This window comes from Panthera pardus, unplaced genomic scaffold (assembly GCF_024362965.1).
Source record: "Panthera pardus isolate Hobbes unplaced genomic scaffold, ASM2436296v1 HiC_scaffold_24, whole genome shotgun sequence".
In the NCBI taxonomy this organism is placed as follows: Eukaryota; Metazoa; Chordata; class Mammalia; order Carnivora; family Felidae; genus Panthera; species Panthera pardus.
In genome coordinates, this window is record NW_026526810.1 from 128721018 (window position 1) to 128850126 (window position 129109).

General features: G+C 50.8%; 4 protein-coding genes across 5 annotated transcripts; 2 read left to right on the forward strand and 2 right to left on the reverse strand.

The window, feature by feature from the left end:
- The first annotated feature begins 2896 nt into the window (after positions 1–2896).
- CCDC197 (coiled-coil domain containing 197) lies at positions 2897–13743 on the forward strand. Its single transcript, XM_053888740.1, is given in 11 exon segments — positions 2897–3058; positions 3161–3235; positions 3531–3611; positions 4716–4883; positions 4885–4927; positions 6674–6852; positions 8510–8605; positions 9430–9501; positions 9904–10020; positions 12955–13248; positions 13543–13743. Coding segments are annotated over 11 exon segments (1488 nt in total).
- Positions 13744–27804: 14061 nt separating this feature from the next.
- OTUB2 (OTU deubiquitinase, ubiquitin aldehyde binding 2) lies at positions 27805–51556 on the forward strand. Its single transcript, XM_019462152.2, has 6 exons — positions 27805–28012; positions 38803–38898; positions 40258–40376; positions 44296–44380; positions 44973–45167; positions 46135–51556. The coding sequence occupies exons 1-6, from the start codon at positions 28010–28012 to the stop codon at positions 46375–46377; spliced, it is 741 nt and encodes a 246-aa protein (XP_019317697.1). The 5' UTR covers positions 27805–28009; the 3' UTR covers positions 46378–51556.
- DDX24 (DEAD-box helicase 24) lies at positions 48500–82963 on the reverse strand. 2 transcript variants are annotated; one of them, XM_019462155.2, is made up of 9 exons: positions 82841–82963; positions 69749–70465; positions 61871–62383; positions 60679–60832; positions 59880–60395; positions 57687–57762; positions 54702–54890; positions 53217–53346; positions 48500–51520 (listed from the first exon to the last, which is right to left on the reverse strand). In XM_019462155.2, the coding sequence occupies exons 2-9, from the start codon at positions 70458–70460 to the stop codon at positions 51246–51248; spliced, it is 2565 nt and encodes an 854-aa protein (XP_019317700.2). In that variant the 5' UTR covers positions 70461–70465; positions 82841–82963; the 3' UTR covers positions 48500–51245. The 2 variants fall into 2 exon arrangements, with proteins under 2 accessions (XP_019317700.2, XP_019317698.2); XM_019462153.2 differs by lacking the exon at positions 82841–82963 and adding an exon at positions 71617–71731.
- A 14061-nt stretch (positions 82964–97024) lies between these two features.
- Positions 97025–98834, reverse strand: IFI27L2 (interferon alpha inducible protein 27 like 2). The gene is made up of 4 exons (XM_019462156.2): positions 98686–98834; positions 98490–98519; positions 97826–97987; positions 97025–97245 (listed from the first exon to the last, which is right to left on the reverse strand). The coding sequence occupies exons 1-4, from the start codon at positions 98729–98731 to the stop codon at positions 97043–97045; spliced, it is 441 nt and encodes a 146-aa protein (XP_019317701.2). The 5' UTR covers positions 98732–98834; the 3' UTR covers positions 97025–97042.
- Between the last annotated feature and the right edge of the window lie 30275 nt (positions 98835–129109).

Here is a 129109-nt window from a genome sequence, read left to right on the forward strand (position 1 = left end):
CGAAGCGGGCTCCGCGCTGGCAGCCGAGAGCCCAATGTGGGGCTCGAACTCGTGACCCTCGAGATCATTGACCTGAGCCGAACATAGATGCCGAACCCACGGAGCCACCAGGGCGCCCCCAAATTCTTAATTTGTTAAATAAGGGGCCCGGCATTTTCAGTGCTTCCACTACCTCGGAGGGTCTTTTCGAGAAGTAGATGAGATTCCAGGCAAAGCGCCAGGCGGAGGTCAATTCATAATAGTTGCCAATCCCTGGTAATTTCGGCAGCATCGCTCTTTAGGGCCTGACAGGGAGACATATTTCCAGAGCAGCCCGTCTGTCCCCCAGCCTTGTGTGGGTGCAGGACACTTGAGACCCAAACTAGCATCCTCTCTGGGAAGCAAACTGTTCCCCCGTCCTCACACCCCCCTGCCTGCGGCCATACTGGGTCAAGTGGTTCAGGGCCCCAGATGACCAGGAGATGGGATCCTAGGGATTGGGAGCCTGGAGGAAGATGAGGTCTAGGGAGGCCTGCTCCCGGATCTGCTGAAGCCCAGGAGAGGGGCAGTCGTCTGCCCTGCACGTGTGAAGGCCCCACGCCCACAGGCGCTAACAGGGTCTCCCCCGGGAGCAGCCCTCCCTCACCCTATGACCCAGCTTGTGGCATCCCCACTGGATCGGTTCTCAAGTCCCAGCAACTCAACCTCCCAGACTTTCTGAAGTCCCAGCTTCCTAGATTAACAGCTCAGCTCCTCAATTTCCCAACAGCGAGGCCTTGGGCATGTGTCTCTCTGTGCCCCAGTTTCCCAACAGCGAAAGGACAGCTCTGACCCCGTGGCGCGCCACGTGATGTTACGCCCTGCTTGGAAAGCACTTAGAAGTGTCCTGACAAATGTTAGACGTTAGAACTGCCCGCCTCCCTGCCTCACCTCCGCTCTGAGCCCGAGCGCATGCTCCAAAATGCCAGTCTGACCATGCCACTCCTTCTGCTGGGTCCCTCCAGCTGCCTGTTGTCTTCGGGATAAAGCCCAGACTCGCCGGACTCCCCTGAGCCTCCGTGTCCTGAGCACCTGCTAAGCATCCATTTCCGGGCCTCCCGCCAAAGGCCTGGGATTTGCTCTGGGAAACTTCTAGCCCCCAGTGCAGTTCCTACGATGTGACTGTCAGTCAAGCCAAGGGGCGGGCACATGACCAGGCTTGGCCAATTGGGTGCCCTCTCTAAGGACCTTGATTCTTGGGGATCGAGGGGGGCTGACGGCAAGGGGTAGGGGAGGGTCCATTTGGGGGGATGTCCCCCCTGAGCTCCTGCTGCCTGGATCTCCAGGGTTGCCGTGGGCCCCCACACTCTCCGAGCCTGGGTTTTAGCTCTTCTGCTGATGTTGCGGCCTCCCTCGCACCTTCCACTGATGCCCCCTTTGCCCGAGCAGACTACTGGTTTATGTCGCAGGCAACAGAGAGCCTGGCACGGACACTCTGGCTCCTGCTGACGGCTCGTCCGGCCACAGCCACACTGCTCCCACTCTGACCTTCGCCTTCTGCTTTTAAGGATCTGCCTCTAGTTCTCACAGACCTGGATGCTATTTCCTGCCTCTGAACCTTCGTCCCGGCTGTTCCTTCTGCCAGGAATATGTTCCCACCTTACTTTTCCTGGCTCGTCCTTATCCTCAAGAACCACCTCAGACATTGTCGACTCTGGGACACTCCTCCAGCCCTGCTCCCCACCCCCACCCTCAGGCCGGCTCTGACTCTCTGGGCAACCCCAGACCCCAGACCCCAGACCCCAGACATCTGACCGTCTGCACCACATGAACCCAAGGCCAGCACCAGGCCCCGCTCTCCATCCTTCCTCAGCCTGTGCTCCTCAGGTGTTTGAGGGGCTCTAGAACCATGGAGGTCAGACAGAGACAGCTCTCTTGAGTCCTGCTCAGGGACTCCTGGGCCGGCAGGGACTCAATCCACTGCCCTCTGATGTGTGGGCCTTTGCATAGGCCCCACTTCCTGCCCCTGCCCCCTCACCAGAGGCCCCAGCCCCTGCCCCGGGCTCCCCCAGCCACCTTTCCCCTCACTGTGGTCCCTCCCTCCCCCCAGCATTCTCGCCAGGGCTACCCAGGCTGCCCTCCGTGAGACCCTGGCTCTGAGCAAATGGGGCTTTGCTGGGGAGGCCTGGACAGTTAGTAGGGCACCAGGCCCGGCTCCCCCAAATGCCACAGGCCCAGCAGCTTCAACAGCAGGTAGCAGGGCCAAGCCATAAGGCAGGGGCTGGTCCCAGGTTGAGGACCTGAGGCGCCCTCCAGCATGCCCCCTCCCCTCCCCTGGGCCGGGTGTGGTTCTGAGCCAGGGGCAGGGCTGAGTCGTTATGGGTTGCTCAGTGCCCCAGCTGGGGAACTGCACAGCCTGCAGCCATGCAAAGTCAGGTAGAAGGAGGTAACAGGGAGAGTCCTGGGGCACGCCAGTGGGATCTGGGGAGCCCGCGGAGTGGGGACGTTAAAAATGACCTCTACCTTGCCTATAGTCGACCAGCCTGAAAGGACAAAAACAGCCCAAGTCTCCCTGGGGTCACTGATGCCTCTCCCCCTTCTCCTTGGGACCTGAACCAGGGAGGCAGGGGTAAGGCCACGCCACCCACGGGTGGATCCTGCAGTGGACATGTCATAAGGACAGAAGCCAACGTTATGATGTCACGGCCCCGCTGTGGCTCTGTGCCCTTGGAGCTGTGAGTGAGTCGACCGGACCCCCTCCTCCTTCCCCAGGCTCACGTCTGATGCTCAGGGCTGGAAAGGCTGACCATGTAGCCCCTCACCTTCTCTCCCTGCTCCACGCACATGCTGTGGCTGGTCCAGCAGATGGCCAATGAATGGCAGGCTTAGGGAGACTTCCTTCTCCTTTGGGTCATAACTGGGAACCGGGCTTAGGCAAATGGTCCGGGAGCTCTTTGCAAGGCTGTGTGGAAACTACCTGTTACCTAGGCCACCTCCCCAGCCTGACTACGGGCTCACTGATCTGTCCCAGCCCCCACTGTCCTTTGATAAGCTCCTATCCGCTCACAGTGATGTCACTGAATGCATAAAGGGGTGGAGGGTGGGTGGGCAGGGTAGGTGACAAAGGTGTCCCCTCCCCATGTGGGTTGCTTTCTGAACCGGCCCCCAGCCCTGACCCTGGGACTCTCTTGTTGGGAACCAGCACCTGTTGGAAGGCCCGGGTATCTTGGTGAATTTGGGACTTGACGATGATGGGACCGATCCCAGTTATGGGCTGGTAAGGCCAATAATGCCACTATAGAAAGGCAAATCTGGCCCTTCCAGAGCTGGGGGTGCAGCTCAAAGACCCCAAACATTGGCTTTAATGAGCTCAAGTCCATATCCAGTCCTGCTGTGTGTTCCTGGGCTGGTCACAGGCCCCCTCAGAGCCTCTGTCTCCTTTTCTAGGAAGCGGGAACGTACCCTGGCTTTTGAGGACCGTCGGGAAGGTCGGGAGAGAAAGCTGCTGTCCTGCTTGTTGCCATTGCTGTCCATCCTCTTCCCACCTGGCCCACATGGCCCTCGTCCTCTAGCACAGCCGGGGCAACGAGGGGCAATGTTGGTGGCCAGGGACACAGGCCAGTGTGACTGTCGACAAGGACAGGGCCCTGCAGGTGCTGTTACGGAACTCTGCCAGCCCCCGGCCAAGTACGAGTTGACCCAGGCCACGCTGGACCCCTGCCCCAGACCCAGCGCCACCCGTGGTGGGCTAAGTGGCCAGGACTGAGCGAACGTTGGGAGGGCCATCAGGGAAGGGACAAGGACACCTGGAAGAAAATGGGGAGGGGCGGCCCCGGTGAGGGCGGTGGGGGACCTTGGGCCATCCCACGCCCTCTGCAGGCTTGTCTCCTGTCAGAGGCAGGGCTGTGGGTGGCCGTCCCCTGCACCTATCAGCTCAACCCAAGTCAACTTGCAAGGCGACCCTGGGTCCTCTCCCCTCAGGCAGCCCTCCGGTTTCAGCCCGCCCTTAAAAGCCTGAATTAGATGCAAAAGGCTGTGTCTGTGAGCAATTTTATGGAGAAAAGGTCCAACCCTTCCATCAGATTCTAGAATGGCTTCCTGACCCCACTACGGTTTAGCCCCAAGATGCGCAGGGCCCACAGGGTGTTTGTGGGGAAAGACAGTTTTCCCTGCATTTTCCAGGACTGTATGGATGACAAGATGGGGCACGAGAGGCAGAGAGGCCTGCCTTGGGTCACTCAGCAATCACTCAGAGATCCTACCACAGCCCCTGGAGGCTCAGCCAGCTGACCGGAGGGGGGAGGGGGCCCGCTCTGCCTCTGCCCTTGACCCCTGACCTTGACGGGGCGCAGAGCAGGAGCCCTACTGGAGACCCATCTTGCTCAGGGGCTCGCCTAAGAGACAAGCGTGGCTGGGCAGCAGTAAGCGGTCATCTCCCCTCTCGGGGTGCTGGGGCCCCCGACCTCGGACTAAGCGCTCACCATGTGCTGGGCACCCCATGCGTAATCCCAGGGAGGGGCTCTCACTACTGTCGTTACAGATGGGCTGTCCAAGCACAGAAGTGAAGCTCCTGGCCAGGTCACCAGCTGGTGGGGGGGGGGGGGGGCTCAGGCTACCTCTAGGAGAGGCTCTGTAGACCCCCCCACCCCCCACCAGACAGACTGGACTCCACTCTCCCCCGTGCCTGACGACGGCAGCTCTTTGAACCGTTGTGGCTCAGTTAGCTCATCAGGAAATGGGGTGGAGATGAGGGGTAGAGGGGGGGACTGGCCAGGGCAAGTCTGAGCAGGAGATCCAGGGAAAGCCTTGCAAGAGTTCATGACCTGGGTGCCTCCAAACAAGGCACTGGTGCCTGGCTCTTCCTGTCACTGAAATGTCCCTGCAGGCAGAGGAAGCTGAAGAGCCAGGTGGAGAAGCACAGACTTTTTTGAAGACTCTCTGATTGAGGTCCTTGAGAAGATCCCCAAGGGTATGTATGGAGCTTCCCCTCCGAGGCCGCTTCCCAGCCTTGGGGCCAGGACACTGAGTAAGCCTTGAACTACACCTGCAGCATGAGGACCCGCAAAGGTCAAGGCCACAGGGGTTCAAAAGGGCACAGGTGCCCAGCGAGCCTGCCTCGTGAACCCCAGTGAGGCCACTGTGGCCTGTGGCAAGTTCTCGAGGTCCTGGTTTCCTTATTTTTTTTTTAAATTTTTTTTTAACGTTTATTTATTTTTGAGACAGAGAGAGACAGAGCATGAATAGGGGAGGAGCAGAGAGAGAGGGAGACACAGAATCTGAAACAGGCTCCAGGCTCTGAGCTGTCAGCCCAGAGCCCGACGCGGGGCTCGAACTCACGGACCATGAGATCATGACCTGAGCCGAAGTCAGACGCTTAACCGACCAAGCCACCCAGGCGCCCCGAGGTCCTGGTTTCTTTATCTGTACAAGGGGAGCCGCACCGGTCACGCGAATGGAGGAACTCACCCTTCAGAAGCCCCGGAATTCAGCTGACACCTGGTAAATGTTAGCTATTATCGCTACTATTTCGTGGGTCTTTGGTTTTGTTTCCTGTGTCGCTGTGACCGACGACAATGATACAGACACCGGAAACGGGCTTTGCGTTTTGTTTTATCCTGATTCAACCCAGAGCCCACTGCCATCCGGGCCAGAAGCTTGTTAGGAAAGGTAAGGGGACACAAGCAGGTATTTTTCTCATCGTCATTATCTCAAATTACACTAATAAAAATAACTGTTACCGTTTATTAACTACTTACTCTGTGCCAAGCTCTTTAGTGAATCTTTTTTTTACCCTTCTGCGTGAGCTTCTGTTACCCAGGCTCAGAGACGTTAAGGAACTTGCCCCAAATGCCCAGCCAGGAAATACTGGGGCCGGGTCTCAGATTCTGGTCTGACTTCAGAGCCGCCGCACTAAGCGCTGTGGAGCTGTGAGAGCCCCCCCCAGAACTCTGCCCTGGAGGTCAGGGCAGGCTTCGCGGAGGAGGTGGCCTCTCATTGGGCTCAAATGAGCTCAGCGAGGGGGAAGAGCATGGCAGGCAGGGGGAACAGCACGAACGTAGGCTGGAGCCACAGCCCTGCATGACGGGTTTGGGGCACCAGGACCTGGTTCGGGGAGTTGCTGGGAGATGGCACCAGAAAGTTGAGCAGCACCGAGGAGCTCCGAGCACCAAGCCAAGGAGGGGTGAGGGCTCCAGGTCAGCATGGGGCTTGACCAGACCCGGCACCCAGAGCTGCTTCTCAAGCAGCCTCCTGGTTTGGAGTCTTCCTAACTCAGCAATTCAACCCTGCTCACCCCATCCGGGATGGGTTACCACCAAAGCCGGGGACCCTATCACTCAGGACAGCAACAATTCCTATCCCCTCCTTGTGGGCTCCCCCAGTCAGCACTTTTTCCTGGGGGGACAGTCTCCTGTCTCACCGGGCAGTCTGGATCCGGAATCCGGGTTCTTGGCCGCTAGGCGGTCCTTCTAATGTTGCCGCTTCTCTTGAAGGGGCAGGAGGTGGGCGATGAGGCCGGACAGTTGCTGGACCAGTCCTGCCATCTGGGAGTAAGCCCTGCGTGGATTGTCTGGCACCTGTCAACTTTGGGACTCCAGCTGGGATTTCGGGACCTCGGCAGAAGTCCCATCTGCCTCATTAGCATCACCACTGCAGGGGGCAGGTGGGGGCTGGGCTCTCTGTGCCCACCCATCCCTCCGAGGCACTGTCTCCACAGGCCACAGTGAAGGGGAGGGGCCGGAGGAGGCCCTCGTGGAGACCGTGGTGGGGCACTATGGGAAGCTCTTCACCATCAACCAGGACATCCAGAAGCCTCTGGAGGCCTTCTCCAAGAGGAACCAGGTCGTCCACCAGAGCCTGGGGTCTCTAGAGGAGAGTCATAGGGCTCGTACCCCGGTAACAGCTATCTGAAGCCTGGCCCTTTGCCTTTAGCCCATAAAACCGGGGGCATAGGAGTCTCCTCTGCACCTGCGAGGAAGTCTCGGAGCATTGGTGGGCTGCTGAGAGGGTCTGGGTGAGGCTGTCACTCCAGAGCCTTGTTCTGTCTCCCTTTCCGTCCCCTTTCTCCAGGCTGACCCCTGACAGTGCTTATGCTTAAACGTGTTCTTGGGGGTAGAAAAGCCATGAATTCTAGATTCAAACAGACTGGGTGCGGATCCCAGTTCAGTCTTTGACTAGCTGAGTAAGTGTGTACCCTGTCTGAGCCTCAGTTTCTTTATCTGTCAGATGGCAATGCAAACTAGCTAGGAGGTTGTCCTGAGGCACAGGACACAGAAGGTGCCCAAGTTCGTGCCCCGAGAAGTCACCTATCTCTCCTTTCTGGTTCATCTTATAATAAATAGAACTTTTGCCAGGAGGGCCGGCCATTCCAGAAGAAACTGCGCCAGGCAAAGGCGTGGCATGATGAATTTGCATGCTGAAGCTGGGGCCTGGGGACTCGGAGGGGAAGGGGACTCGGAGAGGAGGGCTGAGGGTGGGTTGATTCTGGCACAGGACCGTTGTGCGCAGTTTGCAGCGAGCCTCTGCCCCCTAGTGGCAGCACTGAAAACCTACACCATTTGGCACCTTTTCGCCTCCGGGGAACCGGACCCTTTATGAGGAGCCTGGCAGGGTGAGGGCGCTTTACCTGCTGTATCTCATTTAAATCTCACCCCAGCGCCTGGAGGTAAGTGCTTTCATTCCTAGCGCTGAGACAAGGGGAGGTGAGTAACCTTGAGCGTTCAAGTGCCGGGTTGGATCTCATCTTTCTTTAAAATGTTAATATTTTGTTCATCATGGATTAAAAAAATGTTTTTTAATGTTTATTTATTGTTGGGGGGGAGGGGCAGAGACAGAGAGGGTGAAACACAGAATCCGAAGCAGGCTCCAGGCTCCGAGCTGGCCGCACAGAGCCCAATGCGGGGCTCGAACTGGTGGACTGTGAGGTCATGACCTGAGCCGAAGTCGGACGCTTAACCGACTGGGCCACCCGGGCGCCCCTTAATTTTGATTTTTAAACAACAAGTGAATTAAAATGTTCTTCACTGTAATTTATCTTAATTAAGCATAAGCTGAGTTTTTCGATGCCACCTTGAATTTTGCAACTTAGACCGAGGTGTGCTTTTCTTCCCACTTTCCAGAGGAGGAAAGGAAGACTCAGAGAAGTGAGGACACCTGTGTAGGTCCAGGGCTGAGCCCGCATCCCATGGGGCCTTGCGGTGGGGGGGTGGGGGGGGTGTGGCCGGCACTACATCGACCAGAGCAGGCTGGGCTTCAGGAAGCTTTCCCCGGCCTTGCTCCACGGTGCCCTCCTAGCAGCCTCGGAGCCCAGAAGGGCACAGACTCTTGGGTCTGGTTATGGGAGGAAGCGAGCATTAAGCCCCAGTCAGCCTGGACATGCTCTTTTGGGCATTTCCTGGTACCTTGAACAGCCAGACCACCCAGGACTTCCCCTTCCTCCCTCCCCCCATCAGGCTCAGATCTCCCCGGGCAGTGAGCTCCTCCGGACCAGGCCCAGGGCAGATGCCCCAGGAGGGTTTGCGGCACCCAGGTGACCCAGCCCCTCCCACCGCAGAGCCTCAAGATTCCGCTGTGTCAGCTGCGAAAGAGGTGTCGCGGCAAGCAGGAACAGTGGTGACAGTTGGAACAGAGAGACGTGGACAGCTGTGATGTGAGCCCGCTCTGTGGGATGGGGGCGGGGGCAGGGCTGGGGGCTGCTGTCTCCTCAATAAGCATCACCCCCTCCCCAACACCACCACACACATCCCTGCTTACCTCACCCTGGTGACTATCAGCTTTCAAAGGGCTTCTCGAAGATGGGGCAGAGGTTACTTTACAGATGGGAAAACTGAGATCACAGATAGGTAAGGGCCAAGCTCTACCAAGAACCAGTACCCGGGCTTGGCATGTGCTGGGTGCTTACCCGGTCCTCCGGTAATGCTTGTAGGTAATAACAGAACGATGGCTTTTAAGTGAGTGGTTGTCACTCACAATCGTCAGTAATTCCTAGGACTGTCTGATGGTAGGCAGGTAGTACTTGGCACAAGGCCTTGCCCGGGACAGGCCCTCCTAAATGCTGCTTGGTTCTTACCTCTATCTGTTTCACAGATGAGAAGAGTGATTACTCGGAAAGAGTAAGCCATGCCCGAAATCCGTGACCAGAGGCCAGGATTTCTGGACTTAAGCTCTCGAGCTCCTGCTTACTGGCCTTTGGAATGGGGACTGGTTACCCTCCGGCCCCTGGGTCCTCACTAAAATCAGAGCCTGTACCCTTCCAGCCTCAGGGGCTGCTGGGAAGACACCAGGACCATAGGCCTGGGCACACTGCACCTGGACTGAGTGTGGTCAGCGAATCCAGGGCCTTCTCGGGCCCCATGGGATCCTGGAAGACGCGATGGTTGGGATCTACAGGTGGCTGACCTCCAGCCAAGGGGCTTAGAGGGGGAGTGGACTGGCCACTGTTCACAGAGCCCCTTCTGGGTCTTTCTCTTCAAGGTGGGAAGCAAGGCTGTCACCGCTGACCACAGCTCCACAGACCTGAAGCCCAGGACTCCGGGGCTGCCCAGAGTGAGGAGCTCTGGGTTCCTCCAGCCCCCTTCCCGGCCCCTGCTCTCCAGGTGTGGACCGTGGGGGTCTCCGGCCAGGAGGACCCTCTGGGAAGTTAGTTCAATGTCTCTCATGGCAGGGGAGGACACTCAGGTCCTGCGGTGGGAGGGACTCATCCAAGGCCCTTTGGGAGTGGAGCACAGACCAGGATGAGAAGGTGGCTTCTCTGGTCTGAGTGAGCTGGGGAGGGGGAATGGTGGGAGAGGATTGGGACCTCTTCCTCCTCCTCCCCCTCCTTCTCCTTCTCCCTCTCCTCACCCCCTCCTTCTCCTCCTCCCCCTCCTTCTCCTCCTCCCCCTCCTTCTCCTCCTCCCCCTCCTTCTCCTTCTCCTCCTCCTTCTCCTTCTCCTTCTCCTCCTGCAGGAAGAGCTGCTCAACTACATGCATGTGGCCATCAACAACATGGTCCAGCAGTGTTCGCCCTCCGCCCACAGCGTGCCCAAGAGCAGGGACCTCTTCTCCAAGCTCGACCTGATTCAGGTGAGGACTCCCTGCCACCCCAGGCTGGCAATCTCAGCCTGTTCAGGGCCTCCGCTCATGGTGCATTCACGTTTAGCCCCCGTGAGTCCGTCCCTCCGTGGCTACACGCGCTCCTGGGGCAGTAGGTCCTGGTGTCTCTATTGTCACTCAAGAAACTTGTGATGAGTTCCCGTTAGGTATAGGATCAGAGGCAGGTGCAAAGGAACTCCTGTCCTGCCCGGTCTTTCTCTGTGCATCTCACACACACACACACACACACACACACTCACACATTCACACGTGCTCTCTACACACCTAACAATACACGTGAAATATACACAGACACACCTGCAAACAAACACACCCAAGATGCACACAGGTGTGGCCACACATTTACACTCACGTGTGCACTCTGGGAGGGCGCATTTCAGTGACTGAGGGAGCCTCTGTGCAGGGTCTTCAGTTTCCACTTTGGACTCTCGGTCAAGTCCACTGAGCCTCCCCTTGTCACCCCCCCCCCCCCCCATCTGTCATACGCTGAAGTTGCAGTAGCCGGGAACATGTCAGACCGGCTTCTACTGACCACAGAGCGTGTCTTTTCCTTCTTTTTAATAATAGCTTCGTTGGGATATGATTCACATACCATAACATTTACCCTTTTAAAGCGTACCCTTCAGTGTTTCTAATTCAGCCAGAATTATGCAGCCATCACTACTCTCCAGAACATTTCATCACCCCCCACAAGATACATTTTGCATCTGGTTTCTCGCACTTAACGTTTTCAAGGTTGATCTACGTCATACAGTGTGAATCAAGACTTTGTTCCTTTTTAGGACTGGATAATATCCCATTGTGTGTGGACACACCACATTTTCTTTATCCATCAGTGATGGCCGTTTGGGTTGTTTCCGCTTTTTGGCCGTTGTGGCCAATGCCGCTGTGGGCATTCACGTACACGTGTTTGGGTGGACATATGTTTTCGGTTATCTTGGCGACATACCTAGGTGTGGAGTGGCTGAATCATATGACAACTCTGTATTTAAATCTTGTGCAAATATTATTATCAGCTGCAAACTGTTTGCCCAAAGTGGGTGATTTTACAATCCTGTGATCGATATATGTGTGAGGGTCCGATTTCTCCACATCCTGTCCACACTTGGAATCGTCTGTCTTTCGTAATGCAGCCATCCCGGTGGGTGTGAAGTCCTAGCTCGTTGTGGTTTTGCTCTGCATTTCCCTGGTGACAGTAGCATTGAACGTCTCTTTGGTGCTCGTTGCCTATTCGTATCTCTTCTTTGAAGAAATGTCTATTCAGATCCTTGGCCGATTTTTAAATCAGATTATTTGGGTGTTGTTTTTTTTTTTTTATTGCATTCTAAGATATATTCTAGATACAAGCCCCTTATCAAATATACAATTTTCAAATATTTCCTCTCATTCTATGGGTTGTGTTTTTCATTGCATGGTGTGCTGTGAAGCACAAAGGCTTTTAATTTGATGAAAATCCAAGTGAGCTACTTTTTCCCTCTTGGGTTACTTGCCTTTAGGCATCACATCTAAGAAACTATCACAAAAACTGTAATCCAAAGTCATGAAGATTTATACCTAAATTTCCTTATAAGAAATTTATAGTTTTTGCCCTAATATGTAGGTGTATGATCCACTTTCAGTTAAAACGTTTGTATATGGTATGAGATAAGAGTCCGATTTCATTCTTTTGCATAAACATATTCAGTTGTCCTGATAACATTTGGTGGAGAAAAAAAAACAACTATCCTCCCCTGTTGCATTGGCCTCTCCTCTCTCTTGTCAAAACTCTACTGACCCTGAACGTGAAGGTTAATTTCTGGAGTCTCAATTCTATTCCGTTGGTCTAGATGTCTACCCAATGCCAATACCGCACTATCTTGATTACTATAGCTTTGTCGTCAGTCTTGAAATCGGGAGCTCCGGGTCCTCCAAGTTTGTCCTTTTCTGAGGTGGTTTGATTCTTCCAGCGGGGCATGGTGGCGTCACGAGTGGAAGTTCAGCGGCCGGGTGGGTTTCAGGAATGGTGTGATCCGAGGCTCCCTGGCTCATCAAAGATTCGTCCTTTCCACACACTGCTGGCTGCCCTCTTCAATACTGGCTTCATTCTAGGTCACAACTCGCTCTCCGTACTTGAGGCAGGCTCAGTGGAGACGTTCAAAACACAGGATGCTTGGTTCCTCTGGAACCCGGAACGCCCCGCCCCGCCCCAGGGTTGCCATAGCAACAGCCAACAGTCAGCAAGCCTGCGCCTCCGTTGAGAAGGACTTCTCACAAGCACTTCACACAGCGTCAGGGCTGCTCAGCGGCCCAGCTCCAGGGACACCATTCACCACGTTGGCTTCCCCTGGGGCAAAACTCATGTTATTCATATTCACATTGTGATATGAGCGATGTCGGTTTCAATAAGGGCACGTTTGTCTACATACTCACAGTACATTAATTTCATCTTCTTCCGAAGAAAAAGGAAGAAATTACACGGTGATGTCAAGGGGTCCCGTGGGTCTCCTGCAACAATCACTCAACCGAGACGTATTGAGTCGCCCACATGTGCTCAGCGTTGTGCTAAGAGTTGGAGGTAGAAGGTCCTTCAGAAACGAATGCCTCTAAGAGAGGGAGGCTGGGGGCAGTCAGGGTGGGCTTCTTGGAGGAAGCGGTGAAAAGAGGCAAGCGACCGCATCAGGAAGCCACACAAGTACTTGGACTCAGTCATCTAGCTTTGCTACCACTGGGCTGTGCAGCTTCAGGCAAGTCACTTAACCTCTCTGAGCCTCAGTTTGCTCATTTGCCAACCGTCACCTATAGCACATGCTTGGCAGGGCGCTTGTAAGAGTTAAAGGAAGTGTAGATAACCTTTGATGGTGCTTTGGTCCCTGGGAAGTGGTGTCAAAGCACCTTCAGGCGACGGAGATTTCTTTTTCCTCCCAGGAATTTATGTTGGACAAAATGGAGACAGTGAGATTTATATCACTGCGTGTAGAACCCAGAGTGTGATGGTCAGCGGACAGTGACAAGAGTGAGGGCCTCAGAAGATGCCCCAGGTCCTTCAGGAAATGCCCAAGGGATCGAGATTCGATCCCCCAAATGCCCTTTCCCAGCACCCAGACTTCAGCCCGCTCCGGCCCGTACGGACCAGGCTGGCGACCAAGCCAGCCCTGCCAGCCTCAGGACCATCTCCTTAGCCCCTCGGCCTCCTTTTGTCACCACAGTGCCCCCAAGTGGGTGGGAGCCAGCCTGTTCCCCGCACTGGGGGATTGGCAGGCAACAAGGCTGCGGACCGGACCGGGGAAGAGAGAGAGGGAGTTCGCCGGGTGGGAGGCAGCGGGAGGTCAGGTGGGACTTGCCAGGCTGGACTTGCACCTGGGAGCCAGGGCCACACTGTCAAGGTCTCAGGTGGGTTTGTTTTAAGAAGAGCTCTGGATAGGTGCCTAGCTTTTAGGAATATGCGCGTCACAGAAACTCCCTTAAAGAGCCCCTCAGGGCCTAGGAGGTGAGAGCTCGCCTTGCCCACTGCAGACCGGGGAGCCCGGCAGGCTGGGGGTCCTGAATTTGTTCATCGGGGGCGTCTCATCAGAAGCAGACGCAGGGTCACTGCCCTCTGCCTTTCCCGAGGGTCCCAGAGCTGCCCGGAGTGGATGCTGCTCTCGGGGAGAGCTTGGCAAGGCAGAACCCCTCCCTCTCCAGCCTGCCTGGAAAGTTGGGCGAGAGGGCATCTAAGGGAGTCCCCTCCCCCTCCCCAGCCGGATGTCCTTAGGCTGGCGGTGGAAGAGCTTGGTCTGGATGAAAGCACTGGTTTGGCTTTCTTGTGTCACTGGTGTCAAACCCTCCTGGTGACCGCCGCAGCCCTGGAAAGACTTCACGTCTGGAGGCCGGCCTGCCTTGGCTTTTTGGTGTGGATAAAAGTCGCAAGTTAAGAGCAACTGACCAGCTGCGAACCAGCGAGTTAACTTTCAAAGAAGAGTTTCAGAAAAGATGCTGCTGTTCGGTCCACAAGCGCCGAGGGTCGTCATTTTCCAGGTGCTGTTGGGAGAGGGGACAGGCGGCTCAGAGGGAGGGACGGTAGGAGCAGGGGTAGGACTTAGCTGCGGAATTAGTGAGAGGAGCTACATACAGTGAGGCTGAGTGTGGTCTGGTCTTCTGAGCAGCTTGAAGGGGAACCAAGGGGGGGGACCATTGTTTCAAGTTCTGGTCTCACAGGCCTTTGGAGCAAAGAGGACATCTCAGGTAGGCTGGAGTCAGATTCCAGAAGGCGGAGGTCATGGTGGGGGGCGGGGCTCAGAAAGTGAAGGGATCACGAGGGGAGGGGTTTCCAGTCTGGCTGGAGCCGGAAGAACCTGATGGGGGGTCTGAGAAGGTGGACTGCGGAACCATCGTGGGGTCCACAGGCCCAGCTACGAGGTTTGGACGTTGGTCCAGAGGCCACACATGGGGGTGGCTTGGTCTTGGGCTGCTACGCCAGAAGACCACAGACTGGGGGCTTAAACACCAAACATTTATCTCTCGTACTTATGGAGACCGGAGGTCCCAGATCAAAGCACTGGTAGAGTTGCAGTCTGGCGGGGGTCTGCGTCCTGCTTCATAGACGGCCGTCTTCTCGTTGTGTCCTCACAGGGTGAAAGGGGCAAAGCGGTTCTATGGGGGTCTCTCTCATAAGGGCACAAATCCCATTCCTGGGGGCGCCACCCTCGTGATCTAACACCTCCTAACACACTGGAGACTGGAAGGTGACCATGTGAATTTGGGGTGAGGGGACACAAGCATTCAGTCCCTTGAAGGGAGGCTCCCACATTCCTGCCTTCCTCTGCTCTCCCTCTCCCCGCAACATCTGCTTTCCAAAGACACCTAGAGTCTCCCGTCCATCTCCCTGTAACGTGGGCACATGCTGGGCCAACGATTCTTGGACTCGAACGTTTGTCCGGAAGACGTGTGACCCACACAGAGTGTGTCCCCGCTCCCGGAGCTTCTGATTCAACAATCTGGGGTCTTAGAGGCCTTAGAATTTGCATTTTTTTTTTTACGTTTATTTATTTTGAGAGAGAGAGGGAGAGAGAGAATCCCAAGCAGTCTCTGCACTGTCAGCGCAGAGCCCGACGTGGGGCTTGAACCCACGACTGTGAGATCATGACCTGAGCCGAAATCAAGAGTCAGATGCTTAACCGACTGAGCCACCCAGGCGCCCCTAGAATTTGCAGTTCTAGCATGTTCTCACGAGGTGCTGATGCTGGAGGTCCCAGGACCACACTTTGAGAACCGCTGCTTTAGAATTACGGCAAATCCTAACTGCCTAAGCTGGTTCTGCTCCTCCTTGAGCACAACCACCACCCCCCCCCCCATGCCTGGGTCTCAGCATCCCGCCTGCGTGATGGGCCTGGACCTGGCAGCCTGGGAGGGCCGTCCCCACCCTGTCTAACCTCCCAGAAGGTACCGGACATACACTCGCTTCTAGGCCCGGGGCACGGTCCTGTGGCTTCCTGGCTTTGCCTGTGAGGGCTCTGAGGAGTGCTTCCTTCTTCCTGTCCCCTGCCATCCGCATGCTGTGCACCGGTTGTGACTGTGTAGGTCTGGTTCAGATGTTTTGTCGCACGCCTCGGGGAGGAGGACGATCAGAGCAGATGCCTGGGGTGACAGTGGCCCGGCCATCAATCTACATTTGCAACGGGCAGCTGAGTCTTTTAGGAGTTCCCAGCCTCCACGGCGAGGGGCTTGGCTCATGAAAGAGACAGATGGGGCCCTGGGCTTAGCCGTGCTGCTGCGGGCATGTACCCGAATGCTGGGGTTCAGTCCTTTCTGGGCTTTTATGTCCGACAGAAGCTCTCTCCGCCCAGACCCTGTCCCTTTAAGGTACGTTTTCTTGGGTTCCCTGTCAGCTGGAGAAAGGCCTTCAAGTGCATTTGGAGAAAAAACAAAAAAAAAGCAGTAGTTCAGGTACCTTAGGAGATGTCACTTCATCTGACCTCCCATTCAGACCCTGAGACCCCAAGACACCAGTTGGTCCGGGGCTTGGACATTTTGTGAGACTGAGAGCTCATTACCTGTCAATGAATTATTCCAGCTTTAAGTAACTTCAAGTGTGAGAAGACTCTTCCCGCTGACCATCCTGGGAGAGCTGGATTGTTAGCAAGTGGCTGGTGCTGGAAAAAAATGGTGGGAAAATCAAATTATGTCCTCTTTTTAGACCACACACACTAAGGTATACCAGTTCCCTTGAGGGGTTGTTTTCCAACTCTCGTGTTCGTTAAAACCACCGTGACATTCGCTAACCACGGAGACATCTAGAGATTGTTCTTGAAGATGCTGGTTCTGACGTGGGGCCCGGAAATCTGGATTTTTAACACGCTCCTGGGTGGTTCAGATGAGATGGTTATCCCATCGTAGGGAGAGAAATACTGGGTATCTAAATGCCAAAAGGAAGGAAATCTGGTCTGTGTTGACCTGCTCTTCAGTTGGGAAGCATGAAAGCCACAGAAGTTATACCTGAAAATAATTTGATCACATAAAAATTAAAAACGCGGGGTGCCCGGGTGGCTCAGTCGGTTGAGCGGCCGACTTCGGCTCAGGTTATGATCTCACACTCTGTGAGTTCGAGCCCCGCGTCGGGCTCTGTGCTGACCGTTCAGAGCCTGGAGCCTGCTTTCGATGCTGTGTCTCCCTCTCTCTCTGCCCCTCCCCTGCTCATGCTCTGTGTCTCTGTCTCTCAATAATAAATGAACGTTAAAAAAAAAATGAAAACGCATCTACCTCAGAACGCATCCACATATCTAAAGACAATAAACTAGAGGGAAATGATGACAAATTTGGAAAAGGATCAGTGTTTTAAAGAGCTCTCACAAAGTAGAACAGACAATTGTTCATATTCAGAAAAAAACAAAATAAATAAAAATAGCTATAAACATGAAAAATATTTCACCTTACAAAAAATAAAATTAAACAATGTAATTTCTGTCCATAAGAAGATTCAAATAATACACTAATGCTTGTAGGACAGGCTGTCTAACAGTGTGATACTGTTTGCATATATTTTCTAGAGAGCAATTTGATTAGAGGTCTCAAGAGGCTTAAGAAAATGTTTACGTCCTTTGGCTCAATAATTCCAAGCCGAGAAATTTAAGCAAAAAAAACCAGAGCTATTTGGTTCCGAAATGACAGCCCAACTCAACCTGACTTCAGCCAAAAAGAGAATGCATTGGCTTATAAAAACTAGAAGGTCAGGGACAGCTTCAGGCAGAGCTTGATCAGGAGCTCAGCGTCAACCCAGTCTCTATCTCTGGGCTTTGCTCTTCTACATCTTGGCTTCATTCTCCAGTTCCATGTAAACAACCTCAGCCCTGCATCCTCCAAAGCTGAAGTGAGAGCAAGAAAGAGAGAATGTCCCTTTGTGGTAAATCACAGGGCAAGTCTCAGGGTTCACTCTGATTGACGCACCTTGGGTCAGATGCCTCTCTTTAATCCCTGACTGGCCAAGCCTGGGTCAAATTTTTGAGTTTAGGAGAGGTGGAATATCTTTTATGGCTAGAGTCATTCCCCTGGAGCCAGTGGTGGATGCCACATGAACTACGTGGGCTGACAGAAGGGGACATGTGGTTCCCCCAGAGGGGAACCAGGCTACCGTTATCACAGGGAGACGGGACCTGATGCTGCTCCGGCAAAACCCAGAAGTGCCCGTTACAGATGCCAGCAGAGTGTTTAAGATGCCACCACATCGTTATTTAGAGTAGCCAAACTTCAAACAACCTAAGTATCTCGGAGGAAGAGTTTAATAAATAATGCCCCAACTTTAGGATCTGATAATTCTGCAGCCATTAAATTACATGTTTTCAAAAATAGTGTTAGGAAAAATATAGGACGTAAAGTTAAGTGGAAAAAGGGATTCAAAAAATAGAATATAAGCCCCATTTGATAAAATTTATATATGCAAAAGAATGGAAGGATATACACTACATTAGTGCTTCTAAGTGGGAGGCCCATGACCCTCAGGGTGTTAATTTCCACCTGGTGCAGCAGATTGAATTGGGTCGCGAAATAGATAGGGGTCCCAAAGTGTCCTCTCCCCCGGGGTTGTGTCTACTTCCTTGGGCTTGCCAGAGGCTCATGGTGGGCAGAACACTCCTCTCCACCTCTTGGCCGGGTTGGCCACGTGACTTGCTTTGGCCAATAGGATATTAGTGAACTGTGACACAATCAGAGGCTTAAAACATGATCGTGCCGTGGGGCTTGGGGGTTAGCACTGGTAAGCTCTGCCATGGAGGGAGGTGTGCCTCTGGGAGCCCCTTGATTCCAGAGGGACAAGAGCCACGTGGAGCAGACATGGACCCAACATGCAGTTTGGATCCACGAAAATTGTCCAATCCTCAGCCAACCCTGACTGAGAAACAAATGTTTATAATTGCAAGCCAGTGAAGCTGAGGTCGTTGGTTACACAGTATTATAGTGGTGGCTGCTGGATACACCCACACACTCCCTCAGATTCCCTACTCCCTCCAACCCAAGGATCCCCAGTGTGGGGGCGGCCGGTCCACCCGCTGGCCGTGAATTGGGCGCCTGAGGGACGCTGGGATGTACAGAGGTGGCTTAGAGCTCTGTTCTGCCACATTAACCATGGTTAGCTTTGGATCGTAGGACTCTAATCTTCCATTTTCTTCTTTATACTTTTGTAGATTTTCCGGAGTTGCTGCAAAGAGCGTGGTTCCCTTTTATAACCAGAAAAAGAAAGCTTTGCTGAAGAATTGGAGATTAATTGGAAACTAACTCCTCTTGGCATCTCACAAATCCTCCCTTCGGTGTCCCTGAAGAAAAGGCTCGCTGTCCATTCATTCACCTGCAGGACCATCTTCAAGACGGAGGACAGGGTTCTTGGCTTCTGAATATTGTTTTCCTTCAAGTTCGGTGACTCTGGCTCCACTCTGAATTGGTCCCCATTGGCCTCTAGCCTCAAAACGTGGTGTCTTAAGCTGAGTTCCATTGTCCAGCTAAGGAAGTTGGCCAGACGGGGATGACAGGAGACATCTGGAAGAGGCCGCCTTGCCGCGGCCCCAGCTGCAAAGGCACAGGGCACTCCGGCCGTCACTCCCAGCCCCTCGCCCGAGGAGCGATGCCCTACCCAGCCCCGCTCTTGGCCTGGAAACAGCCGGTCTACTTCGAGGCTTGTGCTCCAAGGCTGTAAGTGCCGGCCAAGCCACCTGGCCCCAGCATGTGCCCCAGTGTCGTTACTAGGTGTCTCCAGAAGACGCTGCGTTGTTTCCATGTCCTTTGGTGCTGAGGCTCGTTTGTCCCTGGCTGCCGGCTGCTTGGGTTCTCTGCACGGTTCAGTGCTGTGGGAGACGCTGCATTCAGAGTCCAGACAGTGTGAGCCCTGGGTCCCCAGCTGCTCTCCAGCACTGTGCAGGGGGGGATATGAGGGCCCGAGCTGCGTCTCCCTGGCTCCCCCACCTCCGTGTGCAGCCGGGCCTGGTGCAAACCAGGTGTTCAGTGTTGCACAGGAGGGGGTGGGTGTGAATCCAGAGAGGCTCCTGATGGTCTCTGCACAGTGAGAACTTCCTGATGCGGCCCCAGAACTTACAGGCCACTGTACCTCACCCGAGTCACCCCTACAGCCCGTGAGCTGGAAAGCATTGGTTTTCTGGGTCCGTCTTACAGAAAGTTCGGGAGCTGTAGCTCTGTGGTTATGTGGCTCGCCCAAGGTCCACACAGTGCTTAGCGGTTGGAGCTGGGACGTTAGCTCTGGCCCTTCGGCTCCAGATGGAACAACTGTCATTTTGGAAACACAAAGAACACGAAGAACGAAAGCTAACATGCACTGGATGCTTGCTGTGCGCCAGGCACCTTGCTAAGCTCGTCATAGCTCGCGGAGTCTTCCTACCAACCCTGAGAGCGACAGTCCCCGTTGTCCAGGTGAGGAAACAGGCTCAGAGAGGCGAAAGGCTTGTCTGAAGTTGCACAGCCCAGGGGCAAGGCCCACGTCCGTCTCCTTTCAGAGCTAGTGCTCCGAGCTGAAGGGAGCATGGCGGGGGGGGGGGGGGGGGTGGGAATCACGAAGCAGAACGGGAGGCGGCCAAGTTCAAATCTGGAACAGCCCCCAGGGGGAATCAAGAGACAGGGTGCTACCGTAGACCCCTGCCACTCAGTGGGGTCCGGGCCCCGCGTCATCGTGGCATCACCTGGGATTTGCGAGAAAGGCAGAATCTGCATTTTAACAAGAACCCAGGGGATCCCGAGGCACGGTAAAGTGCTGGTCCAATTTGCTCGGAGAGGAGCCTGGCACCACCCCCATGTGGGGATGTGACTCCGAGGCGGCACCAGCTCTCAGCACCTGGGGGTTCCGTGCAGGGGCCGTGAACTGAGAGGAGCAGCGCCTCCGGCCTGAGCCGCCACCGGACAGCCGCAGGTTCAAGCTGCGGGACCCCTTGGGGTAAGCTGCCTGCCATCCAGTGAATGCTCTGAGGGGCTTCCTTCTGCCCCCACTGTCCTTACCCCGCCCCTCTCTGCCCCTGCCACCTCCAGCCTCACCTCCTCCACGAAGCCTCCCCAGCTGTGCCTGCCCTAGGCAGAGTGAGCAGAGCCCAACTCTGGGCTTCCAGCCTCTCCTACAAGGATCTCGAGAGCACCTGCCCGCCCCCCTCCCCTGCCCCCGGAGGTGGCACTTAGTCGTTTACACTTACGTCTCCCCCACTGGAAGGAGAAGTTCTCCAGACAAAAGGCTCATCTTTTTCATTGAGGCCTATGTGACATACAACGTTATGTTAGTTTCAGGTGTCCCGGGAAGGGCTTCATCTTAATCGACTTAAGCCTGACACGGAAGAGGCCCTCAGCTAATATGTGCTGGGTGAATGCCTCCTCATATGCTCCGGGTAAATGATGAATGAATGAATGGATGTCTTAAGCAAAGGAGTAAATCTCTAAGTGAAACTTTTAAGGAACGTGTAGGAGGCAAAAGAGAGGGGTGTGGGGGGGGCAGAGGGATCTTGGCTTCCACTTGGCCCTCAGGGTTATCCGTGTCGTATTCCCAGGGCCATGCCACCTCCCAGGGCGAGCCCTAATAAACCAGGCCAGAGTTTCGGGGTTCTCCCGGGGAATTACTTGGGGGGAAGACCTCCCTCTCCCCACTCTCCACAGCATCATAAATTATGGGAATGCTGCCGCCAGGCACCCTGGGATGGTGCCATGAAACGAGGGGGAAGGGGACCTTGAGACAGCCAGCACCCCACCCCCATCCCAGGCCAGGGATGGCGCCCACCTCTTGGGAGCCAGCAGAGCCTTGCTGTTGCTTGAGCCGCTCAGGCCTCCTTCACACGTGGAGTTGGGATGGATGAGGTAGAAGGCAACAGAAAAATGGGATCAGCCCCGTGTCAGGTCTACGCTGGACATGAAGCCTGCTTAAAATTCCCCCTTCCTGGGGCGCCCGGGTGGCTCAGTCCGTTAAGCACCTGACTTCGGCTCAGGTCGTGATCTCTGAGTTCGAGCCCCGCGTCGGGCTCTGTGCTGACAGCTCAGAGCCTGGAGCCTGCTTTGAGTTCTGTGTCTCCCTGTCTCTCTGCCCCTCCCGTGCTCGAGCTCTGTCTCTCTCTCAAAAATAAACATTTAAAAAAAAAAAAAAAAAAAGATGGAGAGATGTCTTTGACTTAAAAAAAAAAGATTCTCTCTCCCTCTGCTCCTCTCTCTCTCTCTCTCTCTCTCTTGGTCTCCCTCTCTAAAAAGAAAAAAGATTTCAAAAAGGTGATCTAAGACCTTTATACGATTTGAATTTTACTGTTGAGTCCTGCATAGGATATGGTGGGGGCGGGGGCCAGGCCACTCTTATTCCTATAAAGCCTGCTTTTCATTTTTCTCTTTCCTGTGATCTCAGCTAAGAAATAATTTGGGACAAAAGGCTGCCACCTAGAAGATGAACAAATTTTAATTCTCCTTCAGCAAGGGTGAGAAGGTGAGAATTGTGAGTCACACAGCCAGCCTGAGAGGACCATCTGCTCAAAGTCCTTCCCGGAGGGGCAGGGTTTCTCTAAGGCAGCCGAAACTGATACTTCAACTCAGAGAGGTACAGCAAGTCCCTCCGGGAGGCACAGCAAACAGGTGGCAGAGCCCAAGTCTGACTGACCGCAAAGCGAGGGCACTTTTCCTAATTAAAGTTTCCAGAACTTTCCCCCAAATGCCTCTCGCGGCAGAGGAGAGTGAACCCATTTTCGGGGGCCTGGTGCTCAGACCCGAGGGGAACTGAGTATCTTTGTGCTTTTGCATTTCATCTGAAAATTTTATAAAAGCCAATTTGCATTATGTTTCAGAATACATTGTTCTTATACAAAAAAAAAAAAAAGATGTTTTCTCCCTGCCAAATATCTCCGAGGACAGCAGATGATCTGGGATGCTGCAGTGTTTACGCTGCACTTCAGGTTCTGCCTGGCCGAGCTCGGTGGCCACCCGGGACCTGGGTGGACGAGCCCACACTTACCCCATAAACCTCCATTATCTGTAAACACAGGCTCTCCAGGGCCAGGCTTTCCTGAGCTTTGCTCTCTGGGGCCCTAGAGAGTTTCCAGGGATCACAGAGCCCCGAACTCTTCTGTTTATCATGTCCTGGGAGATGGTATTCACGCGATTCACCCAGGCACCGAGCCCCGCTCAGTCTCATTGAGGCTATGGGGTCTCCCCTCCCTTCCACACAAGGCTGAAGGCCTGGGTTACCGCCTTGCACCGCACCCTGTCCTCTCCCTTCCCAGAAGCACTTGCCATAGTTGGTGATGAGACGCTGGCTTGTGTGACGAGAGCAGTAGAGAGGACGGTGGGGTGGAACACCCACGATGCTAGGTGGGGGCATGAGGAGGTGACGGGGGGGGTCACCCACACAGTTACCCAGAGTTACAAGTTTCATTAACCCCGATTCATAGAGGAGCAGACTGTGGCTGAGAGCAAGAGAGGCTGTATCAGTCATCTGATGCTGTGTAACAAGTCACCCCAAAACTTAGCTGAAAATAACGAACATCTATCTCATTATTCCTGGGGTCGGGCATCTGGGCAGGGCTGGGTCCTCTGGCTCAGGGTCTCACCGCGAGGCTTCAGTCCAGCCTGGGGTTTCACCTGAAGGCCCGACCGGGGGACAGTCAGCATCCAGGCTCACGCACGGCCGGCTGGCAGAGGAAGCTCCCCACGGGCTGTGGGACTGGGGGCCTCAGCTCCTCGCTGGCTGTCGGCTGAGGGTCTCCCTCAGCGCCTTCCCTGTGGATCTTTCCACAGGGCAGCTCACCAGGGGAGCAAGCAAGACAGAGGCCAGTCTGTGGGTATCCTGATCCCAGAGGTGACATTCGGTCACTTTTGTTGTCATCTTCCTCACAAGCCAGTCACTGAGTCCAGCCCACGCTGGAGGGGAGAGGGTCACGCAGGGTGAGAGCACAGGAGGCAGGTCTTTGGGGGCCATTAGAGGCTGCCTATCACAGAGGTCACGCACCCTGCCCCAGGTCTCATAACCAGGGCACCTTCAGGAGCTGGGCTGTCTACCCCATCTCAGGATGGCCAGGACAGGGCTTGGGACTGGCAGCTCTCACCAAGCCCAGGCCCCCCCACCCAGCACTGGCTGCAGCCTTCTGTAAACCACACCCAGTGCTTTCTCTTCCCTTGGAAGCCGAGAGTGCCTCCAGCCCAGCCCAGGAGGCTGCCGGGATACAACACTTTCTATCTGAGCTGAAGAAATGTTAGCTTTCAAACCCCAGGCATTGGGGGGAGGGGGGGCGCAGGTGGGCAATAGGCTGGAAAACTGGCCTATCTGGTCCTCTCCTGGGGCTGTGGGTCATGTTTCATCTGAAAAGTGAGCCAGAGACTAACCTTATAACATGATTTCTCTCCCCCATTTCCTTGTCTCACCTTTGGAAAGCCTGTGGGACTGGCTCCCTGGAGCCCTCTCTGAGGGTTCTTCCAGAAAGACCACATTCCTTTCTGTTGGCCCTGCACTAAAGTTAACTCTGTGTGTCCCAGCTCCCGGGGCTGGTGGAAAATTGAATCTCAAACATTTGTGGGGGTCCCTCCCCATCCTCTGTCCAGCCCTGTGGGGGTTGTGTGGTCCTGGGTCACCCACCGCAGAGGAACCGGCGGTGACGTCCCCATGAAAATGGAAGCTGAGTGAGGGCAGCAATTTTTGTCAGTTTTGTGCACAGATGTGCATGGTCCGTGCCCGGCACGCATCTGCCCGTGGGATGTGCGGTAGATCTGTGCCCAGTGTTGAAAGAAGGGCCTTCCTGTAGCTGCACCTAACGTACACAGCACCTTGGCGGGAGGGACCGAGGGATCTCCGCCAGCCAGGTCAGGGTCCTGTGTTCCCTTGGGCGACGTGAGAGTGAGCAGTGCCCCTGCTCTGGGCCACCTGCCTCCACCCCTTCCCAGATTCCAGAATGTTCTCCCTATTCAGCCAGACCTGCCTCTCCATTCTCCAGTCTTCCCACTTCCACCGTTTTTCCTGGAAATACCTTTTCGCAAGAATAAAAGCCTCTTTCTCAACCCTGCTCCTGGGGGTCGATAGGCTGCCAGGGCAGCCCACGGCCTCCAGGGGGGCGGCTTGGGGGAGGGGAAGGGGGCTAACTGGCTCTGGTTCCTCCTGATCATCCCCAGCGGGGAAACAACACACAGGTTTGTATCCCAGCAAGTTTTCCAGCTCGGAGTAGCAGGCTGTGCACGACGGGGCGGGGGCAGCGAGGAGGGGGCGCGGACCTCCTGCGTGGAAGGGCAAGCACTTTAAGCCCAGATCCCCCTGCCGCGCCAGGCCTGTGGTTTACAGGGCAGGGAAAGAGTGCCAGGAAGATGGGCCTACACTACCACATCTCCCGCCACCCGAGCCCCAAGTTTGTCTCACTGATCCAGGGAGACGGCAGACACCCCCTCTCAGGTGCACGGACACAAACCCCCTTGGGGCTCCTCCCTGCCGAACGCAAGCTCTTACCTTGTCCCCCGTAGGCTTCAAGGTCGGACGAGACTCAGGCCCCAGTAACTACCATGCAAAGCCCACAAAGTTTGGGGACCAAGCAGAATGTCAAGTGCTTTTCATGGCCATCTCATTTAGTCTTCCCGACTGACCTTTGAGATCAGGTACAAATATCCCCACTTTATGGACAAGGAAACTGAGGGCCAGGGAGGTGTGGCTTGCTCAAGAGCTATTACATGGGAATCGGGACACGAATATTTTTTTAAGTTTATTTATTTTGGGGAGGGAGGGGCAGAGAGAAAGAGAGAGAGGAGACCCCCCAAGCCGGCCCCACGCTGGTAGTGCAGAGCGCCACGAGGAACTCGGACGCGCAACCGTGAGATCATGACCTGAACCAAAATCGAGAGTCGGACGCTTAACCGACCGAGCCACCCAGGCACGCCCCCACCGCCGGATTTTTCCGTTTTTTTTTTTATGACACGAATATTCATGCCACTGCCCACACTTGTAATGACCATGTCCTACCGCCCCCGCCAAGTCACAGCCATGAGGCATGAGCACCACAGGACAGGCACAGCGTGGTGGAAACTCAGAGGAGTTCATGCCCAGCCCAGCAGTCTGGGAGGACTTCACACGGAGCCTGGGAAACGGGCCTCCAGGAGGAGCGAAGGCGGAGAGGTGAGAGAGCAGCACAGGGAAGGTTCTGGGCACCGGAAGCCATCTTCTTAAGCTCACGTCTTGAGGAAGTGGGCAAAACAGGAAGCAAGGGGCGGAGAAAGGTGTGCCGGGGCCACGCTGTACGTAGCGAAGCTGGGGGGCCCAGCCTGGAGCACTCTCTGGGCCTGAGCGGCCTGAGGAAGGCCAAACTGGGAGTCACGTGGGCCACGGGGCAGGCCCCAAAAGGACGGTTCACATTTTCCACTCAGACCCGGCCCGAAAACCAGCTGGACTCTTGATGTCTTCCAAGTGGCCCTTAGAGAGCTCAGGAAGCAGGCTGATTAGTTAGGACGAAGGAGATGACATTGTTTCCCCCACTCATTCCAGCCGCTGTTAAGCAAAGAATCCATTACACATGTACTGAGATGCTGGGTGAGATTTTTTTTTGTTGTTTAAAAGGCTCACTACTAAAAATATTTTTTAAGGATCTGTTTGTTTGTTTTTCCGAACTACTCAGATTGTCCGACGCTCTCAGTAAGTGAGGAATCAGAGGCCCAGAGAGGGCCTGGAAGTCATCTAAGGCCACACGGCAGTGAATGGCGGAGTCTAGAGCCAGTCTGGGGCCCAGCGTTCCTTGTGAGCTCCAGATGCTCCTTTCATACGTGGGTGCCAGCTTGGTTTGGACCTTCCATGGCCTGGAGAGAGGCAGAAGGTGGGCCAAGAGCTCCTAGAAGCCTCGGCTCACTCGGGATCCTCCTCCTTGAGGCCCTAAATGCCTCAGATGTCGAGTTTGACCAGGGCTAAGCCTGACACAGGGACCTAGACAATGCCCCGCGGGCCCTGCCCTCCCTTCCTCAGCAAAGACTCCTCACCTGCTCCCCGTGGAAGCACACCTGGCTCGGTGATTCCTGCCCTGAGTGAAGCCTGACAGAGCTTGGAGCGAGCACTGGATGAGGAGTCAAAAGTCTGGGGAATCCAGTCTTGCTGGGCCACTTTGTAGCTGAGCGGTACTGGGCACTTCTATTACCTCTCCGACTCCCTTGGCCATAAAAAACAAAGACCAAAAGCAAATAGGGGTGTGGGAGTACACATCCCCACCACCACATGCATGGTTCCTCAGCAGAATGAATTCAAAACCGGCTCCAGAGTCAGGCTGCCTGGGACTGAATCCCACTGTGTGCTGAGTGGTTTGGGGCAAGTACCTTACTGTCCCCGTGCCTCAGTTTCCTCATGTGGAAAACAGGGATCGTAGAGATGACAGTAATAGGATCTTTCCCCATACACTAGTTGTGAGGAAATTAAGTAGGATAATATGGGTTGAGTTGAGGACAGTGCCCAGTATACAGTAAGTGCTCAATAAAAATTAGCCTCTGCTGTTATTGCTCCTTGAGCCATGATTAAACCCCAAATTCCCCACCTACTAAATGATACGCACTTGTAAGACACAGATGTTTATCCAATAGCCGAGCCTGGTGCCTGGGGCAGGAGAGTGAGCGTGGGAATGGAGATGGCTTAATACACTCCGGGAAATATTAACACCTGTAAAATGGGCACATGCAATACACTGGACCCCCCTTCCCCGGAAACCCTCCCTCCCCCACCCACAGCATCTCCTCTAGGGGTGGAGGGCTGGTGAATGAATGTTTGAATGAGACATATTCCTGTGTTTGATGTTCAGTAATAACGAGCTTGTATACAGGCTGAGTCACCAAACCTGATTCACGTCTATGCCATACATGCAGAGCCATGCAATTCCAGAGGCACAGAATCAACGATCCTAGAAATTCATTCATTCAACAACCATTAATTGAGTGCCTGGTAACCTACTGATTCATGAGTTGGGAGTGGGTAAAATATTATTTAGAAGCTACACAAGGGCAGGCAGGTAACTTAATGTTATTGGGCACGTGTTCCCTAAGCACCTGTCCTCTGATCTTGAGCAAACTATACTTAGGTGGCCTTGTTTAGGAATTAATGAGAGCCAACTAATCTTTCAGAAGACGTCAATTTGCAGTTTTGGTCAAAAGCCCTTCAGCCTTTACAAACTAAAACCTGTCTTTCTGGGTTGGGCGAACTCCTTTGCTAGTTAAAAGCCTTCGCTGTCTTTAAAAGGGGGCGGTTCCCTGTCAAAGGGGCCTTAAAGCATAGGCGGAAGGCGAGTGAAGTCCCACCCACTTTCTGTGACGTCCTGTGCTCCGACTTCTGATTGCCCGTCTCAGACGTCAATAACGGAGCGTGTGTCTTGCTGGGACACAGTGAAGGTCTAACCTGTGGTTTGCGGAGCGGTCGGGTGTATTCTCCGTTCGCCCCCACGCCCTCGAGGCCCCCGCCTCGACCTACTGGCGGAGCCCGCCAGTGGTTCCTGCGGCGCCCTCCCGCACCGGATCGCTCCTCGCTGGGGCGGGACCTGTCCCGACGGCTCCGGTCGCTATGGTCAGTGATCGTGGCGGGGGCGGCGGGGGGGGGGGGGGAGTGGGGGAGGGGAAGCGGGGCGCGGTAGGCAGGCTCGCCGCCCGGGCGCAGGTGCGCTCGCGGGACCGGGGACCAGCGCCAGATTCGGCCCCCAGCGCGGGTCCCGCAGTGTTCGGACCTCTGGGAATAGTGAGTCGGGATGGATGTTGGGGGCCCCCGTCTTTCTTGGAAAGGCCTTGCAGGGCCCGGCAAGGGCCTCGCCGTCCCCCGTGGGTGCCCAGGGAAGGGGACCCAGTCCGGCCTCAAGGGCCCCCAGTCCCCGGCTCTCACGTCCCCGGTGTCCCCGCGGGTGCGGCCTGAGGGCGCAAAGTTGGCGTCCTCCACGGGAGCCAGGAACTGGGAGGCTCCAGGGCTAAGGGTCGCCCCCTTTGTTAAGTAGCCCCTCGGTGGGCAGCTCACGGCCCCCCTCACCCAAGGTCTCTGCCATCGGAGACCTCCCCCTCCAAGCCCCACACGTGACCTAGGTGCTGCCGGGGCAGCAGGTCGCTGGACATCCTCCGCATCCCACGGATCAACAGGTGGTGTTTGCAGTTAGGACCCACATGGAGAGGTTGCCTCAAGGTGTGAGGCACGTGAATCAGGGGTCCAGGCAAAGGAAAGACTGGAGGAACCCCCGATGCAGAGTACTGTTGGAGCAGAAATGGCCCCAGAGGCACTCTGAGCCAGGCCAAACCTGGAACTTGGGTAGGTGGGGAGACTGAGGCCCAGAGAAGGAAGGGGGGCTGGGACTGATTGTCGAAGACCTGCGACTTGAACCCAAGCCTCTGGACTCCCAGTCCAGTGCTCTTTGTGGTTACATTAGTCCACCTTCCCGGTCGCGGGTGGGGGCGGTGAGGGGTCAGACAGTCCACAAGGGAGACTAGGTGTCTGACTGCCGGAAACCCCCTCCGTCTTGGGCCCCCTGCTCCAGGGAGCCTGTAGAGCGTAAGGGCTCTTAGGTGGCTTGGGGTCACACAGCCCTGAGTTCAGATGCCACCTCCACCCCTTGGAAAGCCAGGAGGCTTTGACTGGTCTTTCCACCACTCCCCCCACCCCCGCGCCCAGCACCGTTTTGCACATCTGTACAATGGGCCGCCCCGAGGACCCTGCCAGTCGCCGCGTGTGGAGAGCTTGCCCCAGCTAACTAGCTCTGTCTGTTTCTGTGACAAGAGTCCTGGAAGTGGACGTACACAGATGTCTTGTTCTTCTTGGCCTCCTTCCCTCCCTCCCATGTCTGCGCAGGGAAATGGTCACCCCTTCAGGATGCTGCTGGGCCGGGGCACGGGTCAAAGCCTGGTCATGGCCTGGCACATTCTGCGTCTGGCGTGGGCAGCCAGGTCACCTAAGGCGGGGCTGTCCTGACAAACCAGCCTGCTGCTGGGCGTGGTGGAGGGCCTCTGGGGCATCTAGAAGCATCCACTTCCTGCTTCTACCCGGTGCCCAGGGGTTGCCCTGGCCCGCCTACGCCAGGAAGGGGCCAGATGCTTCTGTATCGCCCACTAGGGAGTGGCAGGGGCTGGGGTAATGATGGGTTTAAAACGCCACCCTGGAGCTGGAGGCTGGCATGCCTTCTGGCCGCCATTGGGAAGCTGAGAGGGCCGGGAGGGTGGGGGCTGGGCCCTGAACTTTTGGGCCTTGTGCTACACGGGGAGGCCCCTGACTCCACTTTCCCCCTGACCGGATTCCCAAGACCGGAAGTAGGAGGGCAATGGGGTCAAAAAGCACCAACCCTTCACCCCGTGATGGGGAGGGCTTGGGTGCCTCGGAGAGGGGTGAAGTGGTTAACGCACCGAATAGGATGCCTGCCTGGGAATCACGGGGTGGGGGAGGGCTGCGCAGGGTCTGTTCTCTTTTGCTTACCCAGCATTTATTGAGCACCTACTGTTAGCCATGCACCGTGCTATGTGGGCTGTGTGGTGGTGATGTTTCCACGTGATGTGAATGGTGCTGGATGTGTGGGGAGCAGAGGAATGCCCTTGGGAAATAAAGCGTCTTCTTCCCTCTCCCGTTTCAAAGTCACTGGGCTAAGCTTGAGGAAGGGTCCCAGGGCCCCTTAGGAAGGCAGGGGCCCGGATGAAGTCCGGGCCTGGGGCTGCCGCTGGCAGGGGCTGTAGGTAGAGGTGGCTCACTCAAAATGCATTTAACATTTGGTGAATAAATGAGTGAGGGTCCGAGGCGAACAGGGCCCTTCGATGCTTTGTTCTTTTATTTGTCAAATAAGCCCCCGGCAGGCACCCTAGTCAGGCGCCGTGATGGACAGAGGTGAGTCAGATTAGGGGCCTGACCTCTCGTAGGAACTCACTGCCTGTTGGTCAAGACAGAGCTGGACACAAGCAATTCCTGAGCTACTGGTCATGGCCTAAGAGGCCTGACCGAGGGCTTTGGGAGCACGGCAGGAAGCTGGTACACTCAGAGGGTGCAGGGGATATCAGGGAAGGCTTCACAAGGGGGTCTTTTGCATGGGGTTTTGAAGCATATACAGGAGTGTTCAGGAAGGATTTGAGGAAGAGTACATTCCAGGCAGGGTGGGACAGCTTGCTTAAAGGCCTGGAAACTTGGCTAAGAATGGAATATTCTGGGAAAGGTCTGTGTGGATGCAGGGAGCTGAGAGGAGGGAAGAGAGAGGAGTCTAGACATGCAGGTCGAGTCAGAATGTACTGAGAAAGGCTTCACAGGCTATGCTGCGGGATCTGGGTTTTATTCTGCCGGTGGGAGAGGGAGCGAGAACCGTAGCGTATTTCTGACAAGGAAAAAGGTGGTTGACTTGGATGACGTCTCTGTCCACGCAAAGGATACGGGGTTGGAGGAAGCCAGGCCGGATGAGACCACCTGGGAGAATAAGGTCAGTGAGGCCGATGTTGTAGGACCCGGGAGGTGGTCGGCGGAGGGTTGAGTCTCTTCCGAAGTGAGGGAAGCCCCTGGAGGGAATTGAGGGAGGGAAGCTGTGCCCTTGGCCGGATTTCATGTTAAGCGGCCTGCGCTGGCTGCTGCGGAGGATGGTGGGGAAGGGGGGCCGGAGCAGAAGCTAGGAGGTCAACGGGGCGGATAGTGGCAGCTCAGACGGGACCCAGAAGCAGAGCCAATGGGGAAGAGAGGGGTCCTGGGTTTGGCATGAGCTCTGGCCGGATGGAGGGGCCTTTTGGGGAGCTGGAGCCCCCTGGTGGGCAGGCAGGTGTGGAGCGAGAGAACTCTTAGGGCTCGGTCATCGGGGGATGCCGGCCAAACATCCTGGTGGCTGGTGGCCGTTTGAAGCCGGAGCTTCAGGGAGAGGTCAGGGCCAGAGATGAAGATCTGAGGGTCCTTTACGCGATGTTGTATGAGGGCCGGTGTCAAATGAGGGGTGGCGGGGGTCTGAGTTCGGCGTCTCCGCGAGGTGAGCCAACAGCTGTGAGCCAAGAGGGGCGGGAGCCCGGATGCAGGGCCTTCCCCGTTTCCTTAGCTGAACAGCCGAGAAGGGGCATGCGGGTGCTGGGCTGAGCAGCAGCCCCCTGAAGATGTCCACACCAAATCTCCAGAACCTGGGGACGGGCTCCTTCACGTGGCAACAAGGGCATCACAGGTGTGATGAGGTTACGGGTATTGAGATGGGCCAGTGCCCTGTATCACCCAGGTGGGTCCAATGATGTAATCACAAGGGTCCTTATAAGGCGGGGGGTGGGTGGGGAGAGCGACGTGAGGGAAGCGGGAGGGCCAGAGTGAGGAGTCGTGACAGTGGAAGGAGGGGATCACGAAGCCAAGGAACGCAGGTAGCTTCTAGAAAGGAGAAAAGGTAAGGAAATGGCTTTTCCCCCAGAGCCTTCAGAAATGCAAGATAATAAATCTGTTTTTTTTTTTTAAGTTTATGTATTTTTGAGACAGAGAGAGACAGAGCATGAACAGGGGAGGGGCAGAGAGAGAGGGAGACACAGAATCGGAAGCAGGCTCCAGGCTCTGAGCCATCAGCCCAGAGCCCGACGCGGGGCTCGAACTCACGGACCGCGAGATCATGACCTGAGCTGAGGTCAGACGCCCCTAAATCTTTGTGGTTTCTAAGTCACTGAGGTTGTGCTAGCTTGTCACAGTGGTAACAGGAAACCAGTTCAGGGCACTAGGTCTTTCCTAAATCTTTGGCCTCCAAACATTTTGATCACTCACCCGTTAAAAAATTGATCATTCTGTACGTTCACGTATTATACGTCATACCCTAATGTAGACAGTTCAAAGGGTGTTCCTTCCAGCTCCGGCAGCAGTCATGGTGGAGATCCCGGCCCCAGGCAGTCAAGACCAGGCCTGGAGCCCTCGGGGTGCCTCTGGAAGCAACAGGGACCTTCTGGGAGGAGAGGGGGGGTGGGCCAGGTTCTGAGCCCTGTTGGCAGGTGGCCCTGGAGGCTCTGGCCTCTACTGTGAAGGAGCTGGTGGCTTGAGGTCAGGCCACGCGGTGAGTTGGGGCTTCTGGGGTGCTGGGCCTGGTTAACGAGACTGAGTCAGCCCACGGTCAGCCTTGCTGGTGCAGCAGCCGTGGAGGGAGGTCCGGCTGGCTGAGGGCCGGCCTTGGCCGCCGGGGCCCAGGGTCGGCCTGTGAGAGCCCTCCTGGCACCTCAGAGCCTGGGCTAGGGGGTGTCCACAGATGCTCTAAAGGGTACGTTGATGGGGCGGTGGTGATAGAGGCGTGAGCCCGAGGCCTGACAGTTGAGGAGCTGGCGGGATGTGACAAGAGGGCACGTGTCAGGGCCAAGTAGCTTCTGTTCGTGGAGGGTGAGAAGGTGCAGAAAGGCAGCCGGGTCTGTTGAATACTTTTGATGTGCTGGGTGAGCTGCGTCCAAGTCCCTACCTGAGATGGCCACACTGTGGGACCTCAGGCAAATGGCTTGACCTCTCTGTGCCTCCGTTGCTGTTTGTAAAACAGATATTGCGAGGCTTAAATGAGATAATCCACAGCACCTGCCATAGTGAATGCCCAGCAGAGGTGGCTTCATTCATTCCCCAAGCTGTCACTGAGCACCTGCTGGGCACCAGCGGCTGTTCCAAGCACTTGGGGTCCACACACTCGTGAACCAAAGTGACCAAGGACCGTGATCTTTTGGGGTTTTATTCTCCTACTGTTTCGTTTCTCCTGAAAGCCCAGGGAGTCTGGATTCAGACCCCGAGCTGCACCTATTCCAGGAGGAGCCTACTGAGAGCTCATGGGAGGGCAGGGGTCTTGCTTGGGGTCACACGTCATGTCATGAGACGAGCCTTTAGGGCTGGTTGGACAGAGCTGCCAGAGCCCCTCCATTCGGCTCTGCCCCTCCCTGTCCTGCAGCCCATGTCAGCCCATCCCATCATCTCCCGGGGGTACCTGGAGATCCTCGAACAGCGCTGGGCACGTGGGGTCCCCACGGGCAGGGGTGCAGAGCTGTGGGATCAGACCTCCCCATCCCCGCTTGAAGGCATCTTCTCCAGAAGCTTTCAGGGCTTCGAACCAAAGTGGCTGGATGCGTGGATTGGGGTATAGGTGGAGGGCTGGTCTGAGGCTGGTGGAGGCAACTCTTGGGGCTACGTGGCCGGGTTTTCAGTCTATAGAGAGGCTTTGGAGAGAAGACCAGAGGAAAATGGGGAATCTGCCTTTCCCTGAGTTTGGAGGGGGTGTAGACTCGAGGCGGGATCTGCTCACCCGGGTAGGTGATTTAAATTCCACCTGGGTTCTGAGGCTGCAGGTGAACACCAGGCTAGGGAGTCCGTGTCCAGGCTCCCAGTGTGGACTCGGACCTGGTCTGAATGCCAAACTCACATGCTAGCGGGGCTGGTTCCCAGGGCTGCTGGGTAAGAGCCAGTGATGGGAGAAATGTCCTTTTCTCGACTTAACCTGCTACACGCCATTTCCGAACAAAGTTGCCAACCGCCTGACTTATTTACCATCTATTTGCAAACCAGCAGTTAAGGGCTAAAACCGTAGCAGGGGGCCTGATTAGGTCTGACGGGACATTTTCAGGCGTGGCCTGTCCTTTTTTCTGTAACATCCTGGAAGTTTTCAGCCACGATTAAAATAAAATTTAAAAAAAAAAGCATCAATGAGAGTTAGCCAGTGTCAAACCCAGAGCATTCTATCTGATTTATGGGCCAGTAAATTGAGGCTGTGCCTGGGTTCTCCCTGGAGTTTGAGACTAGTTTTTCCCCAGAGCTGTGACCAGGGCCATGCTGGTGGGGAGGTGACTTCAGCTGACTTGGGCCTTCTGGATGCCTGCCAGGCTGGGACTTGAAGGCGCCAAGGTAGAAACCCTCTTGCCCACCCCTCCCCCGCCCCGTAGCCCAATAAATACACCTGTGGCCACTAGGGGGCGCTGGAGCTAACCCGAGGCTCCATCACCCCTGGTAGAAAGAGGAAGACCACTGGGCAACCATTTGTCAGGAGGGCTAAATCTTAAATAGCACTGAGTGAAGAAAAATAAAAAGGCCACGATATCTGTAGAATAATATGTATACACGTTTAAAACACATGCAAACATAAAATAATGTAAAAACAGGAAGGAAGACAAAACAGACCCTTAAATACAGAAAACAAACAGGGTTGCTGGAGGGGTGGGGGGGGGGATGGGCTAAATGGGGAAGGGGCACTAAGGAGGACACTTGTCGGGATGAGCACTGGGTGTTATACATTGGGGATGAATCACTAGATCTACTCTTGAAATCGTCGCACTATAGCTAACTAACTTGGATGTAAATTAAAAAATAAAACAAAATAAAACGCATGCAAACAGAAAACAACTCCGTGGTTTGAAGAAAACGAATACATTCCACTTACATGAGGTCCCTAGGATGGGCAAATTCAGAGACCAAGAACAGAATGGTGGGTGCAGGGACTGGGATGGGGGCGTGGGGTGCAGGGAATGAGGAGTTGGTGTTTAATGGGTAGAGTTTCAGGTGGGGATAGAGAGAAGGTTCTGGAAAGGGATGGTGGAGATGGTCGCACAACAGCGTGAACATACTTAATGCCACCAACTGTACACTTAAAAGTGGCTATGGGGGTATATTTTATGTTGGGTATATTTTACTGCCATAAAAAGACGGGTACCTATTGACCGACATACCACAGGGACCACCCATAGAAGATGGGGCTTGGCAACGGGAATGAAGGGGAAGCCAGTGTTGACCGCGGGTCTCTCTAGCCCCAAGTGTGATGAGCTTGGCTCTCAGTGCCGAGAGCAACCCCCCCCCCCAAAGTGCTATTTGACAGTTTCCCTTTAAATTAAGTAGCTTACGTAAATTTGCCCCGAATGCCAACTTTATTATTTTTTTTAAATGTTTATCTTTGAGGGAAAGGGAGAATCCCGATCAGGCTCCCCACGGTCAGTGCAGAGCCCAGTGTGGTGCTTGATCCCACGAACCGTGACATCATGACCTGAGCTAAAATCCAAAGTCAGACACTTAACTGACTGAGCCACCCAGAACCGGACTTTTGTTAGTGAGGTGGTTAATGGGACTCGGGAGTAAAATAAGACTGTGGGCGAGAGGGTGCTGCAGAGTCGGGGCACCTGCTGTGTTTAAACATACCTGGGTGCCACCTTACTTTTCCCCCCAGGCAGCAAAGGTGGACTTCCTATTCTGAAACTTACGGGGTCCCGTGGGTATTTGTTCCATTAGCGCACAGTAGGAGCGCAAAATCAACTGCTCGCCAGCAACTGTTGTCATGTCAGTAACAGAAATCTTCCGTGATTTAGAATAGATCAAATCACGTCAACTTTTAAAGATACGCCAAGGAAGTTAACAAAGCTGGCTTGTTTCTTTTTTTTTTTTTTTTTTTTTTTTTTAATTTTTTTTATTTATTTTTGAGACAGAGAGAGACAGAGCATGAACGGGGGAGGGACAGAGAAAGAGGGAGACACAGAATCGGAAACAGGCTCCAGGCTCTGAGCCATCAGCCCAGAGCCCGACGCGGGGCTCGAACTCACGGACCGTGAGATCGTGACCTGGCTGAAGTCGGCCGCTCAACCGACTGCGCCACCCAGGCGCCCCAAAGCTGGCTTGTTTCTTAAGTAAGCTCTGTGCCCAACGTAGGACTTGAATTCATGACCCAGACATCAAGAGTCACAGCTCTATGGACTGGGCCAGCCAGGTGCCCCCAAAGCTGGCTTGTGTTACAACTAAAAAGGATTACAAATAAAAATGGAATACTTGGGGGCATCTGCCTGGCTCAGCTGGCAGAGTTGTGATTCTTGATCTCCAGGTCGTGAGCTCGAGCCCCACACTGGGCATCCAGCTTACTTAAAAAGAAAAAGAAAATGGAACACGTTTAGGCTCCCTGCTCGCTGGTCAAAAGAGGCTAGTAGAGCATTAAAGGCATTAAAGGTATACTAGAAGCCAACTTTCTCCTTGGCGTGATTAGGTTGGAAGGGAATTGAATAGAGAATAACTTTCCCTCCAGATGCCTCAATGTCTTTTAACCCCATGTGCGGACAACACCTGTAAACCGTCTCTTGTTCCCCCCGTGACGAGTGTCCTCGGCTTGGGGGATACCGCTAGACCGTGAGCTGGTAGAGAGCTATGCTGTCTGCCCAGCTGGGGCCACAGTCTAGCAGCCTTGATCCCTCAGGAGCTCTGTCTGCCCAGCAGTTTTGGCTTGGTAGAGCTTCCATGGGTCTCGGTCAGATCTGCATTAAATCCCTTCCTGGCACGAGGGACCTGACCTTGTCAGTAGAGCGGGTAGGGTAATTGTTCTCGGGGGTTAAATGTGCTAACGGGGATATGTAAGGCTCTGTCCCAGACCATGGCACGTAGTGGGTATACGATCATGGCGCCTCTCCTTTCCTACATCTTGGGCTTAGCATAGCAGCAGAACATCAAACCATTCTCTGTGTATTGGCTTTCAGCCTTACGGCCACAGGATGGCTGCTGTAATACGGACATTGCATCTGCACTGAAGGCAGGAAGGAAGAGGAAGGGGTAGGACCTGTGAGCTTGGTTCCTTTTATCTAAAACTGAAAGTCATTTTCTACCACTCTGCCTGGAGTAAAACAGGAACCCTGTTAAGTAGGGAGGAAATGGGTGGTGACCGATGGAAAAGCAACCCCGCAGCATCTGCCCCCAAATGGTTATTGGACTTCCGATGGTTTCCCTGCCCCTGTCATGTCAGAGCCGACGTGAGGAAGGAGCCCGAAGCAAAGTTAATTTTGCAAAGAAGGATGGATATGGAATGGAAGCTTCCAGAAGGAAAACTCAGAATCTCTTCCTCCCACCCCCACCCAGGCATTTGCAGGGCCTGTTCCCTCCTTTAGAAACCCTTTTTCTCCTGTTCTTCTTGGGACAACACAATCCTCCTTCTCCACTCTTAGGTTTTTCTCCGGTTGGCCTGACTCCCCCCCCCCCACCCCAAATCCAGGAGAAGGCATGTTTGGGGTCACCAGAAAGGGAGAGAAGGAATATAGTGTGAGCTCAAGGGAGAGGCCAAGCCGGACTTGGATGGGGTGGGGCAGCCAGGGAGATTTCATGGAGGAGGTGGCTTTTATTCGTTTAACAAACCTCTCATCCCCTGCCGTGTTCCGGGCCCTGGGGAATCAGGTAGATGTTCTACACCAAGGGAGGCAATGTGGCTTCGGAGACCTGGATGGCAGGGAGCATCCGGGCCCCGAGAAATGTCCCGAACCAGCCAAAGCGCTCCTCTGTCCTGGCTGCTGGGTACAGGAATCAGAGCCAAAGAAGCTCACTGTGAGACAGAAGCTTGAGTCCGTCCAGTGTGGAGACGGGTAGCCCTGCGAGTCCCTTCCACCTCATCGTATGATCTCGTGACCCAGCTCCCTGCTTCCGGTGGTGAGCTTTGGAGAAATCTAATCATCAGAAACCCAGCCGCCTTTCCAGGTGGAAAGGGGCTTGTGACCTCAAGGCTCCTCTGTGAGCCCTGTGGTGCGGAGCTGAGGTCACTGTCGAGTCCATGGGGAGACAGAGAGGCTGCCCGGGAAAGGGCCACGCGGTTGGAGGTGTAAAGTCAAAGTGGTGACGACTCTGTCGAAAATGACGGCAGCAAATTGATGGGAAACTGGATTTCCATTCCCAGAAATCACCAGTAACCCCAACCTTTCACCTGCGTGGTGTGGCGTAACTTGTCTCCTTGGGTTGTTTGAGTGCAGGTACCGGGGCTGCTTATCTTAAATTCAACAACACATGGTTTTAACACCAGTTCCTCTTCCGTTATTTTCATGCTGAGATCAGAGCCGTTCCGGGGGTGGGCTGGAGGCAGGGGTGCGTCTCCCACTTGTCTGGGCAGGAACAGCATGAGGCAGGGAGGAGGCTGCCAGGGAGTTGGCTATTGAAACGGAGAGGTCTCCTGCCCTTACCCTGCAGATTTCTTCCTGGCAGAGCCCCGCCTCTGGGTTGGAGCGGACCGACTCCTTCCGAGCTGCAGTGTGGACTGTGACCGGTAGGTGGCGCCTCTGCCGGAGGTTCTCACTTGTTTCTGGCTTGTCGCACAGTGCTCGGGGCGAGCTGGACGGTCAGGAATTGTTGGCAAACAAAAGAACGAATGAATGAGGCAGGAAGGACAGGAGACGAGGGGACACCTCATGCTCCAGCATGAAGGCTTACTAGGTTTGAGGGGTGATGCTCTAAAATGAACCCAGCCGGAAGTTATTGGATGGGGCGGACCCCGACTAGCCTTGTCCAGGGAACAGGGCATCCAGGATGCTGGGAGCGTCCTCACGCGTGCCTTTTGTGGGAAGGTAACGTTCACTAGGTCACGTGACTAGCAGTTCGGAGGCTTCCTCCTTGGTGGAAGTCCATCAGTTGTTTTGAAATGGTCACAGCTTTGCTGCTTTTTCTTTCAGAGTGAAACATCTTTCGACCTAATATCAGAAAAATGTGACATTCTGTCAATTCTTCGGGATCATCCTGAAAACAGGATTTACCAGAGGAAAATCCAGGTGAGGCAGAGGTTCAGGAGGAGAGGATCTTGGATCAAAGGGGCTGGAGCTGGGACCAGAGGTGAAGGTGCCACTTTGAAGGCAGAAAGGCTGAGCACTGGGGCTGGGCTCCAGGCAAATTAAAGGGCTCCCAGAATATTTCGATGTTGGGCATTTGCCTTAATGAGAAATCTTTTAGTTGCCAAAACAAACACCCAAAGAAACATAGTGATTTATTTTAAAGCTAGGTGCTGTCCTAAGTTCTTTACGTACTCACTGAGACCTCGTTACGATATTGCAGGGTCAGTACTTATGGCATCCACGTTTGACGGCTGAGGAAACCGAGGCCCAGAAATGAGATGACAGGTCCACAGTCCCGCAGCTAGTGCGTGGACGAGCTGCGTTCGGACCAGGCAGCCTGGTCTCTCTCGCCAGCCGCATCCATAACCACGGCGTTAGGCCATCTCTCGGCGGGGAAGGGCCACTCCAGCTGGGCTACGCAAATGGGGAGTTTGCTGGAAGGATGCAGGGACAGCTCACAGAACCAGGGCAGTAGGGGGAGCCTGGGCACCGTCCATCTCTGGGGGGCGGCAGAACTCTGCTTCTGTCCTGCAGCTGTGGGGAGCACCCCCGGGGGCGGGGGCTGGGTGGCACAGACCCATGGGCCCTGGCGCCCACTCAGGAGAGGAGGTGGGGTTCCCCACGGAGCATGGTCTTCCTGCTGGCCTGCCTGGGATGGGCCCCGTCAGCTCCAAGCCGCCTCGTCGCTGTGGTGGGAGCAGGGACTCCCCGGCGCCGTGAAGTCCGTGCCCTGCTGTCAGAACCCCGACTATAGGCCCACGAGGCAGCAAAGGGGACTCCGGGCCATTTCATGGGCAGTCAGGAGCAGAGCCGGAGGTGGGTGGCGTGGGGAGGCCGCAGCTTTTGAGAAATGTTGGAAGGACTGGGCGGACGGTTGGTTCTGTCTGCGGAGGCCTTTTCTACCGGCTCTGCAGACTCCTGGCCCTCCAGTCACACCCCACCCAAGGCCTCCGCTCACCCGTGCCGCCCCCGCCACGCACACCACTTCTCCTCCAGGAAGCCTTCCCAGACTTCCGAAGTCTGGTGTAGATGCCACTGCTCTGAGACGCCCCCGTGCTTTCCCTGTTCTGTCCGTCCGTCTGTCTCCCGCAGACTGTAGGCTGCCTGAAGGCGGGCCATGACTCCCGCCCGCCACAAGGACGTGCTCAGCATCGTTTAACCTCTGTGATGAAGCCGGGAGACCGGGAAGGGGCGACCAGTCTGAGAGCACCGGGGGACACGGGGGCCTGGGTCCCCACAGGACGTGACGCGAGGGTCAGCGGTGTTGCGGATGTCCCCATTTCCTTCTCTGCCCCACAGGAACTCAGCAAGAGGTTCACTGAGATCCGCAAGACCAAGGGGGACGGCAACTGCTTCTACCGGGCCTTGGGCTATTCCTACCTGGAGTCTCTGCTGGGGAAGAGCAGGGACGTCCTCAGGTGAGTGGCTTCGAAGGGAGCGCTGGGCCCCGAACCCCACCCCACCCCCGCCGGGTGGCTTTCGCGGGCACAGCCCGCCTCACCCGGGAGTGGGCAGCCGTGGCGGAGGTGGGGGCAGCCCGACGGCCGGGGGTGGAACCAGTGAGCTCACGGGTGCCGCCAGCCCTCTGGCCCGAGTCCGCCTGGGTGGGTCGTGCCGGCTGCCTTCCTGAAGATTCCAGGAGAAAGCGAAGCTCTGCCCGTTTGGCCGCCCGTTTCTGGGTGCGCGTAACCAGGCGTCTAGCTCGTCAGGCCTGGTTCTTGACGGGCTGCCAAGGAAGGCCTCTGTCCAGCAGCTGCCCCCAGAGCGACCCTCTAGGCCTTTGTCTGGGCTTCAGTCAGGGCTTTTCTAGCGTCACCATTTGTTCAACCCGCCTGGATCCTGTCGGGTGTGGTTCTGATCCAGTCTGGGGCAGGGCCCGCGGTTCTGTTTCTCTTGAGCTCCCGGAGGCACCGCCGCTGCTGGGTCTCAGACCACACTTTGAGCAGCAAGGAGCTAAGAGACCTGCTTCTTGACCTTGGAGCTCTCACTGCCCTGAGAGTCTGATGGCCACTCTGCGACGCATACGGGACCAGAGCAGACACAGGTCACAGAGCACCTGGGTTGGATCTGTGGACCCTGGTGCCAGACCCACTTTGCCGTCTCCCCGCAGCCCTGAGGGTTGAGACAGTACAGTACAGGGGTTTCCCATGCCACCCGTGTCCCCCAGAGTTGTGCCATGCCGAGGCCCGGGGCCCTGAGGCCAGACCTCACTCTCTTGCTTACTTGCTGTGTGACTTTGGGCGAGTTACCCCGCCTCTCTGAGCCTCCGTTTCCACCATCTTTGGAAGGTGGATAATTTTGCACACTTAGGGTGTTGTTGGGAGGACCCAGCACGGTGATGCTGGCAAAGCCCGGCCCTTATGTGTCTGTACCAGCCCGGCATGCTGTGTACCTTCACCCTACACTCCTTCCAGGGCACCCTCTTCCCTCCCTGCAGTCATCACCCAGCAGGGCATCACAGAGACCCTGTTGCAGGCCCTGGGGATGCAGCAGAGAAGAGACAAAATTCCCTGCCTGTGGAGCAGGCAGGCCAGCAGAAAAGAGAACATGTGAGGTGCCGGGTGCTGCTCAGTGTCGTAGGAAAAAAACTAGGCGGGGAAGGCGGCCCGGTTGTCTGGGGCTGGGGGGTTGCAGTTTTAAGTAGGGGTTGGAGGTGAGGGGTGGGGGGGCTCGTGGGCCTCTATAGAGACCTTGAGTCTCAGCTTGAATGAGATGGAGCCGCTGAGGGTTTGAGCAGAGGCTCGCCTGGCCTGCTACCCGCAGGACAGACTGGGAGGCTGCGGCAAGGAGCGTGCTCAGGGAGAGGAGAGGACGCTGGCTTCGTGAGCAGGTGGAAGGAATTGGTCGGGTTCCAGATTCCCGTGGGGGTGGCTGGTGGCTGTGGTGCCGGAGCTGAGGGGAGCCCAGGAGGGCTGCCGGGTGTTCGGCCTGAGCGTTCCCAGGATGGGAAAGCCGCTTGCCGCAAAGGGGACGAAGGAAGATGGGGAGCTCTGTTCTTGGTGATGCAGGGTCCAAAATATCTGTGAGCCTTCCAGTGGGGGTATCCAGGGGGCAGTAGGATGTACGAGGTTCGTGTTACCCCGTTTTACAGCCGAGTACACGGAGCCTCAGGAAGGTTACAAGACTGGCCCAAGGTCACACGAAAGCTGCCTTACAGCCTAGAGAGCCCGTGTTCCACGTCCCAACGCTGTCCTCCTTGCCACACTCACCTCAAGGGGTGGGAGCCCCGGCTGGGGTGTCTGCCCACTTGGCTGGGCCCGTGTGCCGCTCCTCAGTGCTTGGTACGGGGGGTGGGGGGTGTTCAGCAGTCAAGGCGAGGAATGAATGTGGGAAGGCGGCCGAGGTTCGGGGAACCCAGGGAGGGAAGGGGGCCCAAAGCCTAAGAGCAACCGCCAGCAGGGTGTTCCCCACGCCTGCCCTGGCCACAGCAGGCCTTCACCTCCTGGTCTAGATGTCCCTGCTCCACACACACACCATCCCTCTCTCCTCACCACCCCCTCTCCCAAAATGAGGCACCTAAACCACCTCCTCATGCCATTAGTCCCTCGTGACACCCCCCGACCCGGGTCCCCCATGTCCCGCTAGAGTCTGGCCTCCCTTCTCAGGGCTGCAGTTTGGCCGGTGCCAGCCGGTTCCCCAGAGCCTCCCCCCACTCCTTGTGTGGGCCACTACCCTCCCTCCAGCCCAGTGACCTGTCACTCATCACCTCCGCTGCTAAACTGTGTCTGGGGGGCGTGGCAGCTGCTGGGCTCCTCACCACACCCCCACGGGTACCAGCACTGGTCTCAGAAGGGGGCTGTGCCATCGGGGGCCCACGGTGGGAGCAGAGAGGGGGATCGAGGGCCTTTGGACGGGTCTGAAGGATTGTCAGTGCCGGCAAAGGTTTAACGGCCGCAGGGCACGAAGGCCCATTTCGTGGTATAAATACTGTTGTGACTAGTTTTCAAGCTACTGTCAGGGGTCGATTGGGGGGGGGGGGGGCGGGGGAGAAACACAAGCTACAGCATATGTCGTGCAGTCCACGACAGACGGACAACCTCGAAAGCAGAGATAGTTAGGAAACTGAGTTTGGATATTTATCTGTGTGTCTCAGTAGAATTCATTTTATCGTTAAGTTTACATACCTTGATTTTTTTTTTTTTTCTTTGAGGGCACAAGTGAGCGAGGGGCAGAGAGAGACAGAAGCGGGGCTCGAGCCCAACTGGAACTCCTGAACCGTGAGATCATGACCTGAGCCAAAGTCAAATGCTTAATGACTAAGCCACCCAGGCAACCCCTACATACCTTGATTTATTTTTTTAAAGTATATTCACGGGGCGCCTGGGTGGCGCAGTCGGTTAAGCGTCCGACTTCAGCCAGGTCACGATCTCGCGGTCCGTGAGTTCGAGCCCCGCGTCAGGCTCTGGGCTGATGGCTCGGAGCCTGGAGCCTGTTTCCGATTCTGTGTCTCCCTCTCTCTCTGCCCCTCCCCCGTTCATGCTCTGTCTCTCTCTGTCCCAAAAATAAATTAAAAAAATATATATATATATTCAAATTAGAGAGAGACTGTGGGGCAGAGAAAGAGAATCCAAAGCAGGCTCTAAGCTCTGAGCTGTCTGCAGAGCCTGATGTAGGGCTTCAACTCATGGACCACGAGATCATGACCTGAGCCGAAGTCGGCCACCCAATTGACTAAGCCACCCAAGTGCCCCACCTTGATTTTTAAATAACGGCTGTTTAATAACTGGCTGCCAAATCTTGGAAATTGAACAGTTAGGTATTGTGAGTAGGTACAGGCCACTGGCTGAGGGGACCGGTGCTACGGAGTGAAATGCGAATGGGAGTGGCTGAGGAGGGTGGGGGGAGGGAGGCTGAAAAGTGAAAAGGGAGGAGAGGTTGGGGAGCTAGGCAGGGCCCACCCCGCCAGACATCTGTGCTGAGGAGCCGTGTCCTGAGGGAGAGGGCTGTGCTAGGTGACTCCAGAGGTCCCTGTGAGGGGACCAGGAGCACAGGAAGGCTGGGAGTGGCCCAGGCCGCAGATGGTAAGGATACGGCGGGAACCATGGGGACGGGAAGGAGGGACAGAGTTCAACGTGACTGGGAGTGGACGGTGATGACCCCAATCTCCTATTCTGTGAAATGGGTGTAACACCCCCTTTCCTGGGATCGTACACACTGGGGAGGACAGCAAAGTCCGTGCGGGATCCACAGGGAGGTGCTGTGAAAGGTGGGCATTCAGCTATTAGTGACACGCGCCTCCTCGGGTGCGTGAGGGGCAGCGGGTGAGAGCGGGAGGCACTGACCAGCACAGCTGTGCTCCAGAAGCGTTCCGCGTGAGCCCCAACCCACCCCCTTCAGGTTCAAAGAGCGCGTCCTGCAGACCCCAAGTGACCTTCTGGCTGCCGGTTTTGAAGAGCACAAGTTCCGAAACTTCTTTAATGCTGTGAGTCAACCTGGGCAGGACGGCTGAGGGACCAGGTTCTCCCACACTGGCCGAGCAGACAGCCGCCGGCATTGGCCGGAGCCCGTCACGGCCCACGGCTCTGTGGCTCTGCCCGTCCGGCTCCTCCCAGCTGGGGAGGGACCGGCACTTGCTTCCTGCTTGTGGGGATGTGGGGGGGACGGGGCCCTGCCCTCCTGGAGAGGAGGTACCTCCTTTGGGAGGTAGCTCTCAAGCTGGAAACTTCCCCCAGCCTCCTTCACGCACTCCCTCTCCACCCTACTCCCCTGACCCCCTCGTGAAGGGGGCGAGGGGGCGGGGTTGGAGGATTCAGTTCTGAATCTGTAAATAAGAACCCCAACCACCACAGTGATGGAAGTTGACCCCAACTGCTGTTCCCCAGACATGGCTCTGGGCTGAGGCGCTCATGGCAGAGTACCCTTCTTACTTTGGTCCCAGATCGATTTAGTTTGGTACCTCAACTTGAGGATTTAAGAACAGAAATCCACACAGAGGGGAGGATCCTGGGGACAGGGCCCCTCGGAGGAGGGCGGGGCTTGCCCGGGCCTCCCGTGACTGATAGCCCGTGGCGCAGTTTTACAGCGTGGTGGAACTCGTAGAGAAGGATGGCTCGGTGTCCAGCCTGCTGAAGGTGTTCAATGACCAGAGCACCTCCGACCGAATCGTGCAGTTTTTGCGCCTGCTCACCTCGGCCTTCATCAAGAACCGTGCAGACTTCTTCCGACACTTCATCGATGAGGAGACGGACATCGAGGACTTCTGCACTCACGTAGGTGCTCAGGGTCTCAGGCTTTGGGGACTCAGTCCCCAGGCCCGGGCTCTGCTGTGCAACACCCACCTCCTGGGATTGTACACACTGGGGAGGACAGACAAGTCCGCGTGTGGGCTGCAGGGAAGTGCTGGGCAAGGCCCTCTGCCCTCAAGAGACTTGAGCACCAGCATCCCTAGGCAGGGGACCTGAAGTCACGGCTGCATTTGTAACTGCAGAACAAGACGAGCAAGCCAGAAACAGACCCTACCTGAGCTGCCTGAACTGTGGGGCTCTGGGCCAGTACTGTCCCTGCCTGGGCCTCAGGTTCTCCATCTGAGAAACGAGGGCCTCGGATTGGACCGTTTACAGAACCGCGGAGTAGCAGCCCCAGAGTCACATTTGTCCTAAGATGTGTTTGGCCTACGACGCATTTATCTGAAAGCGTAGCCAACATTTAAACGTTGGGCAGTTTTCAGGACGAAGGGGAGTCCTCTCCAAGATCCGGCTCTCGGGGCCTTGTTCTTGCGTGGCAACAATCAGCGGGAGCCGAGGGGCAGGCACCTGCCCTAGTCATGGGGGACCCACTCGCCAGCCTGCCACCATCTCTGCCTCTCTCTGTTGCCTCTTCAGCATCTGGACTCACTCGCCTGGCCTCTGTTAAATCCCTTCACGCCAGTCCTCTTCTGCTCTGACGTTCTTTGGTTCTGTGCATTAACAAGCCAAGCTTAAACGTTCCTGTGCCCCCTTCCCGATTCCTCAAGGTAGTATAGGCTGCTCTTCCCACACACACCTAGACCCCAGAATCCAGATCTAGATTCAGGCCTCGCAGTCCTAGCAGATTCCTGGCTGTTACCTCCTCCCTGATGAGCTGTCGTCAAGATGACCTCCCAGCACAGACGCTGTGACCCGGGGCCACCAAAGCCAGGGCCGGGTTTCTCCCTTGTCCTCCCTCCTAAACTGGGTTTTTGCGTCTTGGCTTTTGCAGGAAGTGGAGCCCATGGCCATGGAGTGTGACCACATCCAGATCACAGCCCTGTCTCAGGCACTGAACATCGCCCTACAGGTGGAGTATGTGGACGAGATGGACACGGCCCTGAACCACCACGTGTTCCCCGAGGCTGCCACCCCTTCCGTTTACCTGCTCTATAAAACATCCCACTACAACATCCTGTATGCAGCCGATAAATGTGAATTACTTTTGGGACACGCAGTGGAGCCTGCCACCTAACGGGACCACATTCCAAATGGAACATTCTGACTTTGCAGTTTTTTAAAGCAACTTAGACTACGGTTAGAAAACGTACAGCCTTTTGGGCCGAGTGGCCGGCAATGTGGCCCACCCGTCACGGACTGTGGTAACTTGGTGATATTCTTAGTATTTGTTTTCATGGAGGATCAAATGCTGTCTAACTCAGGCCTACGAAGCCAGAATCCCTGGCTCTGCTCTCAGGTCCCTGAGACCCTGGGGAGGTCGCCTCCCCTCTCTGGGCCTGTTTCTTCATCTGGACAAGGATGCTGCCAGTGCTGACATTCTGTTGTGTAAAAAGAGGGTCCTCTGGTGTCCTTTTCACCAGGGGTAGTACCTCTCTGTTGGGAGGAAAAGCTCAAGATCGGCCGTCCTCGGTGACTTACCAGTTCCACAAGAAAGAATCCAGTCCAGTCAGCTGTTGGACTGGACTGTGGTGGATGGCCGACTGAAGCACTGGCCAGGTGAGGCCAACCTGAATGTAAGGACTTCAGCATGGTTCCAGCCATTCACGATGGGCCTGTTCCCTCCCCCTAACTTGAGGGGAAAAAAAGACTTTATGCCAAAGTCTAGAAAGGGGCCTTCAGCATGAAGCTCAAGTTGCTGTGGCCCCTCTACTTCTCTCAGGTCCAGGACTGCCTGCCCCTGGGCAGGCCCTTCAGGATTCAGCAGCCAGCCCCACCTTGCACAGGCTCAAGGAACACTGGGGTCTGAGACCAGGAAGTGGTCTCACCATCCCCATCACAGCCTGCAAGTAGAACCCAGATAATCCTCCAGGTGGAGACCCCACACGCAGCCATAGACTCCAGCTGGGCAGGGCAGACGAGTTTTGCAAGGCTGTCTGTGGCTTTTCTTTTTCCCCCTTCTTGGTTTGTGGGCTGGCGGGAAATCAGGTGGGAAAGAATGGAGACAAGACAAGGAAATGGGGAGTAGGGGAGATTTCTGTTGTGGAAACTGCCTGGAAGCCTAGAGCCCTGGCTGGCAGTTGCCTCCTTCATCCGCCTGGACCTGCCCCTTAACATCTCGTCACCTTGCTGCCCCAGGACCTCAAAGAGCCCTGGTTGATTTGGGGTACAGGTGGCGAGCTCTTACAGGGGGTACTTCCCTGACCTAAGGACTTTGCTCACAGGTTCCATTCTGCAGGGATTCAGGAGAATCCACTGGTGCTACAGTGCATGTCTGCTGCCAGCCAGACTGTGCACAGGAACTAGGCAGCAGACTGCTCCGAGGTGGGGGAACACTGACTTCTGCCTTTGTGAAGACAGATGTTAGGGTGCTTTAATTCCAGGCAGGGACCCTGGTTCCCCTGCAGCCCTTAGCTCGAGTTTAAACCCAAGGGCTCACGCTCAGTGATTATGTCACCTTTCCACAGGAATGTAAACCTGACCTTGATCTCTGAATCGGTTATGTGCCACCCTGCCAGGGTCTATGACCAATACACTGGAAGAAGGGGGATGGGAAGGAGGACATTACAGGACTTGTGACTATCAGGATCACCATATTCAAACTGAAGGGTATGAATACACTACTGAGCTGAATGGCCCTGCTCCGAGGGGCTGCGAGATGGCCCGGGCCTCCAGCTGGGCTCTCGGGCACAGCATTAGTAGCATTGGCTGCCACTTCTCAGGATGTGTGGTGTCTTCACAAGAGCAGATTTCTCTTTGGCAGACCGGCTGGAGAAATTCCCTCTCAGACTTCCTATTCTGTGCTTCCGGGTCTGAGAGTCCGCCAGCGCTCCTATGGGACCCTCTTCCCAGGAGAGATCCTACTAGTTTAGAATCAGAACGTTAGAGAAAGGCAAATGATGCTCATGCTCTTACTCTGCACTCTCCCCTTTTTTCCCAAAACCACTGGCCCAATCCAAGCCATGGCTTTCTTCCTTCATGTCTGCACTCAGATCTTCTATGAAGGCAAAGCACCAGTGGAGAAAGGAAGTTGGAGAATTCAGTAACTTGTTAAGATCCAATCATTCATGGAAATCATTTGGCCTGTCTGCAGCAGCCAGTCATGCTGGCATGACTTTTCTGGATAATTCTCCACCCCACCTCACAAAGCCATCTCTTTCCAAACCAAAATCAGGCAGGGAAGTTGCTTTGAGAGGCTGTCCTTGCAACTGCACATTTATTACTTTCTTTCCAAAGGGAACTTTATAAATGGGAATGTTTAACAACAAAAAGAACAAACTGTCCTTGCTTTTAACTAGGTTCCTATTTTAAGCACAGAGGGGCTCTGTACCCAGACTGCCTGGGTTCAAATCCCACCTTTTCACTTACGAGCTATTTGACCTTGGCCAAGTACTTCACCTCTCTGAGCCCCAATTCTCACACTGGTGAAACAAACAATACCTACACATCACAGGATCACTGGTTAAAGTGGAACAAGACTGTGAGGAGAGCTTTGAGACCTGACACAGTGCTCCACAAGTAGGGGAGCAGCAGAACTCTTGCTGCAATGTGGAGAAATGCCACCTTAGGACGGAAACTGGCTTCCCAAAAGGGAAGTGTCAGGAAACAGTAGACAAGGCTAAGAAACATTCTCACCCCGACCAAAGTGGGGGCAGGAGCTGTGACTGAGTAGCTACCCTGGGCGGGGGAGCCCAGGTCCTGTGGGGTATGGGCCAGGCCCGACAGCTTCTCCAGCACTTGGTGGAAACGTTTTCTTAGCATTAAAATGGTTTCCGTGACAACTTTTGTCCTAGTTTCTTAGTATTTGGTACCTGGCATGCACTGAAGATCAGCTCTCCCACAGGGCTTGTGTGTATGAGTAAATCAGCAGGGGAGAGGGGCTCTTCCTCTAGTGGAAGGTCCAGATACTCAGGATGTTCTGCCCTTGAACTGGAGGTGCCAAAGAAACCACAGGACTCCCCAAAGCTTTACCTCAAGTCAGAACTGCTTGGGGGGCTAACCTTATCTTTAAAAACCTACCCCTTTAGGGGCGCTCAGTCGGTTGGGGGTCCGATTTCAGCTCGGGTCATGGTCTCAGTTCGTGAGATCGAGCCCCGCGTCGGGCTCTGTGCTGACAGCTCGGAGCCTGGAGCCTGCTTCCAATTCTGTGTCTCCCTCTCTCTGCTCCTCCCCTGTTCACACGCTGTCTCTCTCTCTCAAAGATAAAGATTAAAAACAAAAACCTACTCCTTTAACATATTATCCCACCAAAAAATGAAAACAATCTCCTGTTAGGAGACAAGAACAGGATGTCAACAGACATCAGTGGATCTGTTTGTGATCCATTCACGACTCAGGTGCTGCTAAGATTCCTTAAACCTGTTTAAACCTCCCCTGTACTATTCAGATAATGGAGAGTCCCCTGCCTCTTCCAGCAGCTGTCACTGAAGAACTGATCTCTCAGACTAGGACTGTTTTCTACTACAATCTCCTCTCCAGGTCACTGGTGACCCTGGGGAGACATTCCTTGGCAACACTGCTGTCTGTCCTTTTAAGACTGAAGCAGTTTTCTGAACTTGCCCTGAGCCCATAAGTTAATACTCACAGTTCTAACCCCAGGTCTGCCACCTGGCTGCTCTGCGATCCTGAGCCCGTCTTAACTGCTCAGTATCCACCTTCTCAACTACAAAAGGTACTGGGACTTGTACGTCAGGACCTTGTCATATTAAATGATAAAACATGAAAGTGCCTACCGGTGTTTAGTACTTGGTCAACACTCAGGGATCCCCGATTTTGAGTTCAGGCCAGGGGTCCCGTTGTAGTTACACAGGGGGGCCGAGAGAACACCGCCGCCATCCTGCCAACCTTGTCAACCGTGAAGCCGAGGAGACACCTGTTTAGAAGCCCAGGCTTAGCTGTGAAGAAATCTATGCTTCTCTGGCAATTGTGGCTATTCACCGAGACTAAGCCAGAGAAAGCTCGGGTGGCACCAAAAGGTCACTAGTTCCCTCAGCAGGTACCTACACGATGCCCTGACCTAAGCCCCAGGGCTGCAAGGGATCATAAAAACAGCCTATGCTGTCAAGGAGCTTCGCAGAGACAATACAACGTGCCACGTGCTAGGAAGAGGGGGAGCACGGCTACTGTGGGAGCCACAGGACACTATGTCCTCCTGGGGGCTCAGGGACCCAAAGCACACACCGCAGTGCTCAGGGATGGGAAAGGAAAGCAGGCGGAGGGACAAGCTTGTATAAAAGGCTCAGGATAAGGGAAGCGGCACGTGGGACCCACGGGCGACAATCCGTTCAGTCACACGGGAGGGGAGCGAAAAGGCGCAAGAAACCGGCTGGCGCCAGAGCCCGAGTGCCTCGCCGTGCCAGACTCAGCGTGCCGTCACCGGCCTCCCCACAAGCGGCTCCGACGTTAAGGACGCCTGTATTCTCTTGGAACCCGAGAACGGCAGCCTCTCTCGGCCCATCTTGCGGAGTGGCTCAGACAAGGCAAAAGCCGTGAGTGAGCGGTAGAGAGCTGAAGAGCCGCGAGGGGTCTGCTGTGGAGAAAAGCAGCGACGAAGCGAAGGCGAGCTGCTCCATCCACACCGTCCAGTGGGATGACACACCCCCCACATGCATCTGCAGCCAAAGGATTAGCGTGGCTACGTTCCAGCCAAAAACTCAGGATACCACGCTGGCTCTACCGTTTTTAATTGAGAAAACCAAGCTGAACGTACAAGAAGCCTGTACACACTGGAATACAGAAATATATAAGCTGCTGCATAGAATTCTTACTCCAAAACAACACAAATGTGCACGAGGTCTCGCCTGCAGTGGGCGCTGGCAAGGAACAGGGAGATTTCTATAACCGGGGCGGACAGTGGAGTGGAACGCAAAGCGGGCGGGTTTTCCATACAACCAGAGAACACAGAAACGACGTGCCGTCACCCACAGACTCTGACCTGGAGGGTGGTCAATTTGCACTTGTACTTGGCTGCGGCTGTTCCTGCTGCTGCTCTTTCGGCTGCTGCTTCTTCTTCTTCTTCTTCTGTTTGGCCAGGCAGCTCAAAGCAGACTCACCATCTCTCGGGGCAGACGTGAGCGTGGGCAGCCTGCCAGACTGAGTCGGATACTTGGTTTTCAGGTCATCTTTGAACAACGGCTGGGAGAGTAAATGGCGCAGCTCCTTCTTCAAGACCTTCATCTGCTTTTGTCTCCTACGCTCTTCTTGCTGGTCAGTTTTTCTTCCTTAAAACACAATACAAAACATCGTATTTATTGTGATTTGTAGAAGCACTTTGTTTCCCTTGATGGATACTTGTGATGAAAAACGTTTTAGGGGTACATGGGTGGCTCAGTTGGTTATGCATCCAACTTCGGCTCAGGTCATGATCTCACGGTTGGTGGGTTCGAGACCTGCGTCGGGCTCTGTGCTGACGGCTCAGAGCCTGGAGCCTGGTTCGGATTCTGTGTCTCCCTCTCTCTCTGCCCCTCCCCTGCTCATGCTCTCTGTCTCAAAAATAAATAAAACGTTAAAAAATTTTTTTTTTTTTTTTTTTTTTTAAGAAAATGTTTTAGAACTCTTGGAGAACCAAGGCTCAAAACTTCTCTATGGAAGCTAGTGTTGGCTAACTTCCAAGACCATTTAGGAGGGGGATACTCAGGGCCACCATTGTCTTCACTCAAAAAAAAAAAGTCTCTAAGACCAGAATCCTCTCCATTTTACAGTCAAGGTCGCTTGCTGAAGGTCACAGAGCTAGCTAGCTAGCTAGCTAGCTGTCAAACTGAGATTAAAACCCAGGTTTCCTGACTTGAAGACCAATTTTCTTCCTATGACCATTGTGACTCAATAGGTACAAAGCCTCCAGGAGACTGTGAACACCGTCTGCAGCCCAGCTCTCCTGTACCTCACCACCAGCACTGACTGCACCTGTGGAGGCCGGCACAGTCAAGGCCTCCACACCAGCCTGTCCTCGGGAAGGGAAGCCAGGGCCTGACCTGTCAAGAGCCCACGCTTGAGCTAACAGAAGGAACAGCTCCTTGTCACCAAGCCCACTGGTTTGGTTCCCAGCTTCCATATTGAGCAGACAGCTTAAGTCGGCCTCCCAATCTGTTGGCTTTGGCACCGAGAAAGCCAACACCTCAGCTGAGCTGCCCACCTGTGGGATGGAAAGAACACTGGATCTAACTCTGGTGTCATCAGTTCTAGATTTGGTTCTACCACTTCTTAGACTCAAGAGCTTTCCTAGAGCAGGGACCACACAGAGCCATCCCTGGATCCTTAGGCTCTTGCCCACATTCAGAATAGGGGCTCAGGAAAGGCCCAGTAGTAGAGCTGTTTCCCTGTGCAAACTGCTCCTTTTCCGTGAGCCTCTAGTTTCCATATGTAAAAGGACAGTAATTCCTGCTGTTTATGTCCGGAGACCATGAAGGTCAGAGGAGATGATAAACAGTAACAATAATGATCGTAAATACCTTAAAATGTACCAAATACTTTCTATTTGCTGGCACTGTGACAGGCACTTCACACTCATCAACTCAAGCCATCTTTGCAATAACCCCAGGAGGTAGGAACTTTAGGACCTGCGTCTTATACATGATGACAGCCTAGGTACAAAAGAGAGGTTAAGGAACTCAACCTGGTCACACAGCCAGTTAAGGGAATGGACCGGCACTGGCTGCCAGGCCACAGAGCCTACCCCTAATGTTGCTATACTCCACTGCCTTTCCACATGAAGGAGGCAGCCGAAGGCTCCAGACAAATAAGACAGAGGGAACAAAGGCCAAGGGCCGTAGGCTCATCTGGGACTAAAGCCTGTTACAAAGAAAGAAAAGGCATCTTGCTCATTTTAAAAGGACCCATGGTTGTGAGGAGGTTCCAACCAGACAAAAGTTGAAGGGAAAATGCCGAATGTATCCTTCAAATCCCACCCGGCCCGCTCACCCTTATACATCTCTTCTTCCAGCTCAATCTCAAGGGCAGCTGCTGCCTGCTCGATCCAAGAGTTGTGCAGACACGCCTGGAAGTTCCGATATTCAGCTTTCTCAATCTGCCGAGCTAAATGTATTCGTTCCTGGGGGAAAGGAGTAGAGAGTGTTCATTTGACAGAAGCTTGAGCCTCTAGGAAGCAAAGGCTCATAGAAGTTGTGGTTTTCAAAAAAGCCCCTGAGATCAGCTCCCATCAAAATGAATCTGTTCTGGTTCCTGACAAAAGCAAAGAGGGCAATCGGTGCACGAGTGCGAACACATGAAATCACAAGAGCCAGCTTTCCAAATGACAAACCTGAACAGCCCCACCTGTTGGAAGCTCACCGCAGCTGGACTGCCAATCTCCAGGTATCCAGAGGGAACTCTTTTCCCCAGACACCACCGATAGCTCCCAAGCTGAGCTGGGACCCTGAAACACCCCAATAGTCCTGAGTTAGGGCCCCACTGTGACTGATCACGGGGTCGACAAAGTCAGAGAACCGCCTTCTCTCTTCCATGTCGTCCTTTGCCAAAAACATTTCAACTCTCCTGCTTGTGGGTGTCGGGGCCAGGCTGCAATGACAGGAAACACGGGAAAAATGGAAGAGACCTTGTGGTGCGGGGGAAAGGAGCCACAGGAAGCCAGGGTGGCTCCCGACCTTCCTGACGGGAAATCCTCGGTCATCTCCATTCTTCCAAGCTCACCTCCCACTGTATTTCCCCACACGGCTAACACTCCTTTCGAGCCAGAGGAACCAACAGTCCTTGAAGGGTTCCATGCTTTTGCTCCCTCAATTCCTGGAATTCTGTCTGCTCTTTACCTCTCTACAGGCGAGAAGCTTGGAGGAAACCTCCTCCCCTACCAATATAACCATAATGCCCACCAGTGCCATGGTGTTCCATTTGTACCTAAACTTCAGCACGGGCTCAGCCTGCCTCACGAGCCAGTGGATCTCTATGGAAGAAAACCCACCCGGCTCTGGTACCTGACACACGATGGCCCACAGTTAGCAGCACCTGCTCAGCTGAATGCGTACTGAGTTAAAATGTAAAACCCCAAAGGTAGGAATTACTGGCATTTGCTTCAGGAATGTGACAAACCTTTAGTATGTGCCTCAGCGAGACAAGCTGACCTTACTTCCCTACAACCACCGGATGCAATGTCCAGGCAGCCACGCTCATGGTCCTTGTCCAGTGGACAGGGAGTGGCAGAGGCTCCAGGGGCAGGCAGTGAAGAAAGGGCTCAGGAAGAAAATTCCCTAGGTTTTTGCACACTCATCAATTTCTCTCTCCCACCACATCCAGTGTCCCCATTCCTTTTTTTAACGAATCTGCCTGTTAGTTGTTGGCAGAATCATTACTTAGTTTCTAAGGTTCCTACTGCTAGAGCCTCCCAGCAAGGTGAGGCTGCGGCGTGATCCCTTCCCTCGTTAGCACTGGGTTTGTAACACTTATTTCTACCTTGACTGCATCCATGTACTTTGTCTGCACAGGAAACAGTGGGATGTCCTCATCTTTCTTGAGGGTTTTATAAATCTTCTTAAAGTTGATCACATCCTCAGGCCCAATCAGCATAAGGCTGAGGCCTTCATTGGTGGCCCGAGCAGTTCGACCACTTCGGTGGACATAGATCTCCGAGGTGCGAGGAACCTGCCAAAGGTGGAACAGGGATGTCAACGTGTGGCCGTCACCCAACGTGCTCTTCCCCTCAGGGCCAGCAACCCAATGCTGCACCTCCCTCCCTCCCAGTCAGGCAGCAGAAACCTCTCCAGCAATGTGGACCGATCCAGCCCTTCTCCCTTAGTCCTAATTCTTCAGCCCATTCACTGTGCAGGGTCTGCCTTCCCATGGCCCCTGTTCTGCCCTCCCCTGCTTCCAGACCCTCGTGACCACCCAAAAGAACAATGACAGTCACTTCTTATTTCTTCTCTCGTCCTCCCCACTTTCCCTGACCCAACCCAAAACTGCCATTGTAATCTTCCTGAGCCAAAGCTCTGACCATAATTCCCACTCTAACTAAAGAAACTCTGCGGGTTCTTCAGTAACTCTACATGAATGATTGAACATGGTGATCAGAACCAACATTTACTGAGTGGTTACAACGGGCCAGGCAATTTTAAGCATTTGCATGTATTATCTCACTTACTCCTCACAAACAGCAACACGAAATAGACGCTTTCGTGATTATCCGTATTATAGACCAGGAAACTGAAACACACAGATGTTAAGCAATACCCCCTAATAAACAGTGGAGCCACAATTTGAACCACAGCAGTCCAACTTCAAAGTCTATGCTGACCTCTGGGCTCCACTGCCTCCACTCTAATATATACTGGACATGTCACCCACAGGTGTGGATGGGCACTGACAATCCCTTCCCACTCCTGTGGTACACACCGCTGATCAACAACAGCCTTCTCCACCGAGTCCAGATAACACGATCATTTCCAATGCAGCTCTCAGCGCCACTATGAACTGTTCATAATGGTGCTAGAAATGAGGTCTACCGGCCATTCTTCACTTTCTCCTCCCAACATACGCCCCAACTCATGGCCAACTGCCCACTTCCACACGTTCCTTCCTCCTTCCACCTCTACATACCCAGATCCTCCCCATTCTTAAATGCAAAGCATCTTTTAGGAAGTTCTTTCCGACCTCCCAAACTGGAAGTTACTTTCCTCTCCCATTGTATTTTACAACTTTCTAACACCTTTCGCCTTAAATTAGGGCTATGGTCGTCTCATCTCCTCTAGTGGACTTGATACTTCTCTGGGGCCAGGATTATGCTTTGTTCATCTGGATATCTCCCACAAAGACTGACTCAGCCTCTTTCGCCCAAAAAAGGATGAAGAAAGATTTGCTAAACAGAATTGGCAGCCTGAAAGACTTTTTAAAGCATGAGGAATTAGAAAGGAGAAATAGTAACGCCAGATAGCTACCATTTACTGGGTACTTAGCACTGTGGGAGGTGTTCATCAGCAGGAGCCCATTTAATTCTCATCATCACCCTAGGGTTTCAGCAGCATTATGACTCCCAGTTTACAAACAATGACACTGAAAACCAGAGATGCCAAGTAACGTGCCCAAAGCTAACCAACTATGAAGCAGGCCACAAGCATTCAAACGCTCCAAGTGTGGTTTTGGAGCCCATATTCCTAACCACCACGCTATGCTAATATTCACCAGGTCCATGCACTAATTAATGTCAGTATCAATAGCAGCTGACATTTAGTACGTGCTTAGGATGTGCCTTCTGTTTTTCTAAGCTCTTCACACATAATAACTTAGTTCACTTTAATAAGAACTCAGAGGGGCGCCTGGGTGGCTCCGTCGGTTAAGCATCTGACTTCAGCTCAGGTCATAATCTCACAGTTTGTGAGTTCAAGCCCCACGTGGGGCCCTGTGCTGACTGCTCAGAGTCTGGAGCCTGCTTCGGATTCTGTGTCCCCTCTCTCTGCCTGCCCCTCCCCTACTCATGCTCTGTCTCTCTCTCAAAAATAAACATTAAAATAAAAAACTTAGAAAAGTAGATACTATAATAACTTCCATTTAACAAATAAAAACATACGGTTTAAAGAGATTAAAATAGCTTGCGTAAAGTTACATGGCTGGGATTTAAGCCCAGGAAGGTCTTAAGCTACCACACTCTTCTATTTCTCTATACCAGGATAGCCAGTTTACATGCTACTATGCCCATTCCATGAAAGAAAACAAGACTCTAACCTGCCAGTAAGTATCAATTAGTTTGTCCAAATCAGAGAAAGGGACGATATGACATCAGAAATGCCAAGAGGTTTTTTAAGAATAAATCTCATGAGGGGTGCCTGGGTGGCTCAGTCGGTTAAGGGTCCGACTTCGGCTCAGGTCATGATCTCATGGTTCATGAGTTCGAGCCCCGAGTGGGGCTCTGTGTTGACAGCGTGGAACCTAGAGCCTGGTTCGGATTCTGTGCCTCGCTCTCTGCCCCTTCCCCACTCCTGCGTGCACGTACTCTCTCTCTTAAAAATAAGCAAACATTAGAAAAGATTAAAAAAAAAAAAAAAAAAAAGAATAAATCTCACAAACTCTTGAATGCAGAGAACAACTGGAGAGTTGACTGGGCGGGCGGGGGTTGGGGGGGGGGGTGATGGGCACTGAGGAGGGCCCTTGTTGGGATGAGCACTGGGTATTGTATGTAAGCGATGAATCACGAGAATCTACCCCCAAAGCCAAGAGCACACTGTATACGCTGCATGTTAGCCAACTTGACAATAAATTATGTATTAAAAAAAAAAAGAAATCTCGTGAGTATTCTGAAAGTGACAGCAGCTAGTCGGTCACTAGACGCCAGTGGTACTCTGCTGCATGAGGCCCTGGGACCAACAATTCCTCCTCCCTCCTGCTCCCTCCCCAAACCTTCACCTAAAAAATTCCCCAGTTAGCACAACAAAGTCTCTACTGCCCTACCTGGTAATGGATGACATGCTGGACTTTAGGGATATCCAGGCCCCGAGCTGCCACATCTGTTGCCAGGAGAACACAACTGTGGTGGAGAGACAAAGCTCATTAATAACAACTAACAGCTATCATTAATCAAATTCTTACCACCTGCTGAATACACTAGATAAAGAAACTGAGGTTCAGACAGATTAACTCCCAAGGCATAAACACGGCCGTTCACTTGTGAAGCCAGGATCCAAAGTGGGGTCTCGCTGACCACAATCGACAAGCCACACCCTGCAATAAAAGGCTACCTTCAGTAACTTAAATGAGGTCAAGCCCATTCTAGGTCAGAGACCTTGTCTTCTATCACCGTCCCACTTACTTCCCTCACATACACATCCTTGCTTTCCTTCAAACGTGCCAAACATGCCCTGGCCTCTAAACCATTAAACTTGCTACACCTTAGGCCTTACAAGGTCTTCCTCAGACATTCCGGTTTCCTTGCTTTGTCCACACTCTGCTACAACCCCTCCCTCTTAGAGAAACCTCCCTGACCATACCCCACAGTCTGCACAACTCTGCTCCTCAGCACTCAGCATCACCTTACAAACTACAAACTTGCTTTTCAATTTATCATCTCCCTCCACTGGAACATAAACCTCATAACAGTAAGGACTTTGCACTATTCACTGTTCTATTACCTAGAACAGTGCCCGGTTCATAGTAAGCATGACATAATTTCACTGGGTAATGTTTCTTAATGTATGCGTACTTCAAAGAAAGTCAAAAGCACCTGAGGTATGTATGTCTTCGAAACGTAAGATTCTGGACTTCTCAGAATCCCCACTCCCTGTAGCTCTGATGTAGGGCATAAGAATGTATGCAAATTAAAATTTATAAAACATTAGACCGCAGCTCTAAGTCAATGGCGGCAACTTTTTCTGTAAAGTGCCAGATGGTAAATCACTTTGGGCTTTGAAACTACTCAACTTTTGCTGTTCTCTGTGCAAAAGCAGCCAGAAACAATAAATAAATGGGCCTTGCTGTATTCCAATAACACTGTACTTATAAAAACAAGCAGTGAGCCAGATTTGGTCCATGGGCCATCGTGTCCTACTCTCTGATCAAGTAAACCACTAAATTCTATCTGGCAACATTCCAAGGGAGGTAAACCAGACACTTGTTCTGGAAACTAATCACTCTGTAACTGGACAAAACACAGTGCAGAAGTCAATCTAGACTCAACCTCAACCTTCACAGGCCCTTATCCTGACGACGCGCACACTGCTGTCTGAGCAACAGTCTGGCCCAAAAAGAGATGCACAGTAACAGCACAGTAGGACACAGCATGCACTCTGGGCCTGACACGCTTGTCTGAGGCCCAGCTCTGTCACTTTCAGAGAAAGTCACTTTCATGAGAAACCTTGGGCAAGCTTTCCTAGATCTTACTGTTTTCAATCTATAAAATGAGAATAATGATAATAAATGATACGAAATAAGTATTAAAGCTAACGTTTAGCAAGTGCACACTACGGGCCAAGCATTGTTCTAAATGCTTTATATGTATAAATTAATTTAACCTATGCAACAACCTCTCAATTAGCTTCTATTATTATACTGTTATGCTAATTATGAGAGAAGTGAAACACAACTGAAGTAATTTGGTCAGCTAGAAGTGGCACAGCCAAGGTCTTGACCTGAAGCAATCTGATTCTCTTTTTAACCATGAATCTATTCTGCTCCTTCTCAAGGATGTTAGAATTCAATGCATGTGGTCATGTATTTAAAACGCCAGCATTATACTTACTGTATCATTAAGTGTTCAATAACAGTTGGTATTATCATCACCATTACTCATTATTGTTTTTTGAGAGAGAGCGGGAGCAGAAGAGCAGAGAGAGAAGCAGAGAGAAAATCGTAAGCAAGCTCTGTGCTCGATCCTACAACTATGAGATTACCTAAGTCAAAATCAAGGGCTTAACTGACTGAGCCACCCAGGAGCCCCTACCATTACTCATTGTTAAGAAAGTTTCTGTTGGGCATTATTAGCAACTAAATGCATTAGTGAGAGTAAGCCTATTTCATGATGTGCAAAAAAGGGCTACCTTCTACTGATAAGGCCTCCATGTCAGAAGGTAGCTTCCCACCCTCTCCCACCGTCCTGGCAACCTTGATGTAATGGCTAGAGCCTGGGTTCTGGGTACAGGCCTGACTTACTCTTCCAGACGGGCAAACTGCTCCAGGTTTCTGAGCCTCTGCTTCTGGTGCATGCAGGCATGTAGGGTCAGTGGCATGATATCTAGGACTTTGAGGAGCCCAGAGAGGCGTTTGATGCAGGAGATGCTGTTGGCAAACACTAACGTGCGGCCCGGATGCTGCATCAGGAAGTAGTACAGATAGAAGTCTTTCTCATCAGCCTCACAGTGAATCTTGGTCTCTGTCAGTGTCTCCACTGTGGCCTCATTTCTGGTAAGATCAATGACCTTGGGCTTGCCCCTCATACCAATCTTCTGCACGAGGAGATCAAGTTTGGCGGTTTTGTCAATTTTCTTCGTGTGCTTCTTATGAAGGATTCGAGCGGGAGCTTGATGTACCAGGGTCAGTGTGGCAGAAAAAATAAGGGTCTGTCTCTTTGGATTGTATTGGGACTCACTGAGCATCTCTAGCAGCTGTGAGAGCTCAGCAAAGTGGCCTTTCTCAACCATCCGATCAGCCTCATCGACCACAAGGCACCTGCAGATCCAGACAGATCCACATAACCTGGTTAGTAGCAGGAGTCATTTACAGCACACTCGACTACCACCGCAGCTCTCAACAGAGACACACACACATGCCACCACCCCCAGGGCCTCAACTAACCTTCCTCATGCACACTGGGTTTTCTAAAGGCCCAAGTCTGGCTGGCACCACACTGTGGCACACAGTGGTAAGGAGAAGGTATTGCATATACTACCATGCCACCCCAGGTCCACTTCAGAAAGGGAGGGAAAGGGAAAGGAGAGGTACTGTCACTTACCTGAGCTGCTTAAGATTGCTCAAATGAGGGTGCTTTTCTTTAATTAGCTCCCACAGCCGGCCCGGAGTGGCAATCACAATCTCGGGCTGGCGGTTCAGCATCCTCTGCTGTTTCTGCGTAGACATTCCACCAACCAAAATAGCAGTTTTAATTCCTATGGTACACAAAATATGAGAGACCCTGTTATTCAGTCTGGCTGCTTATTTTCTGCCATGGCTGACATAGGTGCTCCCAGATTAGCAGAGGCGATCAACCACCAGGACAGCTCCCGTCTCTTTTTGGATGGCGCTAAAAGAGTGGGCCTGGCCTAACCGTTGGTGTCACTCCTAGAAGGCACATCAAGTCTTCTATGATCTAGGCCTTGCCTGCTTCCCCAACCTCATTTCTTTCTACTCCCTCCCCTCTATCAACAACAGAAGACCTGGATTCAAACCCAGGAATATTTACATCCAAAGTTCCCGGAAAACTGAGCGGCAGCGCACAACGCTGGGAAAGATGTCACTCTGCAGCTATCACACACCTCCCTAGAAACCCTGCCATCCCCCTCAATTAGAATGACTCTGAACCTCCTCTAATAGCCTACTGTTCTGTTCTCTTCTCTCGTGGAGGACTTCTCAAGGTATCCAATGTGGAAAGAACACATAGGATCATGCAGGCAAAGTGCTTAGCAAAATGCCTGGCACACAGTAAGAGTTTGGTAAGTACTGCTGCTTTTAGTATAAAGTTAAAATTCACACTGTGCAGCCCATCCCAAAAGGAATTCCCTCAAAGAGTAAGTTCAACACCCCAAGCCAGAGGTTGGCAAACTTTTTCTTAAAGGGTCGATAGTAAACATTTTGGCCTAGTGAGTTAAATGGCCCTACTTCATTCTGCCTTGATAGTGCAAAAGCAGCCACAGACACAATGTAAACAAATGGGTATGGCTGCACTTTCTTTACACTTTGCCCATCTCTGCCCTAAGCATCCACCATTTGCAATAACTAACTAACTACCCATGCATCTAGAACGGCATTAGCTGTGTGTCATTCTTAGGAGAACTGACAAAGCATCAAACAATTTCTGTAAGGCTTAATTCTCTGGCAGGAGAGAAAGATTTCCCCTAAAGGGCAGGAGCCACAGTTCATTCACCTTTGCCACCCCGCCATCTAGGATCCTCGGAAATATTTATTAAATGGAATTAAACAAACCTCACCTGTAAACTTGGCCACGGCATCAATATGTTGCTTAACCTGGACAGCGAGCTCCCTGGTAGGAGTCAGAACCAGTCCGAGCAAAGGGCGCTTCGGATGTGCTTTACAGGTGGCGATTTTGCCACCCAGCTCTTGCTTTAACCCTCCAGTCTGCTCTTCATCCAGCTTTTCCTCTTTGCCTTCATCCTGCTTGGGGATGGCCTTCTCCCTGATCAGCGAAGAAGGTCCTTCACCAGCATCATCATCACAGAGGGGCAGCGCCCGGTCCGACACGGCAGCTCCAGTCTTGATCTTGCTGGGTGGCGCTCTAGCCTTCAGTCCAGCTTCACCGGGCAGGGCTTCTCCCTCAATTCCAATCTCCTCAGGCAAAACTCCACACTCAGTCCCGGCCTCGGTCCAGGCCTCGCTAGGTAATGCTCCTGGGTTCCCTAGAGTCGGAGTGGGCTTCTTTTTCACCTGCCACTGCAGTACTGCGTGGATCATTGGAATGGCAAAGGCAAGGGTTTTTCCACTTCCTTAGAAGTAAAACAAAAACAAAAACGGTGCGAATCAACAAACGCACATACCTTTTCTCTCGGGCTCTTTCTTTTACACAGACTAAGGGATCCTGAAACGGCCAAGTGCCAGGCTGACCAAGCCAAAGCTCCTCCACCCAGCACAGATTCCCCCACAGCACTGCAACCAGAGGCATCTGGAATTAAAAGCCGAAAAAGAGTCTGGCAGACTAGCCCTGAGGCCTAAGGTCACCAATGTGAACTACACACAAAGTCCACGCACTGAAACTCTAAACAGATCGACAAGTTTTGTGTGTGCGTGTTGTCACTGTTGTGGAGAAACAACACGTTAGGGTGTGAGGAATGGAAACCTGTGTATAGTTTTCCAAGACCTTAGATGGAGAAGGTGGGAGTAGAAGACAATTTTTTTAGTTTTTGAGAAAACTTTAAATCAGCACACTTTTCTCTATGTTTGAACATTGTCAAACTGACCTTTGAATGTATACGACGCCCCAATTCACATCCTCTAGGTGGTTAATACAAACCAACAAGACACCGCAAGTTGAGAATTTAAAGTAGTTCCAAAGTTATAATGCCCCAAGCAAAAGCAAATAAATGATCTCTGGAGAAAGAAACCTTTATCATAAGCCTCAAAGAATTCTCTCTAGTAATTTTCAGAGGAAAACGAGCAGCTCTCAGTTAAAAAAAAAAAATAACCCACAAGAAAACAAGGTATACTATGAGCAAGAACTGTAAGAGAGCAAAACAGACCCATTAACACTTCAGATAAAATGGCACTTTTCATCAGAAACCATCAAAGCTAGAAGACAGTACTACATCTTTATTTGAACACCTGAAAAAAAAAAATCTGACAACACAGAACTCTCCACTTAGCAAAAATTCCTTTCAAAACAAATGTAAAATAAAGACATTTTGGCACACAGAAGCTGAACAGTTTATCATCAGCAGGACCTGGACTACAGGAAGTACTAAAGGGAGCATCTTCCGTGCAAAAGATGCTACTGGATGTGATTCTGGATCCGTACAAAGGAAGAGCACCAAAAATGGTGATGGTAACATGGGTAAACACGAAAGACGTCGTTCTCTTATTTAAACATATTACTTAAGTTTAAACTTATTGAAACTTAAAATTATTATACATAAAAACGCATTTTGGATTTCTAAAGTATATAGCAAAAAGCACAAAGGAGAGGAGAAATAGAAATACATTTTTGTAGGGTTCTTGTACTATATATAAAATAGTATATTATTACTTGAAGGAAGAGCATAACATATTAAAGATATATACTATGAATCCAAAAGCAACCACTAAAAGGAAATAACAGAGTTACAGCTAATAATAAAAGATATAAAATGTCATCACAAAAAATATTCAATCCCAAAGAAGAGGAAAAAGAGAATAGCAAATAGTAAAACAGCATATTACAACCCAACTATTACCAATAATCAAATAAAATATAAATGACCTCAACAAATAAGACTGTCAGACTTAAGAGCAAGACCCAAGTATATGCTGTCTACAAGGATGCCATTTTGTTTTATTTTTTTCCTCACAAGTCTCAGTTTAACATAAAGCATATTTTATAAAGATGAAAAGCCAGTGAAGAGGTACATAGGGCAAGGTCTGGAAGGGTCCCAAGTGCAAGGGCTTCTGTCCCTGTGGAATGGGGGCACACCACCCTCCCAGCACACAGATATGTTCATCAACCTGGAAGCTCCAAGAAACCCACTTTAAATACAAAGACATAAGTAGGTTAAAAGTACAAGTGTGGGGGCGCCGGGGTGGCTCAGTCGGTTGGGCGTCTGACTTCAGCTCAGGTCACGATCTCGCGGTCCATGAGTTCGAGCCCTGCATCGGGCTCTGTGTTAATGGCTCAGAGCGTGGAGCCGGCTTCGGATTTTGTGTCTCCCTCTCTCTCTGCCCCTCCCCTGCTCATGCTCTCTGTCTCAAAAATAAATAAAAACATTAAAAAAAAAAAAAAAAAGTACAAGTATGAGGGAAGCCTGGCTGGCTCAGTTGGTTGAGCATGTGACTCATTCTCAGGGCTGCAAATTCAAGCCATACATTGGGTGTAAAGATTACTTTAAAATAAAATCTTTTTTAAAAAGTACAAGTATGAAAAAAACCACACCATGCTAACATGAATCAAAATAAAGCTGGAAAAGGTACATTAATATGAGAGAGAGAAGATTTTAGAAAAAAGAAGACTGGGGATAAAGAGGGCCATTTCATAATGGAAGGAATAAAGTCATTTAAAAGATGTAACAGTCCTAAACATGTAAACACAAGTAAAACAGAGCTTCACAACACAGGAAACAAAAACTAATGGAACTGCAAAGAAAATTATCACTCAAGGAAAAATAAGTAACACAAATATTCTAATATATTAAAGCAATTAAATTTGTAGTTAAAACCCATCCTACTAAAAGTGCAGGCACAGATAAATTCTACTAAATAAGGTAGAAAAAAAAAAACAAACCAATTCTATACAAACTTTCAGAAAATTGAGAATACTCAAGTCATTCTGAGGCCTGAATGACTCTGTGACTCCAAAACCAAAGACATTATAAGAAAACTACAAGCTAACATCTCATGAAAAGAAATTCAAAACTTATCAACAAAATTTAGTAAATCAAATCCAACAATATATAAATGGAATAACACACCGTGACCAAGTTTGGGTTATCCCAAGTATGTAAGTTTGGATTAGTATTTGAAAATCAGTGTACTTCACCATTATCAACAGACTCAAAATGAAAACCACTAATCTTTGTTTTTTAATGTTTATTTATTTTGAGGAAGAGTGCGAGCAGGGGAGGGCAGAGGGAGAGAGAAAGTCTCAAGCAGGCTCCATGCTCAGCGCTCAATCCCACAACCTGTGAGATCATGACCTGAGCCGAAATCAAGTGCTGGACGCCCAACTGATTGAGCCACTCAGGTGCCCCAAAAAACCAGTTGTCTTAATAAATGTAGAAAGAGAATTTCAAAAAACCCAACAAGCATTCCTAATAAAAAAGTTCAGCAGGGGTGCCTGGGTGGCTCAGTCGGTTGAGTGTCCGACTTCGGCTCAGGTCATGATCTCGAAGTCTGTGAGTTCGAGCCCCGCATCGGGCTCGGTGCTGACAGCTCAGAGCCTGGAGGCTGCTTTGGAGTCTATGTCTCCCTCTCTCTCTCTCCCCCTCCCCTGCTTGTGCTCTGTCTCTTTCTGTCAAAAATAAATAAATATTAAAAAAAAAAAATTTTAAAAAGTTCAGCAAAGTAGGAGCTGAGGAGAATTTTCTCAATCTGATAAAAGGCAAGTAAAACCTGATATCATACTTAATGATGATACTTAACAATAGTGCTCACTATACCATTTCAATTCAAAATTGTACTGGAGATTTTAGTCACTGCGATAAGACAAAAATAAAAGGCATCTAGGCTGGACGATAACATCATCTTTGTAGAAAATGTGCTGTAATCTTCAAGAAACTACTTGATGGTCCCAACTTGGAGGGTGTAAGTCAATATACAAAGACATCATATTTCTATTTGTTAGCAACAACCTGAAATAGAAAATTTTAAGTTGCCATTTACAATGGCATCAGGGGCGCCGGGGTGGCTCAGTCAGGTGAGTGTCCGACTTCAGCTCAGGTCATGATCTCATGGGTCATGGGTTCGAGCCCCATGTTGGGCTCTGTGCAGACAGCTCAGAGCCTGGAGCCTGCTTCAGATTCTGTGGCTCCCTCCCTCTCTGCCCCTCCCCTGCTTGCACTCTCTTTCTCTCAGATAAACATTAAAAAAAAATTTTTTTTAAATGGGCAGGAGAACTGACAAGACGCCACCAAGGCATCACCAAGGAATCCACCAAGGAATATGGATGACAAACAGGCACTTGAAAAGATGCTCAAAGATTAGCCAGGGTTAAAGACTGTACATACCAAGTGTTGGCAAAAACATGGACCAATTCAAACTCTCATAACTTGGTGGGTATGTAAAATGGTATAATCAGTTTGGAAAACTCCTAAAAAGTTACACTTACCGTAACACCTAGCCATTTCACAGGTATTTACCCAAAAGAAATGAAAGCATATACACATACAAGGACTAATACACCAATATCTATGATAGGTGTTTTTTTACTGTTTATTTTTGAGACAGAGAGAGAGCGCATGTGCGCACATACAAGTTGTCTTAATAAAATGTAGAAGGGCAGGGGCAGGGCAGGGAGAGGAGGAGACAGAGGATCCAAAGTGGGCTCTGTGCTGACAGCAGAGAGCCCAATGCAAGGTTCAAACGCACAAACTGTGAGATCATGACCTAAGCCAAAATCAAGAGTCGGATACATAACCGATTAAGCCACCCGGGCGCCCCTACAATAGTTTTATTTGTAATAGCCAAAAACTACAAAGAACAAAAATACCCATCAATGGATAACCAAACTGTGCTTTATCCATGTACTGGAATACTACTCATCAATAAAAAGGAATGAACTATTGGTACTTGTAATAACATGGTTGAATCTCAAACTATGCTGCAAGAGCCAAAACACCCACCTCCCCCAAAAGTCCATATTGTACGATTCCATTATATAAAAGTCTTGAAAACACAAACTAATCTCCAGTGCTAGAAAGCGTATCAGAAGTTGTCTGGGAATGAACAAGGAGCAGGACCCAGGAAAAGAGAGATTACAAAAAGGGCCCAAAGCTTCTGTGTCTCCCTCTCTCTGTGACCCTCCCCTGTTCATGCTCTGTCTCTCTCTGTCTCAAAAATAAATAAACGTTAAAAAAAAAATTTAAAAAAAAAAAAAAAAAAAAAAAAAGGGGGGCACCTGGGTGGCTTGGTCGGTTAAGCGTCCAACTTCGGCTCAGGTCACGATCTCGCGGTCGGTGGGTTCGAGCCCCGCGTCGGGCTCTGTGCTGACAGCTCAGAGCCTGGAGCCTGTTTCAGATTCTGTGTCTCCCTCTCTCTGTGACCCTCCCCTGTTCATGCTCTGTCTCTCTCTGTCTCAAAAATAAATAAACGTTAAAAAAAAAAAAATTAAAAAAAAAAAAAAAAAGGGCCCAAAGCATCTTGTGGGGGTGACGGAAACATTCATTATCCGTGCGGGGAGCAGCTTGTTCACGGCCCCCGTAAGTCTTTGTGAATCTTAGGCCTGCAGAATCCCAGCATGCCACAGAGATAACCTGATAGGAGCTGAGGTACGAATCCAAATGTCAGGGTCTGGCAACAGTGTGTCGCACAACCTTGCCTCTGCTTCCAGAAACCCACTTCCAGGCCTCCGCACATACCAAAGCAGTAGAGCAGAATGCTCAAGAGCACACAGACCTCAACTAGAATCCAGGCACTACCACTTTTCAGCTGTGCAGTTTTAGGGACACGGTCCTTCAGCTGTGCAGTTTTAGGGACACGGTCCTCTGTGAGGCTGAGTCTCCTCACCAGTAAGACGAGAATAATGCAACCTATCTCAGGGTGGTCGTAAGAACTGAATTCATCAATGTAACGTACTTAACACAGTGCCTGATACATTTTATCTAAGAAAATGTTCTAAATTATTATTATTAGTTCCATTCCCCTGAGGCTTCCTTACTCTCCCATCCATGTGACTCTTATACAGGACCTCACCCTTAGTACCCTGACCACTCTTTCCAGAAATCCAAGGCACAGAGTGTCCAGATGGTCTAGTCCTATGCAAAAGAATAGCCACTAGCCATGTATAGCTATCGAGCACTTAAAATACGGTTACTCTGTGACAGTTTTACTTTTTTTTTTTTATAAGTTTATTGATTTATTTTGAGAGACAGAGCATGAGCAGAGGAAGGGTAGAGAGAGAAAGGGAGAGACAATCCCAAGCAGGCTCCACACTGTCAGTGCAGAGCCCGATGTGGGGCCTGAACTCATGAACAGCAAGATCATGACCTGAGCCAAAACCAAGTGTCAGATCTTAACCAACTGAGCCACCCAGGCACCCCAAAACGTGATTACTCTACATTTGAGCTGCAAGCTCAAAATGTCAGATTTTGAAAACTTACTATAGAAGTAAGAATATAGGGGCGCCTGGGTGGCTTGGTCGGTTAAGCGTCCGACTTCAGCTCAGGTCATGATCTCACGGTCCGTGAGTTCGAGCCCCACGTCGGGCTCTGTGCTGACAGCTCAGAGCCTGGAGCCTGCTTCGGATTCTGTGTCTCCCTCTCTCTCTGCCCCTCCCCTGTTCATGCTCTGTCTCTCTCTGTCTCAAAAATAAATAAATGTTAAAAAAAAAAAAAAAAGAAAGAAAGAAATAAGAATATAAAACATCTCATAATTTTACAATGAATTACATTAACTGAAATAGATTTTAAAATTAATTTTTACCTGTTTCTTTTTACCTTTTCAAAACATGGCTCCTAGGAAATTTAAAATTACAGACGTGGCTCACGTTACATGTACGTTTCTTCTGGTTACCTCCGGTCTAGCCGGACTTAGCTCCAGGTAGTACAAGCTCTGCCCTCCGGTCGGTAGTTTCATCTATGGAGGGCAAGTCAACCTGCCATTGCTTCACAAAGCCTTAGATGGCCCAGGGAATGAGGGAACTTTCAACAGTGCCTAGACCCAACAGTACCTCATGCCAACACCTACCTACAAAATCCACCTAATGGTTATCTACCACACACTCAAATCTCTCCAAGGACATGAACTCACCAACTCCCAAAGCAGCCCTCGTACCTTGGGACAACTCCTGTGAATGAGACCCCTATTCCTCACGCTAATGAAGACCTACCTCTCGGAAGGGCTGAACTTAGCCCTACTTTACCCCTCTGGGCCGTTTAGAAATGCTCAAGAACGGGAAACTACCATGTGCAGATCGCTTACAATACACTGTGTAAGTTACTGTAACTTTACATTTAACCCACAAAGCAAAAAAAGTAGGTACTGCTGGGAGCTATAGGGGTCAGAGAGATAAAGTGACCTGTCCAAGGTACCAATTACAAAGTGGCAGATTTCAGGGGTCCCTGGGGGGCTCAGTCGGTTAGGCGTCCGACTTCAGCTCAGGTCATGATCTCGAGGTCCATGAATTTGAGCCCTGTGTCGGGCTCTGTGCTGACAGCTCAGAGCCTGGAGCCTGTTTCAGATTGTGTCTCCCCCTCTGTCTGCCCATCCCCTGCTCCTGCTCTGTCTCTCTCCCTCTCCCTCTCTCTCTCAAAAATAAACAAACACTTAAAAAAAATTTTTTTTAAAAGTGGCAGATTTCAGCCCAAAGCTGGCTGACTTTGAAACACCTTCATCCAACACTGCTTCTGTGGTTATATCCCCAAATTCCCCTCTCCCACCTCCATCCAACCTGTTAGCAGCCGCAAGTTCAACCCAGAAGCAATCTTGCCCTGGCCAGCTAAGGATGCCCCTACCTGTCTCAGCAGCCCCAAGGATGTCCAGTTTGTCACGGATGGCAGGTGCCAAGGTCAGAGCTTGGATTGGTGTAGGTGCAGAGAAGCCTAGGAAGCTGAGCGCTCGGAGAACCGGCTTGGGTACAAAAAGATCTTTCCAGGCTGTTACATCTGCCTTCTGGTCATGCATTTCAGGCACCCATGTCTTTGCCTTTTTGGGCACCTTTGGAATAGTACTCTGGGAAGACTCCGGCTTTTTTTTCCCTTTCTTTTTCTTCTTTTTTGGAACAGTCTGGGCTGAGCTTTCTGATACCATCTCCTCTACCTCTGGATCAGGACAAACTGTGCCATCTCCCTGGGGCTCTGGCGCAGCGTCTCTGACCTCAGACTCTTTCTCAGCACCGGTCCCTCTAGTCTCCATGTCTTTATTCTTCTTCAACTTCATCTTTTTCTTTGAGGAGCTAGACTCTCCTTCCTCGTCTCCTGAAACAGCTTGCGCCTTTCTCTTCTTGGGCCCCTCCTTTGAGAAAAGACTGGAGGAGTTCTTGGCAGGGGAGACCAACTGGTAATCGGTCAGTTCCTCAAAGCACACCAAGTCATCCATCTGTCCATCTGCAAACATATTCGGGTCAATCTTCACCTGCTTCCATTTCCCCACAACTTTGATTCCCTTCGTCTGAAATTTGCCATAGCTTGGCGGCTTTGGCCTTGATTTTGTCTCCTTCAACTTCATGGTTACTGAAAAGAAAAGGAAGGAAATGTTCCATTAAGTTGGCAACTGAGAAGCACAGGGTTCTGAGGCAACAAATATTTTCTGAGCGTATCAGGCCCTGCAAAGAAGTGAGGACACAGACAGAGAGAAGATCAAGTTAGAGAAGAAACATAGCGACAGATCAGGCAGCGGGGCCTGGAACAGAGGGGACGCAGGAGATGGGCAGGCACACGCTGCATCTGGTTTGGATTCCAGATCCAATACTCAACTGCCTGTGTGCCATGGACACTTCCGCTTAATCCTCTCGGAACGTCAGTGTTCTCATCTTTTAAAAAGGGAGAGGCGCCTGCTAATATCTAAGTCGCAAAAACGTTTTACGCAAATAAAGAAAATTACGTAGAGCCTGGAGAAAAAAGCCTTCCACAGCCAAGCCATTTTGAAGGCCGAATTAAGAATGAGGAGGCTTGGAGGGAGGGGAGAGGAGGCCGGCTTTATGATCCGGGCACAGACCTTTCCTCCTTCTCACGCCTCGCTCCAAGAAGGCAAAACGCCTATTCCACCATTCTGGCCTTTGCCCATCCAGCTTTGGCATTGCATTTTAAGTCACTTAAAATACATTTCAACGGAGGCCGCTTGAGTGGAACTCGATCCATCTCCTCCCTTTCCAGAAAGGCCAGGAAAAAGGACAGATCCTGGAAGGAAGGATAAAGGTGAAGCGTAGTTCAAATTTGGGTCTGTGGCGGACGTCTCACTCCCTGTGAGCCTCAGTGTCCTCGCCTGTAAAATGGGGATGACGAAGGGGTCTGTCTCAGGGGATCGGTACACCATTACCAGGTGGCGCACGTCAGCACCCGCTGGCCATGGCGGCTGAGCGCTCAGCACGTCAGCACGCAAGGAGGCTTCCCCCACCGCACCTGCGACGCCACGACCGCAAACCACCGGCTTCCACGACGACGGCGGTGGGGGTGCTCAGGCCCAGAGGGGCGAGCTGCTCGGCCCCGCCTCAGGCAAGACAAGCGCACGAAGCGGACAGACCGAGGCCACCACCGAGCCAGGAGGCCCACTGCAGGGGCCCCCGGCGCGGGGCCGACGGCCGCCCTCTCGGGGCCCGAGAACCCAGCGGCTTAGACAGACCCGCAGCGGAAGCCCCGGGCCCGACCCCAGTCCCGGTACTGACCGCCTGGAGAAGCCGCCGCGGCTCCTTCACACACGCCGGCCGACCGCCTCGCACACCTCCACCGCTCTCCCGCAGCTGCAGCGTCGTCCGCAGTTCCGGGGCGGGGCCTGCACTCACGGACATGCGCCCTGCGGCAGGAAGTCCCGCCCCCAGCTAGGCGCCGCTAGGTGATTCGCTATGGCTGCATCGCGGACTTCTGCAGGGCGGGGGCGGGGGCGGGGCGGGGGCGGGGGCACGGAGCGCCTGGCGCTCCCAGACGTGCGATTGCGTCTCGCTCGCTGGGTAAGCGCCTCTGCCATTCAGCGTCCAACGGCTCAGTGTCGGCCCCTGCGCCGGAGCGCAAGTTTTCTTGTATTTTTTTTTAAATACTTTTTAACGTTTATTTACTTTTTAATGTTTATTTATTTTTGAGACAGAGAGAGACAGAGCATGAACGGGGGCGGGTCAGAGAGAGAGGGAGACACAGAATCCGAAGCAGGCTCCAGGCTCTGACCTGTCGGCATAGAGCCAGACGCGGGACTCGAACTCCCGAACTGCGAGATCATGACCTGAGCCGAAGTCGGACACTCAACCGACTGAGCCACCCAGGCGCCCCTCTTGTATTCTTGGTCTAGCTTCAGTGCAGTGGCTGTCCACGAATGAAGTACCTAGTGCGTGCCTGGAGCCTTTTGCAAACGTTTTAGCATCTAATTTGCAGCCCCAACCAGCCTGTATCGGAGGGGCTGTTTTGTCAAGTTTTTTCATGCCTCGCCCGTTGCTCACTGATGGTTAGGCTACGTTGCCCTGACTCCAAAGCTCATGCTTTAATCACCAAGCTAGACTGACTCCTTTGTTATATGCAGAGAAATCGGCTTCACGGTAGATGATGTTCCTTTCAATGTGGGCATCACCACATCACCTGGGAAACATTTCCCATATGGTGTCCCTGTCTGGTGATCTTGGAAAGTCCTAAAGGAATTCATAAAGTTTAGGTCAAGTGAGCCTCCCCACCCCATCTTGGAACCACCATGGGACAGAACTTAACTCATTTCTTGAGGAACATTGCCAGGGTCCCCAAGAGGCTGGATGGCATAAAGCCTGTGCCCAAGTGGTGTCTGAAGCAGTCTGATGCCTAGAGACTGAAGCTGTCTAGATGACACTGTGACGAGGAAGGGTGCATGTCCCTACTACATGGCAGGACAAAGGGTCCTGTCCCCTCTGAGCTAGTTACACATGTTGGAGTATTGCAGCATTGTCCTGAGAGAACCTTGCCTAACAGGGCTGTGTGGTGGGAAAAGGGTCCTCAACAGAAACAGGCTAGAAATAGAGCCCCTGTGGTGGGAGTTGGGGGACCTGTCGAGGAGTCAAAATGGGGCATAGTGGAGATTCTCAGTGGAGGCCTCTGAAAAACTGACAAAAGCATCTGTATTAGGGTTCTCCAGAGAAATAGAGGCAACAGGATATGTATATACAGAGAGAAATTTATTTTAAGAGAGTGGCTCACAGTGATTGTGGAGGTTTGACATATTCAAACTCAGATAAGGTAGGCCAGCCAAAGAGTCCAAAGGCAGCCAATGGGCAGAATCCTTTCTTACTGAGGGGATGCAGTCTTTGTTTTATTAAAGCCTTCAACTGGTTAGATGGGGCCCACCATCACTGTGGAAGGTAATCTGTGTTCCTCAAAATCCACAGATTTAAATGCTAATGTAATCCAAAAAGACACCTTCACAGAAACATCTAGAATAATGTCTGACGAAATATCCAGGCACAATGGCCCATCCCAGTGGAGGCAGGAAATTAACCATCAGAGCATTCCAGGAGAGAAAAGGGTAGTTTTTGTTTGGGCGTCTTCCATGGTGGAGGAGACAACTCTGTGGGACAGCCAAGACAGATTTGCAAGCACCAGCTAAGTTAAGGGAGTCTTTTGCCCCTTTATTCCTTGCAGCTTTGCTCAGTTGACCCTGAAGTCCCCAAAAGCAGCTGCATGGGGAGGAAGTAAAAGAAAGAGAGGTGAGGAGCAGATTACTTCCCCTCTCCCCAGCTCTTTGTTTCAGAGCCTGGATCAGACCTAAGCCGGGGAAAAGAGAGAAGTTATAAATTTGCACGTGAGGTGGAAATTTTGACATCATGTTAGATGGCATTTTTGTGTCTTCTTTTTTTCACAAGACAACAGGGTGTTGTTCCCCCTGATTATTATGGATGAGACATTAAAATGGCATTCTGTCTGAGTCCGTTTTAGTGAAGGCACAAATACTGAGAAGAAAATGGTAAGTGCAGAGTTTCCTTGCTTGGTTCCTTGGAGAGTGTTAGACCTAGCAAGGAAATTGTCTTAACATCAGTTTCATGACACTTAGCTCAAAGCCTGCTTCAAAGTACAAAAGGATCGAAATTGAAGAGGCTGGGAGAGAGAATGTCTTTGCAGAACATTGCTTAAAACTTGTGGCCAAGGTTGAGTGAAGTATAATTCAGACTTAACAATAATTTAGTTCAACAAGCATCTCCTTCTTTTGGATTCCCCGAGTGTTCTGTATAAAGCATAGTACTTTCAGCTCTGTATTTGATTGGGAGATTTACCTTCTTGTCTAACTTCTCTTAGATTACAAGTTCCCCCAAGGAATTCCCCTCAGCTTTGTGTTGGTGTCCCCTAAAATATCTAGTCCGTGTCTGGCTGACTTAGGGGGTCATAGCTGTTTGTGGATAAATGAATGAGAAAACAGTTGACCTTAGCTTGAAGACAGGTTCCCCCCATCCATTGTCATTGAACCTAGCACCAAAAGTGACAATGAGTACTGACCTCATCAGATAGTATCTGTTCATAGTTCATAGCAGCTTTGTTACCAAAACTAGAAACAACCAAAATGTCCTAAGATAGGTGAATGGTTAAAGTGTGGTATGTGGTAATCATTTTGTGATATCTACATATATTAAGCCGTTAGGTTGTACACCTTAAACTTACACAATGTTGTGTGTCAATTATATCTCAATAAAGCTGGGGGAGGGGGAACCTATGGTACATCTATTCAACATTAGAAAGGAATGAACTAGTGGGTACACACAACTTGGATGGATCTAAAGGGCATCAGGTCGAGTGAAAAAAAGCCCACGTCTAAAGGGCATATCGCAGGGGTGCCTGGGTGGCTCCGTCGGTTAAGCGTCCGACTTCAGCCAGGTCACGATCTCCCGGTCTGTGAGTTCGAGCCCCGCGTCAGGCTCTGGGCTGATGGCTCGGAGCCTGGAGCCTGTTTCCGATTCTGTGTCTCCCTCTCTCTCTGCCCCTCCCCCGTTCATGCTCTGTCTCTCTCTGTCTCAAAAATAAATAAACGTTAAAAAAAAAAAAAAAAAACGTTGAGAAAATGACGGAACTCTACACACACCTCTACCAATGCAAATCTCCTAGTTTTGATCTTGGATTAGCACTACAGGTGATGTAGTCACCGGAGGAAATTGGGTGAAGGGGGCGTAGAACCTCTGGGTACGAGCTTTGCAACTCCCTGTAATTCTACAATTACTTCAAAATTAAAAAGTTTTTGAAAAAACTACATTGCTCACATTGTATTCTTACCAAAAACTGTTTAACCTGAATCTAATCACGAGGACACAGTCAGGCAGATCTAGATTGTGGAATATTCTATAAGACGACTGGCTTCTTCAACACAGTCATGGAAAATGAGACAAATCTAGGGTACCGCTTTTATTCAGCATAGTACTCGAAGTCCTAGGCATCCAAATTGGTAGGGAAGAAGTAAAACTTTAGTATTTGCAGATGACATGATGCTGTCTATGGAAAACCCTAAAGACACCACCAAAAAACTACCAGAACTGATCAATGAATTCACTAAAGTTGCAGAATACAAAATTAATATACAGAAATCTGTTACATTTCTACATGGTAATAATGAAGCGGTAGAAAAAGAAATTAAGAAAATAATTTCATTTATACTTTGCACCAAAAATTATAAAATACCTAGGAATAAACTTAACCAAAGAGGCGAAATACCTGTGCTCTGAGAACTATAAACATTGATGGAAGAAATCAAAGACAACACAAAGAAATGGAAAGACATCCCATGCTCATGGATTGGAAAGAGTGAATATTGTTAAAATGTCTGTACTACCCAAAGCAATCTACAGACTTAATGCAATCCCTATCAAAATACCAACAGCATTCTTTACAGAACTAGGACAAGTAATCCTAAAATTTTTAGGGAACCACAAAAGACCCCAAGTAGCCAAAGCCATCTCGGAAGAGAAAAACAAGACTGAAGGTATCATAATTCCAGACTTCAAGTTATATGACAAAACTGTAGTAATCAAAACAATATGGTACTGGCCCCAGAATAGACACATAGGTCAATGGAACAGATGAGAAAACCCAGAAATAAACACACAATTATATGGTCAATTAATCTTCAACATAGGAGGAAAGAATATCCAATGGGAAAAAGACAGTCTAATTCAACAAAGAGAGCGCTGTCCAGTTGGGAAAACTGGACAGCAACATGTAGAGGAATGAAAACTGGACCACTTTCTTACACCGTACACAAAAATAAACTCAAAATAGATTAAAGACCTAAATGTGAAACTTGAACCCATAAAAATCCTAGAAGAGTGCACAGGCAGTAATTTCTCTGACATAGGCAGTAGTAGTATCTTTCTAGAAATGTCTCCCAGGGCCAGGGAAATACAAGCAAAAATAAACTGGCGGGACTACATCAAAATAAAAAGCTTCTGTACAGCAAAGGACACAAAACTAAAAGGCAACCTGCTGACTGGGAGAATATATTTCCAAATGACATATCCAATAAAGGGTTAGTATCCAAAATATAGGAAGAACTGATACAACTCGGGGCACCGGGTGGCTCATTCTTTTAAGCTTCCAACTTTGGCTCAGGTCATGATCTGGTGGTTCATGAGTTCAAGCCCTGCGTAAGGCTCTCTGCTGTCAGCACAGAGCCTGCTTCAGATTCTCGATCTCCCTCTCTCTCTGCCCCTCCCCTGCTCTCTCTCTCAAAAAATATATAAACTTAAAAAAAAAAAAAAACTCAAAAAGAAGAACTGATACAACTCAACACCCAAAAAACAAATAATCCAATCAAAAACACGGGCAGAAGACGTGAACAGACATTTCTCCAAGGAAGACGTCCAGAGGGCCAACAAACACATGAAAAGATGCTCAGTATCACTCATCATCGGGAAAATACAGATCACTAGAATGAGCTATCACCTCACACCTGTTAGAATGGCTAAACTCAAAAACACAATGAACAACGGATGTGGGTGAGGATGTGGCGAAAAAGGAACCCTCACGCGCTATTGGTGGGAATGCAAACTGATAAAACCACAGTGGACAACAGTATGGAGTTGCCTCAAAAAGTTAAAAATAGAACTACCTTAGGATGCAGTAATTACACTACTGTTTACCCAAAAAATACAAACACATGAATCCAAAGAGATACACACAGCCGTATATTTATTGCAGCATTATTTACATTAGCCAAAATTTAGAAGCAACCTAAATGTCCAACAGACGAATGGACGAAGACGATGTGGTATATGTACACAATGGAATATTACTCAGCCATGAAAAAGACTGAAATCTTGCCATTTGCAACAATATGGATGGATCTGGAGGGTATTATGCTAAGTAAAATAAATCTGTCAGAGGAAGACAAACACCATCTGATTTCACACATACGTGGACCTTAAGGAATAAATAAGCAAAACAAACAAGACCGTGAGAGGCAAACCAAGAAACAGACTTTTAACTATAGAGAACAAACTCATGGTTACCAGACGGTGGGGGGATGGGAGATGGGTAAAACTGGTGATGGAGATTAAAGGGCAGGCTTATCATAATGATCCAGGTTTTAGAGGACTGAAGCTTACATAACTGGGGAGGGAGAGCTCTTTTAAAAAAATTATAATTACAATGTCATCCAAAACCAGGGGAGTAGGGCTGAGGGAAGTCCGATTGGAAAGAGACAACTGTCTTAGCCAATTACTTTTAGAATATCATACTTTTGCAAATAGTGAGACTAGTGATGTGAGCACATGACCAGAATCGCTCTCGGGGTCTTAGAAGGAGCCAGCACAGGCAAGGGTCCCCGAGCTCAGATTTCTTTTTTCACTCCATGGCAAACCTGCCTTTGCCTCTATCATCAGTGGTGGCACAGAATTCTATTTTGTGGAGGCACGAAATTTTTACTCCATATTCCCTATTGTTTCAAACAATTGGCTTGCTGTCATCAGTAACACCATGATGACCATCCGCGGGCTGATATTTTTGTGCGTGTGTCTGACTCTTTTCTTAAAGTGAGTTCCAAGAAGCAAAATTTCTGAGTCAAATGGAATGGAAGCTTTTATTATCTGTCTCGTGTTGCTAGCCAGAAAGTATGCCTCAGAATACACACCACCCAGCCCAGCAGGAGAGGGTTCGCCTCTCTTTGCCCAGGCAAACACTGCGTGTTTTCAGTTAATTACTACCTGCCGCAGATATTGAAGAGGTTCTCAATCATCTCTCTTTCATCCCCTGTTCTAAATTCTCCACGACGGAGAGCTAACGTCCATGTTCCCCAGACTCCCGTGTAGCACCAGTTCTGTGCATAACCTGGATGGTGCCACATAGTCCCCCCTGTGCCAGAACTGGAAAGTGGGAGGGGGACAGGGCGTTAGCTGCCAATCACAGTAGTGGGACCTTGGTTTCCAGAAACAGCAGGATGCTTAAGACCTGAGCCCAAATCAAGAGTTGGATGCTTAACCGACTGAGCCACCCAGACACCCCTTGATGTCTCAGTTTCTTGATGCTGGTAGTGGTTGCTGCACCGTCGGTGGTCCAGGTCTTCAGTGTCATTCTGAGGATGGAATTTCAACCTTGAACCTCCTCCTCCAATCTTGAAACTCTTTGAAGGCACCTAATTCCCTGTGTTAAAACCCATTGTGCTTAAGTGAGCTGGAGTGACTTCTGCTACTGTAGTTAAACCTTGACTAATAAACCAATAATAGATGCCACACACACACACACACATGCACACACACACACACACACAGTTATCTGCTTTAAAAAGCAATTTTACTATTAGTGAGATTGCACATCTTTTCATATATTTATTGGCCATATGTAATTCTCTCCTTGGAGACTACCTCCTCTTGTCTTCAGGTTTCTTTTTGGAGAAAGTTCTTTTCAAGGGCACCTGGGTGCCTCCATCAGTTAAGTGTCCGACTCTTGATCTCAGCTTGGGTCTTGATCTTAGGGTCATGAGTTCAAGCCTCATGTCAGACTCCCTGCTGGTCATGGAGCCAACTTAAAAAAAGAATAAGGAAGAAAGAAAATAAATAGTTCCTTTCAAAAACTGATTCATAAAAACGCTTGACAATGCAGAGAGTAACAGTGCAAAGGTTTGGGTTTTTTTCCCCCCTTGGTAGGTCACTTGCTCTCATCCTTGTTCATGGTGCTTTTAATGGCAGATGTCGTCTGATGGAACCACTTTTTCCTGTCCCACAGGTTGTCTTTCTAGTTGTCTTCTAGTGACAGGAAATTCAGAGAAACCACTTTGCCTGTTTCTCCCCATGGGGAATGTCCTTGATGTCATGAATGCCGCCAAGAAGGCAGAGCCAATACCAACCCATCCAGAGACTTTTCCTGCAAGCTAGCTCTGCAAACCTCTCCCCCGCTTGTCCCAAGGACGGTGGTTATGCAGGATCTCAGGGAGACTGGAGCAGTTTTTGCCAAACTGTTTGGGTTGCTGTTCCAAAGCTAAAGAGGGCTGGGCCGGGCCCTGGGTCTGGCCACCTCATTTCTTTGTGTTGCATAAGAGGCAAAGCCTCTTTGCTTAGGACAATCAAGGATGTCCTGCCCCCCTTTTCCGCCATTTCTTTCATTTCCTGCCCTTCCTTTCCTCCTCAATCTCACACTGAGATTCTCGCTTTCCTCTCTCTCCTCCTTATTCATGCGCCCATTCAAAACCCACTTACAGAGCTTCTGAGTACTAACCCAAGAGAAAAAGAAAATCTATACTTTCGTGGAACTTATTCCACTAGAAACAATAAATGGAATAATAGGTCTATTTTCTGAGTGTCCCTGTGTCACCACACTCTGGCACATCAAGACTAATGAACTGTTCCCAGGTCACAACGAGCAAGGATTCCAACCCAGGCCATTGGCTCAGAGATCATGCTGTTAACCACCAACCCATGCTTCCCTATGGGATTAGGGCCGAGTTCCTTTCAGTTCTGAGCTCTGTTCTCTTTGCATTGAGCTCCCCCATCTAATTGGCTTTCTAGTCCCAGGTTTGGCAGGTCAGCAGCTAGAGCTGGCGGACAATTCTGGAACTTGAGTCTCTGGCCCTTGGTTCAGGTCGCAATTCCCCAGCTCTTTGGGATTCCTTTCCGGAGTTCCAGTCTGCAGTCCCCACTTCCTGGTCTGCTGGTTTCGTCCACAATGGAATCGCTGGTGGGGTGCACTACCTCTCTTGGCCCGTCACCTCTTGGTTACCGCTGGTGGGCTTAGGCACACACGTTCGTGCACCTCATTTTATGTAGATAAAAGCTATTGCTAACAGGCGTCTCCAAAGCCGAAAAGCCACAAAAATTGGTGGGCACGGGTCAAGAACCTAAGAGCTATTAGAGCGATCACTCCCAAACCCAAAGCCTCCTGCGTTAGGATAAGAGGCTCATGGCACAGGTTAAATCGACACTAGGTCACCGGCCAGCCTCAAGAAAATTTCCATGCGGCGAGGAACACTGTAAAACACTGTACAATCCTCAACCCAGCTGCACACCCCTTGCAGGGATTTGTTCAGCCCTGGGAAGCCCAAAGTCTTAGCCAAAAATATCCTTAAACTCTAAAGAGTCACGTGGTCCATTTTCTGGCACACCTGCTTTTTTTTAACGTCTAAGAACTGTAGTCCCGGAAGCTAGAAGTATCTGCCAAAATGACAAAATCTTTACTAAGCTTATTTTGTGTCCTGAGAAACTGTCTTGGTAACCATCAGGTTGGGCGCCCCAAACTGTGGCTAGATAGAAACATGGAATGCACCCCTTTTTCGGCTAGGGTCCTAGCAAACTGCTGCTAGCCCTTGAGGAAAATTACAATGGCCACCACAAGGAACGTTCCAATTAGATAAGATCATTTAAGAAGTGCACTTAAAAGTCCTTAAATTAAAAAAAAAAAAAAGAAGTCCCCAAATTAGGGGCGCCTGGGTGGCTCAGTTGGTTAAACATCTGACTCTTGATTTCAGTTCAGGTCTTGATCTCACGGCTCAGGGGTTTGAGACCAGCATCAGGCTCTGTCCTGACAGCTCAGAGCCTGGAACCTGCTTTGGATTCTGTCTCCCTCTCTCTCTGCCCCTCCCCTGCTCGTTCTCTGTCTCTCAACAAAATAAATAAATGTTAAAAAACAACAACAACAAAACCTTGTAAACGTTAAGAAAAAAAAAAAAAAAAAAAACCTTGTCAAATTCTGGTAAATATCAGAGCAGCAGATTGGGCTAAAGGTGAAAATTCCTACCAGAGTCAGCTCTCTTGGATCTCTGCCTGCAGTACCTTGTAGAAAAAGAACACAAAGTATCTTTTGCACCTTCTCTGAGAGTGCCTCTGGAGTCCAAGGGTTTTTTTTTTTTTTTTTCAATATAAGACAGAGAAACTAGAGGGATCTCATGGAAAGAACTGGTTTTTACTTACACCCCCATCTTACACATGCCTTATGGTTCAGATCATGAATGTCCTCCCTGTAAAGGTCAAGGAGTTAATGATTTCTTTGGGGTCTTCTAGCACAATGGATAATATCTAAGGAGTGACTGGGCCAGGTAGTCATTTGGATGTACATTTTCCAAGACCTCTGACTCCAGACACCTTGACCCCAGGACCCCTGGCTCCAGGGCATAAGTGACTTATGGAGGACACATGAGCACTCATCCTTGTTTTGACCAGTTCCTGGATGCCTGAGAAGACATGTACGCTGGACCACATCCTCAGGAAAAACCCTAGACCCCAAGCAAAGGCGAGTCTCCCTCTCTCTCTCTTTCCTTTCCCTTCTGAGTCTCCCAGACACTCCATCTGTTATACTCTATCACTTACCCTATTCAATAAACTCTGCTCTCGCTTCTGCTCAGCCTGTGTTTGATTTCTACCCGGTGTGATGCCAAGGACCATCTTGGCTGATCCTTTGGGATCCTCTCTGGGTCCCCGGACCCAGTCAGCCTGCATCAAATCCTGCCAGAAATGTTTACTGTTTGTCTCAGCTTAAAAAAAAAACAAAAAAAAACAACAAAAAAAACACAACTACACAGTAGTGCTTCGGTCAGAAATTGGCCAAGTTGCAAAACACGCTACAAAAATTTTTTCAATGTTTATTTATTTTTGAGAGAGACAGAGTGAGCAAGGTGGGGAGGGGGGCAGAGAGATAAGGAGACACAGAATCCAAAGTCTCTGTCAGCACAGAGCCCCATGCGGGGCTTGAACCTGTGAACTGCGATATCATGACCTGAGCGGAAGTTGGATGCTCAACAGACTGAGCCACCCACGTGTGCCTGTTAAAAAAATGTTTAACCTTCCTCCCCTAAGCTAAAATGAAACTAAGTACCCAGAAGGAAAGTAAAACCTTCCCAAGCCTTTGTAAAAGTATTTACTGAAACAGATAAAGCAGTTAGATGGGTGGACCAACCTGTGATATTTATACTGCAACCTGGGGCGCCTGGGTGGCTCCGTCGGGACAGCTCAGAGCCAGGAGCCTGCTGCGGATTCTGTGTCTCCCTCTCTCTCTGCCCCTCCCCAGCTCGTGCTCTGTCTGTCTCTGTCTCAAAAATAAATAAACATTTAAAAAAAATTAAAAAAAAAAAAAGTCAGGGACAAAAATGCTCGGCGGCTACCCAGTCGTGAACCCTCTCACTGTTGAGTTGGGCTTTCTCTCAATAAATTCAGTTGCTTTGCTCACTCCCTGTTGTCTGCAAGATTCATTCTTGGACTCTGTGGGACAAGGACCAGCATCCTGTAACATTGGCAGACCTCTGGCTCCCGCTGGTTCTCAGTTCTAGATGGGTCATTAGCAGGTGCCGGTTTCGGTGACACCTGGTCTGCACTACAACACAGCTGACTGCTCACATCCCCGCCTAACATGAATGACTACATCCAGTTTGGCGCCCCCCTCCCTCCCCCTCCCCCCCCCCAACACACAATGTCTATTGCCTGGCGAGCCCAAAAGCCTAACAGTTCTATTACAGTTTCGTTTTCCCACAAAAACAAAACCTACCTCATTGGCTGTGCTTCAGTCAGAAGGGAGTCGTGTTATAAATATCCTGAGTCAGATCTTCTGGAAACACATCCAAGGTTTCAGGCTCAGACTTCTGGGTCCGAGACCCGTTTTGAGAAAGTCTGCTTCTCTGGGTAACACAGGGAGGGGTGGGCAGGGGCTCTTTCCCCTGACCTCCGATGGCAGGTGGGCGGGGGCTCCGTGAGTGGGAGGGAAGCTCTTGTGGATCCATTTGGTGAAGGTTCTTTTGTTCAGCATCACGGCAGTTGGGGTGGGGAGGGGAGGGACTCCAGCCCCAACCGCCCCTGGGCTCTGGGGCTTTGACACCATGAGCCTTGTTTGAGCCTGGGTGGAAATTGGCTAAACAGGGGAAAAAGACAAGCGTCAGGAGGAACCAAATCAGAACCATTCCAAGCCCAGGCTTTGGAAGCAGCTGGACTTGGGGCAGATCACCTGCCAGCTCTGTGGCAGAGATGTGTCGTCATCTATAAAATGGGGATCGTAAGCTCTCTTTTCTCATCATCTTAAGTGACGAGATGACGAGATGACTCGAGAACAGAAACCTAGAGCAACTTGACTACAATCTATGCCTTTAAGGCGTAATTGGTTCTTATTTCCTAATTCTGGCATCTTTTAAACGGCTCTGTGGAACTTTAGGAAAGTCCTGGGAAGAGCTGAGAAGTTGGTGCTGGGGTTTTGGGGAGGAAGGAAGCAGCCTGGTTGGAGAAATGAAGTCCACTCGCCAGCCTCCCTTAACCCTTTCCAGGCTGCTGCCTGGTGGAGTTTTGAAGTGATGGGGGGGGGGGGGGTCCAGAACTGACGGCCAAGAAAGAATTCTTGAAGAAGTCTTTGGTCCACAAAGGGTGATTTTAGGAAAGCACGGGGGGGCAGGACCCGTGGGCAGAGAGAACTGCCCTGGGGTTGTGCAGGATAACTGGTTATATGCTATGGAGTTGGGGCCGATAAAGTCAAGATCAAGTTTCTTTAAAAAAATTTTTTTTAATGTTTATTTATTTTTGAGAGAGAGAGAGAGTAAGGAGGGGCAAAGAGAGAGGGAGACATAGAATCGGAAGCAGGTGAGCTGTCAGCCCAGAGCCTGACGTGGGGCTCAAACTGAAGGTGATGTCATGACCTGAGCCAAAGTCCGAGCTTAATGGACTGAGCCACCGAGGCACCCCACAAGAGGAAGTTTCTTAAAGGGATTTCCTCATGCCAAAGAAGACTCACAGATTACTGGAGGCCTAGCTATTGTCAAGCTAAAGTGGATTTTCCCTCTAGCAAGACATTAGCATTAAGATAGTAGGGAGGTCCTGGAGATTAGCCAATAATAAGATGGCCCCTTTCTTAAAGTATTACTAAAATATTTGTAAACTAAAGGAGACTCTAATCAGTTTAACCTTTTGTTTTCTGTCCTGTCCTTTGTTCTTGGGCTGCTGGGAGTGCCTGAGGAATATTATTTCACTCAGATCCCACTTGAGAGCGGTTTGTGGGGTGTTAGCTTGCCTTAAGCTCCCTTATCACTGTCCTTAGAAGTTCAGAACAGCCCCTCGGGACCGCTTGAACCCCTTGAGTTTTCAAAGCTGTAGGCATACCCCCAGTTCTGGTGTTCCCCTCCCCCCCATCCAACTCCACCCTGTTAAAAAAGAAACAAACCCAGATTGGACTCATTGCCCTCCCCCCCCCCCCCCCCCAAACAGCGCACCAAGACTTAATTACAATTTCAACCTCTCCCAGGAATGTGACCTTTTAAGAGTCCATCTGTCATTTCCTGATCAGCCCTAGTGAAGTCATCTGCCAGGTACAAACCCTGACGTTCCCTTCTCCTGAAAAAGATGTCCAGGCCTGAAACAATCCTTTCTTTTCTTTTGCTAATGATGTCTTGCCTCAGTCTCCTTCTTACAGGAAAGCCTTCGTTTTTGTGCAGCTTCTCAGGGCATCTCTCTACTTGCTAGATGGGCTGTTGCCCTGTAACTGGGACTCGGGGGGGTTAAGAGCACCTGGCTCTGGGGGTGGGGGCAGAGCCCAAACAGCTCTGGCTTGGCCACTCACCACTGGCAACATCCAAAGGCAGAGAGATGAGCAGTGGAGAAGCAAGAAAGGGATTTATTTCAGTGAGGCCACCATCAGGAAGACAGTGGACTACTGTCCCAAAGGCCGTCTCTAAAGTGCCAAAACACTTCAAGGTTTAGATATGGAAAATGTGGACAAAGTCCGTGAGTACTGCAGATGGTCGGTCAAGGTCAGGTCCTCACTGTCTTGGGGTCAGTCTTGGGGTCTTTATTGCTGGAGGGGATAGTTTCCGGTTCTCACAGCAGGATGCTTGGCCCACGGTCTCCAGCCTGAGTTGAAAGATAAGCTGTTGGGGCACCTGGGTGGCTCCGTGGGTTAAGTGTCAAACTTCAGCTCAGATCGTGATCGCATGATCGCATGTTCTCATGGTTCGTGAGTTCGAGCCCCGCATTGGGCTCTGTGCTGATAGCTCAGAGCCTGGAGCCTACTTGAGATTCTGTGTCTCCCTCTCTCTCTGCCCCTCCCCTGCTGCTTGTGCTTTGTCTCTCTCTCTCAAAAATAAACATTAAAAAAAATTAAAAAAAAAAAGATAAGCTGTAAGGAGGAACCTAATCAATTAGAAAGGAAAAACTGAGGTCAGAACGGAGGTAATGAAGTCCCTTCAGGCGGATACATGATTTGCTTAATAAAGCCAATTAGATCTTCAAATTTACTTGGGTTGAATTTTGTGGTTTAACAGCCTTTCAGCAGTTTTGAATCTGGTGGGTGCCAGTCACTCTCTGCACAATGGAAGTCGTCCAGATAGCCACCTTAGCCTCTTCCCTGGCTTCTAAGATGGTGGCATCCAAGGTGATGGCAGTGAGCCTGGCCAAAGCCACCTCGGCAGCCTGTGGCAGTGCCCTCGCTGGACTTCCGTCCGCAGGTGAGTGTTCAGGGAGGAGCTGGTGTGGAGCGAGGAGGTAGACGGGGAGGGACAGAGTCCATTTCTGGCTTTACCTCCTTTAGGTTTTTACCTAGGTGTCCAACCAGGCTTTCATAGCAGTTTGAGACCCCTGTGGGGTCTCAGATTCAGAGCATTGATTTTAACTAAATTCTTCAGTTTGGGCCTGTTTTCTTCATTAGTTTCTGGGAGCTCTGTCTCCCGTCTTAGCTATTTATTCTTGCTGCTTATTTTCCCTTTAACCTCTGTTATATAACAAAAACTCAACCGACTACATTTTAACAGAATTTTTAAAAGTCTATTTATTTATTTTGAGAGAGAGAGAGCATGTGTGCGTACACACGTATGTGGGGGAGGGGCAGAGAGAGAGAGAATCCCAAGCAGGCTCTTGCTGTCAGCGCAGATCCCGACTCGGGCTCAATCTCACAAACTCCTGACATGATGACCTGAGCTGAAGTCAAGGATCCAACACTTAACTGCTTGACCACTGAGCCACTCAGGCGCCCTCAACTGAGGGTCTAGTTGGCTTTATTATGAGTCAGTTCATGAATCTGGCAACATCCCAACTGGCAGGTCTATGGAACACGAAAAGTTCTCAAAGGCAAAGAGAGAGAGAGAGCAGAAAAAAAATTATTAGCAGAGAGTCCATTGTTTTAGGCAAGGTCACCCTCCTAAGGGGAAGGGAAGGGGTCCATCAGTAAATTTCCTAGTGCTCTCAGTGAAATTCCCATGTTGACCGGCTAAGGCTTATATTCCTGGGGCACTGAAACTGCCGTCAGGTTGGGTGTGAAGTCTTGGTTTACACTTGGGGCTTTAACCTAAGTGATGCCATTTTGGGCCTGTGGTTTTCTTTTTAGCCCACTTCCCCTGCCAATAACTCCCCCCCCCCCCAAAGTCAACCTTTCTTATATGCTTAATGTGTATCCGTTTTTCATACCGTATTTATTTTTGCAAATGGGTGTTGGCTTTTGTTTGCAAGTTTAACTTATATGCAGAATAGTGCATTGCCGACCTTATTCTATTGCTTTTTCTGCACTGAGAACCACGTTTTTGAAATTGGCAATGTCAGTAGGTGAGTGTCTAATACTCCCCACTTGGAGGTAACTGACCCTGGAGAACAAACCTCCCCTTTTAGGGCCCCCACTCAGTGCTTGGAAGTGTGACAAGGAATAGGGCCTGGGCCACAGCCAGCAGCCCTCCCTGTTCGCTAGAAACTTAAGGACTCCCGAGCTTGTGATAAGCAATCCATAAAATAATAAGAAAGCTAGATGTTATCAGACACTGTGCCCTCCTACTCTCTATGCTTAGCACTTAACATTTACCAATTGGTTTAATTATCATAACAACCGCGGAGGAAGACAGCACTGACCCTCATGTATGAATAAAGGAACGTTGGCCAAAAGCCCTAGACCAGGAGGTGGGGTTGCTCTCAAGCCTGGGATAGGAAGTAGAATCAAAATGCAAATCTGGTCTAGGGAGGAGGCCTCAGGGAGGGGCAGCTTCTGGAAGGACCTGGCCACCCTCTGCATGGATGACAAGTGTGGGCGCCCAGCAGCGGGCTAACCAGGTGAACAGCACCCATTTCCCATGGGCCTTCTGTGTACATAGGGGACCAGATAGGCCAAGCTCCTGGCCAGCCTGGCGTCACCTTTCCTGCCAAACAATAATGTCGAATAGCAAATACCTTCTAACTGGACTTTTTTTTTTTTTTTTGTAAATATTTTTTAATAATTTTTTTAAGTTTATTTATTTATTTTGAGAGAGACAGAGAGAGCACGAGTGGCGGGGAAGGGAAGAGAGAGAAGGAGAATCCCAAGCAGGCTCCACGTGGTCAGCCCAGAGCCCGACGCGGGGCTTGAACTCACGAAACCAGGAGGTCGTGACCTGAGCCCAAATCAAGAGTCAGATGCTTAGCCACTGAGCCACCGGATGCCCCTCTATCCAGGCTTTTGATTCTTGAGTCTCTGACTCCATACACCCCAGGTGGCCTCTCTGGTTTAACTTTTTTTTTTACCATCACCCCAAGTCTCTCTTCCTGGGGAGCTGGATGAGTTCGTTCCTGCACATCTTTCTATCTTTTGCAGTCCTAGCCCCTAGGGCTGCAGCAGACATCTGCGGGGGTTTGTTTGGTTTTGTTTGAAACAAACCAGCCTGAGAAGGCAGAGAGAAAGAAAAAGTTCTGATCTCCCCACAAACAGCCAACCAACCAATTCACAGACAGACAAAAAAAAAAAAACAAAAAACAAACAAACAAAACCCACAAAGCAAAAACGGTATGTGATAATAATTGGGTTTTCTGAAACAAGGACTTTGAAGCCTGTCTCCAGATAACTTGAGGTGGAGGCATGCAAATACCTTCAGGGCAGGTCATTTACATCTGGAATTGGACTCCCCAGCAATCCTCACCAAGTTCAGGGCTGTGGGAGCCACCTTCCCAAGAAACCCCCCTTGTCCGAGTGAAGCAGGGAGGGGGACAGGTGCAGTCATTTCCTCCTGTCTCCCAAGCTGGGCAGCGCCCTCCCCATAGGTGGGCTGTAGGCTCAGGGAGCAAAGGGGAGGCCAGTATGGATCCACTCACAAAATGTTCTTTTGGTTTCTAGTCAAGGTTGGTGCAGCTGTGATGGGAGGAAGTGAGTCTCTGCAAGGAAGAGGTTCAAGTCCTTATCTGCCCCCCCCCCCAGCCCCAAGGACTTGGGGAGCAACCATCCTCGTCCAGGCCCAGGTTTGCCTCGGCCTCGCGTGGATGGTAGAGGAGGAGGCAGATTGGGAGAGATGGGCAGGAAGCAAGGAACTGGAAACAAGAAATGAAGGGGCCTCTGTCGTAGGACGATTTCTCAGCATGGTGCCCAGTGACCCTCACCCTTTTTAAAAAAAATTTTGTTTTCATATTTATTTATTTTTGAGGTTGAGAGAGAGAGAGAGGGACACAGCGTGAGTGGGGAAGGGGCAGAGAGAGACGGAGACAAAGAACTCAAAGCAGGCTCCAGGCTCTGAGCTGTCAGCACAGAACCTGATGCGGGGCTTGAACCCGTGAGATCTTGACCTGACCCGAAGTCAGATGCTCAACTGACTGAGTCACCTAGGCACCCTGACCCCCACCCTTATATACTCCTCCTGCCTTTGGAGTGCCGGGGGGGGGGGGGGGGGGGTCATGTGAACATGGTAAGATACCACTCCCATAATCATGTTAAGTTATATGACAGAAGGGAGGCCAAGCAGATGTGTCTAATCTATTCACATGAGCCCTTTATTTTTTAATATTTTAATTTTTTTAAATATTTATTTAGTTTTGAGAGAGAGAGAGAGAGAATAAGCGGGGGAGGGCCAGAGAGAAACGGAGACACAGAATCCAAAGCAGGCTCCAGGCTCTGAGCTGTCAGCACAGAGCCCAACACCGAGCTTGAACTCACGAACCATGAGATCATGACCTGAGCCAAAGTTGGACGCCCAACTGACCGAGCCACCCAGGTGCCCAGTCACATGAACCCTTTAAAAGCAGAGAATGTTCTCTGCTCTTCACAGAGGAGGAATCAGAGATTGGATTGGAGGGGGATTTGAAGTTTCTTACCACGGGTTCCAAATGAGAGCCCAGTCTGGCTGAACACTTGATTTTGGTCTTGTAAAACCTAGACAGAGAACTCAGACCCTCCTGGACTTTTGACCTGCGCTAAAATGTAAGAACTGGGCATTATTTTAAGCCCTGACTTTGTGGTCATTTGTGAGGCAGGGTTAGAAAAGCAGCAGAGGCCTGCTATCACTTTTCCCTTCACCAGGCCGAGGGGTGTTCCCTCGGGAGCTGAATGAACACGCTCAGGCAACCCCAGGACTCCTGAAATTCCTGGCTTCACTTGGTGCCCAAATCTGGGTCCTGCGCCTGCGAGATTCCAGGGGCCCCTGCCTGCCCGCAGGTGCCCCCGCTATCAGGGGAAGCCAGGCCCCTCCACGGTTAACCATCTTCCGGCACACGATGGCCGGCATGCTGCAGGGAGGAGCATAGGGAGGCACATTCTCACTGTGCGGGTCTAGGATGGCCTCCTGTCCAGGTGGGCGTCTTCAGCAACACCATAGAGGCTGCTGGGAGTTGCTCAATGTCTACTCCTTCCTTCTGGCTCACGTGATTGCTGGGCCTGATTTCCGGCTAGGTGCATGATCTCCAAGGGAAGGACTGCCATTTTCAGTCTCTCTTGCTGCTGGGTGTGCTCACTCAGCTGGGTTCTTCTGGCCGGTGAAAGATGAGAAGAACGAAGTATACGATGCTCTGGGCATAAGCAGTTAAAGGGGAGCCGGTGGACCCACCTTTGCCCCTCGTCCCCTTCCCGTGACTTCTGCTGCAGGCGGGGGAGTGGCCATCATGAACCAGCGGATGACAGCAGCACCTTAAGGAAGGCAGAACAAGACTGCAGGAGCCTGGGCCCCCAGGAGCAGAGCCACCCTCTCCCCCACACCCCAGCCGAGACTCATGACTGAGTAACAGAAAGAAACTTCCCTTGTTCGAGTCAAGAGGGTCTCTTTCACACCAAGCAGACATATATTCTAATGAACACAGTTGGGTATCTTGATGACCATAGAGGAATCAGTCCAACAGAGGGTTGCATTTACCTGTGCCTTCTCTATACGCCACTAAAATGACAGTAACAGACCAAAGATGCTTAGAACCACAAGGGCAAAGAGGAGCGGGAAGGTGACAGTAACACTAACTACATTAGGAGCTGGAAATCACACAGCCATGTGGTTCCCCACTTAGCAGTCCCGAGAAAGCTGAATCTTAAGTTGTCAGTGGAGGAGGGGAGAAAGAGGCAGCTCTGCCTGGGATGACCCCCCAGGGCTCAGCTTCTGGAAGTTGGCGTTGCGGTGGGCCAGCACAAGTCTGTTGGATGTCTGTTACAGGAATGAGGCAGATCCCCAGAGATCCCCTCCAGCAGACCACTGGCACTTGATTTTTGGCAAGGCTGGGTCTCTGGGACAAGGGGCACCAGGTACTGCTGAGAGCAGGACCTTCTTACTAGAACTGAGTTCTCCTACAAGCGTTGAGACCCTCGACCCTCATCGATAGGTCCCCAGAACGCTGGTGGCCAGGTTACAACGCTCAGAATAAAGGGAGGAAGATTCTTCTCGGGAGTCTTACCAGCCCAGGAAAAGAAATGCTCACATTCTGACACGTGGGGAGAGGGGCACTCGTTGAAAGTCTCAGCCAGATTAAGGTGTGGTCCCCGAGCGGATAAGAGCCACCCCTGCCGGAGTCCAGCTCCGGCAGGTCCGGGGGTTCCCGAAGGATGAACGGCGTCGGCAAAAAAGTGAAAATAAAACAAAACAAAAATAAAAACAAAAACAAAAAACTAAAATAAAAAACTAAAATAAAAATGGACACACAACAGCAGTGTGTTGAACTGGCCGATTTATTGCAGTAAACGTGGCATTATATATGCGAATGATTTCCTTGTAACGTACGTCATCTATGTTTTTCTAACATTACCCAATTCTAAAATTGTCCCTTTGTATAATCACCCAATAAGGAATAACATGATTGTTTTGTCGTAACGTCCCCTCCTGCCCTTTGCTTATTGATTAATTTCTTTTATTTTTATCATGTATCTATGTTTATCTATAATGTGTAAAGCATTTGCTTTGCTGTTCTCACGAAAGGCCATTTATCTCTCAACACCTCAAGTGGAACAGTTACAGGGACATAACCTCTTAGTTTTTTCCCTGAACCCGTCGTGGTTTTAAAGAACAAAAGCGTTCGCCTGGGTCCGAGGTGCCAGGAAGGGGGCCAAGAGGGCCTTAGAAACCCACGCCTTATACATTCTCAGAGAGACAGTGCACCTAGGAACCAATGAACCATTCTGTACTTTAACCGACTAGGTTCAATCACCATCTGGAATGCCTCCGGGGGGCCAGGTGGGCCTAGGGGTCAGAGTGACCTGTGTCCATAGATACGCTCCTTAGTTACCGGAGTGGGGCTTTCGGATCCATATGTCTCTCCTTCGTTGGCCGCCTTTGCTGGCAAATGCATGAGGCTATCCTTCCCGTAAGTAGAGGAGTCTCCATGGGGAATGGCAAGGGCTAAACGTAAGGCCGCACAATGTCTTGCGGAATCTTATTTTCTTCCCTAATGGTTTTTTTTTCTTCCAGGGGGCCTGCCGAGGGCCATTCCCCAACAGACAATACCCCAGGTAGTTTTAAGGCCAAATTACCTAAAAGCGGGAGTACCAGAAGCTTCACTGTCGGCGGGCTGCCCTGCAGTCACCAGTCCGTCCACAGCCCGGGCCCTGCCACTCAGGCTGGGTAGCTCGGCTTCCAGCACACCCCTGCAGGAGAGCCTGACACCAGACATCTAGGAAGGCTCAGACACGAAAGAGCAGCACTGTTTCTGGCCCTCTCTCTCCTTTTGCCCCGAGCCCTGAGACACTCACCTTCTGACCGAAATGCAGCTTCATCACCGGCTTCCCCACCTGACAGGAGAGGGACCCACGGGGGACCACAGTGGCTGGTCTGAGAGTGTGGAAAGCAGTGGGCACAGAGAGGGATCCCGAGATGAGGGGAATGTAGCTGGCCCAGGAAGGTTGCGGATGGAGACGCTATGACTTGCGTTAGCATCCAGTCTGGGCGAGAGAAGAAGGGGAGCCCTGCCACCGTCCTCCTGAGTCCCCACAGTGACTTCGGAGACACCTCTAAGGCACCCCGGATACTCACAGAGCAACTTAAAAGGGCTGGAACAGGAGGATCAAGACAAATAACATTAAAAACAGATCTACTATGGGGGGGGGGGGGGGGGGCGCGTGGGTGGCTCAGTCGGTTGAGCGTGCGACTTCAGCCCAGGTCATGATCTCACAGTTTGTGGGTTTGAGCCCCGTGTCGGGCTCTGTGCCGACAGCTCAGAGCCCGGAGTCTGCTTCAGATTCCATGTCTCCCTCTCTCTCTGCCCTTCCCCTGCTTGCTCTCTCTCTCATATTCTCTCTCAAAAATAAATAAATATTAAAAAATATTAAAGGGGCGCCTGGGTGGCTCAGTCGGCTGAGCGTCCAACTTCAGCTCAGGTCACGATCTCACAGTTTGTGGGTTCGAGCCCCACATCGGGCTCTGTGCTGACAGCTCAGAGCCTGGAACCTGCTTCGGATTCCGTGTCTCCCTCTCTCTGCCCCTCCCCCACTTGTGCTCTGTCTCTCTCTGTCCCTCAAAAATAAATAAATAAATGTAGGAAAAATTGAAAAAAAAAAAAAAAAAAGAACCCACATCTACTATGGGGTGCTTGAGTCGCTCAGTCGGTTAAACATCCGACTTTTGGTTTTTGGCTCAGGTTATGATCTCTCAGTTTGAGTTGGAGCCCCTGCTTGGGATTCTCTCTCTCCTCTCTCTCTGTCCCTCCCTCCCCCCCCCCCCCAAAATAAGTAAACACACTTTAAAAAAATTAACAGATCTATTACGGTCAAGACATTGCCCATGACTCATCACATAAAATCTGCACCCCAAGATTTTTGCTGCCCCTGTTTTATAGATCTTGTTAAAAGAACTTGTGAAGAAATGATCCAGAGTCCCTAACTCTTGCTGCTGTTGAAGATGGGCATCTTTCCACAGGCTGAGAACGGCTGGCTTTGTGGCTTATTTCCAGCTGGGAGCCTTGAACTGGCTTCTTGCCCACCAGCTCTCTCCCAGCCGCCTCCTCCAGCAACCAGCCTGTATTCAGGGAGATAAAATTATTTACCTGATGAGCCAAACCATTTCAAATTGCTGAAGAAGTTCAAGGTAGGGTGGGAGAGGTGGACGACTTCACCAGTTTCAGCCATCTTTGGGCCAGCCCCAGCCCAACTCTCTCGAGTGTCTTTGGTAACAGCGATTTTCTGGAGGAAAAGGTAACTGCAAAGGAACATTTGTCTTTTTTTTGAAAAATTTTAACAGATGTTTATTTATTTATTTTGAGAGATAGAGTGTGTGCGTGTGCGCATGAGCACGGGAGGGGCAGAGAGAGAGGCGCACCGAGCCCGATGTGGGGCTCGATGTCACGAACTGTGAGATCATGACCCGAGCCAAAATTGGGAGTCAGACAACGTAACAGACAGAGCCAGCCAGGTGCCCTGAGAAGGAACGTTTTTCAAACTGAAATTGTGCCAGGCTTTTTTCCTGACAGTTGCAAAGACTTAGGGACCGTCCTCGTTTGAGTGACCTACCCTACAATCCTTAACCAGCCTCAGAGCCTGAGCTGTGTTCTCTGCTGGAAAGCTGACAGATCTGGACCTGGTTGCGGTCCAGTCCGGACCAGGGCGGGGGGGGTCACTGTGAGACAGACTGCAGTGGCTCTTGTGTGAGCCTCATTCTGCAGCAAGGAGATGAATAAGGCCTGAACACAGCCAAGTTTCGGGAACAGTCTAATGGAGCACTGTGGCTGTTTTGGGTTCAGCCCTGGGGGCTCCCGAGTGGCCTGAAGAGAGGGAGGGACGTTGTCGTGGGGCTGAGGCTCCACCACGAGGACTCAAGTGCCAGCGGTGTGTTTGGGAGGTGACCCTAGGGGGCACCAAGAGGGGATGAAAGATCAGGTGGAGAAAGACCCGCGGCCATGAAAGGGTCCATTCATGAGTGAGTCTGCACTGTGGGCAATTGAGATTCGATTCTCCGGAGACCCCTGGGAGACCCCCGGGAGTCTAGGGCAGGCCTGAGTTGTCCCACCTGAGGGGTGTTCATCCCCAACTAAAACCCATCATTGGCTGAAGTCTCTTCTGCGGGAGCCGACACCCTGCTTCCAGCCTGTCTTGTCAGCCAGGGCTGGGGGCCTAGGAAGGGGTCATCGGCGCTGGCAGTAGGGGACAGCAAGGGCTAGAGGGTGAGTGCCAGGGGGTACGGGGGCAAGGCTCCAACCGTCCGCTGCGCAAGCTCAGTGGAGACCAGGAAGTGAACAGTATTTACGTCTGGAGACAAGTGCGCCTCTTCCCCTAGGAGTACCCAGGAGCTCCGTCTTACCGGAAGTTGCACAGGGTGTGGATTTAGGTGTTGCTATGGCTACCATGGGACTAGCTTCACCTTGTGTTTCCTTTGGGAGCTGGTGTTTCTCAGCGTCTGCTCCATTCTCAGCTTTAGGCTTCCTTTTGGTGTGTGGTGTGTGCATTTCAGAGAGGGTCTCCCTGGACACCTGCTCCCCCCAACCGTGCAGACGTCTGTTGCTTGTTACTTGCCAGGCTGGCGGCGGGGACAGTGGCATTCTCTGCGGTCCCATCCGGCCTCAGTCTGGGCAAGTCTGGGGAGGGGATTTTCTCAGTAGCTCTGTCCCTCCCCCGGTGGTGGGTGGGTTCTCTCTGCGCCCCGGAGGGTTTAGCACCCCGACCTTGGGGGTGGAGGTATTCTTCTTTTCTCCCCCTCCATCTACGGTGATTTTCACCTGTGTTCTGGGAGCTTAGGGGTTTACTGCCCGACCCCCAGCAGCATGAGGCTCTCGTCCCCCAGGGGAGCAGGGAGGTAAGGCTGTAGCTGCCTCCACCCCCAGCCTCCTCTCCACAAGGGAAGTGTTCTGTGGGTTTCTGCCTACCCACAAGTCTTTCTTGCGAGCACCCAGCAGACCGGCCAGCTCTGAGGGGTTCAAGAAAAGTTATTTATTTTTATTTTAAAGTTGATATACATTTTATAAAATTGCTTTCTGTAGGTCGTGGGGGAACGAGCTTAAGAATTCCCTGAGCCTGCACCGATGGGTTAACAAGGCGTAAAGAGTTAGAAAGCCACAGGATGAACGCACCCAAGTTTGGGTAAACAAGATTGGGTCAACAGGGCAAAGGCCAGCCAGTATAGGACAAAGGTATAGGAATAGAAAAGCCTTGGGATGAAAGCATCAAAAATGAGGTGAACAAGATTAGGGATTCAGGGCGGAAATGCCCCCCAACTTAGCACAATCGCAGAAAGGTGCTTTCACAGGAAGGACCAAAACAGGAAAACAGGACTGTAGACCACAGCAGCCGGAGTTGCCCGGAAAGGAACTAATAGCAAAAGAAAGGTGACTTGTTGACCCGGAGGTAGCATGCTCTTTCTTGTCCCCTAGGCCAGTTGAGGTAAACAGAGGTGGCGCCCCATGCCTGCTGTAAACAACCTTCCTCCCAGTGCCAGGATTTTGTTTTGTATTGACCCAAACTCCTAACACCGCATATCTTCAAAACCCCCTTTCCCTCACGCCCATGAGCTAATGGTCAGGGTTTCATTGTCTCTCTTTGCACGTCCATCACGCTTGTAAGCCTTCCGATCTTAATAAAAACGGAGCGAAGACCCTTCTTCGGGGCTCTTGTCTCCTCCTGGACATTAGCCTCTCTCACATTGCAATCCTGCGTCTGCTCTCTTGAACTCCAGACCCAGAGTCTACGACAGTAGGTTGTCTGGATTTTTCGTGTTGTAGGTTGGGAGTGACGCTCTCTCCAGCTTTCTACATCCTAAGTGGCCTCTCCTTTGGATACGTCCACAAGTGGGAGTCTACAAAATGCAGAGGGTGCCCCTAGAGGCCCCCAGACTATTTACTGGGGTGTAAGCAGAAGTTGTAGAATTTCTATTTCTATTTATGTTATATCTCATTCTTAAAAACAAACAGCAACTCCAGAGAAGAGACCTTTCTGGCAGGAAGTAAGCCCTCACTGTGGACTTGAGTGGAAACAGGGGATACCAATCACACCTGTTGCCAGGGTAGGAATTGGAGGATTTTTCCAGACACGGCGTAGTGACCATTAGTGATTCAGTCTCCTTGCCTGGAAGCGCCCAGAGCCCCACTGTGCCATTCAACATACTAAGTTGTCCCGGCGATTTGCTTGCCAGCCTCCCCACAGGACTTTGAGGTCAGGCAGGGAAAGGCCAGTGTCTTGCTCACATCCTGATATGAGCAAGACACTGGCCTTTCCCTGCCTGACCTCAAAGTCAGGATGTCTAGTGTCCATACATAAGGAAGGGCAAAGTGCTCTGTCGTCAGTGGCTCAATATGTATCCTGGCTACCCCTGACCCCAGCTGCCCAATGGGAACTTTTGTCAACCCCCATCACTAAATGAGGGGGGAAAGTGAGGCCCACAGAAGGCCAAAGAATGGTCCTGGGTGTATACAGCCTGGATGTGGTCATCGCTTGTGAGACTAGGATGAATCAAAGCCTCCTGCCAACTGATTCTGTGCTTAGCCTGCCTCTACCTCCTCCACAAGGCAGGTGGGGAGGATGGGGTGATTTGGAAAACTCCAGTCCCCCCCCGCCCCCCCAACAGGGCTGCAAGGAGCAAAGACGTGGAGGTGCATCCACACATGATTTTTATTTCTCCTGTTTCTCTGAACTGAGTGGGGGGTTTGGAGGTTGAACTTGGGATTCAGTTTCTCCTGGCTGTTCCCCTTCAGACCCGGGTTCTTCTGGGGAAGAGGAAGAAGGTTCCTTTTTTGAGCCTCCAAGCAAGGCTCCAAAAGCTGACCCAATGGAGGCCAGGAGGATGTTGGATGATGTGGAGAGTCCAGCTGCCCCTGAGGAATAGACAGAGGGTGAGTACTGGAACCTGCAGTGGCCAGTGGCCCCGACCCCTCTGGATGTCTGAGGCCCAGAGACCTGGATCCCTCCACTAGGTTCTGAAACCCCCAGGGCTCCACTTTGGGGAGACGATGCTGGAGGTGGCAAAGACAGGAGAGGGGGTGAATCTATGGGAAGTTAGAGACAGAGGACAGTCAGCCAAAGATCCAGTGAGCGACCGGTCCCCTCACCTTACACAGGAGGCCACTGAGGTCCGGAGGGGAAAGGACCCACCTAGGCCACCCCCGTGTCAGATTTGGGTAGGGCTGTACCCAGAGCCCTGGGCTCCTTCCCTTCTTCTCCCTCTCAGAGCCCCTTACCCCTCCATTCTCACCAAACTTCACTCAAAAGGAGCCAGAAAGAGGACAGTGAGGGACAAAGGACCCGGGAGGATGAGAACCACGGAACTGGAGGGAGCTGAGCCCTCCCTCAGGCTTAGCCTCTGGGGTGAACGCCCTCCTGGCTCTGCTCCTCTCCCCACTATCCTGCCCTCCCCGACCCCTCCCCCGACCTGTCCACCGCCCACCCAACACTTACCCACCGACTGAAGCGTCGCCACCAGGCTGCCCGCGGCGACTCCACCCCCGTTGGCGACCGCGGCGGCGGACATCATCTTGGCCGCTAGGGACGAGGCGGCGATTCCCGCCCCGGTGAAGCCCATGGCGCCCAGCACCACGGGCACGGCCCCCACGGCCACGACTGCGGGGAACAGGTGCTGGGTCTTGGCGCGGGCCAGGGGAAGGGACCCCTCCCGAACTCCTTGGCAGTTTCAGGGGCCTGTCTGCTCTGAACATCGATGGGACACGGCAACTCGTTGGTGGGGGGGGGGGGGTGTCCCAAAGCAAAGAGAAAGGGGGGGATGTGGAGTCAGGTGGGGGACAAAGAGGTCACGGGAGGCCCACCCAGGAAGTGGCAGTGAGATACCGGGGAAGTCACTGCCCGTCACTGTGTGTGCGTGGGTGTGTAAATGTGGGAGGTGAAATATACCACTGCAGTCTGTATCAACAACACCCCCAGTCAAAGGAAATCTCTACGCGCTCGTTAGAAGGCCTAAGGGTGCAGCCAGGCCCCGGATCAGGCGTCCTCTTCCCGGGAGCAGTGTGAGCGCGGCTCTCTGCTCCTAACATTCACCCCGGCGGCCCTCCCAACCCGCATCTCCGCAGTCCCCTCCCCGGCGACGCAGGGGATCCAGGCGACTCACCTCCTCCCACTGCGGCGGCAGCCGCCCGTTCTTGGGACACGAAAAGGGAAGAGAGACGGAGAGTGAGTTAGCTAGGTAATAGGTGGAGGGAACGGAGGAAAACAGCGGGGCGTCTGGCCCGTCCTAGGTTGGGGGTCCGGGAGGCCTGCCCCCCACCCCAGCCCAGGCTGCCAGCTCCCTGCAAAGCTAGACTCACTCATCATAGTGCCGCCTTCCTTGTCCTCGCGGAGCTCTAGAAACATCTAAGCACCAGCAGGGGTGATTTCCTGATTTCCAATGGAAACTCGGCCTGCCCCTCGCGGGGCAGGCCCTTCCGCGCGGTCAGCCCCTAGCAAAACCCAGAGCCAGTCCTGCCCCGCCCTCCGCCCCGCCCCGCCCCACCCTCCGCCCCGCCCCGCCCCGCCCCGCCCCAGCCCCCAAGCCCCGCCCCGCAGCCCCACTCCTCTGCTTCTCCGCTGGCCTGTCCCTCCAGCTGAGCCCCCCTTCCTCCCCTGGCTCTTCTGCCCGCTGGTGGTTTCCCTCCTTCTTGGTGGCCCCGTCAAAGAGAAAAGCGTCCTAAAGCATCTGAACAACAGAGAAATGGTTTCCAGCGATAAAGAAACAAAGAAAGATAACAATGTGAAGAAAAAATACAGGTGACTCCTGAAAAACATGGATTTGAACAACATAAATCCACATATATGCGGATTTTTAATAGGACAGTGCTGTAAATACATTTTATCTTCTTGTGATTTTCTTAAAAATTTTTTAAAAATGTTTATTTATTTTAGAGAGAGAGACAGAGCAGGAGCAGGAGAGGGGAAGAGTGAGGGAGACACAGAATCTAAAGCAGGCTCCAGGCTCTGAGCTGTCAGCCCAGAGCCCGATTAGTGGCTCGAACTCAAGAACAGTGAGCTCATGACCTGAGCCGAAGTTGGACGCTTAACTGACTGAGACACTTAGGCGCCCCTCTTGTGAGTTTCTTTTCTCTAGCTTACTTTATTGTGAGAACGCGGTGTATAATGCATACAACACAAAATAGCTGCAAATTGACTGTTTAGGTGGTTGGGGAGGCTTCTGGTCAACAGTAGGCTATTACTAGTTAAGTTTTGAGGGAGTCAAAGTTATAGGCAGATTTCCCACTGTGTAAGGTGTTGGTGCCCCAACCCTCCCTCTCCCATGTTCAAGAGTCAACCACATTTAATTTCATTTCCACAGGGAGACACATTTTGGCACATTTCCTTCCAGTCTACCTCATCAAGGTTGCCCAGTTTCTGTCACACTCTGAAAACGTAACCCCCCTTACCAAGTTCTGATCACAATGTGCACACTACCTTGCAAGCTCCCCATTTAATGGGTCATTTAAATTTCCCCAGGCTGCTTAATATTCTTCCACAGGATTTTCTTTAAAGTCAAGTTTATTGAGATATAATTTACACACGGTAAAATCCAACCTTTCAGTGGACACATCTATGGGTTTGGGCAAACTTTTACAGTCGAGGAACCACCAGCTCAGACATGGAGCATTTTCTTTCTTTTTTTTTTTTTTCAAGTTTATTTTTATTTATTTTTTTTTTGAGAGAGAGCTAGAGAGGTAGTGGAGGGGCAGAGAGAGAGGGAGACAGAATCCCAAGCAGGCCCAGGCTGTCAGCACAGTGCCTGATGCGGGGCTTGAACTCACCAACTATGAGATCATGACCTGAGCCAAAGTCAAAGTCAAGAGTCGTGCTTAACTGACTGAGCCACCCCAGGCACCCCGGAGGATTTTCAACACCATCACCCTCTCCCCACACCTTGTCTCATGCTCCTTTGTAGTCAGTCTTGCTGGACCCCAGCCCCTGGCAACCACTCATCTGTTTTTATGTCCCTACACGTTTGCCTTTTCTAGAACTTGTATGTGTTTTGTACTTATCATCAAACAGCTATCCTGTGAATGTGCTGTAGTTCAAGGTATCAGCACCCCCACCCCCCAAGGGTTTAAATTCTTTCCAATTTTTGTTCATATAAATGCTGATAAGTGCTTATAAGTTCTTATGAGTTCTTATAAGTGGCAGGAAGTGCTTAGGTCACCATGCACAAATAGTTTTTTGATAATATGTTCCTACAGGTAGAGTTGTTGGGTCGGACACTATGCATTTCTTATGGAACTTGATATTTATTGTTAGGATGCTCTCCAAAAATACTGTGTCAGTTTACCCATCTCTCAAAAGTATGTGAGAAGATCTATTTTTTTCCTATTCCTCACCAACAGTTACCTTTGTCAATAAAAAAAAAAAGAAAAGATTTGCGGTGAAAGGTGGAAAATTGTGACTTATTTACATTTCTTTTACCACTAATGAGGTGCGAAAAAAAAAGGAAACCTCGCTAAAATGGAGTTGCGCGGCCAGCAGGGGGAGCTCTCACGCCCTACCGCTCCTCATCAATTGCAGACCCCCAACCGGAAGAGACCTACTTTCCAAGTAGATACTACTTTAGTTGTTGCTTTACTACCCCAGGCGGAGGAAGGTTTTCCGCCTACTTCGGCAACAGCCCAGCCAAAAAGAGAGCCACACCACAGAGGCAATGAAGAGCCAGTCTCCTTTGAACTTCCAGTTGACGCCAACAGACTTTTTGTTCATATAACAGCCCTCCCAACTTACCCATTCCCTTTTACCCATTACCCAAAGAGCTTATTTCTTTGTTCCCCAGGCTTGCCTATGGCTTTGCCATAGGTTCTGTGTCAGGGATTGTAATTCTCCGCTATTCCTGAATGTACCAATTTTTACTGATAAAATATGTGGCAGTTTTATTTTTAAAATTAATAGAGGCTTTTTTTTTTTAACGTGTATTTATTTTTGAGAGAGAGAGAAACAGAGCACTAGTGGGAGAGGGACAGAGAGAGAAGGAGACACAGAATCCGAAGCAGGCTCCAGGCTCTGAGCTGTCAGCACAGCACCCTACACCGGGCTGAAACTCATGAACTGCGAGATCATGGCCTGAGCTAAGCCCCGATGCTTAACCGACTAAGCCACGCACGCGTCCCAACAGAGGCTAACTATTTTTAAGTTTATTAGGCTTGTGCAGTCCTTGTTTTGTAAGTTACCTTCTCACATTCTTTTTCCTACGGAGGTGTTATTTTTTTTTCCCCCTTGCAGATATATAGGAATTATATATTAACTCTCTTAATCCCTTCTTACGGATGTTGCCGAATTTTGTTTCAAGTTCATTACTTATTTTTTGCCCTTTTTAACACAAAACTTTTTCATACTTATACAGATTTGCCGATCCTTTATTATTTTGTCTTTGTGTGCTTAAAAGGGTTGTTCCCGTTAGCTATCAGGTACATCATCACCTGTGTTGTCTTTAGGTTCTTCTGGGGTTTCATTTTTAAGCCCATCTGGAATTCAGTTTGGCACATACAGGGCGCTTTGCATATACCTATACATGTCTTAGCTGTTCTCATATCATTTATTAAATCATCTTTCATTTCCTCTCTGACCTGAAATTCTATCTTTATATTCAAAATGCACGTACTGGTAGATGTATACCAGGATAGGTGTTTTGGAATTTTCTTTTTCGATGAACTATCTCTTTTGGCAACAGTATCACCCTGTTGTAACGTTTATAAACTTATGTTCGATTTAATATCTGCTCATTTTGATTTAGGTTTAAAAAATATTCTGGGGGCACCTGGGTGGCTCAGTCGGTTGGGTGTCCGACTTCAGCTCAGGTCACGATCTCACGGTCCATGAGTTCGAGCCCCGTGTCGGGCTCTGGGCTGATGGCTCAGAGCCTGGAGCCTGCTTCCGATTCTGTGTCTCCCTCTCTCTCTGCCCCTCCCCCGTTCATGCTCTGTCTCTCTCTGTCTCAAAAATAAATAAAACGTTAAAAAAAAATTTAAAAAATATTCTGGCTCTTCCTACCTTTTAATTCTTCAGATGAACTTTAAAAATATTTCAATTTCCAAAAAAAAAAACAAAAAACAAACCTTCCTCTTTTGATTGAAATTTAGTTTTTAAATTTTTTAAATGTTTTTATTTATTTTTGTGGCAGAGAGAGACAGAGCATGATCAGGGGAGGGGCAGAGAAAGAGGGAGACACAGAATCGGAAGCAGGCTCCGGGCTCTGAGCTGTCAGCACAGAGCCTGATGCCGGGCTCGAACCCACAGACTGTGAGATCATGACCTGAGCCAAAGTCGGACGCTTAACCGACTGAGCCACCCAGGCGCTCCTGAAATTAAGTTTTAAAATAAATATTCGGGAAGAAAAGCTTTACAGAAACTATTCTTTACATCCAGGAGCATGATAAGTCTTTCCACTTATTCAAGTTTCTTTTCATATTCCTTAATAAAATTTTGTGGTTGTTTTTGTATAAGGATGAGATATTTTTAAATAAGCTTTATTTTTTATTTTTTTTTTTTTTAAACATTTTTAACGTTTATTTATTTTTGAGACAGAGAGAGACAGAGCGTGAACGGGGGAGGGTCACAGAGAGAGGGAGACACAGAATCTGAAACAGGCTCCAGGCTCTGAGCTGTCAGCACAGAGCCCGACGCGGGGCTCGAACCCACAGACCGTGAGATCATGACCTGAGCCGAAGTCGGACGCTTAACCGACCGAGCCACCCAGGCGCCCCAAATAAGCTTTATTTTTAAAGGAAGTTTTAGATTTACAGAAAAATTGAAGATAGTACAGAGAGTTCTAATATACCCCACACCCAGTTTCCTTATCATCGATATCCTATATTAACAGGGTAATTTGTTAGAATTCATGATCCATTGTTGGCACATTATTGTGAAGTAAAGCCCATCCTTTATTCAGATTTCTTTAGTTTTCACCTAATGTTCTTATGTTCCAGGATCCCATCCAGGATATCACATTACATTTAGTCATTGTGTCTCCTTAAACTCCTCTTAGCTGTGACAGTTTTTCGGACTTTCCTTTTTTCTTTTTTTCTTTTGATGACCTTCACAGTTTTGAGGAGTACTGGTCAGGTGTTTTGGAGAATGTTCCTTCACTAGGATTTGTCTGAATTCTCCCCCTCGTAATTAGATTAGAGTGATGGGTTTGGGGGAGGAAGACCACAGAGGTAGAGTGTCATTCTTATCACATCATGTCAAACGTACATGCTATCAACAGGACTTACCATGGTTGAGGTTGACTTGAGCACTTGGCTGAGTAAGGGAGTTTTTGCCAGGTTCCTCTGTGAAGTCGCTTTTACCCATTCCTTTCCCTACTGTTCTTTTGGGAAGAAAGAAACTGCCGCCCACACTTAGATTGGGGAATTACACCCCACCTGTTTGAGGGTGGAGTATCTTCATAACTTATTTGTGATTCTGTGCACAGGAGATTGGTCACTTCTTCCCTTTTTCTTTACTTAATTAATTTAATTTTTTTAGAGAGAGGGCAGGGGAGAGGGGCAGAGAGAGAGAGAGAGGGAGAGAATCTCAAGCAGCTTCCATGCCCAGCGTGGAGTCCGACTCAGGGCTCGATCCCACGACCCTGAGACCATGACCTAGGCTGAAATCAAGAGTCAGAAGCTCAAAAGACTGAGCCACCCAGGCGCCCCTCTCAGTATGGACGCATTGGTATTTATTTTATACTTTGTTGCATAATTCGATATTGCTTTAATTATTGTCTTGCTCAAGTTTTTCCAGCTTTGGCCACTGGCAGTCTTTCCGTTGGTGCCTGTGTCTCTTTGACATACGTCCATCGATGTGGGTGGGTGTGTGCACGTGTGTGTGTGTGTGCACGTGTGTGTGAGTTTAGCACTTCATTGCTTTGTGGCACTACAAGCGGCTCCAGACTTATTTTGTATATTTCCCGTCCCAGTCCTAGTACTGGAGTCCCGGTTTCTTTTATTGGAGCACGTAATTAGCAATATGTGCAAGCTAGGTGTGCTCATTGCTACTGGGCTATCATCGCTTCTAAGACCCTCTTAGCTACAGAGCAAAGAAATATACGTGTGTATACTAACCCATATGGGTACACCTATCTATTCTGTTATTTTCATTTGTGACCACTTGTATCAATGTTGAACTAAACAAGAGTTCATACGGATACCTCAGACCCTAATGCATTACCGCATGGATCGTTCTTGCTTCCTCTCTTCTTCTTCCTTTTCTTTTTTTTTAATTTGGGGGGGGGGGCAGCAGGAGAGGGACAGAGAGAGAGAGAAAATCTTAAGCAGCCTCCATGTTCAGCGAGGAGGCTCCACGTTCATCAAGGAAACCGATGTGGGGCTCGATCCCATGACCCTGGAATCATGACCTGAGCCAAAATCAAGAGTCGGATGGTCAACCCACTGAGCATCCAAGCACCCTGCTTCCTCTTCTTTCTTATCTGTTAACTCCCACTCTAGTAGGGAAAAACATTGCTCTTTCCTTCCATCATCCACTTACTTAATTTTTCAGTTCCACGATATAATAGGGGTATCAGAGTTGTTGATCCATGACTACTTATTTTTATGAAGTTTAAAGATACTTTGTAATGCTTTCCACTATCCTGAAATGAAATTCATAGATAATATCATCTAGCTACATGCAATATATCGCCCAAACTGCAATACGAAAGAGAAATAAAAGGAAATTACTTATAATAAAATAACGCATATTTCAATATCTATGTGCTCAAGCACTATTATACCAGAAAAATATAATGAATAAGTTGCTTGTGTCTATTTAAGTTTTTCAAATTTTTTTTTTTAACATTTATTTATTTTTGAGAGACAGAGAGAGACAGAGCATTGAGCAGGAGAGAGAGAGGGAGACACAGAATCCGAAGCAGGCTCCAGGCTCTGAGCTCGTCAGCACAAAACCCGATGCGGGGCTCGAACCCACAAACTGTGAGATCATCCCCTGAGCTGGTCAGATGCTTAACCGACTGAGCCACCCAGGCGCCCCATGTCTATTTAAGTTTTGATACAATGTAATAATCATCTGAAAGTTATTAACATTTTTTATATTTGATAATTTGAAACAAATGCTTCAGAAACATATCTATATATCTTTACCCATTTATCTATATATAGTTACCATGAATGTGGCAGCTGCAAATACAGACCGATTCAAGTACCATGAATAACATTGCCCCCAGCAACACGATTTTCCAAAATGGTATATAATTCTGGCACCAATTATAACGTGCGGGGAATTTTCCTCCGCATCACCAAGTCATTCTCTGACACCAGCTGGGTGTCCTCCAATTCAACTCAGTCCGGACACATCTCCGGGAAGATAGGGTCACATCCCATAGGTTAAGAGCTCAGTCCCACAAGACAGTTCTCCACTTCAGATGCCAGTTTCAAGTCCAGATTGTTACTTTGTGATATTGCCCAAGTGGCGATAAATCAGAGGTTTCCATGACCCCCTCCTTGGGTTTGGATTAATTTTCTAGAGCAGTTCACGGGACTCGGGGAACCGGTTTTCTCGCTAGATTGCCAGTTTGTTACAAAAGACAGTCAAGCTATGAATCAACTGCCAGGTCAGGAGCTACGTCAGGCGACGTCCCCAGCAAAGAAGCTTCTGTCTTCACGGAGTTCGGGGCCTGGCCCGGCGGCAGGTGAAAGCATTCTGGTTCAGCAAAACCTGAAGCTCTCTGGACCCTCTCGTCGGGGGGTTTTATAAAGCCTTCATTACTTAGGCATGATTGAATCAATCATTGACCATCGGTGATTGCTTCAACTTCCAGTCCCTCACCGGTCCCTGGAAATGAGGGGGTGGGGCTGAAAGTTCCAGCCGTGTACTTTGTAGTTCATTGCTCTGGTCTCAGTGCACCCCACCCCTTTAGGAGATTTCCAAAAGGAGTTGCCACATTAACAAAAGCTTAGCGGTGTTTGAGGGGGTTGTTGTGAATAACAAGACAGACACTTCACCTTCATGGCCCTGAAGTGACTTCAGGAATTGAGGACAAGAGACCAAATATTATGACAAAAGAAAGATTCTCCTGGTGCTCTTACGGCTCAGGAAATTCCAGGAATTCGAGGAAATGTGAGGCCGGGAACCTTGTTCTAAGTTCACAATATATATTTAATAAATGACAATGTCACACATGGTGGTAAAGTTCAGTTGGTAAAGTTCAGACCAAACCAAAGTACAATCTCCCTGATTTGCAAGAAAGTTGCAATTACTGAAAAATTCTATCTACGTTAAAACTACAAAAAAATACGTATAAAATACGGTAACGTTCTAGGCTCGGACAGTTATTAGTTTTTTGTTTACAGGAAGGGACTTTTGAAATTTCTACAGGATAACTTTTAGCTGTGAGAGATGGTCCTGCATCCCTGGTCCCTAAGTACATAGGTACTGGTAACATACGTCTGTCATTGTGCCTAATTAAACTAAGCTAAACTAAGCTAAACTAAGCTAAGCTAAACTAAACAAGGTAAAGTAAAGTGAAGCAAAGCAAAGCAAAGTAAAATAAAGTAAAATAAAATAAAAAGTAAAATAAAATAAAATGAAATGAAATAAAATAAAATAAAATAAAATGAAAATCTCCAAGATGTCCTCTAGGGGGCAGTAGCATCCTGTTAAAAACTATCCTCTTAGCCAGTAACTTAAAAAAACCTAGGGATCTTAGGGATGTTTATAATTATTGAAAGAAAACAGAAAATAAAATGAACCAATGAAAATCTTATTTGGGGCATTCATTTTAAGAACAATTTGTGCATATTGAGTATTTAACTTGTGTGTAAGAACTTGGTACGTGTGACAGAATTCAGATTCCAATTTTAATGGTGTACTTCAGTCAGAGATTTAATCTTGTGATTATAAAGTTGAAAAAGATTCTATTTGTCAACCAACTTTGCAAATAAGTATTGTTTAAGAATACCTAGATTTAAAAATGGTATAAGACTATTTTACTGGATTTATACGATTTACCACTGTTTATAGGAAGATTTTGCTCGTTAGAGACACAATTTCTTTAAAAGGAAAATGGACTATAAATTCTAAAAAGCAGACAACGGGCCTAAATAGAGTCACTTATGCTAAGCCCCACAGCACCAAACTGAGATTTAACTTAATGACACTTTTGGCTCTCCCCGAAGTGGAATCTTTTTTTTCTTTTTCTTTTCTTTTTTTTTTTAATGTTTATTTATTTTTTGAGAGAGAGAGAGAATGAGAGAGAGAGTGACAGCATGAGTGGGGGAGGAGCAAAGAGAGAGGGAGACACAGAATCCGAAGCAGGCTCCAGGCTCCGAGCTGTCAGCACAGAACCTGATGCGGGGCTCGAACCCACAGGCCATGAGATCATGACCTGAGCTAAAGTCCAGCGACTTTAGCTGAGCCACCCAGGCGCCCCAAGGAAGCTTCCACGATCTTACAAAAGTTTTCTTTTTTTTTAAAAAATTTTTTTTTTCAACGTTTTTTATTTATTTTTGGGACAGAGAGAGACAGAGCATGAACGGGGGAGGGGCAGAGAGAGAGGGAGACACAGAATCGGAAACAGGCTCCAGGCTCCAAGCCATCAGCCCAGAGCCTGACGCGGGGCTCGAACTCACAGACCGCGAGATCGTGACCTGGCTGAAGTGGGACGCTTAACCGACTGCGCCACCCAGGCGCCCCTCTATTTTTCATTTCTATCACAGGGTGTATGGGTTTGCTACAGCCTCAAGAATGCTGCATAATCAGCTATCCCCAACTACAGGGGCTTAAGACAACAATCATTCCCCCCCCCCCCCCCCCCCTTGTGGCCCTGTAGACAGACTGGGGCAGTCCTGATGATTCAGGCTTTGGCTGGGCCGGCTGACTCCGCTTCAAGAGTCACACGGCAACAGCAGCAGCTTTGTTTTTTTCACTGACAGGTTTCACTGCAGGTTAGGAGGGGCGGCTCTGATCCACGTGTGTTTCTTCCGGAGTCCAGCTTGATGGGGCAGCAGCTACCCAAAGGGAGTTCTTTTTGGGGTGATGGCAGAAGCATGCGAGGCCCCTTAAGACCCATGCTTGGAACTGTCTTGCTGTCACTCACTTCTATCTTCTTCCATTGGCCAAAGCAGGTCACGCGGTCAAGCCCCAAATCAAGGAGTATGGAATTACTCTGCCCCAAATGAGGCCATGGCGACGATGTGGGTACAGGGCGGGGTGAGGAATTGGGTCCAGTCATTTAATCTCTCACACGTGGTCAGCGCTCGATACATACTGTTTATCCCATGTTGACTCGTGTATATCCTCTAGGTCGTGAATGCGTCCCCAGGAGCATTTAAAACCACTGTCTGCGAGGACTTTAACTTGATTTCCTCAAGGGACAGCCTTTGGCTGCAGAAAGCAGAGGGCCGAGCTGCCTGTGGTGCTTGAAAAAATAGAAGAGCTCTTTCTGGAAAAAAACAAAAACAAAAAAACCCCCAAACAACTAAAAACCTCCACCCGCCGTGACTCGGGGCTTTTAAGATCTGGGTCCGGGGCTCCATCCCTGCGGATCAGCAACATCCATTAGCACAGCCATTAGAATGCAGCTGCCAGGGCTGAGGCCAAGGACGAGGCCTCTGGGCCAGAGCGAAGCTTTCGATTCCTCTGCAAGACTGCAGGGAAAAGACTAATAAGAAGCCCATGCCAAGAGCAGTGCTCACGTTATCTCATTTAATGCCTGCCGCAGCCCTGGAAAGGGGTATTTTTAAACCCATGAAATGGAGCACTTACATCTGTGCAATTATAATGCCTCTCCCTGGGTAATGACTTGAATAGAATTTTGTCGAATGTGATGCAGTCCATTTCCCAGCATTGCTGGAAAATTTTGAAACACGGGTCAAGTACCCTCACCTTCAAGTGACGTCAGGAAGCTTGCTTAATAGAAAATCCAGGGCAATAAGAATATTACCCATTAAGGGACAGGCAAGGTCTCTGAGACGGCCCGCAGGACCTCATCATCTGCGCCCTCTGCCATCTGGATACGACTGCTTTCTGCTGCCCCCATGCACTGGCCGATGTCGGTCTGGGGTCTCTAGGTACTCTGCCTGCTATGCGCCTTGGTCTGGAAGCAGGCTGAGACGCCCCCAGCCCTCCTGGAGGAACGGGAGACCCTCACCGCCCCCGGCCTTGGGACATCTCTTTCCATCTGTGTTGGTTGTCCCCTTTGGTCTCCTGCAAACGAAGCGGGAGCTGTCCGCTCGCTCTTCGGTGGCCTTTGGTCAACAGCTGACTTGAGAGCTCACGTCAAGAGGCTTCGGTGGCTGGGGGGGGGGGGGGCAGAGATGGGGCGGAGGTGACCCAGGGCAGGCAGAAGGGAGCATGGAGCGATCTCCTACTCTTCTCTCTCGTTTTGTCTTGTTCTCCGTGTCCCGTTCTCTGAGTCCCTCCCTGACTCCTTACGTTCCCGTCACTGCACCTGCTAAGGGCCTCCTGCCATCCTGCCCTTTGCACGCAATCGGATTCCGGAGAGGGGTCTGCATTTCTTACAAGCTTCCAGGTGATGCCCATGCTGCTGGTCCAGGGACCACACTTTGAGGAGCCAGAGGATAGGGTTCTACAGAGAACTTCTACGTATGTTATTCCTCCCGGTCTCTGCCACGACCCAGACGGGCTGGCAGGCCCGGAGCCCGTGCACGTATATTTTCCAGGCGAGGTTCGACTCTGCAGCGGCTACAAAGCGTCTATGTGGTTGACGGCCCTGCCTCTGAGGGCAGCCTTGAAATTGGGGTGACCGTCCTATTATTCTGAGGTCCCATTGTTCCTGGCCTGGGGAGGTGCCCCGGTAAGATGAAAGGTTTCCGGAACCTTTCAGGTGCCTTCACCCCATCGGGACCCCCTGGCAACCACTGGAAGGGGAACATAAGAGGGGGAGCCACGCCTGCGTGGCCGTAGGCGGAGAGCGCACACGTCTCGGAGGGCAGAGCTCCCCGTTTCCCTGTGCGAGATCAGGTGTCCCTGGCAGTGGAAATGGGCCGTATAAATTATACATACAAGTAATAGAGGCTGCTGCAATCTGCCAGAAGTTCTTGCGACGGCCTGGATGATGGATCGCCTTGCTGGGGCTTGGGGGACTGCGCCGAGGGCACCGAGACAGAACTCGAGAAGGGAGGGGAGGCTGAAGCCAGGCGTCCAGCTCCTGCACTTCCTGTCAGCAGGGACATGTGCTTTTCCGGCCGGCCAAAGCTTGCTGGCCTTTGGCAAAGGACCTACCTACGCAGAGTTGCAGGTTGTGGGCAGGAAAAGAAGGATGAAAAGGGTCCCATCAACGAGTGATGATTTTGGTCCGTCCCGGCGAGTCTGAGGATTCTGGTAGGAGGTCGGAGGTGAGAGAGGCAGGAGGTGAGAGAGGCTGAGAGCCCCCCTCCCCCCCCCCCAGCCACGGCACAGCTGGGGAAACGGAGGCCCTGTGACGGCGACACCTGCCTGAGGCCACCCGGCTTATCGAGGGCAGCGCTGGGGCCAGGGTGCTGGGTTCCCAATCGTGGCCTCAAGTTTCGCCCCCACTTCGTCTCTTTGCTTTGTCATGGACCAGCTCTTGTCTGACTTTTCCGAAGCGGGACAAAGCGCTCTGGATTCAAAACAGGTGGCAGCGGGGAGCGGGCTGTATGGTCTTCGGGAGAAGGACTCGTTTGGGGGGTGCACGTGGAAGAAGCAAAATTCTGGCATCAGGGAAAGACACCAATTTGTCAGGTCATCACCCCTTTTGATCTCTCTTCTCGGGCCACCGTTCAGCTGGCATTTCAACGTGCCTCGCGTTGGAGTGTGTCATTTATTCCTCGGCCCCTCAGTAAATGCCATCAGTCAAACGGAGCAGATGAGCTGTGTGCTCAGGCCTGTCTCCCTTCAGCTCCTCGTTTTCTTCCCGGAGAAGCCTGACCTGACGTCTCCTCTCTGCCGGCCAGTCCCGCACCTGCGCTGGCCGCCCGGAGATCAACGCCACCGTCTCTGCCCTCGGCGGCCACTGTTGCAATGCTCTCCTGTCAAGAACGCGAATGTGACCGCAGCCCACGCTTTCTAGAGTGGTGCTACTCAGCTTCCACAAAAAGAGCTTGCATCATAGTGTAACCAACACTGGTCGCGCCACTGGTAAAGTCTTACTACGAGCGGGAGAAGTCACCTTAGCAAAATAGCTGATGTACCTTCTAGCGTGAGCCTCTGTCTCCTCAGAGGCCAAATGATAATCGTAGGCTGCTGGGCTGCGGAGCACGTGGCGAGGAGCCTTTTCTAGAGCACGTTCTGTCCGTCAGGCACACGCTAACCACTGTGTGTATTCACGGAGTGCATAAACACGCATGTATCCACATAGACATATACATGTGTGTGCATTAATTTCATTCTTGAAATTATGCCGTAAAAGTAACTTTTTCTCCCTTTCCGTGTATAGTTCCGTGAGTTTGAACGCTTGTACAAGCGCGTGTAACCCTCCACCCTAATCAAGATACAGAACAGATCCATCACTCCAGTAAACTCCCTCCCCCTAGGCCTTTGCAGGTGCCTTCACCCCATCGGGACCCCCTGGCAACCACTGGAAGGCGAACATAAGAGGGGGAGCCAACTCGGACCCCTCAGAGGAAGTCACTGTCCTAGGGAAAGCAGGAGCATAGACGCCTGTGACTCCATAGAGCAGAGCTCAGTGACAGTAAACTTCTATGATCATGTCCCTTTCCTTGAGGGCAGGACCTCCAAACTCTGCTCACATCGAACTGCAAAGGATCCGGGGAATAGGTCCTTTGTCCTGGATGGCCATCGTCTCCAGTCTCTCTTGCAAACTAGGAGGGGGTGACTGCTATAGTCTCTGCCACAACCATGAAGTTCAAGAAATGTCTCGTTTATTTTTTTGAGACAAATGAAATGTGGGGCTCCCTCCAGCATACCCTGGCTCTGCTCTCCAGAGCAACGTGGGGAGACAGACCCTTGGAGTTTTGCATCGTTCGCTCGCTGCTCAGCGCCGCTGACCTGGGTGGCTCTCCGCCTTCTAGGGGACACTGTGGCTCTGGGGCTCTGAGGAGGGGACAGAAGGTACTCCTTCCTGAAGGGACTCTGCCCTGCTGTGAAGGCCATGGCCTTCACAGACTGGCCTGTGCAGCACCCTCGTCCAGGGCCATTGCTTTAGGGCCTTACCTGGCATTCTTGAGGAATACTCCAAATCCCAGGGGTTCCTGACATAGTCTCAGGAGCCTCGAGGTTAAATATTTAACACTGGTATGAATTTGGGGCACCTGAGTGGCTCGGTCGGTTAAGTGTCCCTTCGGCTCAGGTCATGGTCTCATAGCTCGTGAGTTAGAGCCCCGCGTTGGGCTCTGTGCTGACAGCTCAGAGCCTGAAGCCTGCTTTGGATTCCGTGTCTCCCTCTCTCTCTGCCCCTCTCCCACTTGTGCCTTGTCTCTCTCTGTCTCTCTCTCTCTCTCTCTCAAATATAAACACTAAAAAAAAATTAAGATCAGCATGAATTTTTAAGTTCACACTAATAGTGATCTTTAAATATACACATGTACATACAATGGTCTTTATTTTTAATTTTTATTTAAAAAATTTCTTAATGTGTATTTTTGAAAGAGAGAGAGAGACAGAACACGAGTGGGGGAGGGGCAGAGAGAGAAGGAGACACAAATGGACAATTTATCTGAGAAGCCAACAAAGGTGAGTGGCGTTTCCCATGTGGCAGGAGGGAGAGGAGGAGGGAAGGGGGGAGGGGTTTGCATCTTCAGACTGGACTGGGATCGGGAAGGAGTCTCCCTTCCTGCCCCTCCTGCGGCCAGCCAGTTCTCATCAATCATGTCCTTTGAGAAAGGCCAGAAGAAGGAGGCCTCCAAGGTCATCAATGTCAATGGCCACCATTTTTTTTTTTTTAATGTTTTATTAATTTTTGAGACAGAGAGAGACAGAGCGTGAGCAGGGGAAAGGCAGAGAGACAGAGAGCGAGACCCAGCATCCGAAGCAGGCTCCAGGCTCTGAGCTGTCAGCACCGAGCCCGACGCGGGGTTCCAACTCACGAACCGCGAGATTGTGACCTGAGGCGAAGTTGGACGCTTAACCGACTGAGCCACCCAGGCGCCCCAATGGCCACCATTCTTAAGCTCCCTGCTTGACAGGCATGTTAAGGCCCATTATCTCGGGTAATCGCCACAATCCTGCAAAGTAGGTGTTATTATCCTTTTTTTTATAGATGAGAAAACGGAGTCCAGAGAGGTTAAGTAACTTGCCCAAGGTCACACAGCTGACAGCTGGTAGATCTGAGGCTCAGTGCCAAACCCAACGAGCTTCCTGCTCCGTGTTGCCTTCCACGTCCATAACAGGGACACAAAACACAGGGAGTGTAGAAGACTGGAACGGACCATGCGCATCCATAATGGGGAGACCCGGACTAGAGTGGGGGAGGAGCGTTAAGGTGATCCGAGATCGTTCCAGGAGGAAAGCGTAAATTGAACTTTGAAGGGCAAGGCAAATTGCTATTAGAGGAGCAAAGGGAAAAACATTCATGGCTGGGGAACAGCATAACCGAGGGTACAGAGGCAGGGATGAACACGTACCCAGCACAAGCAGAGGCAACGATCCTGGTGAGAGCAGGAGGCTCAGCTGGGAGGGAGTTGCAATAAAAAAATATGGGGGCCAGGACAGTGGACTGGTGTCCACGGAACTTAGCCATCAGCTCAAGTTCTTCCAGAAACGCAAAGGGACGGAAGCGGTGATTAAGGAAGATTAAAACCCGAGGTACAGAGCTGACCCCCCTACAGAGGGGACTCTGGAGAGTGCACGTGCTAAGCTCTATAAGTGAGGTATTCCTTTTTAAAAAAATTTTTTTTTAAATATTTATTTATTTTTGAGAGAGAGAGAGAGAGAGAGAGAGAGACAGAGCATGAGCATGAGAGGGGTAGAGAGAGAGGGAGACACAGAATCCGAAGCAGGCTCCGGGCTCTGAGCTGTCAGCACAGAGCCCGACGCGGGGCTTGAACTCACGAGCTGTGAGATCATGACCTGAGCCGAAATCAGCCGCCCAACCGACTGAGCCACGCAGGCGCTAAATTAGGTATTCCTAACAAGTGACTCCGAAACCCCATCATCGTCTGTTTTGCTTCTAGCATCGGGTATATTTTTTAAAAGGTTGTCATTCAAATCGTAGCTAACACATACAGTAGGTGTCTTTCCCTTTTTCTGACTTAATGAGTTCCAATGACACTTACGTTGCTTTTCTGGAAAACTACTGCCCCCCCCCCCCCAAACCCCGCCATAAAACCTACAAGCGTGTACACGCCCACACAGCGCCCTGCCGTCTGCACCCCCCCACCCCCCACTGGCCAGAACCCCCACCAGGTGCTAAAAAGGAGGGTTTGGTCTGAGGAGCCTCAGGACACTGATGGGCCCCCCTCCCCCTCCCCCCCCCCCCCCCCCCCCCCCCGCCCCGCCCCGGGTGCCAGGCTCTGCTTAGGCCCGCAGTGGAAGCCTGGAAGGTGGCTTCCATTTGGTTTTTATAAAATTGTCCAATCAAAGTTCAACAAGCAGAAACAAGCCTCCCCCAGGGCTCTAGAAATGAGCAGGCTGGAGAGAGGTGAAAGCAGTGGCTGAGACAGTGAGGGGTCGCCCGAGATGCCTGAGTGGGTGCTAGTCCGAGGCCGTGGGAGTTCGTGTCCACCAAGTAGGAGGCTCTGGGCTAGGCAGAGGGTGGATGCAACGGTCAGAGGTCAAGTGTGCTCTCGAGTGGAGAAGCCACAGTTTGAGCCCTTCGGCGTCACCTCCTCAAGGACCCCTTCTCCGACACAGACACACCGTCCCCTTCAGGAATAGATGCCTTATCTGGGGGCCCCGCAGCCCCACGTGTTACATCGAGCATGTTGTTCACCACACTGAATTGTCGTTTGCTAACTTACCTGTCTCTCGTGCTCTCTCCAGGGCTAGCGTGCCATTGCTGGATCGATGTTTTAAACAACTGACAGTGAAATGGGGTCAGGGAATTCAAAGCCAGCAGCGGGCGTGAACAAATAATGTTGAGTTATCTTAAGACCACTTGCTTTCTTAAGAGAAGTGATTTGGGACATATCCTTCAGAAACTCAGAAAGAAAGCATCTCGTGGGCGTTTGGGGGCTCAGGGGGATTGTGGATTTCTGGGGAACTAGAGCCACTGACAGGCTAATGGATGCCCAGCCACCTGGGACAAGCTGGATGGTGGGGCAGAACTACCAGCGGGAAACACCGATCACCTCTGACCCTCTCACTCCTGGGGAGGAGAATGCAGCCATGTGCCCATTAGGAGAGGGGAGTGGCGGGGTGCCTGGGTGGCTCAGTGCGCTAAGCGTCCGACTCAGGCTCAGGTCATGAGTTCGAAACCCCGCGTCGGGCTCCGTGCGGACAGCTCAGAGCCTGGAGCCTGCTTCGGATACTGTGTCTCCTCTCTCTCTGCCTCTCCCCCACTCATGTACCTGCTCTCTCTCTCTCTCTCAAAAATAAAAATCAACATCAAAAAAAAAAAAAAGGAGAGGGGAGTGGCTTAGGGCGGCACGAGCACAGCCATGGGAATGTTGCCCCTCACTCTCCCGGTCTACGGATGTAATGTAAGTGTCCGTGCTTGACCAACATGAGAGCCACTACTTGAAACGGAAAGAGAACAGCAGATGATTTGCTGTCACCCAGTGGGTAGGCTTTTGTGGATTGTCATGTCAAGAATCCTTTGCCGTTCCTCCACGTGATCTCGATTCTTCCTTGACCTCTCTGTTCTTTCCCCTCGTTCTGGAAAAATATTTTTTAGGCCTTGGACAATAATAGACTAACTGTATAGGTGATGAAAATGCATTGCCACATTCCCTTCTCCGGTGTTAAGTTCACTCCAATTATGTGGCCATAATGAGTTGACACAAGACACAGAGTGGTCATACGCTCATACCAGGCAGTCACGGTTTCTTAGCAACAAACTAGAAACTGTTAAGTAGGCCTTGTTTGTGTCTGGGCTCATGCGTATTGGTAGTGTAGTCACTGCTGAATGCGGGTGGACAATTTGTGCGCCGCGTTGACTTCTTTCTCTGGGCGCCATTGCAACGTACCCGCCGAATATGGAGTTTGAAAGGTTATAGTATTCCTGAAATTGTTTCATGGGTTCGGAACTAATTTGAAGAGAAGCTAATCTTATGTGCTTATGCTTACCATTTAATGCATGCTGTGCTCTGAGTAATAACAATTTTCATGGAGTAGCATAGATTGCCTATTTTTTTTTTTTAATCTTTATTTTTGAGAGTGAGAGACAGCATGTGAGCAGGGGAGGAGCAGAGAGAGAGGGAGACACAGAATCCGAAGCAGGCTCCAGGCTCCGAGCTGTCGGCACAGAGCCCGATGAGGGGCTCGAACTCACAAACCGTGAGATCGTGACCTGAGCCGAAGTCGGACACTCAAGCGACTGAGCCACCCAGGCGCCCCTAGATTGCCTAGTCTTAAACTCTGCCTTAGTTTCTAAATCCATCAAGCCCTCCTATTTCCTGTTGTTCGAATGATCTTCGAGGACCTACTTCATTTCCATTTTACCTCCTCCAGTAGAGGTTTGGAGAGAAGTTCCGGGTCAGTCGGTTCGGATTAGGACTCAGATCCAGATCCGGCCCATGGTGCCGTGCCTGTGGAGAGGTTTCTGGTTTGAAACCTGAGCACGCATATATATTGTGACTCATCAAGCATGGTGGCCAGAAGGTTCTTAGGTGTCTGCGATGCGTGTTATCGCTCCCTTACAGGCCAGCATCAAATGGCCATTGTTCTGGCAGACCCTACCTCTGGGTCAAGATGTGGGAGGGAATAAAGCCAGACCCTAGACCCTACAGGGCCCACTGCCTGCCACTCACTGGTGTTCTATTAGTATTGCTGAATGAATGCAGAAGTGAATGAATGAATGAGTGATTGTAATTTCATTCACAGCCATGGTTTACCGCGTGCCATGCAAACTGGAGCAGAACATAATGGTTCCCATTACCCAACACTTGGGAGACAATTTTGCTGTAAACAACGGCACTTTTGCATTGTCACCAGAGAATTGTAAGTTCTCATTGTTTGAATTATTGTTCTCAATAATTATTGTGGTGCCACAGGGAGAGAAATGGAGCTGCCCCCTCTTATGAAACAGTGAGCCAGCGTGAGTCAGGAAGGAGCATTGGTGCGTATTGTTGCAAACAGGTGGCAGTGGACCGCCTCCCTCTGTCTGCCAAGACACACGCTATTACGGTGCACAGCGTTAGAGATCCTTGCACGGTCTGGCTGAGAAATTGTGGAAAGGCATTTGACACCGGCTGAGTCCATTTCATCCTGAATGTGAGCCATTCTCACAGGGGCTCACTTCTGAGTCTTTTGGGCCACAGCATCTATTTATAGCCGCGTCTCCAAATAGAAATTAACAAAAGCTCGGCTTCATCTCCCCACCCAAACCCTCTGGAAGCACCTCGCTGTGCATTCTGTATCTCCAATTTGTACCTGAATGCGAGATCTAGAGAGACCCTTGTGCTAGCGGACCATTATTCACTGTCTCATTTGTGTCCTTTCATTAAGCGTTTCTATTTTTTCTCTCTTCTGATAGATACTCATCATTTTTTTTTGCAAGTGCCAGACACGCCGGGAGATGCAAAAATGAATGTCATCCTTCACGGTGAAGAAGCCCCACTCACGGGACACAGTACCTTTGTCTGGGGGAAGGACAGGTTTTATTTAAGGTTTATTGGCAGAGGAGGGGCCTTTACAAATCAGCAAAGCCAACACCTCAACACTGAATATTGGACGTCACTGTCTTTAAAAGTCTTTCCACTATCAGGCCTTGTGTTTTGGCCAACCCTTCTCTCCCCTTTCTCTCAGAGGGGGAGACTTTCATTCCTACTCCCCAAATAATTCCGGGAATACCTTGGATGGCTAAAGATTCATTGATGCAATCTCCACGAACGGCAAGCATCCACCAGGGGTCTTAATCCCTCTGCTCCCTGTCTTTCTAAGGGGAAGGAGTGAGTAGCATACAGATTTGATTTACCCATGGATGTAAGTTACACCACACACTCCCCGTCTTTACCTTAGAAATAACTCTTGAGTAGGGCACCTGGGTGGCTCAGTCGGTTAAGCGTCCGACATTGGCTCAGGTCATGATCTCAAAGTTCTTGGGTTCGAGCCCCGCGTCGGGCTCTGTGCTGACAGCTCGGAGCCTGGAGCCCGCTTCGGATTCTGTGTCTCCCTCTCTCTCTGCTCCTCCCCCGCTCGTGCTCTGTCTCTGTCAAAAGTAAATAAACATTAAAAAAAGAAATGACTCTTGAGTGACTACAATCAGTTTTGGTTTTAAAGCGTATCATCATGGTCATTACATGAAGCTGTACTTAGCGGTTTGCATATCTTGTTTCTCCTCTTAGATCATAAGCTCATCCAGGCAGGGGCTTCATCTGTTTTGCACCCCTTTCTTTCTCTTTTAGCTCCAAACATGGTATTAGACGAGTATAGAGTTGCTTTCTATGTGTTCCTGTTGGATCAAACACATTTTTCACGTTGGGTATTTGAATAAAGGAATCACTTCCTTTTACGCAACAGAGAGGATCATGCAGGAGAGGCACCCAAACCCGCTTTCAACTCTGTTGTTGAAGGACTAAACCCGAGGTAAAAACACAGCCCAGTTACAAATGTGTACTGTGGCCAGCTACCCTCCCACAGGGAGTGACGAGACTGGAATCAAGTGGCTGGTCCTGCTTCCCTGCGTAGCTTTGAAATCCAAATAACAAAACAAAACAAAAGATTGTGCTGGCCAGCAAACACAGGACCCCGACCTCAGAAACCAACGTATGAGGGAAGCTTGACTTCATACGCGACGTATCTGCTTATCTGCTCTGCTCTGCTCCTGTGCACATGCTCTGGTGTGCCATCGGATTTAAAAAAAAATCTTTTTTTTTTAACATTTATTTATTATTGAGAGACACAGACAGACAGATCATGAGCATGGGAGGAGCAGAGAGAGGGGGGAGACACAGAATCCGAAGCAGGCTCCAGGCTCTGAGCTGTCAGCACAGAGCCCGACGTGGGGCTTGAACTCACGGACCGCAAGATCATGACTTGAGCTGAAGTCAGACGCTTAACCAGCTGAGCCACCCAGGTGCCCCTGAATGTTGTGTCTCAAGCACAGGCCTCATTAACCAAAGCTCAATTATTGAGATTGTTCTAGGACCCAGTTACAATAGTGGGGGCGAAGGGCTTCCCTCATACATCCACCAAGCAATTCTCCACGGCACCCGCTGGGTGTCCTACGATCCAACTCGGTTCTGACACTATCTACCTGGCGGTGGCATCAGATCCTACAGGTGAGGGGCTTAGTCCCACAAGACAGTTCTCCACTTCAGATGCCAGTTACAAGTCTAGGCTGTCACAGCCCTTCTCACCGATCAGCTATAAATCGGAGGTTCCCACGAGCCCCTTCTCGGGTTCGATTCATTTGCCAGAGAGATTCACAGAACTCAGGAAAATAGCTTACTGCTGTTTAGGGGTTTATTGCAAAGGCATGTGATAAAGGATACAGATGAACAGCCAAGTGGAAGAGACGAGTAGAACAGGGTGTATGGGAAGGGGCCCGGGGTTTCCAGGCTCTGTCTGGCTGTGCCAGTCACCCTACAACTCCTCCGCCTGTTGGCCAACCAGGAAGCTCTCTGATCCTCCTGATTATGGGATCTTATGGAAGCTTTCTCACCTAGGCGTGATCAGTTGTTAACTCCATTTCTATCCTTCTGCCCTCTCTCCGGAGGGTGAGGGGTGGGGCCGAAAATTCCAAGCTTCTAACCGTGGCTTGGTCTTTCTGGGGACCAGCTCCCACCCGAGAGCTTTCCAGAAGCCCACCCAGAGTCGCCTGAATAGAACAAAAAAGGCTTCTATCGCTCTTATCACTGAGGAATTTATAAGGGGTTTAGGAGCTCTGTGCCAGGAGCTAGGGGCAGAGAGACCAATGCATATAATCCCTAAGAACTCGCAAGCGTCTTTTAATGGCAGACCGGAATAGAAATATTAGTCTCTCGGATAATTTTTAAAAAGGACCTCTCAGCCCAGAGTTTTAATCTCTTTTTCTTTTATGACATTTGTTAACCAGCTGCAATACCGAGCAGATTTGTTTAATCAATTCTGTTCTTTGCTAGAGAGAAGAGGTCCTCAAGAGAGAAGAGGGCAGGAATTGATGGGACATGAAAAATTCATAGTTGGGGGAAGCAAGTCCCTGCGAAGGAAAGATTAATTTTCGTGGTGTATAGAATTTGATATATTAATAACCACCGGGCTATATAATATTGCAGCCCCATTTCGGCTGATTCTCACACCGCCGTGAACAAATTTGTTGGGGCAAAACCACTTCAAAACTTTGAGGGGCTGGTGAGTTGTACCTGCATGCCCTGGGCATTCTTGCGTATGGATGCCAAGGTGAATAAATGCCTTGGAGAGAGGCTGGACTGCGGTTTTCCTAGAGGGAGTAGGTGGGGAAGACCGATGCCTGAAGTCCCGATTTCCTTTTGCCTCACTCCTTTTAAAAAAAAAATTTTTTTTTCTTAATGTTTATTTTTGAGAGAGGGAGAGAGGCAGAGTGTGAGTGGGGGAAGGGCAGAGAGAGAAAGGGAGAGACAGAATCCGAAGCAGGCTCCAGGCTCTGGGTTCCGGGTTCCGGGTTCTGGGTTCCGAGCTGTCAGCGCAGAGCCCGATGCAGGGCTCGAACAACAGACCGCGAGATCATGACCTGAGCTGAAGTCGGACGCTTAACTGACTGAGCCACCCAGGCGCCCCCACTTTGCCTCGCTCCTAAATGAAGCTCACTGTTGATAAAGAGATTCCAGAGAATCAGGTTTATATCATATGTACATATTCATTCAACCCCTGTTTGTTGAGCGCCTACTGTATGCCAGGCATTGTGCTGGGTCCTGGGGCTTTGAAGTGAAATTCAGCTAAATCCTCATCCTGGGGAAGCCCTCAGTTTCTCCTGAAATGCAAACCTGGTGGTCAGGATCGGGGCGGGCATGGGGCCCTCCCATTTCCTGGTGGTGAAATGACCGTGCACGTCCAGAGCCCCCAGATGCTGAAGGAAGTCACTTCGCCCCACAGAGGTTGGTAAGCTAGGAGTTGCCATGGCAACAGATTAACTGGGTGTGCGCGCCCCAGCTGTGAGTATACCGTCTCCTCCTCTGCCTGAGTCCTTGCCTGGGGTGGCATCGTCTTCCTGCATGTGGAATTTGGCTGGAGAAGAACAAGCAGATGGAAGGGGGCTGCCAGGGACGGGAGAGGATAGTAGAGACACTACGGATTGAGACACCACGATAAGCTAAGACGCAGAACACTCATCGCGGGCCGGGCACCGTGCTATATGCTGCGGCCTCATTTCAGCTGATTCTCACAGTCCCGCTGCGTCCTTCCCCCATCGTGGAGGCAAGGAAGCAGGTTCAGACGAGCAGAGCTATCGTGAGCATCTGGGTCTGTCTGATTCCCACGCCTGTGCTCTCAGCGCCAAGCGGCGGTGGTTCTGAACCACGAGGGCGGAGTACCTGTGGGCGTGGCTAAAATGCAGATTCCTAGGCGTAGCTCCCGACCTGCTGAATCAAAATGAAAATGTCTGGTGGCGGTGGCGGAGGGGGGACACCGGAGAATCAGAACACAAAGGGCTCTTGGAGGTTGCCTGGTCTGCGTGAGGCGAGGCCCAGAGAGGAAGTGACTTGCCCCAGGTCCCAGGGCCAGTTGGGATTAGGATCCGGGTCTTCTATGCCAGCCTTGGGGTGCGGAGGGGGTGCGTGCACAGAGAACTGGAAGAGGAAACGGTGGGCCCAACCACTGAAAAAGTTGTCCTTCCTTTGTGATGACAAGGTACCATCTGAGCGGTGCTCCAATCAAGACAAGGAAAAGAGATAGCGAGAAGCCCTAACTGGTGTTTATTCTATTTTCTTTCCAGCATCTCTGCCTGCGAGGCCAACCCACTTCCTAGCCCGGTCACCAGGGTAACCATCACTCCCACCTTGACAGTCAAGTGCGTACACAGCTTCTCGCACCCACATCCAGGGCCACAGGACCCAGCCCTATAATCAGCCTCCCGCTGCCTCTCCACACAGCCAGCAGCATCGGCTCCCCGCTCTCTGGGCCCGTCACCCCATCACAGCTCTGGAGACACCCCTCCCCACGCTCACACGCCGAATTCTGCTTTCCTCGCCCACTGCCTCCCAGGAGACAAATATGCAATCTGCTCTCAGCGTGTATCATCACCTCTGGAGGGAGGAATCTGCCCTCAAGTTGGGACACAACCCAACGCGCACAGCCCACACAGGAGGAAAATCGCCCCCTTCCAGAGGAAGGGGGCTGTGGCAGCGAACGCCCTCTTTCCCTCCAGAGACAGCAGAGGGGGCAGCTGGAATTTAGGAATAGTTTCCCAAGTGATGATCAGGAGAGGGGCTGCGGTGGCTAGGGAGGACGAGGGGAGCTGGGTGCCCAGAACCTGTTGCTAATGAAGCAGCTCCCTGCCTGCCAAGCGCAGGGGATCCCTGCCTGGGACAACAGAGCCCCCCCCACCGTCACCACAGACACTTGGAGTCTGACCCTGTGGGTGAGGAATTTGGGTGTCCTTCTTCAAAGACCCCATCGGAACAGTTTCATGAGGTGGGGCTGCTGGGGTCTTGGGTCCCCGTTAGGACTTCGAAGGGACCAGTTCCATCCTGGGCTCAGTGGCCCTCCCAAGTGCCCTGCCTGTCAGGCCGAGCTCCTCTGAGCTCCTTCCTCAATTGCTGGAGCTGATCAGAGTTTCCCACCAGCTCTACCCTGGCCTCTAGGCCAGACACTCCAGCTTTTTCCCTTCTCACTCATTCCCTCCCTCAGCCCTCCTGTCTCGCCTGTCTCCTAGGCTCTGAGCCACTTGCTGAGCCCTAGGGACCAGGGATTGTTGTCCTGATTACCCTCCTTTTTCCTTTCTCTGCAGCCTGAGGCCACCCCCCTTCAGACTCCTGACCCATTTGAAGCCTTCCTCCTGAGGGCTTGGGATCTGGCTCCCCCAGAGGCTGCTGAAAGAGCCAGGTTGGACCGTTAAAAGTGCAAGAGAGTTAACTCCCCAAGAAGCCAACTTTGACCAACAGGAAGCAAAAGGCAGGAGGAAGCCTTATTGCCTCCTTCCCATAGACAGCTCCCAGTGCCTCTTTCCCATGGACAGTTCCCAGTGCCTCCTTCCCATTAACCATTCCCGAGGTTGGACTTCTGCCCAGCCTGTCCGGAGATGTCCTGGATGGGGCCTTTTGGGCCTCTTCCTGGATTGGGAACCGGCCTGGGGGCACAGTGCTGTCCGTGAATTTGCTTCCCATCTTGTCCCGCCTCACCTCCCTCTCTCTCACTCTGGCTGCCCTGAGATTGCACCTCTCAAGGAAGTGTTAGCACTTATGCATCCCCTCAGGCTTTCCTAGGGAATCTGGGCTAAGTTGGCGCTAAGATTCAAATAGAGCAGAATTCTTGTTCTATATTATCTAGCCTACTTCCCTCATTTGACAGAGGGAGCCGAGGCCAAGAGAAGGTAGGTAACTTCACCAAGTTTACAGCCAGTTGATGGAGATTCATTACTTTACTATTCATTACTTTATGCCTATTCATTATTTTAACAAGTAATTAAAGAGCACCCACTAGGTAGCAGGCATTATTCTAGGCACTGGGAAAGTGGGGGTGAATAAAATGGACAAATTCTCTGCCTTTATGGAACACAACATTTGAATGGAAGATTGGAGAAGAAAAGAACCCATAAATGAGATGAAGACGTAAAACATCCAGAATGTTAGACTAGTAAGTGCTGCTGGTGGTGATGGTAGGTGTTATGAGATGAACTGTGTCCCTTCCCCCAATTCATATGTTGAAGCCCTAACCCCCAGGACCTCACAACGGTACTGTATTTGGAGATAGGGCCATCAGAAGTGATTACATTAAAATGAGGCCATTGGAGTGGGCCCTCATCCAATATGACTGCGGTCCTTATAAAAAGAGGAAATTTAGGGGCACCTGAGTGGCTCAGGTGGTTCAGCATCCAGCTCTTGATCTCGGCTCAGGTCATGGTCTCCCAGTTTATGAGTCTGAGTCCTGTTTCAGGTTCCATGCTGACAGGGCAGAGCCTGCTTGGAATTCTCTCTCCCTATTTCACTGTCCTTCTGCTGCTGCTCTCTCTCTCTCAAAATAAAGAAATAAACTTAAAAACAGAGGAGGGGCACCTGAGTGGCTCAGTTGGTTAAGCATCTGACTTTGACTCAGGTCACGATCTCACGGGTCGTGGGTTCAAGCCCCACATCGGGCTCTGTGTTGACAGCTCAGAGCCTGGAGCCTGCTTTGAGTTCTGTGTCTCCCTCTCTCTCTGCCCCTCCTCTGCTCACGCTCCTCTCTCAAAAATAAATAAACATTAATTTTTTTTTTTAAAAGAGGAAATTTGGACACACAGAGACAGCAGGGATGCACACACAGAGCAAAGACCATGTGAGGACATAGCAGGAAGGCGGCCACGTGCAAGCCTCAGGAGAAACCAAACCTGCTTCAAGAAACAACAGACAATGCATTTCTGTTGTTTAAGTCACTGAATCTGTAGTATTTTGCTATGGCGGCCCTAGTAGACTCATACAGTGGGATCTCAATTTCATAAAAGGCGTCCCGAGCTGGCCTTACCGAGAAGGTGACATTTGAGTAATATCCTGAAGGATGTGATAGAGTGAGTTACCTGAAAATCCAATGGGAGAACATTCTAGGCAGAGGGAGCAGGAGGCTCTGACTTGGATGAGACCTCGAGTGTTTGAGGAAGAGTAAGGAGGCCAATGTGCATGAAGACAGCAGAGTGGGGGGGGAGAGAAAACAGGAGGACGAGATGAGAGGCAGGGCAGGGGGTGGGGGGATGTGGGAGGGCATCCTCTGTGTGACATGGGGATTTATTGCAGAGGTTAGAGCAGCGGTTCGGTTCTTAATTGGGGGCGAAAGGGCATTTTGCCCCCAGGGACATGTGGCAACATCTAAAGACACTTCCATTTTCCACCGCATAGTGGTGGGCGGGGAGAGGTCAGGATAGGATACTGGCATCTACTGAGTAGAGGCCAGGGGTGTTGTTAAATATCCTACAATGCACAGGACAGCCTTTCCCTCCCTTTCCCCAATGAAGAATTATCAGGGCCCCCATAGTAACAAGGTTAAGAAGCCCTGTTTTATTTATTTATTTATTTATTTATTTATTTATTTATTTACTTTTTTGAGAGTGAGCAAGAGAGAATACACAGGAAAGGCAGAGAGAGAGAGAGAGAGAGAATCCCAAGCAGGCTCTGCACTGTCAGTGTAGAGCCCAATGCGGGGCTTGAACCCACAAACAGCAGGATCATGACCTGAGCCGAAATCAAGAGTCAGAAGCTTAACTGACTGAGCCACCCGGGTGCCCCGAGAAGCCCTGTTTAAATTAAAAAAAAAAAAAAGAAAGAAAAGTTTTTATTTTTGAGAGAGAGAGAGAGAGAGAGAGAGACAGAGCATGAGTGGGGGAGGGGCAGAGAGAGAGAGGGAGACACAGAATCCGAAGCAGGCTCCCAGCTCTGAGCTGTCAGCATAGACCCCGATGCGGGGCTCAAACTTGCAAGCCTTGAGATCATGACCTCAGTCGAAGTTGGATGCTCAACTGACTGAGCCACCCAGGTGCCCCTGACATCTTTATGTGGTCTGAGGTAGTAATCTCATGCAAATGTTTTTCTCATAGAGAGCATTGCTTAGTTTTAGTTCTGCTGTTGTAGAAATTACCACCCATCTAAGTGGCTTTAAAACAACACAAATTTATTACCTTAGGGTTCTGGAAGTTAGAACTGGGTTTCAGTGGGCTGAAATCAAGGTGCCATCAGGGATGCATTCCCATCAAGAAGCCTTAGTAGAGTTTCTTTCTTTCTTTTATTCCTTTTCCAGCTTCTACAGCCTGTCCACTTGTGGGCCGTTTCGTTTTCAAAGCTCACAATGGCTGGTCAAGTTTCTCTTGCACCATATCACTGTGATGCTGGGCTTTCTGCTTCCTTCTTCCACTCATAAGGACTCTGACCATCACATTGGGTTTAGCTGATAATCCAAGATAATCCTTCCCTCTCAAGGCCCTTAAATTAGGCTCATCTTCAAAATCTCTTTTGCCAAGTAAGGTTACAAAATCACAGGTTTCAGGGGATTAGAACGTGGGCTTCTCTGGGAGAACATTATTTTAGCTACCACAAGAATCAACAGATTCAGCATAATTTCCTGAATCTTCTCTGAGCCTGGGTACAGGGAACACTGGTCTGGTAGTAATAATGCTTGCTATGTGCCAGGAATTTCTCTAAGCATTGTGGGCATATTATCCCATTTAATTCGTATAAGACTTTCACTGGGGCGCCTGGGTGGCTCAGTCGGTTAAGCATCCGGCTTCGGCTGAGGTGATGATCTCACGGTTCCGTAAGTTCAAGTCCCACGTGGGGCTCTGTGCTGACAGCTCAGAACCTGGAGCCTGCTTCAGATTCTGTGTCTCCCTCTTTCTGTCCTTCCCCTACTCATGCTCTGTCTCTCTCTCAAAAATAAATAAACGTTAAAAAAAAAAAAAGACTTTGTGCTGAGTACTACTTTTAGTCTGATCTTAGAGAAGAGTAAAGTGGGGGACAGAGTGGCTAAGTACCTTGCACAATAGGAAGTAGGAGAGCCAGGATTCCAGGCAGTTGGCCAGGGCCAATCAGGCAGTTCGGCTCCGAAGTCCAGGCACTTAACCACCATGTTCTTGTTGAATGAATAAATGAAATGAATAAATCTAGCTTCCCTTAGCTGTGTGCTCATGCCTGAGCCATACAACTTCTCTGAGCCTCAATTTCATGATCTGTAAAATTGGAATAGTAGTGCACTTCTCCTGTGGTTCATAGGAGTGCTTCTAGGATGCATTGAGATAAGTCGTAAGAAAAGCAGTTCAGATAAGAAAACAGGGCTCCAAGACTCCGCCCACTGCATGTCACTGGCAGGGCTGGCATTGGGACGAAGGTCTCCCGGCGGCCAGGCTGGGGCAGGCTATCTCTCCTACAGGGTGGTAACTACAGCTACAGACTCTAGTCACCAAACTGAACGATTTCCCTTCACCAGTCTCTTACCCTGTAACAGCCAACATCAAAGCTATGCCTGTGTATTCCATCAATTTTTCACTGAAGGCTATCAAGTCTCAAACGATGACGGTACAAAATCTAAATAGGAGAGGATACTTTGCTGAAGCAGGGTAAAGTTTACAAATATGATTTAGTATCGGTTGTAAACTAGGGGGAAAGAGGACAATTTTGGAAATTGGCAGGAAAGGGGGGGCTGCAAGGTGCTGCTCAGGAAAATCGGCACCCCCGCGTCTTTGCCTCTTCTCCTGATCTCTTCAAGCTCCATTTTCCCCTTCATCCCTCCTTAATGTGGAGCAGGGATCAGAATACCTGGATTTTAGCTACTGGGCAACCGCTGACCATTTTTGCTTTGAACTTCAGAGGCGATATTGAATGAAAAAAAGAGCAAAGCGTGGGAGGATTCATCATATATTAGGACACGTAACAAAAACAGAGCAGTGGAATCAGTGCAGCACCGGTGTTGGAGCAGAGCTGGATCGACAGAGCAGAAACGAGAGCCCAGAAACAGAGACGTGTGTCTGTCAAGACTTGGTGTAGCACAGAGACGCCAGCACTCATCGGTGGGGGAAAGGACGGATTGTTTGGTGGGTACTGCTGGGCAAACTGGCTCACTATGCAGGGAAAATAACATTGTATTCCTGGGCGTGCCATATGTCAGGTGAACTGCAGGTGAATTAAGACGTAACCGTGACAGGTAAAAGTGTGAAGCTATTAAATACGGGAAGATGTAGGAGAATATTCTGAGTAGGAAAAGAGTCTTAAATAAGACCCCCCCCCAACACACTACACGAGGCTAAAATGAGATGCATCTGTTGACATCAAAATATGGATTTGCCCTACACTGTAGGATAGGAAAGGCCAAGCTAAAAGGACAGGTGAAAGATTGGGACAAAGACATACAATGTCTAAGACTGACAAGAGATTAATATTTAGAACAGATAAAAAAAAACCTCCTTCAATTCATTCAGAAAAATAATAGGAAATCTAGCAGAAAAATAGAGGCTGCAAATAGGTAATTCACAGAAGGAAAACATTTCAGTGGTTCTTCAGTATATGGAAAAATGGGTAACATCACTTATCAACAAAAAAACTCAATGAAATTACAATGTGATCCTACTTTTTTAAGAAAAAATTTCTCTTTAATGTTTATTTATTTTTGAGAGAGACAGAGACAGAGCTTGAGCGGAGGAGGGTCTGAGAGAGACGGAGACACAGAATCTGAAACAGGCTCCAGGCTCCGAGCTGTCAGCACAGAGCCCGATTCGGGACTCGATCCCACGGATGATGAGATCATGACCTGAGCCGAAGTCAGACGCCCAACCGACTGAGCCACCCAGACGCCCCTCAGTGTGATACTACTTTGCTGATATCAGATTGATATAAATTAGGACATTGGATAATACCAAAGGTTAGCATACAAAGTGGGAAAACAGAACTCTGTCTTCATGTACCACTGCTGGGATTGTAAACTGGCAAAGCCACTCTAGAAGGCAACCGGGCAGAGTGAAAACAAGCAGTGTCGACTCCATGACCTGGCAATTTCATTTCTATCTTATGCTCTATCAGGGACACGTCTAATACCATTCAGTGTTGTCTGTGGTTACAAGGAACGGCTGGCAACCTAACTGTTCATTTTAAAGGAATTGCTAAGTAAAATGAGTTAGATGTACAAACT

Excerpts from the sequence above, each read along its gene's own strand:
- OTUB2 (XM_019462152.2), top strand. Across the intron at positions 44,381-44,972 it reads TCCGAAACTTCTTTAATGCT|TTTTACAGCGTGGTGGAACT; the intron begins GTGAGTCAACCT and ends CCCGTGGCGCAG. Across the intron at positions 45,168-46,134 it reads TCGAGGACTTCTGCACTCAC|GAAGTGGAGCCCATGGCCAT; the intron begins GTAGGTGCTCAG and ends TGGCTTTTGCAG.
- DDX24 (XM_019462155.2), bottom strand. The coding sequence starts at position 70,460 with ATGAAGTTGAAGGAGACAAAATCAAGGCCAAAGCCGCCAAGCTATGGC. Across the intron at positions 62,384-69,748 it reads CCTTGGGGCTGCTGAGACAG|GAAGTGGAAAAACCCTTGCC; the intron begins GTAGGGGCATCC and ends TTTACTTCTAAG. Across the intron at positions 60,396-60,678 it reads AGCAATCTTAAGCAGCTCAG|GTGCCTTGTGGTCGATGAGG; the intron begins GTAAGTGACAGT and ends CTGGATCTGCAG.
- IFI27L2 (XM_019462156.2), bottom strand. The coding sequence starts at position 98,731 with ATGTTTCTAGAGCTCCGCGAGGACAAGGAAGGCGGCACTATGATGA. Across the intron at positions 97,988-98,489 it reads TGCCGCCGCAGTGGGAGGAG|TCGTGGCCGTGGGGGCCGTG; the intron begins GTGAGTCGCCTG and ends TGTTCCCCGCAG. Across the intron at positions 97,246-97,825 it reads GGCGACGCTTCAGTCGGTGG|GGGCAGCTGGACTCTCCACA; the intron begins GTAAGTGTTGGG and ends TCTATTCCTCAG.